The sequence below is a fragment of the Pleurodeles waltl genome, chromosome 6, assembly GCF_031143425.1.
Source record: "Pleurodeles waltl isolate 20211129_DDA chromosome 6, aPleWal1.hap1.20221129, whole genome shotgun sequence".
Classification (NCBI taxonomy): Eukaryota; Metazoa; Chordata; class Amphibia; order Caudata; family Salamandridae; genus Pleurodeles; species Pleurodeles waltl.
The window spans coordinates 1,562,702,726-1,562,846,904 of record NC_090445.1 but is presented as its reverse complement, the minus strand read 5'-3'; the positions used below and the strand labels follow the sequence as shown (position 1 = coordinate 1,562,846,904).

General features: G+C 46.1%; 1 protein-coding gene across 1 annotated transcript; it reads right to left on the bottom strand.

Moving 5' to 3' along the window:
- Window positions 1–37,210: 37,210 nt before the first annotated feature.
- TNFRSF8 (TNF receptor superfamily member 8) lies at window positions 37,211–133,491 on the bottom strand. Its single transcript, XM_069242293.1, has 4 exons — window positions 133,331–133,491; window positions 120,592–120,712; window positions 79,013–79,214; window positions 37,211–37,623 (listed from the first exon to the last, which is right to left on the bottom strand). The coding sequence occupies exons 1-4, from the start codon at window positions 133,489–133,491 to the stop codon at window positions 37,406–37,408; spliced, it is 702 nt and encodes a 233-aa protein (XP_069098394.1). The 3' UTR covers window positions 37,211–37,405.
- Between the last annotated feature and the right edge of the window lie 10,688 nt (window positions 133,492–144,179).

Below are 144,179 nucleotides of genomic sequence, written 5' to 3'. Positions count from 1 at the left end.
GTGACTGTCAGCCCAGAACAAGAGACAGGCTGTGACTATCAGCCCAAAACAAGAGACACGGCTGTGGCTGTCAGCCCAGAACAAGAGACAGGGCATGACTGTCTGGCTGTGACTGTCAGCCCAGAACAAGAGACAGGCTGTGGCTGTCAGCCCAGAACAAGAAAAACAGCTGTGACTGTCAGCCCAGAACAAGAGACAGGGGGTGGGACTGTCTGGCTGTGACTGTCAGCCCAGAACAAGAGACAGGCTGTAACTATCAGCCAAAAACAAGAGACACAAATGTGACTGTCAGCCCAGAACAAGAGACAGGGCGTGACTGTCTGGTTGTGACTGTCAGCCCAGAACAAGAGACAGGCTGTGACTGTCAGCCCAGAACAAGAAACACAGCTGTGACTGTCAGCCCAGAACAAGAGACAGGGCGTGACTGTCTGGCTGTGACTGTCAGCCCAGAACAAGAGACAGGCTGTGTCTATCAGCCTAGAACAAGAGAAAGCATGCGACTGTCAGCCCAAAACAAGAGACACAGTTGTGACTGTCAGCCCAGAACAAGAGACAGGGCATGACTGTCTGGCTGTAACTGTCAGCCCAGACCAAGAGACAGGCTGTGGCTGTCAGCCTAGAACAAGAAACACAGCTGTGACTGTCAGCCCAGAACAAGAGACAGGACGTGACAGTCTGGCTGTGACTTTCAGCCCAGAACAAGAGACAGGCTGTGGCTGTCAGCCCAGAAAAAGAGACAGGGTGTGACTGTCTGGCTGTGACTGTCAGCTGAGAACAAGAGACAGGCTGTGACTGTCAGCCCAGGACAAGAAAAATGCTGTGACTGTCAGCCAAAATAATAGACAGGGCTGTGACTGTCTGGCTGTGACTGTCAGCCCAGAACAAGAAACACAGCTATGACTTGTCAGCCCAGAACAAGAAACACAGGTGTGACTGTCAGCCTAGAACAAGAGACAAGCTGCGATTGTCAGCCTAGAACAGGAGACACAGCTGTGACTGTACTTCCAGAACAAGACACAGGGATGTGACTGTCAGCCCAAAGCAAGAGACAATGCTGTGACTGTCAGCCCAGAACAAGACACAGGGCTGGGGGTGTCAGCCCAGAACAAAAGACAAACAGCAATCACTGCCAGCCCAGAACAAAAGACGTACAGCTGGAACTGTCAGCACAGAACAAGAGACAGGGCATGACTGTCTGGCTGTGACTGTCAGCCCAGACCAAGAGGCAGTCTGTGGCTGTCAGACCAGAACAAGAGACAGGCAGTGGCTGTCAGCCTAGAACAAGAAACACAGATGTGACTGTCAGCCTAGAACAAGAGACAGGACGTGACTGTCTGGCTGTGACTTTCAGCCCAAACCAAGAGACAGGCTGTGGCTGTCAGCCCAGAAAAAGAGACAGGGCGTGACTGTCTGGCTGTGACTGTCAGCCCAGAACAAGAGACAGGCTGTGACTGGCAGCCCAGGACAAGAAAAAGGCTGTGACTGCCAGCCAAAACAATAGACAGGGCTGTGACTGTCTGGCTGTGACTGTCAGCCCAGAACAAGAAACACAGCTATGACTTGTCAGCCCAGAACAAGAAACACAGGTGTGACTGTCAGCCTAGAACAAGAGACAAGCTGCGATTGTCAGCCTAGAACAGGAGACACAGCTGTGACTGTACTTCCAGAACAAGACACAGGGATGTGACTGTCAGCCCAAAGCAAGAGACAATGCTGTGACTGTCAGCCCAGAACAAGAGACAGGGCTGGGGGTGTCAGCCCAGAACAAAAGACAAACAGCAATCACTGCCAGCCCAGAACAAAAGACGTACAGCTGGAACTGTCAGCACAGAACAAGAGACAGGGCATGACTGTCTGGCTGTGACTGTCAGCCCAGACCAAGAGGCAGGCTGTGGCTGTCAGACCAGAACAAGAGACAGGCAGTGGCTGTCAGCCTAGAACAAGAAACACAGCTGTGACTGTCAGCCTAGAACAAGAGACAGGACGTGACTGTCTGGCTGTGACTTTCAGCCCAAACCAAGAGACAGGCTGTGGCTGTCAGCCCAGAAAAAGAGACAGGGCGTGACTGTCTGGCTGTGACTGTCAGCCCAGAACAAGAGACAGGCTGTGACTGGCAGCCCAGGACAAGAAAAAGGCTGTGACTGCCAGCCAAAACAATAGACAGGGCTGTGACTGTCAGCCCAGAACAAGAAACACAGCTATGACTTGTCAGCCCAGAACAAGAAACACAGCTGTGACTGTCAGCCTAGAACAAGAAACAAGCTGCGATTGTCAGCCTAGAACAGGAGATACAGCTGTGACTGTCCTTCCAGAACAAGACACAGGGATGTGACTGTCAGCCCAAAGCAAGAGACAATGCTGTGACTGTCAGCCCAGAACAAGAGACAGGGCTGGGGGTGTCAGCCCAGAACAAAAGACAAACAGCAATCACTGCCAGCCCAGAACAAAAGACGTACAGCTGGAACTGTCAGCACAGAACAAGAGACAGGCTGTGGCTGTTAGCCCAGAACAAGAAACACAGCTGTGACTGTCAGCCCAGAACAAGAGACAGGGTGTGACTGTCTGGTTGTGACTGTCAGCCCAGAACAAGAGACAGGCTGTGACTGCCAGCCCAGAACAAGAGAAAGCCTGTGACGGCCAGCCCAAAACAAGAGACACAGCTGTGACTGTCAGCCCAGACAAGAGACAGGGCATGACTGTCTGGCTGTGACTGTCAGTCCAGAACAAGAGACAGGACGTGACTGTCTGGCTGTAACTTTCAGCCCAGAACAAGAGACAGGCTGTGGCTGTCAGCCCAGAAAAAGAGACAGGGCGTGACTGTCTGGCTGTGACTGTCAGCCCACAAGAGACAGGCTGTGACTGTCAGCCCAGGACAAGAAAAAGGCTGTGACTGTCAGCCAAAACAATAGACAGGGCTGTGACTGTCTGGCTGTGACTGTCAGCCCAGAACAAGAAACACAGCTATGACTTGTCAGCCCAGAACAAGAAACACAGCTGTGACTGTCAGCCTAGAACAAGAGACAAGCTGCGATTGTCAGCCTAGAACAGGAGACACAGCTGTGACTGTCCTTCCAGAACAAGACACAGGGATGTGACTGTCAGCCCAAAGCAAGAGACAATGCTGTGACTGTCAGCCCAGAACAAGAGACAGGGCTGGGGGTGTCAGCCCAGAACAAAGACAAACAGCAATCACTGCCAGCCCAGAACAAAAGACGTACAGCTGGAACTGTCAGCACAGAACAAGAGACAGGCTGTGGCTGTCAGCCCAGAACAAGAAACACAGCTGTGACTGTCAGCCCAGAACAAGAGACAGGGTGTGACTGTCTGGGTGTGACTGTCAGCCCAGAAAAAGAGACAGGCTGTGTCTGCCAGCCCAGAACAAGGGAAAGCATGCGACTGTCAGCCCAAAACAAGAGACACAGTTGTGACTGACAGCCCAGAACAAGAGACAGGGCATGACTGTCTGGCTGTGACTGTCAGCCCAGACCAAGAGGCAGGCTGTGGCTGTCAGACCAGAACAAGAGACAGGCTATGGCTGTCAGCCTAGAACAAGAAACACAGCTGTGACTGTGAGCCCAGAAAAAGAGACAGGGCATAACTGGCTGTGACCTTCAGCCCAGAACAAGAGACAGGCTGTGACTGTCAGCCAAAACAATAGACAGGGCTGTGACTGTCTGGCTGTGACTGTCAGCCCAGAACAAGAAACATAGCTATGACTTGTCAGCCCAGAACAAGAAATACAGCTGTGAATGTCAGCCTAGAACAAGAGACAAGCTGCGTTTGTCAGCCTAGAACAGGAGACACAGCTGTGACTGTCCTTCCAGAACAAGACACAGGGATGTGACTGTCAGCCCATAGCAAGAGACAATGCTGTGACTGTCAGCCCAGAACAAGAGACAGGGCTGGGGGTCTCAGCCCAGAACAAAAGACAAACAGCAATCACTGCCAGCCCAGAACAAAAGACGTACAGCTGGAACTGTCAGCACAGAACAAGAGACAGGCTGTGGCTGTCAGCCCAGAACAAGAAACACAGCTGTGGCTGTCAGCCCAGAACAAGAGACAGGGAGTGACTGTCTGGGTGTGACTGTCAGCCCAGAACAAGAGACAGGCTATGACTGCCAGCCCAGAACAAGAGAAAGCCTGTGACTGTCAGCCCAAAACAAGAGACACAGCTGTGACTGTCAGCCCAGAACAAGAGACCAGTTGTGACTGTCAGCCCAAGAGACAGGGCGTGACTGTCAGCCCAGAACAAGAGACAAGCTGTGACTCTCAGCCCAGAACAAGAGACAGGCTGTGGCTGTCAGTCCTGAACAAGAGACAGGCTGTGGCTGTCAGCCCAGGACAAGGGACATGCTGTGACTGTCAGCCCAGAACAAGAGACAGGGCGTGACTGTCAGCCCAGAACAAGAGACAAGCTGTGACTGTCAGCCCAAGAGACAGGGCATGACTGTCAGCCCAGGACAAGATACCAGCTGTGACTGTCAGCCCGGAACAAGAGATAGGCTGTGACTGTCAGCCCAGAACAAGAGACAGGATGAGACTGTCAGCCCAGAGCAAGAGACAGGCAAGCCCAGAACAAGAAACACAGCTGTGACAGTCTGCTCAGAACAAGAGACAGGCTGTGACTGTCAGCCCAGAAAAAGAAACACAGCTGTGAATGTCAGCTCAGAACAAGAGACAGGGCGTGACTGTCAGCCCAGAACAAGAGACAGGCTGTGACTATCAGCCCAAAACAAGAGACACGGCTGTGACTGTCAGCCCAGAACAAGAGACAGGGCATGACTGTCTGGCTGTGACTGTCAGCCCAGACCAAGAGGCAGGCTGTGGCTGTCAGACCAGAACAATAGACAGGCTGTCAGCCTAGAACAAGAAACACAGCTGTGAATGTCAGCCCAGAACAAGAGACAGGACGTGACTGTCTGTCTGTGACTTTCAGACCAGAACAAGAGTCAGGCTGTGGCTGTCAGCCCAGAAAAAGAGACAGGGCGTGACTGTCTGGCTGTGACTGTCAGCCCAGAACAAGAGACAGGCTGTGACTATCAGCCCAGGACAAGAAAAAGGCTGTGACTTTCAGCCAAAACAATAGACAGGGATGTGACTGTCTGGCTGTGACTGTCAGCCCAGAACAAGAGACACAGCTATGACTTGTCAGCTCAAAACAAGAAACACAGCTGTGACTGTCAGCCTAGAACAAGAGACAAGCTGCGATTGTCAGCCTAGAACAGGAGACACAGCTGTGACTGTCCTTCCAGAACAAGACACAGAGATGTGACTGTCAGCCCAAACCAAGAGACAATGCTGTGACTGTCAGCCCAGAAAAAAGAGACAAGGCTGGGGGTGTCAGCCCAGAACAAAAGACAAACAGCAATCACTGCCATCCCACAACAAAAGACGTACAGCTGGAACTGTCAGCACAGAACAAGAGACAGGCTGTGGCTGTCAGCCCAGAACAAGAAACACAGCTGTGACTGTCAGCCCAGAACAAGAGACAGGGTGTGACTGTCTGGGTGTGACTGTCAGCCCAGAACAAGAGACATGCTGTACCTATCAGCCCAGAACAAGAGACACAGCTGTGAGTTTCAGCCCAGAACAAGAGACAGGGTGTGACTGTCTGGGTCTGACTATCAGCCCAGAACATAAGACAGGCTGTGGCTGTAAGCCCAGAACAAGAAAAACTGCTGTGACTGTCAGCCCAGAACAAGAAACAGGGCATGACTGTCTGGCTGTGACTGTCAGCCCAGAACAAGAGACAGGCTGTGACTATCAGCCCAGAACAAGAGACACAGCTGTGGCTGTCAGCCCAGAACAAGAGGCAGGGTGTGACTGTCTGGGTGTGACTGTCAGCCCAGAACAAAAGACAGGCTGTGGCTGTAAGCCCAGAACAAGAAAAACTGCTGTGACTGTCAGCCCAGAACCGAACAAGAGACAGGGCGTGACTGTCTGAGTGTGACTGTCAGCCCAGAACAAGAGACAGGCTGTGACTATCAGCCCAGAACAAGAGACACCGCTGTGACTGTCAGCCCAGAACAAGAGACGGGGTGTGACTGTCTGGCTGTGGCTGTCAGCCCAGAAGAAGAAACACATCTGTGACTGTCAGCCCAGAACAAGAGACAGGCTGTGGCTGTGAGCCTAGAAGAAGAAACACAGTTGTGACTGTCAGCCCAGAACAAGAAACAGGGCGTGACTGTCTGGCTGTGACTGTCAGCCCAGAACAAGAGACAGGCTGTGACTATCAGCTTAGAACAAGAGAAAGGCACTGACTGTCAGCCCAAAACAAGAGACAGGGCTCTGACTGTCAGCCCAGAACAAGAGACAGGGGGTGACTGTCTGGCTGTGACTGTAAGCCCAGAGCAAGAGACAAGCTGCGATTGTCAGCCTAGAACAGGAGACACAGCTGTGACTGTCCTTCCAGAACAAGACACAGGGATGTGACTGTCAGCCCAAGGCAAGAGACACGGCTGTGACTGTCAGCCCAGAACAAGAGACAAGCTGTAAATGTTAGCCCAGAACAAGAGACAGGGCTGTGGGTGTCAGCCCAGAACAAAAGACAAACAGCAATCACTGCCAGCCCATAACAAAAGACATACACAGAACAAGTGATAAGGCTGTGACTCTCAATCAATCAATCAATCATTAAATTTATAAAGCGCGCTATGTACCCGTTAGGGTTTCGAGGCGCTGGGGGTGGGGGGGGTGGGGGTAGCTGCTATCGTTCGAAGAGCCATGTCTTGAGGAGTCTCCTGAAGGTGAGGAGGTCCTGGGTCTGGCGTAGTGAGGTTGGGAGTGAGTTCCAGGTCTTGGCGGCGAGGTAGGAGAAGGATCTGCCGCCAGAGGTCTTGCGCTGGATTCGGGGGACGATGGCGAGGGCAAGGTTGGCAGAGCGTAGTTGGCGTGAGGGGACGTAGAAGAGCCTAGAACTAGACACTGGGCTGTGCCTGTCAGCCCAGAACAAGAGACCAGTGTCACTGTCAGCTCAGAGCAAGAGACACAGCTGTGCCTGTCAGTCCAGAACAAGAGACCAGTGTGCCGGTCAGCCCAGAACAAGAGACAGGATTGTGACTGCCAGCCAAGAACAAGAAACAAGGCTGTGATTGCAGCCCAGAACAAGAGATAGGTCTGTGACTGTCAGCCTAGAACAAGAGATAAGGTTGTGACTGTCAGCCTAGAACAAAAGATACGACTATGATTGTCAGCGCAGAACAAGACACAGGGTTGTCTGTGACTGTCGGCCCAGAACAAGATTCATACAGCTGTGACTGTCGGCCCAGAACAAGATTCATACAGCTGTGACCGTCAGCCCAGAACAAAAGATAAGGTTGTGTGTCAGCACCGACCAAGAGAGACCGCTTTGACTGTCAGCCTAGAACAGAGTCCGGATCATGAATACAGAACACGAGTCGTGACTGTGAGCCTAGAAAGTGCCTCTGGGATTTTTTGCATAAAAAGTGGGGAACGTCTGTGAGTCCAGAAATCGCGTGGAGAACAGGTAAGAGATGGAACTTTGAGCACAGAACTGAGGCCAGAACTGTAAGCTTAGCAGAGAAGATGGGACTGTGGGTAAGGAATACCTGACAGGGCTGTGAACCTGGAACAGCCCAGAACCTCATCCTGGACTGTGACTCCTGGAAAAGGGACAGGGAGTCCAAATGTAAGCAGGCACTTTGGACACAGACTGACTCCAGGAATGTAAGCTCAGCACAATGGATGGGACTGTGAGCTAACACCTCACTGGACCTAGACCAGAGAATGTGATTGCCAGTCTGCAACCCTGGAAACAGGAGGGGACTGTGAACTAAGAACAAGGACTGTGGTCTCAGAACAAGGTATTAGACTAGGAGGCCAGAACAAGGAATAGATGGGATTGCGAACCTAGGGCAGGAATCGGTCTGTAAACGCAGCCACTGGGGCAGAAGCACTAACCTAAACTGGGCCTAGGAACGTCATCTCGGAATAGGTGATGTATTCGCGAGCACAAAAGAGGGATCGAAAATTTTAACTCAAAACACAAGAGAGGGGTGCGAGCTTAGAAAGGAGGAGATAAATAACATGGGAAGGTAGGGGTAGAAAGGAGACCAACTTGTGAGACTAGCACAGCTTTACCTACCGGGTTAGAACTGAAAGCCCATCGTGAGCCCGGACCATGCATCCGAAATAGGGACAAAAAGTGTCAGCCCAGAAAAGGGACTTAAAACCACAGCCCAAATCAGGGACCAGACACACTAACTCAAGAAGAAATGGGAATGTCAGGTCAAAATGCGCCGGGACTCCTACCCCAGGAAAGGGGCGGGCTGTCAGCTCAGCCCTGGGACTGTGGCTAGCAGACCTAAACAGGGTTTGCTAGCTTCGAACATTGACTCGGTCTGGGTGCATAACACAGATGCTGGGGCTAGGAATGTAACCCCATAGACGTGGTGGAATTGCTGACAGGGACAATCGTGTTGGGAAAGATGCCCCCGTTTGTATTTCTTTAGCCTGGTCTGTGTTTCCCTAATCTGCAAGCCCACTGGACGTGCTCCATGTTTCTGACAATGTTCGACAGCAGAGCTTTCAGGGTGTTCCCCAAATGCTCCTGCCTTCTGAATCCAGAGAAAGGAAATGTATGCAGCTGGTTTGAACAGCTGATTTTGGACGAGTGAAATGTTGACATCCTACAGAGCATATTAGTGGCTTGGGTTGGACCCCGTTTTATTTTTGGTGGTGGGTACTTGGGTGGTTTTAGTTTTTGGTATTGATTTTCGGCTTCTCAGGCATCTAGACTAAAATCAATGAGTTGCCCAAACTTGCACCCAGGGCCATTGAGAGGCTAGGGCAGATGGTGGACCCATCATTGATAACTTCAAGCAATGCACACCCCTACCTGGAAATTTTGCTCCATTAACTCACTAGTGTAAACACAACACATATTTGATACACAAAGTTACAAAGTTTACAGTGGACACCCAGAACTTTCCACATAGGATAGTTTTGTCCATGGGGCACCATATTGTTGGCAGAAAAGCACTTTAGAGCATAAGAAGTATATTTGTATTTGGAGTCACATCTCAGGTTTATAAAGTGCTAGGTCCATCTGTATTTGTAGTTTTTTTTTGGTTATTTTAGATGCACTTCGTTCCTATCTCTAAATGTATTCATTAATTTAAATTTATGGGCTGAGCATCTCGCCCCAGAACAAGCACTGTGCAACCTCCAATGAGGAAGGGAACACAGCAACCCAAGAGAAAAAAGAGTTCAACTGAATCCATAAGCAAAGTGGACACATTCTTGTGGCTACTGTATATCACAACCTCATCAGGACCAGGGTATCATCCCTACCTCTTAAAAATTCAGGTCCCTTCAAGGGTCCATGCTAAAGTAGGACAATCAATATACGAAAAGCCAATATCGACACTTACTTCTCCCTGAAGGGAGCACCCAGGAACACTCATTGAGCTATAAGAGAAAAACAGCACCAACCAATACCTACGACTATCATCTCTCCTTTCCTCACAAAGAAACCTCACCTTAACAGGCCAAACCACCTCGTGGTGTGTAATTCGCCTACAAGTCATCAATTGTGCTACATCTTCACAGCCATCAAGGGCACCATCAAAGTCATGAAGTATTGGCTCTCTGTGACCCCAGTCCTACACAAACTTTGCACCTGATTGACAACTGAAATGCCATCAATCAATTAGTCACCAAAACAGGACTAAGTCTAGCACCACCTCAACAGTAAAATGCAGGCCATGTATCTGCTGCCACCCTTCTATGCAATGTCCTGAATTGTACCTTCTTGAAACTGCCTCCTACAGAACTGGCAAGCAATTTTACCACCCACAAATCCACCACACGTGGTGGCACCATTCTCAAAGCAATCATCAATAAAGCACTCACATCCCTCAATACTCTCAATATTGCCAATGTGTCCTTTAGCACGAAACATCTTTGCCAATAAAATGAAAACTTTAAAAGATCCCCTACTGTTGAAAAAAGACGATCTCAACCTTGAAAACTCTGCTAGCTACCAGCCTACCGCAAACCTTCCATTTCTCAAAAAACATAATTAAATAAGCACTCGCACTCTAACCAAAAGACCAAGAGACTGATTTACAGTTTGGCGGCAGCCAGCCACAAGTCTGGGTGGCGATGATTATTACCTCCGCCACCCTGGCAGGACTACCACTCTCCATACTTAACCATCTCCTTCAGTCCTGTGTATATCTCTACGTTTTCTGACGAGCCGCCATCATGGCAGGTCCAATGACAACGCTGAAAGATTGCTGACCAGCCGCAATGTTTCATGTGACCACATAAACGTTTTTGTTGTTATAAAAAAATAAACTCACAAACAGAGTAGACGGTGTGATGTACTTAAACCAATAGACACAACTCTGTTGGGTCTTCAGTGTAGGGTTCCTCCTGGGATAGCTAGCTGGGTCACCAATGTCAGGAACAGGAAGGCCCACCCAGCTATGGATAGAGCGGGTGGCCCGTTAGTTTGGCATACAGGGTACTATACCATTTTTGTGGTGGAGAACCCTTTCCACCAACTCTAAATCAGCCCCCAAGATAAATTTAGTTTTATATGGCATCCTTCTCGATGAAAAGAAAGATGTAAATGATGAGAACATGCAAAGAGGAAAGAAATGGCGAAAGGAGTAAGGAGAAAAGAAAGAAGTAAATCAAGAAGCATACAAAGAAAGAATAAAAATTGATTAAAAGGGAGTAAAGTTGAAAGGAAGGACAAAAAGCAGGACTAATGTAAGATCTCAGTGAAATATGGGAAGAAATAAAGAAAACAATGAACGAAAGAAAGTAAGAAGTGAGCAAAGATGAAAGAAAGGATGAAAGACAGGAAAAAGTAAAGGGGCTGAGAGTTGAGAGAAAGGAAACAATGAAGAAAGGAAACAAGTAAGGGTTAATGCAAGGAAGACGTAAGAAAGAATCAAACTGAAGAAGAGTGAAAGAATGAAGGGAGTAAAGGTGAACAAGAAAGGAAAGAAAGGATGACAACGAGAGTAAAGAAATTAAGATGTCCCTGAAGTCGTCCTTTAGCTTATTTTCACAACACAGCTCTGCCGGTAACAAGTAGGCCATCCACATATCAACACCACATTCTTTCAACAGTGGAACTTCTTTCCCACGTGTCTAGGGAGCAGTCATCATTTTCGTAAGAAAAATGTTCTGTTTTAGAGGGCAGATGAGCTGTTGTACCACTTCATCATGTATTTATACTGACCTGCACACATATATATCCATGAAACCGACTCTCACATATTGATATCGTTAGTGTCGTTAGTGTAAGCAGATGTGGGATTCAGGACAGTAAACCTATATTAGATGATATGTTGAGTAATATCATATATATGATATATGTGCAAGTCAATACAAAAGACATCATATTTTTACCTGCAACTCCAAATGACTGAAACCTGTGATGGGCTGTAATTCTCCGGCCTTTCAAATAATTAAATAACATTAAAACTCACTGTTGACCACATAATTAATACCAATCAATAGCTATTTTCAAATACCGATTCTCCACGTCATTTCGTTGCCTTAGGTAGGTAACATTTCCATGTTTTTATTCGGTGAGAGGAACTCCCTTGCATTACTTTACTTTAATGTTGGCTTGTTTTAATTTTACATCTCTTGGCTTTGGTTTTTCTCCTGAGCTGGGACAACTCCGTACAGTAAGAATTTAGGACATTTTCTTAGACGGATTATTGGGGGTTTACACATTTCTTGGGAAATCAAGAGGCAGGCGTTCGGTCAGGAACAATCCAGCCTTTTTGGTTCTCTCTAAGATTCCGGTCCGCAAAGGTAAACAGGCTTTCCAGTAAGGTGCCCTTGACTCACCCTGGGTAAAGTGACGTGAGCAGCAAAGGTATATACTAGGGGAAAGAACTCTACCAACTTTTCACAACTTACTTACACCAAAGTACGATCAATAGAAATTTCACACTTCAAGGTGGAAACCTTGTTTAGAAAATCGAAATATTAAATTATTATTTAGGCGGGAAAAATAGCAAATTTGGATTGAGCACCAAGGGTTAACTAGCAAAAACTATCTAAAACATAACAAAAGGCATACGTGTGTTAGTGTTCAAACGAGAGAAAGCTGACTGGTTAAAAACAACAGAGACAACTCTTAACATTGATGAGGCCATATTCAAGTTGTTCGTTGTACCTGGCAAGTGACACTCAAACCGGGTAGTGTAGGCAGAATGCAAGCAGGTGATGTAGGGTACTCTGCAGTAAACATCTGGAAGTGTAGAAATGGCTGAGAATTTTAATGGTGTGGTCAAGTCAACCCCGCTCGAAGCTTTCGAAAGTCCAGGGTTGTGTTTTTTCATAGATGAGCATAGCCTCATGAATATTTTGATACACGGAGTCTGCATGTCTAGAGATACTGGTGTAAACCTGCTTGGAGACAGAAAAAAGGAGACTTTACGTTTAAGGATCAGAGAGGCAACCCTTCCCATTGTGCCTTGTACTGGCAGTTGACTGTCTCATCAAGTTCATTTTTTCAAGGCACATTGTATGGTACATATCTTTATCTTTATACATATGGTACCCAGGGGGAGCACCTCCATGAGGGCATGGGGGCGAAGCCCCACCAGTCTTGGAGGACTACCAATTGCCACACTATGTGACAATTCTGGTACCGGCTGGGATACCCATCTGGTAGTGACTTACCTGCTGTCAGAGCTGTGACCATTCAAAGAAGTGTAGTACCGCTTCTTTAGATATGTGCTTGGCACATATTACTCCCTTTCCTTCACCGACTGCTGCCAAGAGACACATCTGAGAGGAACACCATTAAAGTTGTGAGCCAGAATAGGCAAGTAGTAACCCTTGCCTCTGGGTTATGGCACACCTGCTATCTTATTGACACTGGGACGACATCCTACAATGGTCTTGTGAAGTTGGGAGGTTTAAGGTAGACAATTTGTCGGTTGCTATTTATCTGGATTACACCATGGAGGTTCAGCACTGCAAGGCCTCTCTCACAGAAGTTAAATAAGAGCTCCAAGAGGCAAATGTTCACTATAGGCTGCTGTTCCTGGCACGGCTCAAGCTTTTGGTGGACGGCAGCATGTTCTTCTTCGACACCCCAGTGGCAGCGTGGGAATGGCTTGAGACACATAGGGCAGGCATGGATGGAGCCCCTTGGGCTGGACCTTCACGGTTCCAGAGGTAGACACACAGACTTCATAGCCGCTAATAAGTGCATGAACCTTTGGAGGCACAGGTGAAGCAGGACGCCTGGAGTCCCTTGAGACTAGGAATGCCTTTGCTGCTTTGAGACGCTCTGACACTGACAAGGGCTCCTCCACGTCGAACCCAGATGGTACAGAATCAGAAGCTGAGTAGGAGAATCGCTTTACTTTGCGGGTAATTACATTGCACTCTGTGGATGACCTTTAGGGCACTATACTCTGTTGTGGACGCTGGAGGGTACATACACAACACATGCTGACTCCTGGAGGGATGCCCTTCATCTAAAGCTGCAGAGACTAGCTGCAGAAGGACAATGATGGGCTCTACAGAGTACCGATGGACTACCTGTTGCTGTACCCAGTCAAAACTCCGCAAGTACTTGGGACATTTTTGAAAAGTACTGGGAGGCAGGGCAGCAGGCGGGATGGCCATGTCACCCCTTACCAACTACTTCCGTATGGGGGAGTTCACAGTGCATGCTTGTATAGATGACATCAGTTTTAGTTTAGAAGTTAGGCTTTTGGATGGATGGTAATTGCCATTCTGTCTTGGGGAGCAGGAGTTGGGACTGTTTGACTCAGGTGGCAGGAGACATTCCTTGCAACACAGGCCTTATATCTTTTTGATGACACTTATGGGATGTTGGGGAGGGGCCTACAGAGGACACCAAATGAGGGTCTAATACAACCTCAGGACCAAAGCACACCTTGGCACTGATTTATACTTTTACACGCAAGACTGCAGTTTTGCGTGTAAAAGTGTAGCGCTGGCTAGTGCCATTCCTGGATGCTGGCCGGGTGCCATATTTAAGGAATGGCACTAGCCGGCGGGAGAGGCATAGGGGGAACCGGAGGTTGTGTGCCGAATAATGGCCCTACACTGTTTAGAGGCAAAATAATTGCCTCTAGGCAGAGTAACGCGATTTCCTGGCACACAACTCCCATGGACATAGCTCCTGTTTTAGTAAATACAGGAGTCATGCCCTCCACCCCAGTGGCCATGCCCAGGGGACAAATGTCCCCTGGGCATGGCCACTGGGGCCAGTGCCATGCAGGGGGCCTCAGGTTAGGGCCCGCAAGAGGAAAAAAATAATATATATATATACGTACTGGGACCCACCTGGGATGGGTCCCCCATCCTGCGGTGTCCCTCTGGTGTGGGTGGGGCTTGGTGGGGGTGTCCCTGGGGCCAGGGAAGGGCACCTGAGGGCTCTTTCCATGGTGTCTGATCATGGAACATGCCCCCGGGTTACCTAATGCCTGCCCTGACCCAGGCATTAAATAATGGTGCAAAGCAAGCTTTGCACCATTATTTGACCCCTCCCTCCTCCATGCTTGATTTTAGCACGGGGAATAAATATGGCGCTATGGTCATAGAGTAATTTTTTGCACAGGAATGCCTACCTTGCATCTCATTGACGCAAGGTAGGTTTCCATGTCCCAAAAATGACTTTATCTCCATAACTTTGGCGCTAGACGGGTCTAGCGCCAAAGTTTAAATATAGAGTTAGTTTGGCACCAAATTTACATTAAAAAATGACGCAAATTCAGCGCAAAACCAGTATAAATATGCCCCATTATACTTTCATTAGTTGAAATGTGAGGGGCATAAGCAAAGCTGCGAAGAGGCAAAAAATTCTATCCCACATACGGTGCAGAGAGGTAAATATGGCTCTCCTGCAGGAGATGTTCCTGATGAGTGGGGAGGCTGACGCATTGAGGCGGATATGGAGGGGCAGGGTATATGCCACAAAATATCATCTTATGCTCAGGGTGCACTGGTGTGTATCAAGCCCTGGTCCTCGTGGACATCGTTTGACCACACTGACAAGGAGGGAAGGTATGGCCTCATTAGAGAATGGCTCAATGGCGTGGAGTTGATATTGGGCAGCATGTATGCCCCGAATGCTAAGCAAACACAGTTTTATGACTTCTTGGCCCCACTATTAGCGCTGACCCCGGATGTACCATTGCATTTCAGGGAGGGGGTACTTTAACACTATAACAAATTCTGCCTTGAACCATTCAATCCTACCCCTCCCGTATTCCCCGACTATTAGGTTTGCTGTTGAGGTTCATGGTCAATGCTCCTGATAGGGGATTATTAGACACATGGCATATATGGAATATACACCTGCGGTAATAGTCCTATTTATAATCGGTCCATGACCTGCATTGTCAACTGGACGATTGGTTGTGCAGGCCGACTGTATACAGTGTTATTACTAGGGTAGAGCACCTAGCATTCACACTCTCTGACCATAACCTGGTGCTCCTTGACCTAACATGGGTGAGTGCATCTCTGTGATTCCTACCTGAAGACTGGCGGCATTGTCTTTATTAGAGCCCACCCTTTGGGAACCCCTGACAACCCTTATCAGCAACTACTTTATGAACAATCCTGGTACAACAGGGAGCGTGGCAACTGAAAAGGAGGCATTCAAGGTGGTAGGCAGGAGATTCTTCATTGGACAGTCCCTCAGATTGCATAGGTCACTGTCAGGCAGGCTGACAACAATTGAAAATGAGCTGGCAGACAGTGAGCTCTCCTTTCCATCTGATCTAGCGGCGCATCCCTAACTGTTGGAGCCCCAGGAAGAGATAGCTGTGGTCACTCAACAGCTGTGTTCTCTCGCCTGGAGGGGCTAAGTGGACAACTCTCACATGGGTGAGAAAGCTGGCCTTGTTGATCTGGGAGGACCAGCGTGGTCATGCCAACACCTGCATCAGAGATAGTAGGGACCATCTAGTGCACACCTAGATTGAGATGCTGGATTTCTTCAGTATGGAGCAAGCCCGGAGCCCTTGGCTGAGGTCTTGGACCACTTCTTGCATAGGGCTCAGCTCCGGCATTTGGAGGCGGAGGAACATGAGGCTCTGGGTAGCCCGATATTGTAGGAGATTAGGGCTGCCATTAGGAAGGAACTTGGCGGGAGCGAAGACCCCAGACACGGATGGCTTGCCTGCTCAGTTTCACCACACCTACGTCAGGGATCTGGCCCCAGGATTACTGCACTGTGTTCTCTCATGCTGGTGGAGGGAAGCCTGCAGGCCACGTTTAGGGAGGCTTTCTTTGTTTTGGTGACCAAACTGGGAGGGACCATGAACACGTAGGGGCATATAGGCCGGTACTGATGGGAAACATCAATTAGAAGATGTTGAGTAATATACTCATGGGCCAGTTGCACAATCATTTGCCCACTCTTGTGTATTGCGACCACAACAGCTTTATCCCACAGTGCAACATTTTGTTCAATATCCATTGACTGTTTCGCCTCATGGAAGAGATGCTGGAGAAATATGCCCGAGCGGCCCTTGGTCCATTCGGTAGACATACGTAAGGCCTTTGATATACGGGGCTGGCTATACCCGCAGGAAGTGATGAGGCAAATTAATTTGGTCCCATGCTGATGCAGATTGTTGCTCTCCTATATGTGGATGCCCGTGCTCAGGGCAGGGTGGGAGGTGGCATCTCAGAGTCCTTTGGGGGATGGGGGGTATATGGCAGGGATGCCCCCTTTCCCCAATGCCATTTGCATTGGCAGAGAAACCCTTGCTGACTGAAGGTGTGCCTTGGGGGATCTCATTGCACAATGAAGTGCATGTAGTGCCCTTGTACGCCAATGACATGTTAATTTACCTCCGACACCCTGACTTGGGGCTGCAGTGATGCATGTCTGTGCTGGAGGACCTTGGGTGAAGCATTGGGACTTACATCCAACAGGGAGAAGATATATACTTTTCCCTTGTTTCTGGGCTGGACTGATGTGCCCCGTTCTGTGATGGATTGCTGTATTCAATGGGCACCGACCCAGTTAAAATATCTTGGAGTGTGAATATTTCATGACAATTTGGACACGAAGGAGGCCAACTTTGGGCTATGCTCTGCGCCCTCAGAGGAAATGTGAAATTCTGGTGTTCCCTTCAACACCTCATTATGGCGAGAGTAGCCCATACTAAGATGGTGATCCTCCCACAGGTCTAATATTATTTTGCCACCCTCCCGATTTGGATATCCAGAAGTTGCTTTCAGGCCCTTAATGCCATTATTTGGGAATTAACCTGGGGCAGGGATGGAATCAAGTGTCTTTTGCCACACTACGTCGGTCTACTGGAAGCGGAAGTCTGGGTGTCCCTGACAAGGAATTGTACTTCCTGTTTATGTGCAGGACCTGGGGGGATTTGTTGAGCCCTGGTGCAGGGGTGCCCTTGTGGCCTGGTTGCTAGGATGTGTTCCGAGCCTCCACCACTGTCGAGAGTTCTGACCTTTCCAATGAGATACTGTAAGGCCCTGGTGGTGAAACTGCACCACCCGTTGTTTGGCCCAGGGATTCCACTAGTGGTACTCTCTGCCTGTCAGGTGAGATACTTAACAGAGATTATGCTAGAACAGTGGCTAGAGGTGGGCATAGAAACTGAAGGGGACTGTTATCCAGAGGCCATGATGTGCACAATCGACTCTGTGTTGGAGAAGGAAGACCTCCTTGGGATCCATTTCCTCACATATGGGGCAATAGAGTCGGCCATTAGGGGTCTCAGGGATGGGGTCAAGCAATGCCCTGGACTCATGAATTTCTGTGGGTCATTCTAACCTTTGCTCATAGGGGCAAGCTAATGTTATGGCTCTACAAATCAGTTGTAAAAATGACCACAGATTAACTTCCTCAGAAGCATGAGTTGTGGAAAGCACCGCTGGGTTTAAGGCTTCAGGATAGAGTGGCAATTAGCCTTGAGCAGGTTCACAAGGTTTTGTAAAACACTCATTTTAAATACACACAATTCAGTTACATACACACCACTTACCTGAGTCCCCACTCCAAAAATATTTTGAGGTGGTCGAACACATGCAATGCCCTAGATGTGCTCTGGAGGATGCTGGGTTCTTACACATGGTTTGTCCTGTGATCAGGCGCTCCTGGCACTCAGTGGCTACTGACATGATGGGCACGCTGAGCAGGAGGGATGTAAGGTGGGTGATCAGTTTCTAGACTCAGCAATGGTCCTGTCAAAGTGGGAAATTTTGCTCCAATGGAGGTCATGAGAAGGCGCTCTGCAAATTTGCTGGAGACTGTCTCTGGAGATGTGGGCCAGGGTGGAAGCCGTGGCATTGCAGGAGGAAGAGGGGCACAAAGCGCAGAGACAACCTATCGCAGACCTATGGTTTGAGGTGCTGGAGGCCTTTCGGATTAATGACGAGGAAGAAATTCAGGCCCCAAAACCTGCCAACACATAAGGCATAGGGGGAGTATGGTCCTAGGAGGCTGGGACCCACTGCTACTTCCCTCACGGTCCAGGTAGCCAAGCTGTAAGCATTCCCCTGAAGGATGCTGACTGTTCCCCCGCATCATTATTGTTCCATTGTTCTTTCCTCCCCGCCTCAATCTCCTTGGGAAGTTCACTTTTCATTATCTGTCTACTAGGTCAAACTAGTGCACACATGGATCTAGGTGGATGCAATGACCTGCCATGAGTTGAGCCTGTGTTTTAAGTTACCTTTGTCTTTGTTCTTATGTTTATATTTATTGTCTCTATATGGGCCTCCCCACGACAGGTGTGGTTGCCAGCATCATCCTCCTAGGGGGCGAGGGTTGAAGCATTACTTCCTGATCGCACTATACGGGGAGATCACCCCTCTGTTACTCAGCGATTTGGACCCTGGCTGAGAGTGGAGGATGCCCTACGTTAATCCTGTAACAGTGAAGTGATGCATGTTTATGATGGGGCTTGCCAGGCCTGACTCTTTTTTTTCTGTCTTTGTTTGAAGAAATGTCAATAAAAATAATTTGAAGAAACTATAACCTTCCTTTTATCTCTCCTCAGGAACAGTTCCCATATCAGTTGATGCAGCGCAACAGATTGTACCACTGGTCCTATGGACGTTGATTATTAGCTGAAAGTGTATTCTGGAATCTAACATCTGAAAATCAAAGTCCAATTACAATGAAACCTATTTCGCTCCAGAAAAATAATAGAGAGGATGATTTCCAAAACCGTGAAGCTATATTAACAAATTAGTAAAAGCTACAAGCTTTAATATTTGATAAATCAATCAATCAAATAAACATGAAATTAAGTATTGTTAAACAATCCTCCTGGATATATCTGGTAAAGGACAATGCAAATCATTATAAAGTATAAAATACAAATTTGAGGAATTAGTGGTTCCAAATAAAGCAGCAAAAATAGCAAGGGGAAATCCCACACTTAAGGGGTCAGCCTGAAAGGAGCCAAGTTAAGGTTTACTTGAAAGGCCAGAAACCTTCAAGTGTATAACTCAAGAAGCAGGGGATATGAGATTTGAAGTAGCACAGTTGGGGAGAAAGTCTTCCCTCCACAAAGGCAAGAAGGATCTCCTAACAAGTATGCTAAGACACACAATTTAAACATGCTACACATTTCTCCAAAGCATTTTCCCACTGAATCCCTCCAATGTTGGCCCAATCTGGTTGCACTGTCTCCTGGGAGCAGGTAAATGTCCCCTACTCCCATCATCAGACACAGGAATATCAACAGTCCGGTCTGCTGGTACAGGAGGATCTTTCTTTTCACCACATATAGAGTAAATCACAAGTCCCCAATTATTTCTCTAAGCTAACTTTTCTAGAAGCAAAACAACTAACTAATGTGGATTATCAGGCACCTGTAAAGAAAAGAAAAACGGGAAAGGACTTTTGAAAACAACACTATGGAGCATATTTAAGAAAAATGGTTCTGCATTCACAGCAGCGCTACTTTTCTTGCACCCCTTAGCATCCCCTCATGCTACCATGCGTGCAACATATTTAAGATACAGCGCACCATGGCGGAAGTTAGGGAACTAGCGTCAAAATGCTGACGCTAATCCTGCAAAGACACAGTGAGTCCCATTTTAAATAATGGTGTGCCTCCTTCTAATGCCAGCTCTGATCAGGCATTAAAAATGCAGCAAAAAATGGCACAAAGAAATCTTTTGGATTTCTTTGTGCCATTTTTCTGACCCCCCTAATGGGGGAGGGCCCACTGGTGCAGGCATAACATGGCACAAGGGGTTACAAAGTGGTGCAATGCATGGCATGGCGATTTTTGGCCTTCCTGGGCCACATTAGCGTAAAACAAAATGACGCTAATGTGGCGCAAGGAGGCCCTAGGCCCTCTTAAATCTGGGTCTATGTTTGCAATGAAATACCTCAAGTGGCAGCGGCCTACTTGCAGATACGCTAGTGTTCAAGAAATACATGTGGGGTACAGTCGAGTAGGACAGATTCGGGTAGAGTAGAGTGGGGTTAACTGGAATGGGGTGGATTGGGTTAGACTGGGGTTGAGAAGATTGGAGTGGGGGAGTTAGGTAGATTAGCATGGTAGATTGGAGTGGATGACTGAATTGGGGTAAATTGGAGTGGAGTAGGGTACAGTGGGTTGGAGTGGAGAGGGGTAGATTGGAGTGGAGAAGATTGGGGTCGATTTGAGTGGAGTATAGATTAGGGTGAGGAAAAGTGAGGTAGATTAGAGTAGGCTACATTGGATTGGAATGGGGTACATTTGGAGAGGGATACTTGGAGTGGGGTAGATTGGAGTGGAATGGGGTAGACTGGAGTGGAGTGGGGTGGATTGGAGTGGGGTAGAGTGGGCTAGATTGGAGTGGATTAGATTGGAGTGGAATAGAGAGGGGTAGATTGGGGTCTTTTAGGTTGGGTAGGGGTATATTGGAGTAGGGTAGATTGGGTGGTGGGGTGGGGTAGATTGGATTGGGGTGAATTGAGGTGGAGTCAGTTAGATTGGAGTCAGGTGGGGTAGATTGGGGTGAAGTGGAGTGGGGCAGATTTGGATTGAGTTAAGTGGAGTGTGGTAGAGTGGTGCGGGGAAGACTGGAGTGGAGAGTGGTAGATTGTGGTAGATTGGAGTGGGCTAGATTGTAGTAGACTGGAGTGGGGTAGATTATAGTGGAGTGGGGTAAATTGGAGTGAAATTGGGTAGAACAAAGTGGAAAGGAGTTGGATAGATTGCAGTGGATTTTGGAGTGTAGTGGGGTAAATTGGAATTGAATGGGGTAAATGTGACTTGGGTAGGTTGGAGGGGAGTATACTGGAGTGGGGTAGATTGGAATGGATTCAGGTAGATTGGAGTGGAGTGGGTTACATTGGAATTTATTGGAGAGTGGTGGATTGGGGTAGATTTGAGTGGATTAGAGAGGAGTGAGGTAAACAGGGGTAGATAGGAGCAGAGTGGGTGGACTTGAGCGTAGTACAGTCAATTGGGGTGTTGAGGTAGAGTGGGGTGGGGTTTATTGAGTTAGATTGATTGGAGTGAGGCAGATTGGACTGGAGTGGAGTAGTTTGGCATGGAGAGGAGCGGGTAGATTGGAGTGAAGTGGGGTAGAATCGGGTAGAGTGGAGTAGGGTAGATTAGATTGAGTTAGATTGTAGTGAAGTGGGGTAGATTGGATCATAGTTAAGTGAATGGGGTTGATTGGGGTGGAGTGGGGTAGATTGTGTTAGAGTAGGGTATCCTGGGTTTGAGTCGGAAGACTGAAGTAGAGTAGATTAAATTGTGTTAGATTGAAGTGGTGTGGGCTGGATTGGGGTGGAGTGGGGTGGTGTTGGGTGGATAGATTGGGGAGGGGTGGAGTAGGGTACGTAAATTGGGTGGAGTAGATTGGAGTGGAGTGGGGTTTACTGGAGTGGGGTAGATTGGGTGAAGTAGATTGGGTTAGATTGCAGTGAAGTGGAGTGGGGTGAGGTTGACTGGGGTACATTGGAACGGAGTGGGAAAGATTGGAGTGGAGTGAAGTTGTTTGGAGTGGAGTAGAGTGGACTGGGGTAAGTACTGTGGGATGGAGGTGCGTGTAGTGGAGTGGCATGTAGTAGAGTGTAGTGTCATAGAATAGAGTGGCAAGGCATAGAGTGGAAGGGTATAGAGTGGGGTACAGTAGCGTAGCGTAGTGTGGAGTATGCATGGGGTGCATGGTGTGGTAGCTTACTGCCATTATACAAACACATTTCAACAAAATGACCATTACCTTTGCACCGAAATATGATTTTACTGCACACAAAAGATAATGGCCCATATTTATACTTTTTGACGCAAAACTGCGCTAACGCAGTTTTGTGTCAAAAAAATTAGCACCGGCTAACGCCATTCTGAAGCGCCATGCGGGCGCCGTATTTATTGAATGACGTTAGCCGGCGTTAGCCGCCGGCGCCGTCTGGTGTGCGTTAAAAAAAACGACGTACACCAGGCAGCGCCGGCGTAGGGGGAAAATGGAGTATGGGCGTCCAAAAATGGTGCAAGTCAGGCTGAGGCAAAAAAATCGCCTCTACCCGATTTGCGCCATTTTTTTTTCACTCCCAACCCCCATTGAAATGACTCCTGTCTTAGCAAAGACAGGAGTCATGCCCCCTTGCCCAATGGCCATGCCCAGGGGACTTATGTCCCCTGGGCATGGTCATTGGGCATAGTGGCATGTAGGGGGGCACAAATCAGGCCCCCCTATGCCACAATTTTTTTTTTTTTAAAAATACTTACCACAACTTACCTTTTCTTCCCTGGGATGGGTCCCTCCATCCTTGGGTGTCCTCATGGGGTGGGCAAGGGTGGCAGGGGGTGTCCGTAGGGGCATGGGAGGGCACCTCTGGGCTCATTCTGAGCCCACATGTCCCTTAACGCCTGCCCTGACCCAGGCGTTAAAAAGAGGCGCAAATGCGGGGTTTTTGCCCCGCCCACTCCCGGGCGTCATTTTTGCCCGGGAGTATAAATCCGACGCATATGCATCGGAGTCATTTTTTAAGACGGGAACGCCTACCTTGCATCTCATTAACGCAAGGAAGGTGTTCATGCCAAAAAATGACGCTAACTCCATGAACTTTGGCGCTAGACGCGTCTAACGCCAAAGTATAAATATGGAGTTAGTTTGGCGTCGAATTTGCGTCGAAAAAAACGACGCAAATTCGGCGCAAACTGAGTATAAATATGCCCCAATATGTGCAAATGTCATCACCTAGTGTACTGATGTGTTTTGAGTATTCAAGTGTTTGTTTCCACCACACTTCAGAATATAAAAATGTGCTTCATTTGTACTAATTCTGATATATTCTGAAATATCAGCACAGATCATATTTTTGTTATGTGCTAGGATAAAAAGAACATTCCTTCTCCTCCGTCAATTAGTACTCTGCATGACTGTCACATACATTTTTAGCAACTCACAATTTGTAAGTCACAAAACCTGATGTACAACAGTGTCTGAGACACTGTTTGCGATCCACAAACGGGTCGCAAGTGACCTGCCACATTAATATTCATGAGGTGGGTCCCAATTTGTAACCATGTCAGTGACTGAATTTTAAATAGTTTTTTTAATGCAGCCCGTTTTCCTTAAAGGAAAATGGTTGTATTTCAAAAATAAAACTGAAAAGTTGTCTATTCATTATTCCACTGGTTAATGGTCTGTGGGATCATTGCCTGCTCTGAAAAAATGTCAGCGCCCTTATTCATATTCACAAAGGGGACCCTTGGGGACCCCTTCCCATTTGCGGATGGCTTACCATCAATTTGAAATTGGTGGTAATCTGCAAACGTTTTGTCACCCCATTCCCAGTCGCAAAACATTCACACATACCTGTGTGACTTGCTATTAGGAAGGGAAGCCTTTTACACGCTGCTTCCTAATAGTGACTCGCAAACCCTATTTTGCATTTCGGTTATAGGTTACCGACTCACAAAATAGGGTTGGCACATAGAAAAAATTATTTTACCAGTTGCAAACAGCCCAATGGCCCATTTGCATTCAGTAAAATGTGTTGTACATCTGGCCCTAGGCGCACTTGTAGAGTATCTCACTTTCTGCCCTTTCTTCTGCTGAAACACTGCTTCCTCTGTTCCCTCATCATCCAAAGTTATAATTATACAACTCGGTGCTCATGTTATCTTACACGAGGTTGAATGGCTGAGACATGCAGCTGGGAATCCTACATGTGACCTGCAGAATGCACCACAGTCTTTGGAGCAGGTACATTGACCTGCTTAGCTCTTTCACAGATTCCCTTAAGCAAAATCTGAGTCATGAAATGTGGTTTAGTGGTTTACTTGTACACTGTAGAACTTGGTTAATTGGGATATTACCACAGCTCACCCACTAGACCAAAAGGATGAGATCCTTTGCATATTAGGGGGTCTGATTTTAGGTCATTTATGTCAGAGGGCAATGCCATGGCTATTGCATAACATCCAATAGAGGTAATTTATTATCATGTTGATATACCTTTAATGATTTTACTACAACTGCTATCTGATCCCTGGCCAGATGCATTCTATCTGGCCCTGTGATCTTTTGATTAATAGCACTGCTTCCTGAGTCTAAAAGATTTTGTCTGTCTCTAGTGTGCATGGCTTGTGTTTTGTATGACCTTTGATGGGCTATATTACCTTGCAGAAACACACCTTCTAAGCAGCCTGTAATAGATAGAACTCCTAAGCCAACTTTTAAGAGACTTCGGGTTCAGAAATACACTGTTCTCTCTAAGATGTCTTGGAGAGGATGAGCAAACAGTACCGGAAAAGGTAACACTTGTCTGGAGGTGACAAAAGTGTTTTAATTATTCATTAGTGGCACTTAAGAATCTTTGTAATATAGCCAAATGCATGTGAAAATGGAGCTGGAAAAAGCACATTTTCGCACCATTTTAAAAAAAAGTGAAGAAAAACACTCTCCCGACTGAAGGAAGTCAGGCTCGGACAGCTATTCACGCTCCTGTACTTTCAAAGTTCATTAGCTGCCCCTGATAGTACTGTGATTGATAGTTCAACAGCCAGAGAGACGGGTGTCATTTATGACTTTAATGAAGATTCCTATGATGTGGAAACAGGTCTGCTTGTACGTAACCTTTTCTTCTGCTCTATAGAATCTTCATTGTTAGTCATAAATGCTTAGAGAATCAAGCTCAAGTAATGAGAAAGTGACTGCTGAATTAATTTTTCAACACACAGTAGGCATGAACAAAAGCACATGTTTTTATTTTACAAGATGTCTGAGAGTTTCCTGCCCAACTTTTGCTTTGGCTTGAGTATCAGTTTCTAGGCAGTAATATCCAGCAAATGTGTGGGTAGATTGCCATACAGCAGCCCTACAAATATCTGCATTAGGGGCATTACTAATCCATGGTGTTGTAGCTGCCTTTCCCCTTGTGGAGTGAGCTTTGGGCTTTCCTGGTAACTATTTACTTGAAAGTTGACAACATAGGGAATTACAAGCTGCTATCTATCCAGGAATATATTGTTTTTTGAAGTACCCAACCCTTGTCTAATGTTGCCATAGTTGACAAAGAGTTTTTTTTATTTTTCTTATGTTTTTATATTTTCTAGGTAAAAGCATAATATCCTTCTAAAATCCAGGGAATCTAGGAATGTGTCTGTGGGTGTGGAAGGATTAAGGAAGAACATTGGTAATGGAGTGGTTTGATTATTGTGAAAATTAGACACAGCTTTCGGTAAGAAATAAAGATGTGTTCTTAAAAAACCTCTATTTGCATGACAAAAAGTAGAGGTTCTACTGATGATAGGGCTCGCTGTTCACTGACTTTCCTATCTGAAGTAAGAGCAATTATTTAAAAAAAACAGTGTTCCATGAACTATGTTATAATGTTGCTCTATCAATAGGTTTAAATGGAGAACCTATTAGTTTATACAGTAGGAAATTCAGTTCGCATGGTGGAACAGGGTTCATCACAAGAGGAAAACCTTTTTTGAGACCTTCAAGGAAGTCTTCGATAAGTGGAAGAAAAGAATGAATTCTGCCATAGCGAAGTCCTATATTCTGTAACATCTCCTTGTTTAACATTTTATGGAAGAGAATTGCAGTTGGGATTTTGCTAAAAGTAGTAAGTGCAGAAGGATAGGTTCTTCCTAACATGAAATAGGACTAAAGCTTTAATCTGACACCAAATGCAGAATCTTTTCCATTTTGAAGCATAACCAAATCTTGGTGAAGGACGGTTAGCTTCATGTAATATCCACATACATTCTTGGGTAGGTCTGTTTGACTTCAGGAGCCATACAGCCACATTCAAAGATTGAAGGTTCAGGTGATGAATTTGCCCTGGAGTCTGGATTGGAGGTCCGGCCTGCAAGTTAATTTCCTGTGTTTTAAAATCAAAAGATCTAGAAGATCCGGGTGCCACTACTGTCTCGCCCAGTATCATTTTGCTTCCAGTTTTCTACAGCCTGAGAATCAATGTGGGGGTGAGTGGGATCGGAGGAAATGCACAGTAAAATAGAGTTGGGGATTCAATTAAAAGGGCATTTCCCCTTGAATTGAATTCTGGTGATGTGGATGTGAAGTCTCAACATTTTTTGTTTTCTGCTGTAGACAATAAATCTAATGGTGGTAATCCCAATTTCAGAAAGATGGTTGACATGACCTCACCATTTAAAATCCATTTGTGAGTCTCCTTGTGATACCAATTGAAGAAATCTGCTTCTTGGTTTTCCCAGGATATGTAAGGTGATCCACCTAGCTAAAGCCCAACACCATTGTTTGAGCTTGAAGAGATATGTGTGTTGATCTTGCTTGTCCTTGTTTGTTTCTATAACACATGGTAGTGCTATCTGTTTGTATCATGTTGTGTGAGTTTAGGTATGGGAGAAAAGCTACTATTTCTAGTAGATTGATAAGGAAAGTATTTTCTGTGTACCTAGGTGACCAAGGTGGGCTCCCCAACCTGCCAATGAGGTATCTATCACCATTACTGTTTTTGGAGATATTTGTTTGAAAAGGAACTCCCTTCTTTAGGTTCCAAAGATTACTCCACCATGTTAGTGATTGTTTTGCTTGAATGAATAGGACAAGGTGATCTTCCCAACTTTCTTACTTTTGTGATCTTCTAAGCACTTCTAAGCACGTTACGTGAATAGTCTTGCAGTCGGTACCAAATAGATACAAGAAACCATTGACCCTAGGAGAAAATCAATCTGTTGAGCTGTAGGTTTGTGTTTACATTTGAGGTTGAAGCATTTCTGCTGGATAGAGGAAGCTCTGTCCTTCGAAGAATACGCTATTTCTATCTTTGTGTTTATCTGTGTACTTAAGTAAATACGATTTTGCACCTGAATGGTGGTTGTCTTTTTCATGCTGATATTGGGTCCAAGACCTTTCATTAGTTTTATTGTGAGTTGAAAGTCTTGTTTTGCTTTTAATTGAGTTTCTGCTTTATGAGCCAACTGTCTAGATATGGGTAGAAAAAACATTTCTCCTTCATAGATGGACTTTGACTACTTCCATGCAAATTGAGAATATTCTTGAGGCAGATGTTAGTCCAAATGGAAGGCTTTGTATTAATAATGAGTGCCTGCTAACAGGGAATCTTAAGGATTTCCTGTGCTGATGAGCAATTGCTGTTGAGTGGAAGTAGGCATAGATCTCTAGATCTATGTAGAAGAGCCACTTATGTTTTTTAATATAAGGAACAATTTGGTGACGGGCCAACATTCTGAATTTTTCCATGAGGATAAAATTGTTAAGGAACCAGAGATCCTGCTTTGGGAAATATTGTGTTGGTTGGCTCTTTTTGAGGACAGGAAATATCTTGAGTATACTCCTTTGTTTCTTGATGAATTGGCCTCTTTTGAATTGCTTTTAGGCTGACTGAAGTTGTCTCTCCTCCTGTAACACGTGAGGTTGTGAATTCAATGTTGGTCCTGTAGGGGCACAGGTGGAAGTGACTTTAATCTAAAAAAAGTAGCCCCTTCAAAAGGTTTTCAGTACCCAAATTCTGTTGCTAGTCTTGTCCACTAGTCCAGGAGTGACATCACCACTCCCCCTACAGGAGCAGAAACTGACGAGAAGGTGTTAAGGTATCACTGTCTGTTTCCTGAGGAATTTCTTCCTCTTGAGTGTGATGTCATAGGAGGCGTTGTTTTCCTTTTTTGATACTTTTGAAGGTATTGTAGTTTCTAACTTTGTTTTAGTTGCTGTTAATAAGGCAATTTTGGGTGTTGATTCTGAACTCTTTGTTGGAAAAAACACTGTTCCTTTGGTCTGTATTACCTTTAAAAAAAATGTGGTCCCTTAAAACCAACCGCTTTTAATCCTTCAGCCTCGTTTTTTATTCAAAGCACTTCCTCTTTTGTATGTTGACCAAAAAAGAATAATTCCTAAGAAAACGCAGATTAGCTATTCTTAGCCAGGCTTTGGGTATCAAGGGGGATCATCTCAACCAGGAAGAACTTTGTAATGAGATACCGTGACAGTAACTGGTAACTAGAAGTTCTGCTGAATCTACCACAGCACTAAGTACTTGGTTTGCGACTAGGAAACCTTCCTTGACCATTTCCATGAAATCTTGGAAAATCTTCTATAAAAGATGTCATGCTGACTCAGATTTTTCTGATATTGCTTCCTAGATGTGTTGTCTCACTAGCATTCTTTAAATGGGTAGATGCAGTCCCACACATCTTCCAGTTGCATCAATTCTTTTGTTCTCGCTTGCTGACGAGGAACAGCAGACTCTAGTGCTGAAACTTGCTTACGTCTGACCTCTGTTACTATCTGGTTGAGGACCCGATCTAACAAATACTGACTCACGGTATGGAGGCCTATTTTTTTAAGTAAACATAGTATAACTGATTTTATTGTAGCAGTTGTTAGAAATGTATTGTCTGTTATTTCCTGTAGCCTTGGGACTATAGGTAGATTTGGTTTCAGGGCTGCTCTAGTTTGGAGTATTTAAAAAAAAATCCCTGTAACTGAAGGCTGAGAAGCCTCTAATATTTTACTTTGCTGCTTCTATTACAAGGCCACCTTGAAGCTTGGCAATATGGTCAATTGGCATTACTCGAGTTGGTGAATGAGCACGAGATGCTGGCGTATATTTTGGCATATATGATGTCACATCCATACCTGTATTGGGTGATTTTGAACGTGAATGAGATCTTAAACCTCTAGAAGAAGGAGAGCTACAATGTGAAGCTTGTTTACATCTTTGTCATGTGTGTGGAGATGGAGGTTTCAACATTCTGATTGATGACATGGAAGTCACCCTAGATGTCTCTCTTGGAAGTGAAAGGTTCAGAGGTGTCAAGGCAGTCTATACAGGATCCTCAAATAGTGTTATCAGGGTTATAGGTCAATATGCCAGTGGTACTGGGTTTGGTGAGGATGCTTGCCAATAGTGAAATGTAGAGAGATAGTAGATGAGTAGATGTTGATTCCTCCTGGTGTCTCTTTCTGAACTGAGAATAGTCTTGTACAGTTGGTGCTCTTACAGCCTGCGAGGCTGATGAGAATATTAACTGCAGAATAGGATAATAAATAGACCATGCTTTTGATATTTGGAAAAGAGAGGTAGACCTCGTACATCTTTCTGTCGTCAATGGTGAAATATTCAATGGTGAGTGATGTCTCTTCGAAAGTGATGCAGTTGATGGTGTGGGACATGTCTTCGATGATGATAGAGTGTGTGTTGGTGACCGTCACAGTCTCAATGCTGATATATTTTGCTGTTGATATTTCGATGGTGACTGACCTTAATAGCTATTGTGAGAGGTCATCCACCTTTCTCTTGATGACGAGTAAGTTGGTACCGATGGTCTCGATGGTGGTGTCATCGGCAATCTCAACGTCATTCTCCGATGTCATCGAGAATGCCACCATGCAAATGAGGGAACCACCCTGTCAAGACAGAGCTGGCACTATAGGTATGCCAGTGCTATCAGTATTACAGAAAAAGCTGCACTAGTGCCTGTGGCCCATTCTGTAGTCCCGGGGGAGCATAAAGCAGACATACACATGTGGTGCTACACCCCCTGGGACAGTATGCATAATACAGCCCTTAGGGTGTTGTGTGGGACAGACGAACTCGGGCAACTCCCTTTTTCCTCATCATCTTCCAAGAATGTGGGGTTTTGGCTTAGTAGTAAATATTCTTTCTCCACTCAGATCTCCAAAGTATCTGCCACATATTTTGTATTGCTTGGATACTTAAGAAAAGTATTCATTTTCATGCCCATTTCTTAGTAGAAATTGGTTATCTAGGCAATCTTACATCTCGCCTGGACTACGGCAAGTTGCTATAAGACTGTCTTCCCAGATTCCTTCTCTATTGCCTCCAGATTATCCAGAACATTATAGCGAGAATTCTTCTCATCATCTCCCACCACCATTCCATCTCAGACCATCTGGTCAGCTATATTAGTTGCAGATTGAAAAGCAGTCTAATTTCAAGCCTCTTTGCTTGTGTAGCACGTTTAATAACAGAGGGCCTAGGTAGTGGGACCTCTATAAATTTACTGGCCTTTTAGAGCCCACCTGGAATCATTGCTCTTCTCATGATTTGCTGGCCATTATTCCTTGTGGCAAAAGGGCAGACACGGAGGCACAGCAGGCTTTGGAATAAACTCCCACAACATACAGGGCTCTCACGATGAATCTGTTTTCAGAAAGAAACTTGAAACCTGGCTATTTGCCCAGTAACCTTTTTTCTCATCTTCAGCGATACAGTTCTAGTGGTTTTAGGGCCAAGGTACCACATTATTGGTAGTAGCACACTCTGTGAAACTTAAATATTATCAAATTGGTAATGCACACAAATTGTTAGCAAAAAATTATCCAGAATAACACATGCACCAATCTTTTTCCAATCTTTTAAAATTTGTACTGAAAAACTGAGGCATTTCCTCAGGAGTGGCTCCTTCGCTATGGCAGAGGAGCGTCGCCAACCCGCCAGCAGCAGCAGCTGCAAACCTTTAAAAATAAAACGATCATAAACAATGCTTATTAACGTTTTATTTTTAAAGGGGCGGGCCATGGGGGATGACTGGCAGGGAGGGGGAGTGCTCAGCACTTCCCCTCAGTGTGTATGTGTGTTTCTCTCAGCCCAGCCAAACACACATGCGCACGGGGCTCTCTCCAACCCAGCACTGTGTTGCTAAGTTTCTTTTTTTTATATTTTTTTTAAACTTTTGTTTTGACCCCTCACCCTGACCTGCCACTTTGCCCCATTGCCAGCTGCGACTGCATTTTCTATTACCTTATTTGACAATACGTTTGTTTCCATAGCATTTCAGAATCACTATTTGACATTGTGTTAGTCATGATTAGCATAAGTCTGTGCGAAGAAAGGGAATGCTGCTTCCACCAATTTAAAGATTTTTTAATTGCATACCATACAAATATTTGCGAAATTATATTGAGCAAAGTTAAGCATGGGTTGTGTGTATTAACACAGTCTTCAATTATGGGTTGGGTATGAGAAATTATAATTCCACCTACAAAGGTTTGAGAAGGTGACAAACTTTGCAACTTCGTAAGCCAGTGAAGTTTTCCAAGTGGTTTGGCTGAGGATTTTTTCCATCAGAAACCCTTTTGTGCAGGAGAATTGTGTGCCAGAACGTAGGTGTTGCAGTTTTTAATTTGTCAGGATTTTAAAACGTCTCTTTTTCCTTTTTTATAGTTCTCCAACTTTGTGAATGCTATTAAGTATTTAAAAAAATCATGAAGTTGCAAAAACAACTTTACAAAGTTCACATGCTTTTAATCTTATCGCAGTATTCTTGATTTCAGACATTTTACTAAACATAAATAGAAGCAAAAAGAGCAAAACATATGTTTAATCATAGAATCGTGAAATCTGAATAAGCAAGGAACCACATCTACCTAGAAACAATGAAAAATGCATCATATTAGACCTGCCCACTGCAACATAAGTGTCTATAAAAAAAACATACTTAGAAGCAAACAGATACAGAAGGGCAGGCAACAGGGGCCATAAGGTAAAAAAAAATCAAGCCTGCAAAAAAGTTATGATGTAATTCAATGAACACTGACCACACATCCTGTCAACAGGTTAACGTTTGCATATCAAAGCTTCTTTCATAACATGTGCCACACATTTAATTTTCATTTATATAGATATGCTCTGTTTTTTAAAACAAGGCAATGATAATATTGCCAGTCCAGGCTCCGAGTCATAGTAGTTATTACGTGAAGATGAATTATGAATGTATGAAACAGAATGATTATGCCTTTCCAAGAGCCTATTTTGCAAGTGTCAGAACCTGAGCTATGAGTGCCAACACAAAGTTCCCATTAAACTTAGGGGCAGATTTAAGAGCCCCTAGCGCCACCATAGTTCCGCTATAGCGTTAATGCTGAGGCGGCGCTAAGGTGGCATCTTCCTAGCCCATATACCAAAGTGGTGCAATGCATGCATTGTGCCACTTTGTAAACCCTTGCACCAGGCATGATGTATGGGGGGGTGAAAAATGGCACAAGGAAATCTAAGAGATTTTCTTGCGCCATTTTTTTCAGCTCTTTTAACACTTGCTTAGAGCAGGCGTTAAAAGGGAGCTTCCATTATTTATAATGGGCCCCCATGTACTCTGCAAGACATCAGTAGTGTCCTAAAAAATGATGCTATTGCTCCCTACCCTGTGCCATGGTGCGCCGTATTTTGAATATGTCGCACACATGCTAGCGTAGGAGGGCACTAACGGGCGCAAGGAAACTGGTGCTTTTCCTAAATCAGCCCCTAAAAGTTTGAATATAATATTAGTGTTGCTAAATATCTATTCCTTTCTGTCATACACACTTCCTTAGAGTGAACGATGTTTACCTCATTCAGCATATGTATGCTCTGGAGACGTCCTGTTGCATTTCTTTGGTGACCCAAGGAATGCGAATGCAGATTTCATAGACCAAGTCTTGCATGATTTCTATATCTCTAGCATTCAGGAGGAACAACCTGTAGAAGCTTACATTTAAATGCAGAATGTATCATTTAAATGCAACTTAATTCAAACAAAGTGAAACTATGTCTCCAAACAAGGTATCTGTTGATAACTCGAGTCCTCGTTGATTGATGAACTAGTTAGTAATATTGTTGTTTTTGCATCTACCACAAGATATTACAGTCGGGGACTTGTGAGGATAGAGATGGACTGGCCTATATGAAATGTGTGTGATCTCCCAACATGCTGGTGCATTCATGAAGCTAGCTCACATGCCAGAGCTGTAAAACAGCATGTTATCTACAAGGGCATTTCCCATTGTGGCAAAAAAGCAAATTATCTTTTTTGTGATTTTGAACCACAACAACTACTTTTCTGCTGCCTTACCTCACATTTTGGAAGCACCAGAGCTGTGTTATGCATTGTGTGAGAGGGAGAGAGAGCAGGAACGTGCCGTATACCCAGTGTTATGGCACTGTTCTCCCCTCTCTACCCAGCTCTGACGCACAATCAGGCTGCCAGCACCACGCACATATCTTTGTTCAAAAGTGTCTGAGTCAAGTCTAGCATAGGTTTTGTACTGGGGACCCTTGCAGAATAAAATGCTATGCTTAGACTAACTTTTAAACTTTCTTACTTTGAATATGTGCTGTTAAGTGAAGCACACATGCAAAGTTGGAAGAGGTTGGAGAAATAAAACATGTCTCCTCGATAATGTGAAAATCAAAACAACATTATTTTATATATGTAAAATCCTGTCTACTTACTTTTAGTACATAGGGTTTAGCATCAGAAGTCATGGGACTGCACATATACCAGCCATGGAACGCCTGCTTGATGCAAAGTAATGGAGAGCAGTGTCTTCAAATTTCAAATAAACATTTTTTGCAAATTTGTTTCACTTTTGTGATGCAAAACCAGCACAAAAATGTGAACTGATTGTAAGCAACCACTCCCTCTTTCTATAATCAGGGCTTCGGTCTCCTGTGATCAGTGCTTAATTTGTGCTTGTTGTTTCCAAGGCGGGCACCAGCACTTATTTTTGAGGGCCGGTACATTTTTTCTGCTGCAAGCATTTACTGCGAGCAGAAGACACATATGGGAAAGACGGAGGAAAAGAAAAACGAAAAAGCGTAACAATGGGAGAAAGCAGAAAGCTGTAAGAGTGAGCTGAAGGGGCAGCGAGTGGCTTCAGGATTACGCTGCCTCAGTATTCCAGTATTCCGTGTTTGCACATTTAATTGCAGCAGCCTTTGGCACCAGCACCTTTTAGTTTACAAATTAAGCACTGCCTGTGATGATATAGAATCAGCACCAGCCCAGCTGACATTTCAGAGGAACCAGCTAGTCTGGACATCTTTCAAATTCTGTAAAGACCAATCGACCTCTGGGCGAGGAAGTTTGTCAGAACAAAGACTAATACAGGAAGGAAAATCATTGTTAAACTAGACATGGTGTTACCAGATAAGTAAGGCGCCTGAAAGCTGCAGAATTAAATATCATCAAAACCTGGGAAGCAGCCAGATTGTTCCCATCCATGTGAGTGCGACCCATGCAGGGCACTCTTGTGCATGGCAGCTCTAAAATGACCCCTTGGGATCCTGCTGACATCTAAATCCACTCTGACCTTGTACTTATGTTTATTTTTATAACATCTCATTGACGGTAAACATGCTGACAGGTTTTCCTTTCTCTGTGGCAGTTCTTTCGCACATGTCCGGACTGAAGTCTGTGGTTTTAGTCAGCAGATTGTTTTTTTTTTCCATTATTATTTTGGCCAGCACTTGTAGAAAACATGAGAAGTATTGTAATTCACACAACGTTTAAATAATGGTACAAAAATTCCAGTTCACGCTGTAGCGAGCCGCTTAACCAGTGCAATCCCCTGCAAAATTGTTCATTCCCATGTGTTTTATTTTGTCATTTTTGTCATGTAGGTTACATTTTCAGCTTTCTCTTTAGTGACAGTTACACTTTACTTCTATTTTTTCTCAGTTTTGCAGGTCGTCATCTTTGTCACTTTTTGACTCTTTCTTAACTCTATTAAATCCGCTCAGGGCGGTAGCGGCTGACATTTGGATCTGGTTGCACTGGTCCATATACATTATGTTCAGTACTTGATGATAACAGCAGTAAGAGACAAATAGAATGACACCCCGTGCTCTGAGTAACGCCTAGTCTATGACTGTGTTCATTACTCAGTCCTAGAACATTGCACTAAGGAAGGCGACTCTGTATCATTGGTCTTCTCCAGGTTTTCAGTCCAAGAGGTTGCTCACACTACAGGTGCTAGGAAATCGGTAATGGCCACTTAGAAAAGATGGCTTGTGCTGACTTGGATGTAAATTATGTTGTATGTCCACATCTGGCTACACTAAAGAGGAAGAATTTTGATCTGAAACAAGTAGGTTCTTGCTTTATCATTGATTTAGAAAGAACAAGGGAGCTGCAACAGAGGGGCCAGAAAAACACAATTCGAGTAACAAAAACAACTGGCACAATAAAATTCCATTATTTCCTCATTTAAGGACAAAAACTGAAAGAAAAAAATGTTAGAACCTGCAGCTTATCTTGGGAGCTTCTCTTCAGGGTCAACAAGCTGCTTAAACCTCTTCCAATCCAAAGCGCACAGGATCCATGTCAGTAAATTATCACATCTCTCTCACACTCTGTAGCTAGGATAACAGAGGGCATCCTGGCAAATGAGAAGCATGATGCCCACTAAAGCAGGCCACCCTGGCTCGTGGCAGTATTTAGTGGTCCCACCAGCAATCCCCCTGTCAGAGAGACCCTCTTGCTTTTCAGCATTTCTTGAGTCTCTGAAAGGAAATTTTCAATTTACTTGGCGATGTCAATTGTGCCAACTAGAAGGAATGCCAGCGTGGCTTTCTGCAAGGTGACTTGTGGCCTTGCCCATTCTGCCCAGGCCACTATTAAAGTATCTTTATCAGAAGGGTTGATCCACCTCCTTTTAAAGTTTATTACTATGCTATTGTAAAAAAAAAAAAAATCTGGGCATCATGAGTGCTCCAGTAGCTACTTGCCTGAGCCGGCAGACCTGAGTGGGCAAAGTCCTTGAATAGGCTGTTACAGACAAGCTTGCTTCAGGACCACTGGATAAATAAGACTGTGAGATAAGTGCCTGTTTCGCCCCTCCCAAGAGAGAAAAGCTTGAAACAGGAGGCTCAACACAACCTAGACAAGACATAGACGGTTTGTTAAAAAATAAAGAATAGAACTATTCCAGGGGATGACACTGTGAATACAGTAAAAGCCTAGAGGAAGAATGACTAGACCCTAGGTTGGGTGACTCGTGGCCTGTTTTCCCACATAGGATCGCAAAAAAATAGAATACTCTACAAACTACAAACTCCACCATGGTGTGGCATGGTACCAATCCAAAAAATATTCTTTGGTACCCTATTAAGGGGTATGAAGGGCTATACGAAGTCATACAATACAATACAATGTATAATACGTGAAGAATGAAAAAGTGCCCCTCCACTAACCACCAGGAAAAGGGAGCCCAAAGGGCTCTGGGCTAACAGGAATTTCACCAAAAACTGACAGTGGTCCGGTCTGCCTTCTTCGACGTTCCCATACACTATCAAGAGGGCCACGGAAGACAGCCTTCGAGATGCTGCAACCTCCACCAACTCACCAGTGACAATGCCATCGGAGATGCTAACCATACCAAAAAGGTGACAGACTTGCTGCCTAATTTATCAATTTTAGGTGGCATTTCTGTGGATGAGGGCCATATAAACCATATCTGTCTTCTACAAATGTGCAAAAAGGTATCCCTGAGGTGCTGGGTTTAAGCTCCTGTCCATAAAAGAGACACTTGTTATGTTGGTGATCGAAAAGTACCTACACTTTGGTAGTGAAACATCCAATACCACATGCTGAGGCAGTAACTGCACCACCCTGGCCCACCCTGGTACCAAAGTTTTGATCCAGAGGGGCATCTGGGTGCAGGAGGTATTGAGTTAATACTGGTGGATGAGTTAGAATCTGAAGATAAGGGCCGAGCTATGTGTGATTGACACGTAGAACAAAAGTGGGTTGGGATGCGGTTGACCTTTAACCCCTCTTGCTGTGTGCAGTGAAATAGTCCTGGAAACAAAACAAGCTGGTACCAGCCAGAATTACCACCTGACTCTGATATGTTTGAGGGCTTGATAACGGCAGTGCTTGCCAACATTAATTTGAAGTGAACAGAATGTTTTCATTGTCCAATGAGAAAATTTCCATGAATTTGTCGGGTGGAATTCAAGATCAAAGTTTTCGCCCCCAAAATTAAAACGTGAACGTTCTTTAAGATTAATATTGTTTATTGACAATTCTGTGTTTTTATTTTTTTCATGTTTCATGGAGGAAGAGGCGCATTTTCTTTTCAAGTTGCATTTGCTTAGTGATGGCTGCAGGAGCTCCACAGATATGGACCTTAACCAGGCAGAAAATGTCCATGTGTGACCTCTGACCTTTGTCACCTGTGCGCCGCGGGGTCACGCCTGGCTGGGCTCTGGGCTACTCTTCCCCTCCTCCTCCTCCACAGAAAGCGTCACTTTGGCCGTACGTGGGGGATCAGACTCTTGCAAAGGGTAGTGCGGGTGATAGAGAGTCTCACAACTCATGCTTCTCCGAAGGTTGGCGCTCTGGCTTCGGGGCGCTTCTGAAACTGATCCCACAATCACGGTGTCTGCTTGCATAATGTAGATTGCCTCTGTCAACGTACACACATGTAAAAAGAAAAAAGTGTTGTTTATTCGTCATCTTTAAAATATAAATGTTCAATCACTTTAAGTGTTGTGGCTTTTGTAATTTTTTTCGCGGTGAAAACTGTATTTCAGATGCAGAAGCAATGTTAGCCTGTGCTATTTAACGTCTGCATTATTTGCTCTTACTTTAAGTAGTGATAAAGAACTGGAATCACCAAGGTAAGTTACAGTCGTGTATTGAAGTCATGAATTTACCATGTGTGTCTCTTTGAAGTTTTGTGTGAATATCACATCCATTATTATCCTATACTATATTGCATCCTTTTCATTTACCACAAGCTTTAGATATGCAGTTTAAAGTTTCCCAGAAATTCCTAAAACATGAGATAACACCCCTAAAAATACCTCCACTGATTCAGCAGGTGGTAATCACTTGACACCCTTGAAAATACTGTGTTAAAGGAAACAAACGACATACATTGACATGCTGAATGCAAATGGGCACGCTTGCTGCTATACGCCATATATAGGGATTAAGGGTCAGCTGACATCTTTATTTGGTAGCACATAATTGTGCTTTAAATCTCCATCTGATATATTTGCCCACCAGTATCTCAGGAGGTAACAAGTACATTGTCTCTCACAATACAGCACAATTTTGAAAAGGGTATCATACGTGGTTCTTGACATTGTCAGTATTGGCTATCCCTCTGTTTGATTCAAGAATAAATCGCTCAACTGGATTCTCTCAAATGCCAACCAATAGCAGTAGACCACACTAAGGCCCTAATTAAGACAATTGTAGTAAATGCTGCCTACCGCCGTGGTGACAGCCTCCAAAAGACCGTCGCCGCGGCTAACAGTCGTCTGCCAAATTATGACCACAGCTGGATTTCCTCCACAAGAAGGGCGGAAATCTGGCTGTGGCCATACTGGTGGATGGTATCAAGGTGGTGCTGCTACCACCAGCAGCGATACGCCAGTAGACCGCCGCCAGCCGTACTATAAAAAATAATACACCCTGGCAGTGTTCTGCTGGCGGGTGCTGCTGGCGGTAGCAGTGCCCCGTCCCGTCCCCTGCCGGAAGACCCCCTGGATGCAGGTAAGTTGGGTTTCCGACAGGGGAGGGGGGTGTTGTGTGTGTGGGGGTGTGTGCATGAATGTGTGAGTATGTGTGCGAATGCAAATGTGTGTGTGGTGTTTGTGAGTGTGTAGGCATGTGTGAGAATGTGTGTATGAATGGAAATGTGAATGCATTTCGGTGTGAATGTGTGTACGGATATGTGTGAGAATAAATGGATCCATGCGTGAATGAATGCGTGTATGCCTGTGTGAGTGTGTGTATGCGTGGTGCGTGTCTGCGAGTGTGCGTGTATGGGGGGTGGGGGATTGGAAGGGGAGGTGTGGATGGAGGGAGGAGTGGGGGGCGTCTGGGAAGTGTTTGGTGGGGTGGGTGGGTGGGTCTCCTACCAGTGACAGGGAAGGAATTCTCTGTCACTGGTAGGGCCTACCACCATGGTTTTCATGGCGTTGTGAACACCACGGAAACCATGGTGATAGGCAGGGTCATGATGTCACCGGCAGTACAATAGCGGCCATCGGGCTGGAGATTCTTATCGCAGGCCTGGCGGCTGCTACCGCCATGGCGTCAGTATGGTAAATTGGCGGGTTGGCTGCAGCCAACCCGCCAGTGTCATAATGTGGCGGTATGTACCGCCAGCCTGTTGGAGGTACTACCGCCACATTATCACCGACCGCCGGAGTCATAATGACCCCATGCCACCTGAAATTTAAGCAAACCCATCAATAGCCTAGAAAGACACCTTGGGCACATGAAGAAATAGGAGTATAACTAACACAAGTCATCAAACATGCAAGGACCTGAACACATAATATTGCAGGTCAGAAAATAGACAAGGAGAAACAATAACACCAGACCACCTGTGCACCATGAAACTTCACAACCCAAAGAACAACTGGTAACTGGTAAAAGGCAACTTTTCAACTAAGGACAACATAGAGGCCACATTCTGACAGACCTATATGTATATTACAAACCATTGACTCATCAAAAACTATCATTCCATATAACCCCAGCAACAATCAATCCAAGAAAAGATGACGCAGAACAACAAACTAGACAGACAAGTACAGAATGGTGAGAAATACCCATAGCTGATGGCATTTCTTTAAATGTTTAAGCATTCTCTTGTATTGCACAGTGCTGTGATACTTTAGGGTCATGTACGTCTAAATAAAACTTAATTCAAATAAATAAATAAATGTGAATGTACCAGAAAATGTATTAATACCTACAAAGTCAGATTATGAAGTTGGCCAGTATATAGGGCAAGAAGGGATGACCTGGTGAAGCAATTACTGCATCACTTTTTGCTGTACTTTCCTCTGGTTTGGTTATTTGCAGAAAACAATGTTTCTGTCGGTACTTCTGTCAGTTTGCCCTGGCACCAAAAACATACCGGGGGCAGAATTGTGAGGAGCGGGGCACTATTTTTTCAGGATAACTCCAGGTATTATCACTGCATTTTCTGGTTATACCTTGGATGTCTTCATAATAGTGTAAAGCAGAAATATGTGGATTATCAGCCATTTTTCTGCTCCTCACCACTACCGCCATGAACATATCAGGGGCCATTTTACCACGTTTCAAGGAACTGTTCGCCACGAGGCCCCTTTGCAGCACAGTAATGAACCTTGGGCTACTTATCTAGGCATAAGCCCACTTTACCAAAGTGAGACTCGTCTCTACAACCTGCCTAATGCATGAAAAGTACATGGAATTGTTGGAAAACTTGAGGAGACACATCATTCAAACAGAGAAATGTGAACTGCTGCTAGGCATTACAATTGGTGAGATGGCTGTGTCATAACTGCAGGTCGAAAAAACCTTCAGGCCATAGGTTTGTATGAAGGAAGGGTTCACCCAGACTTTGTCACTCTGAGGTGGATACAAAGCATACTGTTGGTAAGCGCCTAGAAGACAGTTTAGATTATGCTATGTAGTACATAGAGAACAATTCTTCCAAGACACAAGCACCAGCTTTTAGGAGCAGTGCCTGAAACGCGTAACTGTCACTGAGGAAACTTTGGAAGCTGGTATTAGTCTCATAGTAGCCACCCAGTAGATTGGATCTAAAACTTCAATCGTAGTTCAAATTATGTAATTTCCTTACTGGCACTCAAGTTAAACAATGGTCGTTTCTCTGGGCAAGTTTGAGTATCCTGCTTCATGTTTCTGTTACTTTAGAGTTTTACATAGCGTCACCATGTGAACGAACCGCCTCTTCAGGACACTTTGAAGACGGCAAGCTTTCAGATGAACACAAGAACACATTTAGAAAACCATGAACCGCGGGGACCGTGCTCTGAAACTTTCAGAACACTAGCGGACTGCCAACTTTCATGCTCTTAAACGTGATGACAGAAAATGGCCTAATATCCCCTGGTCAGGCCACTTCCAGTAACTGTTGCAACACACAGGGGCCCTCATTCTTTTCCAGCTTATCCCGGCTGTCAGAACTCCCACAGCTCGCTGTGAGTCATGGACGACTGCCGGTTCGGTGCCCACTTTCACTGGCAAATAAGTCGTTTTTTTCTCACTTGCGATCTCGATTTTACCTACTACTGAAGGGTGTCTTAGAGAGGCCGAGTGCAAGTAACCAGAGGTTCACAGACTATCCCTGTGAGACGAGGAGCATTTTAGAAGAGGCTTACAGACCGTATCCTGAGAGGTCAAGTTGGACTTAGCAGAAGTTCTTAGACCATAGGTCCAAGAGTCCAGGTGCAGTTTAGCAGATGTTCACAGAGAACGCCCATGACATGGCACTTGCAAATTAGGAGAGATGCACAGAACGCCCCTGAGAGGCCAGGTGCAATTTAGGGGAGATTCACAAATATGCCCCTGAGAGGCCAAGTGCAATATAGGAGAGATTCACAAATATGCCCCTGAGAGGCCAGGTGCAATATAGGAGAGATTCACAAATATGCCCCTGAGAGGCCAAGTGCAATATAGGAGAGATTCACAAATATGCCCCTGAGAGGTCAGGTGCAATTTAAGAGAGATTCACAAATATGCCCCTGAGAGGCCAGGTGCAATTTAGGAAAGATTCACAAAGACAGGGGCAGGTGCATTTTAGGAGAGATTCACAAATATGCCCCTGAGAGGTCAGGTGCAATTTAGGAGAGATTCACAGACAATCTCCTCAAGAGGCCAGGCGAAGTTTAGCAGAGGTTCACAGACAATGACCCTGAGAGGCCAGGTGTAACTTACCACAGGTGCACAGACAGTGCCCTCGACAGGCCTGGGGCCAGTTAGAAGAGGTTCGCAGAGCAGGTCGAGATTGTGGTAGCATGATCTACCCCCGCAGGTGGGTGGGAGAGCATGCACCAAAATAAGCGGTATGTGTTTGTTGTAAAAGTAAATCTAGAGGACAGGTATGTTGCTGAGAAGGCTGCATAAAGGGCAGACCAGACCGGCTTGGCTGGTTCTTGTTGGCCATCACGTTATGTTTTCAAGGATATCACGTCTAGCTGTACCTGTATTTACATTTTTCCATGTTGTTATATTTCATTCAGATTAAATGATGTACTTTATGTAAATATTTGAATCATTACTCAACCGCTGCAAAACTGCCTGGCTTTAAGTCTTCAGGAAATTAATGCTTAGTTTGCAGACACCCAGGCAGTCAGTGGAAATAGTCAATGGGCCTGATTCTAATGTTGGCGGGCGGCGGGAGCCGCCCGCCAAGCTACCGCCGCTGAATGACCGCACCGCGGTCAAAAGACCGCGGCGGCCATTTAGACATTTCCTCTGGGCCGGCGGGCGCTCTCCAAAAGAGCGCCCGCCGGCCCAGAGGAAATGCCCCTGCAACGAGGACGCCGGCTCAGAATTGAGCCGGCGGAGTTGCAGGGGTGCGACGGGTGCAGTTTGCACCCGTCGCGTATTTCAGTGTCTGCTTAGCAGACACTGAAATACTTTGCGGGGCCCTCTTACGGGGGCCCCTGCCGTGCCCATGCCATTGGCATGGGCACGGCAGGGGCCCCCAGGGGCCCCGCGGCACCCCCTACCGCCATCCTGTTCCTGGCGGGCGAACCGCCAGGAACAGGATGGCGGTAGGGGGTGTCAGAATCCCCCATGGCGGCGCAGCAGGCTGCGCCGCCATGGGGGATTCAAAGGGCAGCGGTAAACCGTCGGGAGACCGCCGGTTTGCCTCTTCTGACCGCGGCCGAAGCGCCGCGGTCAGAATGCCCGGCGGGGCACCGCCGGCCTGTCGGCGGTGCTCCCGCCGACCCTGGCCCCGGCGGTCTTAGACCGCCGGGGTCAGAATGACCCCCTATGTGTCCTAAAGTGCCAGGCATGTGTATAGCTGTTCTTTGAGGTCTGCCAGAGTTTTTCTGGGCAACACAGTTGGTTTTGCTAATTTGCTGTTTTGGGGCAAAGGAACATGCAGTGGATAAAAAAATGATAAAATGAACTTCTTCAATAAACAAGGATTGTGTACTTCGAAATGTTCTATATTCACCCTGCCCCAGAGCGTCCTTTGGTTCATGGTTTCTAGTTGTAGACATAATGGGCCAACTTCCTCAATTGGCCATTATAGTGAAATGTTTCTGCTCCTCTTGGGTGCAGGTCCTTGTTTTTGGGTCTGGTATACTGGATGTCAATGGAAGATGTCAATGAAAGCTAATAAACAAAGATGGCAAGAAATAGTTATTTTTCTTCTTCAATCAGTTCTGTAAATTTTTTGATTCCAGTAGAATAAGCTTCTGCTGTTGTGACTAGCAGATAAGCTGGTCATACTCATAAGCTAGATGTTTGTCAAGAAATATCAAGAACAATTAGGTAAAAAATGTAAAGAACATTTAGGTGCTGTATTGTTGATCAACAATTATAAAGAATTTGGGTAACTAATTGGGCAGGTGTCTACCCACTTCAAGTAATAATCAAGTAATAATCACAACCCATGTCAAGGTGCACCCCTAAAATCACGAAATTAACCTGAGCTCAACCCCCTGACAGCTGTGACCCAGGGCAAACATACTTAGTTTAGGGCAAAGTGTAAAGTATTTACACAGTACCAAAATAGTAATAAAGTCAAAATGCAAAATAATAAAAATCCCAAACCGAATTAGAAAAATAGAGCAAACTTTAAAACAAAAGTAGCACAAAAATAACAAGAGTTCCAAAAAGGGGAATAAGGCGTATGAATATTTAATGGTCTAATTAGGAAAAGTGCCAAGACACGCAAAGTGCCAATGATAGTCAGTGGTCACGGTAGACTGGGTCTTAGGCGCAATTCAACAATGACTATGATGGAGCACTATTTGGATGTACCAAACAGTTTTATTCTTGTCAATGATTTTACCTTCTAACTTTAGTCCATTAAGTCCCTATACACCACACAAGCATGCTTTTAAAGAGTCCAGGACCTCATGGGAGGAATTTAGAGACTCACAGAATGGTAGTCAAAGGCCAACAGAGGGGTCCATTCCAGGTCCAGTGCCACTGGTCAGCAGGGCAGTTGCAGGAAAGGGCTCTGGTAGCTTGTTGTACCCTGTAGCGTGATCATGAGGTCAGCCTTATGACTCTTGAAGTCCACCTCTTTGTCCTGAGTACCAGTGGGAGAGTAGGTTCAATCATCTTCTGATCTTCCACAGGTCCAGTAGTGATCTCAAGCGTGTGCCCGAAAATGGCAAAAATATCCCTGACAGGCGCAAAATATACCTGACAGGTGCTAGTTTGTGGGAAAGACTTCTGGGCGTGCCCTAACCAATAGGGTAACAGTTCACAAAGCCAACCAAACCCATTTTAGGCATTTTCAAGGTAATGGAAATCTTCGGTCACATTAAACTTGGGCTTTGGGTGCTGGGGGTGTGTATGGGGAGTATACAACAGTACACATAGGTGGTCATTACAACCCTGGCGGACGGTGTTAAAGCGGTGGTAAGACTGGCAACAGGCCGGCGAAAAAAAAAATGGAATTACGACCGTGGCGGAAACCGCCAACAAAGACAGCCACTTTAACAATCCGACCGCCAAGGCGGTACAAACAAACAGCATGGCGGTCACCGCCAACAGACAGGCAGAGGACAATGTACCGCCCACAGTATCACAACCTACCAATCCGCCACCTTTTCCGGAGCGGATTCACCGCAAACAAAAACATGGTGGAAACAGGACTTCGAAGGGAAAACGCTCACCTCTACACACCCCACGAGGAACCAGGACGCCATGGAACCAGAGCTGCACATTTTCCCTGCCCTTATCTTCTTGCTCCTCTACCAGGAACAACAAAGACAGCGGCGAAGACCACAGTGAGTACTGCACCTACGACACAGGTGAGGGGGGAGGGAAAAAACAGGGACACACACGCAACTCGCAACACCCCCACCCCCATCCTCACCCACTACAACACACACACTAATACAGCATGATACATTACAGTAACACCCTACAAGCCCCCTGGAAGAATGCAAAGACAAAAGGGCATGAGTGTAACCATTGTAATATATTAAAATCCGGTACGCAAAAATATATATACACTATTAACAAATATATACACCAAGCATAGTAGTCCAGGTATTGCTCCATTGAAGTCTGTGGAACACTGGGCCCACACGGCATGGGCAAGGCCCACACCCAAAACCAGAGTGCTTCATCCTGCCAAGGATTGAGGTAGTGGATGTGAATCTCCACAGGTTCTGGGGGGGGCTTAGTGCCCAGAGTACTTCATCCTGCCAAGGACTGAGGTAGTGGATGTGAATCTCTACAGGTTCTGGAGGGGGCATAGTGCCCAGAGTGCTTCATCCTGCTCGTGGGGGACACAGTAGCGTCAGTGCCCTTGGCGCTCCTGGGCCAGCGGTGCTTGTGGCGGTGGTGTCCTGTTCAGCGGTGCTTGTGGCGGCGGTGTCCTTGGCAGCGGTGCTTGTGGCGGCGGTGTCCTGTTCAGCAGTGCTTGTGGTGGCGGTGTCCTTGGTAGCGGTGCTTGTGGCGGCGGTGTCCTGTTCATCAGTGCTTGTTGCCGCGGGGTCCTTGGCAGCGACTCAGCTGCTGGCGGTCCTGTTTGGCCCTGCGGGGTTGGTGCTGGCGGTCCTTTCTGGCCCTGCAGGGCTGGTGTTGACGGTCCTTTCTGGCCCTGCGGGGCTGGTGCTGGCGGTCCTGTCTGGCCCAGCGGGGATGATGGCGGTGGCCTCCTGGGCAGCGGTGATGATGGCGGTCTTCTCCGCCATGCTGCTCTTCCCAGACTTGCTGAGTTTCTTGTGCCCTTTCCCCACCTTGGAAAGTGTCGCAGCTGAATCCACACTCCCACCTTTACACCTGGGAGCGGCTTGGGTGGCTGGAGTCTTCCCCCTCTCCCGCCGGGCACTGGCCAACTTTTGATGCTTGACAGGTGGGGGACTGTCCGTGCTGTGGCTCCTTGCCACACTGGCTGCCCTGCTGCCTGGTGCACTCCTGAATCCGGTGACTACTGGCACCACTGGTCCCAGAGATGTTGTGGCTGAGGTGCTAGGTTGGGACCTGGAGAGTCAGGCCCTAGGAGACTGACGGGGTGGGGGAGGTGAGGGAAAGAGGTCAAGGGTGGACAGGAAAAGTTTCTTGGGAACACTGGGACGGGTTGCTGGAGGGGGTTTGGGAGTGGAAGAAGAGGTTGTGGTTGTAGGAGGTGTTCGTTTGGTGACTTTGGGTGAAGGTGCATGCGCTGGGGGCTGTCGTGAGGTGGATGGCTGTTGAGTGGGTGTGTACCTGCGTTTGTGTATCTTGGGAGGGGGCATCACAGACACACTGGGAGAGGACACAGGGGACGTGTGAATGGTAGTGGGGGTGGTGACTGCATGTGAGAAGGGTGTGGTGGTGTGTGTGCTGGTGATGGAAGTAGTTGCAGTAGATGTAGTGCATGCAGGTGTGAGTGGAGACAAGACTGGGAGGGAGGAGGGAGACGAGGAGGATGGGGATACAGTGGAGGCAGTGGATGTTGGTGTGTCTGCATGTGTGTGATGCTTGCGTGAGTGCCTGTGGGATGTGTGGTGCTTATGTTTGCCAGAGCTTCCCTTGTGTGTTGACGTGGGTGCATGCTGGTCTGATGGTGTGCTTGGGGTAGGCTGAGGTACAGGGGTGTGGGTCTTGGTGGAGGTAGTTGGAGGGGGGAGGCTAGAGACAGGGACAATAGCTGCCATCAGTGCTGAGGCCAGAGTCTGAAAAGCTTGCTGAAGGGCTGCCTGACCAGAATGAATGCCCTCCAGGAATGCATTTGTTTGTTGCAACTGCCTCTCTACACCCTGGATGGCATTCAAGATGGCAGACTGCCCAACAGTGAGGGACATGAGGAGGTCAATGGCCTCGTCACTGAGGGCAGCAGGGGTGACTGGGGCAGGGCCTGAGGTGCCTGGGGCGAAGGTGATGCCCACCCTCCTGGGTGAGCGGGCACGGGGCAAAGGCTGAGGGGCTGCTGGGGGTGTGGTGCTGGTAGGGGGGGTGGCGGCTGTACCTGTAGTTGCGGGGGCACAGATGTGGCCGCCACCACAAGGGAGCTCCCATCAGAGGACGAGTCCGTATCACTGGTCTCAGCTCCGGTCTCCGCCGTAGAGCTCTCCTCGCCCTCCGTCCCACTGGTGAATTCCGAGTCTGTAGTCTCGCCCTCCAGGGCCATGTGGGATGCAGCTCCCTCCTGCTCCGGTGCCACTGCTCCTCCGCCTGGAGATGCTAATGCACACAAGAACAGGGAGACCACAAAAAGGGGGACGACGACAGAAGAAAGACATGTTGAGTGCATGCATTACCGCTACCGCCGTTGGCGGACACGACAGACACAGAAGCCCCCTGCACTACGCCACGCACTTGGGGTCCACTGTTCAATCCCTGGGACATGGCCTACAAGGCTATGGCCGACATCTGCACACATGGATGTCACAGGAGCCTGACTAGGTGTAGTTGGCACTGTACACAGGTGGGGTGGGGTGCCACTGGGTCTGCCAGAAGAAGGGGCCCTAACTAGCACACTCGCCCTGGCCTAGGGAAACCCACAGCCCACCTCCCCCACCCAGACACCTCCACTGCGCGCTGAATCAGCTGAATGGGAGTGTACTCACCCCCTTGTGGCTGCTGTGATGCCCTCAAGCGCCCATCCAACTCCGGGTACGCCACTGCCAGGATCCTGAACATCAGGGGGGTCATGGTGCGACGGGCACCCCTCCCACGTTGGGAGGCCATCCCCAGCTGGGCCTCCGCCGTCTTCTTGCTCCAGCGGCGAATGTCCTCCCATCTCTTACGGCAGTGGGTGCTCCGTCTGTGATAGACCCCCAGGGTCCGGACGTCCTTGGCGATGGTACGCCAAACATCCTTCTTCTGGTGGGCGCTGACCTACAGGAATTGTACAGGGGAAAAAGAAAAGTTATTACCAACTGCACCGTCACAGTCATTGGCCCCCATCCCTACCCTTGCCATGTGGCACATGCACGCACTGTCGTTTCATGCACACCTCAATCTCTCCCCCCATCTTTCATCCACCCCACTCCACACAGGCATAGCCCATATAGCATGCTCCCAGTGTACTAACCTGTTTGTCTGGAGGACCGTAGAGTAGCATGTACTGGGGGAGGAACCCATCCACGAGTTTCTCCAACTCCTCCGATGTGAAGGCAGGGGCCCTTTCCCCAGACGCAGGAGCCATTGTCTCTTCCAGACTGAGGTCACAGCAGCACTTGCAGTGTAGGTCCTCTCCTGTCGAAGATCAGGTATAAAGTGATTGAACAGATCGAAAATGGCGGTCACGTCCGCGGCGGTGCGTACCGTCACCATCGGCGTACATCGTCATTGGCTCCTGGGACCCATAGGGTCCAATGTTAACCAATGCAGAATTGCGCTGCGGTCTTCGGCCGCCTACCGCGACGGTGTACACGCCAGCGCAGTTACCTCACATCCCATTGTCCCACTTTACAGGTCAGGCAGCCGCCATTTCAGGGGCCCACATGGATTCATTTTTAACTGCGTCACACATACCTAGGCCTTGCCTCAACACTCATACATGCAAATTTCGGATTATTAATCGTGTTCTGTGTAAGCTGTGTGTACGTACCTCCGAGTTGGTTGACTCTGTGTTTGCTGTTGTCTTTCATAGGCACCGTCCGCTGGGACATGTGAGGAGATGGCAGCATCCTCCGGTGTACAGACCGCTGGTAGACCTGTCGACAATGGAGGAAAGACATGTGATCATCACCTACATGCTTGATCGTGCCACAATCCTGGAACTGTGTGCCCAGTTGGAGCCAGACCTGATGTCAGCTATCCGCCATCCCACAGGAATCCCCCCTCTAGTGCAGGTGCTGTCAGTACTCCATTTCCTTGCAAGTCGGTCATTTCAAACAACAATGGCCATAGCATCAGGGATGTCCCAGCTTATGTTTTCCAACGTGTTGTCCAGAGTATTGTCTGCCCTGCTGAAACACATGCGGAGCTACATCGTTTTCCCTCAGGTGGAGGATTTGCCTACAGTGAAAGGTGATTTCTATGCCCTGGGACATATCCCCAACATCATAGGTGCCATTGATGGAACACATGTGGCTTTGGTACCCCCACGCAGGAGTGAACAGGTGTACAGAAACCAGAAGAGTTATCAGTCGATGAATGTGCAGATGGTGTGTTTAGCCAAACAGTACATCTCCCATGTTAATGCCAAATTCCCTGGCTCAGTGCATGACGCTTACATCCTGAGGAATAGCAGCATCCCTTATGTGATGGGGCAACTCCAGAGGCACTGTGTGTGGCTATTAGGTGAGGACAAGGACCCTATACAGTGTGAATAGTTGTCTGGGTCTGGGGTTGTCCCTAATGATTAGTGTGTGTCTAACAGTTGTCCCTCGACATTTGCAGGTGACTCTGGCTACCCCAACTTGTCATGGCTACTGACCCCAGTGAGGAATTCCAGGACAAGGGCAGAAGAATGCTACAATGAGTCCCATGGGCGAACTCGGTGGATTATAGAGCGGACCTTCGGCCTCCTGAAGGCCAGGTTCAGGTGCCTCCATATGACAGGTGGATCCCTATTTTACTCACCAAAGACGGTGTGCCAGATCAACGTGGCCTGCTGTATGCTTCACAACTTAGCTTTGTGACGACAGGTGCCTTTTCTGCAGGAGGATGGTCCAGCTGGAGGTGTTGTGGCAGCTGTGGAGCCTGTGGACAGTGAAGACGAGGAAGCAGAAGAAGAGGACATCGATAACAGGAACTCTGTGATCCTGCAATACTTCCAGTGAGACACAGGTAAGAATACAAACCTGCCTACTACATGTACTTTAACACTGCTACCTCTCTACTGTCTGTCGTTTTCACCCAGTGTATGGTCACTGAGTTGTCACTTTCCCTTACGATTTCACAGATGTGGGTCCCACTGTGTGAAATCTGCTTTGTTTCCTCATCGACTAGAGCTGTGTGACATAGGTATGTTGACATTACAATTGAAAGAGCATTTTGACACTGTAATTGCTAATACACTAATTCAAAATCACAGACAGACTCCAGATTGTTTTGTGCTTTAAGGGTGTTTATTTATGTGCTAAATAGAGGAGGGGGTTGTAAAATGGTGAGGGGTGATGGTGGAGGAATGTCCATAGCAGAGTCCAGTCTATTAGTCTCACAGGTGCATTGTCCAAAGGGGCATAGGAAGTGGAGCTGGGGCAGTTTAAGGATGGACAGGGTGACAAGACAGGGTTACAAGGTGGGACAAAAGGATGACAATCAGGGCGGTCTCATTTCTTGGTGGGGGTCTTGGCATCGTTCTCTGTCTTTTCCTGGATCTCAGGGACCGTTTGCGGGGTGGTTCTCCGTCTGCAGGGGGTGGGGTGCTGGTGTGGTGGTCCTGTGGCGGTGCCTCCTGTCCACTAGCACTGGCGGAGGTGGTGGGCAGTTCATCGTCCAGACTTGTGTCAGGGGCCCCTTGTTGTGCCACAGTGTCCCTCCTGGTGTTGAGGACTTCCTTCAGCACCCCTACGATGGTGCCCAGGGTGGAGTTGATGGCTCTGAGTTTCTCCCTGAAGCCCAAATACTGTTCCTCCTGCAGCCGCTGGGTCTCCTGAAACTTGGCCAGTACCGTTGCCATCTTCTCCTGGGAATGGTAGACTCCCATGATGTTGGAGAGAGCCTCGTGGAGAGTGGGTTCCCTGGGCCTGTCCTCCCCCTGTCGCACAGCAGCCCTCCCAGTTCCCCTGTGTTCCTGGGCCTCTGTCCCCTGGACCGCGTGCCCACTGCCACTGCCCCCAGGTCCCTGTTGTTGTTGGGGTGGTGGGTTAGCCTGGGTTCCCTGTAGTGGTTGACACACTGCTGATTGACGTGTCCTGGGGACAGAGGTATGGGCCCGCTGGGTGGGTGCTGTGCTGGTGTTTCCAGAGGGGGGAAGCTCTGTTGTGGCCTGTGCCAGTGTGTGGGGAACCGACTGTCCTGAGGTCCCAGATGGGCCGGACTGGTCATCTAGATCCAGTTGGACAGAGCTGCTGTCATCACTGTGGGCCTCTTCTGTTGATGGTGTGGACATGTGTGGACCCTCCTGTCCGGTGACTCTGGGCAGGGGTCCTGCAGGGGTATAAAAGGATGTTTATTGCATCTGTGTGTGCCATGGTGTGCAATGGGTGGGTGACCGTGTACCCCAGTGCTTTGATTCCTGTGTGGGACCTTGTGTGATGGTGGTTTAGGGGGGTGTATGGGTATGTGCAGGGGCCATGCATTGGTGATGGGTGTCCATGCTTTGGTGTTGCATGCAGGACTTGAGTTTGGGATGTGTGGTTTGTGATATTGGGACATTTGTGAGGAGTTGGAGTGATGGGGGTGAGGGCGAGGGTAGGGGTATGTGATAGCATGCAGGTAGGGTGGGGGATGTAATAGTTAAGATTTGACTTACCAGAGTCCATTCCTCCATCTACTCCTGCGTGGCCCTCAGGATGCAGAATCGCCAAGACTTGCTCCTCCCATGTTGTTAGTTGTGGGGGAGGAGGTGGGGTCCGCCGCCAGTCCACTGAACCACAAGGTGGTGTCTTGAGACCCCGGAACGCACCTTTCCCCGTAGGTCTTTCCACCTCTTCCTGATGCCATCCCTATTTCTTGGGTGCTGTCCCACTGCGTTGACCCTGTCCACTATTCTTCGCCATAGCTCCATCTTCCTAGCTATGGAGGCGTGCTGCACCTGTGATCCGAATAGCTGTGGCTCTACCTGGATGATTTTCTCCACCATGACCCTGAGCTCCTCCTCAGAGAACCTGGGGTGTTTTTGCCGTGCCATGGGGTGGTGTGGGTGATGTGTGGGGTGGTGTGTGTAGTGATAAGTGGGGTGATATTTAGTGGTATGTTGTGTGAAGTGCGTGGAAGTTATGTGGGTGATGGTATTGTGTACCTGTGGATGCTTGGTAGTAGTTTGTAGTGTCTCTCTCTGTGCTTCGTTCTCAATTGTTGTTGTAGGGGTTTGTGGGTGATGTGGGTGTGTGTTTTATATTGTATTGGGTGTGTGGGAGTGGTGTGTGTATGTGTATCAGGTGTGTGTATTTTGATTTGTCCAATGTGGCAGTGTTTTGTAAATGTGTGTGTATTTTGAGCGCGGCGGTGTGTACCGCCAATGGAATACCGCGGTTGAAAGACCGCCGCGTGGATTCGTGGGTCGTGATAGTGTGGGCGTATTTCTGTTGGCGTGACGGTGGAGGTTTTGTTTTTGCCAGTTTATCACTGATCTTTGGTGTGGCGGACTTCTGTGGGTGTCTGAATTTTGGCGGATTCCAAGCAGTGGGTTGTAATTGCTGTGGCGGAATTCCGCGGCCGCGGCGGTGTGTTGGCGGTCTTCTGCACGGCGGTAAGTGCCTTTTACCGCCAATGTTGTAATAAGGGCCATAATGTCCTCCCACATATAACACTAAAATCCAATTTGGGGCAGTCATTATACACCAATAAACCCAGAGACAGAAGTCTGGTAGAACAAAGCAGGGATTCCAGCAACAAGACAGTGGATACACAAAAATTAAATTGCTTTTCCATCCTGTTTGCCTTCCTTTCAAGTGCACCCCAGAGCATTATATGTAAAACCAGCAGACCTGTCAAGCAGGAGTTTACATTCTAGCAGGATTTGATGCTCTAATTTAAAAAAGAATGCTCATAGCTCCACCCTGCATTGTCTGCCAGGTTCAAAGGAGTCAAATGTGTTATATTCAAATGCTAATAAACAGCTTCCAGAAGTGGGAGAGCAAATGCAAATTTTGTCTCCAGGAACTTCAAAACTTTTTAAAAATTATTGTGCCTTAATATTTACAAAAAATTCAACTTCACCATTACGTTGGATTTTTAATAATTATTGAAATAGTTGTTTAATTATTTTCTAGCTACTCCCATTTCCAAGATAGGATTTTTATGACACATTTAGATTTTTTACATCAACCTCTCACCATGAAAAATAGCTTTTGGATGCTAGTCACTGCAAGGTCATATTACCATTTAATTTCTACATGTCTTACTTAGACCATGCACCCTGCCTTGTGTGTGACAAAGCTTACGAAGGGATGACAGCCTGGTGACCACAAAGAAAATGCAGATTTCCTACAATAGTGCTTGAAATTGATCCCCTTGTTGTTTACATTATGTTTGTATGAACTCAATGCTGAATTTAAATGTTCTCACCTGCCCATATTTGGGATAGAGTATATCACACAATTTTATTACAGGGATACAGGTAATACTGCTACATATGAGACGAAGGATTACAAATTTTGGGGTACAAGTGAATCATTTGGAGGCAGAAAGCTGGTAGATTGGCCTCTACATATGTTTTACATGAAATAATACAAAGGTGGTGCTACTAAAGCACTTCAGTAGTTAAGACATTTGGAAAATGAGAATTTGTTAAATATATTTTGGAATGTATTATTATATATTTGCTGAATCCTCTTGTTATACAGCACAAGATAATATGGGAGGCATTTAGACCCAGGATTTTTGTGCTGTGAAGGGCTGTGGCTTCCTTCAGAGCACTGAAGGATTGCTGAGTAAGCATCATATTAAAATGGCCACTCAGTAAACTTTTTGATTTAGGGAAAATAACCTCCAAAAGCTGGAGGTTGTTTTTGAAAAACAAAATTGTAAATGGTTTTCTCTGTGTATGTGGGAGAAAATCTGTATTTTCCTTGTCTGTGTCTGCCAAGTAATGTATGCAGATAACAGTATGGAAAATCAGTGTTCGCCACCCCACCCTCAATAGGGCATGATCGCCACCACCATCACTGTGACAGGTGGCCTTTTGGCGGACAGCCTGCCAAGTCAGAGATTTACAATGGCGCAGCCAGGGGTTGCTCCACCTGTGTAGCCTCATGCTTGCACCCACTCTAAGTATAGCAGGAGAACTATACGTTTGGTGGGGAGGCGCACTGCCAAGTAAACGCACAATGTAATAAAAGCACTGGACGACTAAATAAATTAAAATGTCCTTCCTATCTCAATAGTTAAATAGAATAATATTAAAAGAAGAGAGGTATACTTTTTTGGCGAATGTACGGTATCCAAAGTAGCAAAATGGAGTGTTTGCAAATTGCCCAATTCATCATCTGAAGACTAATGGGAAAGATTCCCCTGCTAACTGTGTTTAAAGACCCGTGTTTATTGCACCAGATAAACAATGATCCCTGGAGTATCTTTAATTACTGGGTGTGAAAAACATCTCCAGTCACGAGTTTTCCCATACAGTGACCAGGTTTTTAAATTAAAACCCAAAAACCAGCAGATTTCACAAAAACAGAAAAGGGACTATAATTTCACATCACAAAGGAGTGCAGAATGACTTAAAAGACAGTACTTAAACACAGACAATAAAGCACTAAGGGACATAAATTAAAAATTGCGTAGACTATCATGAGCGCTAATTACATTGATTTCTGAAAAGACAGGTACCTATTCCTGCATTAGAACTCATAAAAGCGTGTTCAGTGGAGTCTCTCTAAAAGCCCGCACCAGTACTTAATTTACTGAAATCTGCCAGGAAAGATAATCAAAAATCCGGACTGTCCTGGCTAATTCGGCACTCCTGGTCACCCTATTGGCCCATAATCAGCATGTGTTGGTAAGTACTCTGCATTTTCCTCACCAGAAGAACCCAGAGAATCCGTCTACCACCGTTCACCTCGGAACCCATGAACATCATCTGCTGCGTCACTCAAGGCTCGACCCTCAGCCCTAGACTGTTCAACATCTACAGTCCAACAACGGCAGAACCCATGGAATGAACATCTTATCCTACGCAGACAATACCTAGCAGATCCTCTCACTTTCAGAAGACCCCTCCACCACGAAGCCCAACTTCCACAGATGCATGAAGAGCATCACCGACTGGATTAATAACAACTGCCTGAAACTCAATACAAACAAATGGAAGTGGTGATTGTTAAGAGCAACACTTCCCCGTGGAATGACTCCTGGTGCTCTACAGAACAAGGATCAGCACCCATTTAATCGGACCACCCTCACAAACTTGACATCATCCTGGACAGCAAGTTCACCAAGCAAAACCAGGTCAACGCAGTCTCTTCCTCATGCTTCCTCAGCCTTCGCATGCTCTGTAAGATCTTCAAATGGTTCGCTGTGGACACCAAACTGTGACTCAAGTCCTAGTCACCAGAGAGCTGAACTACGACAACACACTCCATGTAGGAATCACCACGCACTTCCTAAAGAGACTGCAGCCCATACAGAATTCAGCAGCCAGACTTAACCTTGACCTCCACAAATGGACCCGCAACACCCCCCACTTCAAGAAGATCCACTGACTCCCCATTCAGAAAAGAAGTCAATTTAAGACACTGATCCACATCTACAAGGCCCTTCACAATCTAAGACCATTATACATCAACCACCGCCAGAACTTCCACCAAACCTCCAGACACCTGCACTCTCAAATAAATCAAATCAGGATTTATAGAGCACAACTACTCACCCATAAGGGTCTCAAGGTGCTGAGGAGGTTTGTCCTCTGTGGTTCAGTTGAAGAGCCAGGTTTTAAGGTCCTTCCTAAATTGAGGTAATGACGGTGACTGCCTGAGGTGCACGGACAGTGTATCCTAGCTCTTTGCCGCAAGGTGGGCGAAGTATCATCCTCCATCTGAGGTCTTCCGAGTGAGGGGTACGGTGGCTAGTGCTTGTTGAGCAGAGCAGAGAGGTCTGGTGGGGGAGTAGAAAGTGATGCGGTGGTTGAGGTAAGAGGGTCCTAGGCCGTGGAGGGCTTTGCATGCGTGGACGAGGAGTTTGAACTTAATTATTTTCTCGACAGGAAGCCAGTGGAGGTCTCTTAGGTGCTTCACTCTCCCTCGCCTAAGCTCCTTACATCTTCGGAAGCAACAGTGGAGGACGGTCCTTCTCCTAACTTGCAGCAAAATCTGGGAATGACCATCGTCCATCACCTACAGACTTCATACGCTCTTCTGGAATTCAGGACCCGGCTGTTCAAACGAACCCCTTAGCAGCTATGTTCTCAACACCTGGATAGCCTCACAGGTGATCATCAGTGCTCTGTAAATCCTGTGACGGTTTGACCAATGCAGTTTTCTCTGCATTGCTTGCAATTTCCATACACCGGTGACAGGGATTCAGCCTTTTTTCAATTAAGATTAGGAGCGCCTATTGGGCGTGAAAAAACATATAGAGTGATTCTGAATGAGGCAACATAGAGTGGTTGTTAACTCTCTCTATTTCTCACCTGTGCTTGACGTGCATTGAGTCTGAGAAAATCAGGGTTAAATGTATGCTTTAGGCAGTGCAAACACATAAAACAGGTGCTCAGCAATTGCACATGACACTGCTGCAAGTGGCCACACCCCACCTCACACCGTCAGGAAAACCCACCTTCTCATGTCCTTGCATGTGTTTAGTGAATTAGGTCTTGTACTTCTAAAACCTGTTTTATCTGACAGAAATGGAGTCAACAGCTCAGCCACGGCAAGGTCTTCCTCTTTCAAACAATGCATTTACTCAGGGACAGCTCCCCTGCAATGGCGGAGGAGCGTTGCCCCCCTGGCTAAGAGCCAGCAGCAAAAATAAAACAATGCTGTTTTAATTTACTGTTGCTGGCTCAGCCAGTATGTGAAGGAAGGGGGGGTCTGGGCCATGGGAGTGGAGAGGGAGGAGGAGGAATGGATTGCACTAAGTGTGCATGCATGTTTGACCAGCCGTAAACTTTGTACTTGTATAGCGCACTACTCACCCGTTAGGGTCTCAAGGCGCTGTACGTATACCGCTGTGGAACCCTTCCTGGCTTTTCCCTGTGAGGTGCCCACTCCTGGGCAACCACCAAGGTGAAGCCAGGCATCCCACCGCTGTTGGGGCCATTGTGGAGAATAAGCAAGCTATTGCCCAGAGTTACAGAGTGGGACCCATGAATTAGATTAGGCACCGATGCAAGAATTATCAGGTCTGAGGAAATTGAGCCCAAGACCCGCCGAGGCAGGAATTGAACCCTGGTCCGGGGCCAGATTTCTGCATCAGGGTCTGCCGCTTTAACCATTGAGCCACACTTCTCCAGGATGGCTGTCTGAGGCCAGCCAAACACACATGCACACTTAGGTTTCTCCAACTCGGATGTGTTGAGCAGCCGGGCTGGAGAAACTGCACAGACCCCGGAGCAATGTCTGAGCGGCTGTCCAAGACTCTCAGACAACTCCTGACGCTGCTCTCATGCTAAATTTAGCATGAGAGCAGCTTCAGGATTGCTGGGGAGCCTGTGCTGGTGTCCCAGCGAATGCTGGGACACCAGAACAGCAGAGGAGTGAGGCAGTAGGAGACAGCAGCGGCGGGGGAAAGGGTAAGTGTTTTTTTTTATTATTTGTTCCCTCATCCCCCGCCCCTCCTTGACATTTGTGGCGGCTGCCTTACTATGTGTTTACAAATCACAGGACTTCTGCATTCTGTCAAAGCGAGTTTTTACATCTCTTAGCCCACTTCCCCTGGCCCTTTGTTTCTGAGTTAGAACACCAATACTATTGACATTTGCAAAACAAAAAGTAAACAAATATTTGCAACCCACCAAAAAACACATTTTTAAAAGGGCTCACTTTTCCAGAGAGCGCTGCGACTTTTAAGTAGCGCCTGCTGCTAACCGGTAACATTTTTTTATTGCATAATAGAGGAGAGGCTGTGCAACCACCAGTGCTTGAGGTGATGTGAGTTTTTTCCAACAGAGAGGAAGTCAGTTAACCACAGGTCACAGCTGTGTGAGCTAAAGAACAATCTCTTCAAACATGACATTAAGAAGTCACACCCTCCCACTTCAAGCCACAAACAGAATAGCTGGGCCAGCAAGGTGAAAAGACGCGTGAAGAGCTTTGGATCACAATCGGTCACAGGAAAGGTGAACGTCAAATTCTATAAAAATATGTGTGTTAGATACAGGGCACAGGCTCAAGTTAATGCAGTGCCTACTCAGCCTTTCAACTTTCTGAAATCAAATAATTAAGGTCATTTGAGGCAGGGATGTGGGGAAGGAATAGTGATGATATTACTACTACTACTACTACTACAAATAATAATAATAATAATAATAGTAAACTTAATTTAATTATATGCATAATAGTACTAATAATAATAATCATTATATTATTAGCATTATTTTTATAAGAATGCAAGAGAAAGTTTCTTAAAAACAATTTGAAGCACATTTATCATTATTATTAGCATTCTTATTAATAATAGCATGAATAATAATAATAATGATAATAATAATAGTTATTATTATTATTATTATTATTATTGATATTAGGTGCTTGAAATTTTTAAAGACCCTTTCACTTATATCCAATAAATAATCAGGGTCTTGGCAGACTAAGAAAGAGTTACATTTTAGTAATTATTATATATTGTATATTATTATATTAGTAGTACAATAATTGTGACAATAATTGTTATTATTATTATTATTATTATTATTATTATTATTATTATTATTATTATTATATCAAGTGCTTCAAAATACTCTCAAGAGCCTTTCTCCCTCAATCACTGAAATCACTGAAATGATCAGGCTCTTGGCAGACTAAGATAAATGAACATTCTAGCGCCTGCAAACAGAAGTGCCCTTTGAAGAGTTGGCTTAAACCTGCTTTTGAGAGGGAGTGTTGCTTCCCTATGGACAAGAAACGTGTTTGTAGGGGGAGGTTCTGCTACGGAAGGAAGTAGACGGGCTGTCAGCGGAAGCTCGCCTCCAGGCATGTGTTTTGCTTTCCCCACCTTTCCTTGGAGGAGTTTGTCTTGGCAGCATTTTCTTCCACATTACGCACCGTTACATTGAAATAAACGTTTCTAAAGCAAACGAGAGCGGGGCTGACTGAGACACTGTATTCATTTAACTATGGAGTGAACTTAAAACCTCTCACGCCTGAGCTATCCCACACCACGCAGATGATGCACAGAAGGGATGAGGAACAGAGCGGAGGAGGGGGCGGAAGAGGGGGTGGTGTGTGTGTGTGTGTGTGTGTTGAGCTGAAGTAGCTAATTTATTAGCATCCCTGAACTGCAGCTGCTCCTTCCTCAATTGGCATATCTGTCTTTTCCGTATCATCTGGGGAAAAGGCAACAAAGATGAATATTTCATATATCAATCTCTGGAATACTGAGGCTGCAGAAGCTACGCTACATGACATTCATACACATTGATAACATCAAAAAGGAGTTATAAAAGTGGGGAGACAAGACATTTCCTATCCCTGTGCAAAGGCACTTGGTGATATGCAGACGATAGATCAATCAATGAGAACAATTTAATTCACTTGGTAATGGCTAGCAATTCACACATGTTGCACAATGAAACGTTGTCACTTAAGACACTGGTGTTGAGATCGCCTAAATCGACTAATAATCTCATTTTTACATTGGCTTGCTAAACCACCACCACGAAGAGAGGCAACTGTTTCATGGATGTCACACTTTCAATAAACCCCTATTTCTCTAGTCTATCGAATTCCATCTAAGCTTTCTTCCTGATTCACAATGGAATGTTCCTAACCTTATGAGTTTCCGATATGGCATTGCTTCTTAAAACAGCTTTGTGGGGAAAACCTTCTAATAGTCTATCTCCACTAGAAAATACTTTATAGAGCTCTTTTCTAGTGTGTGCAAGGTTAACCGATGGCACTTGTTCATAGTTATCGAAGTCCAGTTTGAGACAAAAATATCTTTTGTCGACCAACCCCAAAACTGAAGGATCTTTCTCTGCAACATATAGATTACCATCTGCTCTTCTATATTTGAATTTAAGCAGTAATGTGCTGTAACCTACCATTGGTATGGTCCTCACAGGAAACATTCTGGATAAATGTCCGATTTCTCAAAACCTAGCTCGCTGGCAAACCTTTGCATCTAAAAGACAAACACCCTCATTCATGTGACCACACAACTTCCCCATTTGCATCATCGCTTCCACATTACTTCAAAACAATCTGCTCAACCCCACATTTGACACTAGAAGAAGTATGTTTTTTCCTTCACACAGAGGCATAGTGACCAATAATGTCACAAGGTGAGCATTGCTGTTTGAGTGCTGGGGACACATTTACAACAGACTCTGTGTTTTTCCTTAGGCATGTTACAATTAGTTTTGAAGATTTGAAATAGTTTGCCTCAGTCTCTTTCCTTTCAATGGCTTACACAGGTTTTTAGGTCAAGTGCTTAAGCGCTCTGGCCTGTTATAATCTATCTGTGGGCTTTGAACCATGCCCACCGCATGTCCATCACTATAACTTGTTCATGTGCTTGCCTTTCAAGAATCCTTTGTTATCATTGGTAAATGCTTTACGCTTGTCCCTTCTGGGGGCTGTTTTGTTGCTGCATTGGCCATTGTCCCTGTTAAATGGATAATTGTACGTTTGCCAATAGGTTTGACTGCGAGTGAACTTCTTTATCATTTTGTGTCTCTTCTTTGCGCTCATGCTCATGGCTGGCCATGGCGCTTTGAATCGCCTCGCTTATATCAACTGTTTTACTTTTCATTTTTCAAATTATGTGGCAAGAAAAGACCAGTTAGGAATTTACAACGCTAATAGCTCTATCTCAAGCAAACAAGAAACCCGCTGCATTGCAAAGGCTTGTTTAAGTTCCCACTACCATCTTGGAAAACCTTGTAGACCAACATGTTTTTTCTTCATCTCAGTTTTGGCACGTTACAGTAAATGCTGCTTTTTAACTAAAGTAAAAGATAATTCACCATTAATCAACAGTTTTTTCTTGGAGGCATTGGGGTTGCTTGCATGCAAAACTATTTAACCACGGATGAATTCATCTTGTAAAATACCACATTTACAAGAGGTAGCCAGTTTTTATGGGTTGCTGCATAGTCCTCAGTAGGTTGGGTTGTTTCCTCTGAAATAAATTGTATGAGTCTTTGCCTTGGACCCAGCTCACCAACAGAATTTTTAAACATGCTAGTGTCCTCCACAGTCCTGGGTTTTTCCCATCTGGTTTTACAACTTTAAACCAGGGGGACCCAAGATATGTACAAGGATTTTCTAATTTGTGATAGGAATAAAATCTAGTTCCCACTCCTTGATGGTGGGAGTGTAATTCATGAAGCATTTCTTCCACTCCAGCCATTTCATGAGCAACCATAATGGCCACAAGGGAGAGGTCACGCACAGTGACTTGTGTAATAGCAAGTGTTAGACCTGCCATCCTTTGCCAGGTATTCCCCCAAACTTATTGCCTTCACTCCCTCCCTCATTTTTGGCTGAACTTGTTTCTGTTGGCATAAGGACTCCGTGCACTTTACCCAGGCTAACCAATGCTAAAGTGCTTGTGTTCTCTCCTGAAAACAAGGTAACATTGGGCTATAACTAATTGGTTCCTTTAATTTAATTGTAAATCGATAGTAAATGCTATTGCCTCTACCCAGGATCTGTAAATTAAATGCTGCTAGGCAGCAGAAGCCCCCATTGTGCCATCCACTGAGGTGGCACTAAAAAATGTCTCAGGTCTGCCACAGCAGCTGGTAGTGCAGTTTTACACTGCCATATCGACCTGGAAAAAAAAACCTTTTGCCAGGCCTAAACCTTCCTTTTTATGGGCGAGCGCAAAGTGCTCCGTCCATTCTGTAATCTCTCTTTGGGCTTCAAACCATGTCATGTCAGTCACTTACATTGATTCGTGGGCTTGGTTTTTAAAATCCGCTTGTTTTCATTTGTGAAAGGCATGCATACGTCATGCCTTTTCAGGTGTTTAGCCCACGTACAGAGCACCGGTAAACTACTAAAAACATACCAGGCTAGATGTTTTCAGCCTGGGGTCTGGACTACTTTATCTGTTTATTTTCCACGCAGCGCAATCGCACTGCTTTTTTTTTCTTTACAACGCTAATAGCTCCAACTTGAGCAAATGCGAGAGCCGTTGCATTGAAAATGCTTGTTAATACTTATAAGTCACCACTAAGGTAGGCCCTAACCACTCCTAGGGATGATTTTCTGGTATTTAAAAAGTTGGACGTGGCATTAGGTTTTACACATCATGGCAGTGAAAAAACTTGCTAATATCAGATTGGGAGCAGATAAAAAAATTATGTTTACACTCAAATAAATTGCAATTTTAAAACCCTCTCTAATGGTAAAGTCGGATTTTAAGTTACAATTTTGAAAATGCCACTTTTAGAAAGTTGGTATTTTCCTATCCAAACCAACTAAGCCTTTCTGCCACTGCCCTTGGTCACGACAGTGAATAGCTCTGCTGCTGGGGTTTTTGTACTGCTTCTAGCCACAAGAGAACAAAAAAGGCCCAAGTGTGAGGGGAGAGGGTCTATCCTGACAGAATGGCATGGCAGGAGGAGTACCCTGCCCTGATTACACTTCAAAGGTCCCTGTCTGCAGCACAAACAAGGGAACCTGACACCAGGACTGTCCTTGCCTTTGTCACCGTAGTCAGTTTGGATCCAGAGAAAGGGGAAGAACTGAACAGACTCAGTTTTAGAAGTAGGTCAGGGAATTCTGCCCACACAAAGGCTGGCACCAGATTTAAAAGTGGGACCTTGAGGACCTCTCATCAGAACACTCCTGGGCTTGTGAAAGATTCAGAAGAAGTACAGCCCTGCTGCTGGAAGGACTGGTGTGCTGTCTGAAAAAGATTGGACCTGCTTGCCTTGAACCCATGCTACCCAGAGTGGCTCCAGGAGTTGGTAGGCTGACCTCTTGTGTGAGCTAAAGAGACACAGCAAGCTTAAAGATGCCTTCTATCAACTGCCCAGCTGAGAAGAACCAAATGGATCTGCCAGAACCATGCTGTTGGCCTCTGCTAGAGTGAGCCAGTCTTCCCAAGAGGTACATCCCAGATACTGGACCCTTCCAAAGGCGTAGCTTCAGGGGGGTGTTTGGGGTGTTACATCTCCATAATAAAGGAAAGGTGAAAACCTAAAGTTGGGCTCCTTACCACTGTAAACTGACCTACTTGCAACAAGAACTGACCTCGATCGCCATTGCAAAACTCCAGTAAGACCTGTTCTTCGCACCAGCAGCGAACACCCATGATGACCGACAATGTTAAATTTTCACCTCGCAGCCACATCAGCCGTCTGCGATGATCAACCACCAAAAGTTCTGGCGACGACTGGCTGTTCACGCTACAGAGGTGACCATCCACAGCGCTTAGCTGGCTCCTTATGCCGAAAGCCTCCTCCTCGAGTCCCCCTCCTTTGCAAATGGAACTCTTCCCCCCACACTTATGACAGTAACTCTGCAGCTGGACTAACCTGTTCCCTATATAGGACTTGCGCTCCATCCCAGTCAGCCTGAACTTGTGACTTTCCCCCAGTCTAGCACAATTCGATGATCGGGAGTGGTGCTTTGTGCTTCTGAGCAGTATTTTCATCTAAAAACCTAAAAAAATAATATCTCAGGTTCTACTAGTTGAATGCGGTGTCATTTTATTTAATAGAATGAACTCGATTTTTCTAAATCGGTCTGGGATTTTTCTTGTGTAGTGTTTTCACTTTATTACTGTTTGTGTGCTGCATAAATGTTTTATACATTGCCTCCATGTTAAGCCTGACTGCTTTGTGCAAAGTTACTAGAGGGTTAAGTACAGGTTAATTTAATGACGTTTGTGGTTCACCCTGACAAGGATTGTATTTGCAACTTGAATGGGGCTGTCACCCCTCTCAACTAATAACCCAATTCTTTTGTATTTCAAGGAGCAGTGCTCATTAGTGACTATAAAGCAAGGGCTTGGAGCAAGGCAGACACTACTCTAAAGCAGGGATGACAGTACTTTTGAATTTGAAATAGGCGTGTGAAGCTGCACTGCTGAATGAAACTCATACTTTGGGCAACAGAATCCTGGAGGTTCCCAAGGTTTGAAGGAATTAATTTAAACTAACTCACCAGCATGCCATCATGTAAAGAAAGGAACAAATACTTGGTATACAGTACCAGTACGGTTTACACCATGAATAATAAGAGGAATTTTAACTGACCAGTTGCTATGACTGGTAAAATATGGTTCTTCTTCTTGGTATTGTAAGTAACTTGAAATTTGTCACCAAATTTGTTGTGCAAAATGCAATGCAAGGTGAAGGAAACAAAGCTGAGTTGAAGCATGTAGAGTTCCAGGAAGTACACACTGACCTCCTAAGGTCAAATTAAGTGTTTACTTCAATGAAACAAGTGCAGCAGACAACGTCTCAGTGCAGATGTTCTCAATTCCAGATCAGGAACTGAACTCAAGTTAGGAACCCCCACAAGATGACTCAAATAGCAGTACTCCTAAGGAAGACTTAAAAAACTAGAGACAGATAAGGCTGAAAAACAGCAAAATACAACAAGCCCAACCCCCTTTCAGTGAACAGCTAAACTCAACATACAGAAGGAAAAGTCCAACATTGAAGAAGAGCATAAACATATCAATACAAAACAAAATCTTGAAAATGTTTGGGTTTGGATGACATTCTCTTAGGCCTATCATTGTCCAAAGGAAGTTGCAATTTCTTTCGGTGTCAGAAGGCCCATTCATAGATCCAACCACACTAACATTCTTGCATACCAACTCAGTTATGGCATCCCACAACACACTCCCATTAGTGTGAGCAAGTTGAAAGAAACCTGTTAATTTGTCACTTGTACTTATACCAACCATAGAAAAACGCAGCCATCTTGTACCATAGAGGCACCATTTCTGAGTTGGAATTTCTTCAGGTCTCTCTCTATCAGCTTCATCCCGCTCCCCTTTTGCAGTACTGCAACTCTTTTCTCAGACTTCCATTTGCCTTCTTCCCCAAGACAGCATGTTTAGATATTCTGATGGTTTTAGTAGAGGGATAACATTTCAAGGATCCATTTCCGATATGGCCAGGACTCTTAATTTTCATCACATGGCCGACATGAAGATCTACTCCTTGATGCTATTTAATTCATCATACCTCACTTTACTTCTCTCGCAAATAGTTCTCACTCATTTAGCAACCTCAAAGAGGAAGGATGCACTAAGTAAGCCTTGGTCTTATGGAGTATCCAGGATGATAAAGGCTTTTTGACAGAATTTCTTCTGCTCAGTAACTTGAACAGGGGTACCTGTGGTGAAATGAGGACTGTTGTGATAATTCCAAATTCTGTCACAAGCAGCTTTAAGTTGGGCTGCAATATCAGTGATAAGTATTTTCAAGTATATTTTGGCTCCCTCATGAATTCATAAAACACCCATTGGGAATGGTAATCCACCACTACTAATGCATACCTCATGCCCTTGCTTAACTGGTGGATAGACCCCTCAAATCCATTCCTAATTTCTCCCAAGGACTTTTGTAAAAAACTATACTGGAGTCATATGGGTTTTACGAGTTTGTAGCAACTTGTCAGAGCCTTGCAAGAAGGAAACAAAAGTACGTACACATCCATCTCAGCATTCATGTTGGGCCACTCATAGTAAGATCTCACCTTTCTTTTTAGTACCTGTGCGACCTGTGTGAGTTTAATTTGCCAACTCCACTAACCGGGTCCCCATACCTGCCAGTAGGACCAGCCTGTTACTTCTGAGCAACAAGACACCTTTACTGCTTAATTCATCTCTTACTTTGAAAAAAGTAAAAGTTCACCTGGAAAACTATTTTCTTTGAGTCATAGATGGGCAACAAATTATTTGATCCTACCCAAGTGTGTGTCTGAGACACAACATTCCTCACTCTCTTTCTGTGCAAACCCTTTGGCCCCCATTTTGACTTCGGTGGAAAGAAAAGCCTGTCAGCCAAAGTCATGATGGGTAGGTTGCCGCCACTGCGGCTGCCTCCCTGCCATCCCCATTACTAGTTTCCCACTGGGTCAGATCAGCCTGCTGGCCCACCGGGAGAAGGTATATAGCATTGTCTCCGGCTCATAATAGAGCCAGAGGCAATGCTGTAGTGTGTAGGGTGCATCAGCACGCGTCACAATGTTCACTGTCTGCCATGAAACCGCTGGCGGAGAAGGGAGTCATAATCCCCAGGGTGGCGCTATCGCTGTGGTCATAATGTGGCGGGCCAACCACCGCCTTGGCGGTGGTCTGACTGCCACCACGACCCTGGTGGACATTGGACTGCCAAGGTCGTAATGAGGGCCGTCAGGTGCAATCACCAAACTCTCAAGAAGAGCAGGTACACATTCACATTCATCCTCCTAACTTTCTCTACAGGACACCTTGATTAAAAAAATCGGCCTTGGTTGAGTCTGACCACAAAATTGAATTAATGCATTTTGGCTAACAACTTGACTATTCTTGTTCTTGCATTACCTAACACTAAAATAAATATACTTACGGTTTGTGGTAAGTGACTCTTCCCCTCTATAAGTAAGTGGGAAAATCATTTGTGCCCCTGTTAGAAATGGGGTCTTTGGTTGACAGTCAGGTTACCCCCTGTTCAAGCAAGGACCCTCACTCTAGTCAGGATAAAAGAGAATCACCCTCAGTTAAACCCTGCTTACCCCCTTGGTAGCTTGGCAGAGCAGTAGGCTTAACTTCAGAGTGCTAGGTGTAAAGTATTTGTACCAACACACACAGCAACTTAATGAAAACACTACAAAATGACACAACACCAGTTTAGAACAATAGGAAATATTTATCTAAACAAAACAAGACCAAAATGACAAAAATCCACCATACACAAGTCAAGCTCGCAATAAAAATGCAAAAAGAGTCTTTAAGTAGTTTTAAACACACACTACCTCTGCTAGCGTGAAATTGTACCTGGTGTGCGTCAAAAATAACCCCACATGTGCGGTTGTGCATCAAAAATAACCCCGCACGGGCGGGTGTGACTCAGAAATCCAGCCGCACGATGATCCGAAAACCCCGCCGCGCAGGTTGCGATCTCCCAGCCTCCGTCAGCGATGCTGCGCGTCGTTTCTCCTGCTCGGTGCATCGATTCTTCGGTCGCATTTCCTGCGAGCATCGTTTCTCAGCTGCTGAGCCAGCGGCGCATTGTTTTTTTAGTCGCAGATCGGAATCACGTCAATCTTTTCCCTGCATGGCGATCTGTGCGTGGATTTCCTTGTCTTTAGGCTGCAAGCTTCTCCTTTCAGGGTCCCAGGAACTGGATGGGCACCACAGGGCAGAGTAGGAGTCTCTCCAGAGACTCCAGGTGCTGGCAGAGAGAAGTCTTTGCTGTCCCTGAGACTTCAAACAACAGGAGGCAAGCTCTAGATCAAGCCCTTGGAGATTTCTTCTCAAGATAGAAGGCACACAAAGTCCAGTCTTTGCCCTCTTACTCTGGCAGAAGCAGCAACTGCAGGATAGCTCCACAAAGCACAGTCACAGGCAGGGCAGCTCTTCTTCCTCAGCTATTCAGCTCTTCTCCAGGCAGAGGTTCCTCTTGGTTCCAGAAGTGTTTCTCAAGTCTGTGGTTTTGGGTGCCCTTCTTATACCCAATTTCTCCTTTGAAGTAGGCCTACTTCAAAGCAAAGTCTCTTTTGAATGTGAAATCCTGCCTTGCCCAGGCCAGGCCCCAGACACTCACCAGGGGGTTGGATGCTGCATTGTGTGAGGGCAGGCACAGCCCTTTCAGGTGTGAGTGACCACTCCTCCCCTCCCTCCTAGCACAGATGGCTCATCAGGATATGCAGGCTACACCCCAGCTCCCTTTGTGTCACTGTCTAGTGTGAGGTGCAACCAGCCCAACTGTCAAACTGACCCAAACAGGGAATCCACAAACAGGCAGAGTCACAGAAATGGTATAGGCAAGAAAGTGTCCACTTTATAAAAGTGACATTTTCAAATACACAATCTTAAAACCAACTTTACTAAAAGATGTATTTTTAAATTGTGAGCTCAGAGACCCCAAACTCCACATGTCTATCCGCTCCCAAAGGGAATCTACACTTTAATCAGATTTAAAGGTAGACCCCATGTTAACCTATGAGAGGGACAGGCCTTGCAACAGTGAAAAACGAATTTAACAATATTTCACTGTCAGGACATATAAACTACATTACTATATGTCCTACCTTAACCATACACTGCACCCTGCCCTTGGGGCTACCCAGGGCCTACCTTATGAGTGTCTGGCATGTAAGAAAAGGTAAGGTTTAGGCCTGGCAAGTGGGTACACTTGCCAAGTCGAATTTACAGTTAAAACTGCACACACAGACACTGCAATGGAAGGTCTGAGACATGATTACAGAGCTACTTATGTGGGTGGCACAACGAGTGCTGCAGGCCCACTAGTAGCATTTGATTTACAGGCCCTGGCACCTCTAGTGCACCTTACTAGGGACTTACTAGCAAATCAAATATGCCAATCATGGATAAACCAATCAACCATACAATTTAGACAGAGAGCATATGCACTTTAGCACTAGTTAGCAGTGGTAAAGTTCTCAGAGTTCAAAAACTAACAGCAACAGGTCAGAAAACACAGGAGGCAGGAGGCAAAAAGATTGGGGATGACCCTGCAGAAACTAAAAAGTCAAACAGCCCCAATGCAAGCAAGGGTTTCGTTCTCAATTGTGCTACAATTACGTTCAGCACAGGAAACACATCTAGATGCAAAAGCTACACTAGTTTCTTTGCCTTTGTGATCCTAACTCAACACAGCACCCAAACCAATAACACTAGTATCCACAGCAACAACTGAAAGAAAACTCATCCATAAATCTTTGTAAAGATAGAGCCTCAAAAATCCTGCTTTTAATCTCTCAAAGTTTTTTTTTATTAGTTCCACAGATACAGTTGACACAACTTAAACTAAGGTTTTTTACCTTGAGCTCAAAGCTAGTGATCCAAGTTATCTACTTTGTTCACTGCAAAGTGATATTTGGCCTGTTGTACTGTAATATCATGACGTCCCAGAATATTTAAGACTTTATCCAGTACCTCAAGATGTACCTAAACAGTATTAATGAGTATCAATCTGTCCTCTTGATAAGCCATGACCTGTTTAGCATCACCAAAGAGATAAAAGACGTTTTTGGAAAACTGATGATGCAGAGGCTAGCCTGACCAGCATGTGAAAATTTGAAAGTCCCAAAAGGAGTATTAAATGCTATCAGTGAACAGGAGTCTTCAGTCAGATCAACCTGATGATAAGGGGCTCTTAAGTCAAGGGTTGAAAAGATCTGAGTACCACTCAGTCGAGCCAACATCTCCTATATTTTTGGCAAGGAGAAACAATCTACAATAATATACTTATTGATTGACCTTACATTCAAGAACAATCTTGAATCACTTGTGTTTTTCTTGGCTAAACCTAGCAGGGGAGTCCATTGAAAAGAATCAAAGGGTTCGACCACCTTATACTGGCAGAGTTTAGATAAATGTACTTTCAGTTGTGACCTGATTCTCAATGGATCACCCCAAACCATATGTACCATTGGTATTGCTTCTGGATTCAAAACTATCTTATGTGCAAAAACTTTCAGGCCTCCCATTCGGCCCTCAAAGGTAGACTTGTGTTTCTTACAGAGTACCTCTAAAGACTCACATGGAGCAGAGTCCACTTCTACCAAATGGGATGATTAGTGTCAGTCTTGAGTACCATACGAAAAGATCCTTGATCCCTTCACTACAGAATATTACATAATTTAACCATTTATATGTTCATAGTAATCTCCCTGTCTTTGAACGCAATTGTTTCATTGAAATACCCCATCATGTCTATCTCTTGTCCACAATATACCACTGTTCATATGTCAGGTGGGTCTAAAATCTGGTGGTGCCATTTCTAATAACACAACTGATCAGATATGGAGAGCCAGAGTCTGCAGTTACATTCAATATTTCTGTTGCCACTCTAATTTTGCAAATGGGATCACCTTTGCTATTTCTTGTAAGCTGTGACTCAAAAATATACTAGAAAGAACTACCCTATTGTTGTGTCCAGTGTCTTCACTTCTCACACCCACACTCAAAACCTGTTGGTCATTCACAAACATGACTTTTAAATGTTCTTACACTGCCATGCAAAATTACCTGTTTTTTGCACTTCATGCATACTTTTCCAATGGCAGGGCAAGAAGAACGAAAAGCAATGTGACTCTTAGAACCACATCTAAAAGGCATTCTAACAATGTCCTTAACCTTTTTCCACTTTATATTCTAAGTGGGTGTATAGGATGAATTCTCTGCTTTAGTAGCTATTGCATGAACACTGTTGCTGTCACCACCATGCTTGAACTTTCTAAGTTCTACAATGGCAGAATTGATCTCTCTAGCCCTTAGCTATATCTAGAGTTTCTTTCTGGGAGGGGTTTCTGCAACATAATATCTTTTCTCAAGTCCTCGTATCATAACAATTAACAACTAGTTGAGCCCTCAAATATTTATCAAGAGTACCATTGAATTTGCATGTTGATGCCAAAATCCTCAGGTCAGCCAAAAAACTATCAGTAGATTCAAGTTGCTTTTGATTCCTGGTGAAGAATCTATGGGGGTCATTCTGACCCCGCCGGCGGCGGTAGCCGCCGGCCTGGCTGGGTCCGCCAGAAGACCGTACCGCGGTCAAAAGACCGCGGCGGTCATTCTGGGTTTCCCACTGGGCTGGCGGGTGACCGCCAAAAGGCCGCCCGCCAGCCCAGTGGGAAACACCCTTCCACGATGAAGCCGGCTCCTAATGGAGCCGGCGGAGTGGAAGGTGTGCGACGGGTGCAGTAGCACCCGTCGCGAATTTCAGTGTCTGCTGAGCAGACACTGAAATTCAAAGTGGGGCCCTCTTACGGGGGCCCCTGCAGTGCCCATGCCATTGGCATGGGCACTGCAGGGGCCCCCAGGGGCCCTTGACACCCCTCACCGCCATCCTGTTCCTGGCGGTCGAAACCGCCAGGAGCAGTATGGCGGTGAGGGGGTCGGAATCCCCATGGCGGCGCAGCAAGCTGCGCCGCCATGGAGGATTCCCATGGGCAGCGGAAAGTCGGCGGTACACCGCCGACTTTCCGTTTCTGGCCGCGGCTGTACCGCCACGGTCAGAATGCCCTGCGGAGCACCGCCAGCCTGTTGGCGGTGCTCCCGCCGACCCCGGCCCATGCGGTCCTTGACCGCCGGGGTCAGAATCACCCCCTATATCTTTCCACAAATTTGTTAGGATCGTCATTAAAATGGCAATCTAATCTTTTTGTGGCTTCTGAAAATTCATCCAACACTTCAGCTGGATCAGGTACTATGACAGATGAATGTTCAAATGTCTTCTAACCCTCTATGCCTAGGTAATTGTATAATATGGCTTTTTTCCCAGCAGGCTCATATCGGATAACATCAATTGCTAGTATATAGGAAAGTTCTGAACCCATTTCCATTTTAATCTAGATGACCCAAATTCCAGGAGAAAGGAGATTGGCAAATTAAAATTTTACACACTGTCAACACACGCAATAACAGGCATAACACTGAGAAGTTATAGTGAAAGAAGCCACACAGGCAAGAGGAGTAAACAAAATCCAACCTATATTTGACTATTAAAATTGGATCTAGTGAGCAAAAGCAGAGTGTTAATGGAAAAAGAGCCAAAGAGTGACTGCTCTTCCAATCCGTGAGACGTTAAAACCTTTAGACGAATCCAGGAAACTGTTCAGCAGCTGTCTACCAATCTTGTGGTGATGCAAAATTGTAACCAGTGGTGTGGTAAGAGAATTGCACAAATGGAAGCTGCACTTACAGCCTGCCGAAGGTGAGCTGCCAATAGAGGAGAGCTTCAAGGAGGTTTGCTGACCAGAACTAACTGCTGTGAACAAGACAAACCAGACACGGCGATTTTCAACCGCAACACTTCTCTTGTGGAGCTTCCTTGCAAGCAGAAACAGTCTAACAAAGTCACTGCACTTCGATCTACGAGTCTTGTGAAAGACAATTGCAGGATGGAACATGCACTGGCCATGCCTTAGAAGAAGGCTGATGGAGCATCTCACACTGACACTGTTGAGGAATATGACAGTCAGCTTTCAGGTTCAAGCTGATGAGCTTGCACAGAAGAATTAGTTTATAAAGGTTATAGGGCATACCAAATTGAGGAAGCTGACATTTTGAAGAGGAAAGTAGACATACTTCAAAGGCACCCTAGTCGAAACAAGGCATGGTCTAAAAAGTGGATAACAAGGGTAGCCACATAACAGAGGAACCAAACTGTGCCGTTCTTGTGAAGAAATAAGTCCAACTAGTCGCCAAACTATTTGTAGTTTTCCAGGAAGGACATGTTTTTTTCCAATGGTGAGGCGAAGTGTTTATTTCAATAAAACAAGAACCGCACACAATGACTCAGTGCAGAGATTCCCAACTATAGATCGGGAACGGAACTCAAGTTCGGAACCCGCCCAGATGATTCAAATAACAACATCCAAAATCAAGATTCTAAAAAATCCAAAGAATGGTAAGGCTAAGTGATAACAGTTCACACCAATAAGTTCTATATTAGCAGCCTGGAGATGCAGATGTTGCTTCGCACAGCTCTCAGCTACTGACCACCAGGATAGGAACCCTTACAGCATTTCAAGGTAGAACTCTAACTACGTACTGTGCAGAACCATAATACCTCATTCCTCAGCCCACGCTGCAGCAGAACTGTAGCATGCATATCCATTGATATGTATGCTGATCATGTCTTTCTTTAGAATGTAGAATGTGCTGGTGCTTGTGTTCTGTTGTCAATGAAAGATCTTTGTACCCCAAATAATGTAACACCTCCATTCATTGTCAGTTTCTGAGCCTTATTGTAGGGACAGCCAAGGAAAGAGAAGAGATAAAGGGTCTTATTTACAAGCCCCTTTTGCTGCCATAGCATTTTTTTCGCTATGGTGGCACTGAACAGTCCCCCACCCGCGCCATATTTACAAACTGGCACAATGGGACCATTGCGCTAGTTTGTAAACCCTTGCGCCACGTTATACCTGTGACAGGTACAATGTATTCAAGGGAGACGTGCCCCAGCTAGGATGTCCACAGGAATCGCGCAGTGAAATGTGCAAGATTTTACTGCGTCATTCTAGCATCATTTGTTAACGCCTGATCAGAATAGGCATTAAAGTGATGCTGTGCTGTTTTCAATGGGGCCACGTTAGCGTTGCTGGACTTGCGCCAACATTTTTAACACTAGTCCAGCAAAGCGCCACAACTGCAACAGAAATTCTGGGACAGCTGTGCTAACAAGGGTAATGGTGTGCTGTACTGTAAATACAGTGCTAACATGGTGTTATTAGGGTGGTGCAGGGCGGCGCAAGCAAAATGGAGCATCATGATCGATGCACCAGTTTGTTGTAAATGAGGCCCAAAGCTTCTTAGGTAGAGGTATGATTCAGATGCTCCTGTTATTGACCAAAGAAATCAGCCTGTAAGAATTTCAGATAGAAGTTAGATAATTCTGTTGTGAAAATGCCACTTCTTTTACAACAATATTGTGGGAAATCAAAGATAGAAGTATGTATTGTTTCAGCAGGCAAAACACAAAGACATGGATGGCCTTGCAAACTCTTTTCTGACATCAAATTCTATCAACTTAAATTCGTACTGTTTTTTGTCCCGTTTCATCCTTCCTCTTGAATCAGCAGGGGAGTCCACAGTCCAGAATCCCAGGTGGAAGACACCAAGGGGGTGATTCTAACCTTGGCGGACGGCGGAGGCCGTCCGCCAAGGTACCGCCGTGAAATGACCGCACCGCGGTCAAAAGACCGCGGCGGCCATTTAAACATTTCCTCTGGGCCGGCGGGCGCTCTCCGAAAGAGCGCCCGCCGGCCCAGAGGAAATGCCCCTGCAACGAGGACGCCGGCTCAGAATTGAGCCGGCGTAGTTGCAGGGGTGCGACGGGTGCAGTTGCACCCGTCGCGTATTTCAGTGTCTGCAAGGCAGACACTGAAATACTTTGCGGGGCCCTCTTACGGGGGCCCCTGCCGTGCCCATGCCATTGGCATGGGCACGGCAGGGGCCCCCAGGGGCCCCGCGGCACCCCCTACCGCCATCCTGTTCATGGCGGGTTTCCCGCCATGAACAGGATGGCGGTATGGGCTGTCAGAATCCTCATGGCGGCGGAGCGCGCTCTGCCGCCATGAAGGATTCCCCCGAGCAGCGGTAAGTCGGCGGGAGCCCGCCGACTTGCCGCTTCTGACCGCGGCTGAACCGCCGCGGTCAGAATGCTCGTGGGAGCACCGCCAGCCTGTTGGCGGTGCTCCCGTGGTCGGTGGCCCTGGCGGCCACCGGCCGCCAGGGTCAGAATGACCCCCCAAGTGGCAGATGCATCAACACTTTGTGTCGGTGCAAAGTCACAGTGATGCAAACAAGAGTCAAGTGTTGATATAGTATTTACTTTCCATCTCAAAATTGTATTTGTATTGGAAAGTAGCCGTAAAGTTACACAAATACCATTTTGTCCTACTTTGAGCTACTTTGCCTTAAGGGGGCATCCCATGAGTGGTACATGGGCGCTCCCACACTATGACACAGTTTTTTATGCAAAACCCTATCGAATAAGAATGGTAGAAAAGGTTTTACACCAAAAAGTCACGCCTCCTCAGGGAAGGAGCTACGTTGGAGAAAACATTTTTACTCCAAACTTTTCTCACATTGCATGTGTGCTGCACTATATAGCACACATGAAACGTAGGAAAGGTTTTAATCTTAGTCTTAAACCAGTGCTTAATTTGTGCTTGTTGTTTCCGGTGCTGAGCACCGGTACTTATTTTTGAGGGCCGGGGCTAATTCTTCTGCCTCAATCATTTGCTGCGAGCAAAAGACACATATGGGAAAGACAGAGGAAGGGAACATGAAAAAGCGTCACAATTGGAAAAAGCTGCAAGAGTGAGCTAATGGGGGAGGGAGTGGCTGTAAATTGATTAAAGAGGCCCGTGATGGCTTCAGGATTACGCTACCTCAGTATTCCGTGTTCACACATTTAATTGCAGCAGCCGCGTGTTTAAGAGGAGGGCTTTGGGCACCGGCACTGGTCTAAGCACAGTAATGTGTACTGGAAGGGTACCATTCCAGCACAAATCCTATGCTAGGCATCAAGCGCACTCCTTTGCACAATGGTGTAAAGATGTGTGAGTAGCACTAACTTGTTTAAGCACCAGTGCAGGGAATGACAACAGTAATGCCAAATCTTTGTAGATATGCCTCTGCGCTGTGCTTTTCTTCTGGTGCAATGAAGCACAACAGTTTTGGCTGCCGTGCAACATTTTAATAAATTTGCCTACCAATATTACTAAGTGAAGATCAAATGCTATGGTTCTCTGGAGAAATCAACAAACACTTGCTGCTAGAATGCGTGCCTTGCTGTATGTTTGGACTGGTTGTGCCTTTCTGTACTATGAGAGGCAGAGAGCTGGGGTACTTGTGCAAAAGTCATAGCATTTGTGTGCAATCACCATGGTGTTAGGTTGTACACAGTGGGTACCGGTGGCAAAGTACAGATACTATGATTGTTGCACCCTGTGCTATGTCCCGTGAATACCTTAGGTACCGGGAGGAGAACAATGTTAGAGGCCATAGACTGTTCTTCGTGTTCTCTTGGCAAATCTACAGGTGGGCATACTTACGGCATATGTACTGGGATCAGGCCACAGTCAATGGTCATGGCCGTACAGCACAGTAGCAGGCTATGCCCTACTTGAATTGCTGGCATAGGTGCTAGGTGGACGTCAGGGCTTAAAGCCCTGCCTTGACCTGGTGCCCATAGTGCAATGCCACAAGTCACACCCTCTCAGAACCTAGGGCATGGGTCTTGGGCACACCTTCAATCAGTTCATATAGTGCATGTCAATGAGCCGTGCCCGGGGAACTACCAGCAGCAAACAAAGGGGCATATTTAAGATCCCCTAGTGCCATTCTAACACCACATTAGCGTAATTTTTTACTCTAATGTGGCATTACAAGGCCAAAAACGCTGTGCCATATTTACAAAGTGGCGCAATGAATGCATTGTGCCACTTCTTTGCGCTACATCATGCCTGTGCCAGACATAATACATGCAAAGGGGGAGTTCCCCCATAAGGGGTGGCTTAAAAATTGGTGCAAGAAATCTAGGAGATTTTTCCTTGCGTCATTTTTTTTGCCACTTTTAACGCCTACTCGGAACAGGCATTAAAAAGGGGCATGCTATTAAATACAGTGGGCTCTATGTACTCACCAGGAGTAGCGCCAAAACTTTGGCGCTACTCCTGCAGAGTACATCAATAGTGTGAAAAACAGTTACGCTATTGCCCCCTACCCTGCGCCACGGTGAGCCCTATTTTAAATATAGCGCACACATGGTGGCGGTAGGGTGTGCTAAAGGGCGCAAGAAAAGTGGTGCTACATTGTGTGCAGCCCCACTTTACTTATAATGCCCCAAAGTCTATTATTACAAGGAATCTTTGAAAAACATTTTAAAGAGATTGCCTGCTTCTATGCTAATTGATGCATCCAAGTGGCACACCCTGTGGAAATCCAGGGCATAGGTCTTCGGCACACCTGCAATCAGGTCACATAGTGTATGGCCATGCCCTGATGAACTTCTAACAGCAGAAAAAGGCCCGAAATTATCAACCCTTTTCATTTTCCTTGTGTGGCCTTAATGCAAAGGCTTCAGTACAATTTATAAATCACTGCAAGGGGAGATTTGCCGCATTGCATAGCTTTGTAAAAAAACGTAACGCAACACAGCTATGTGCGCTGTGCCTCGTTACATTTCATGCTGGTAGGCATTCATGGGTGGAGCATGGGAATTACCATGCATTCACATATGGATTGCACATTCTCAGATTTACTAAAGCTAGTAACATGGGAATGCATCAAAATGCTAAGCCTTCCCCAGTGAGACGTAACAAGAAGAAATGTATTATTTTGCTCCTTGTAATTTCCTCTTTCCAAGTGTGCTGCACTCTGCAGCACACATAGAAAGAGGAAAATGCCTCTAAGAATTATTTTGTGTAGGAAGGTGTCTCTTACTGCAAAAAAACAATCCTTCCTGTGACACGGGCACCCTTGCACTTTAGAGTAAGGGGGCCTGCTTTAGGGCTAGGCAGCACATAGGCATATATTTATGGGCTTTGTGGCACAGGGCAGTGCAGCAAGTCCCCTTGCTGCGCTGCCCTGCATAACAGGGAAAGGGCAGGAATGCGCTGTATTTATGTAATACAGAGCATTCCTTTAATTTGCCCCTGCGCTGTCGCCCTTTTGGCTTCCTAGCACCAGTGCAAGGACCCTTACACATTGGTGCAAGGGTGCTTGCCTTGTATGCAGGACTGTTTGTGTGCAGGAAGGGACATCATTCCTGCACAAAAACAATCCTGAGAGGCATTTCCCTCTTTCTATGTGTGCTGCATAATGCAGCACGTATAGAAAGAGGGGAAAAAACGAGGAGAAAAAAGCATATTACTTGAGATGTAGGAAGCCACACAGGGTCACGCAGGGTGGCTTTGCATGGCTTCATAAATCTCACTTTAGGTTTCATTGCTCTTGCACCATGCTGCGTGTTGCAAGAGTGACACAAACCAGGCCGTAAGTATGGCCCATAGTGCGCTGGCACGTGAAAAGAGCAGAAATGCTCCATAATTGAATAAACGTAGATCATTTCTGCTCTCTCCCTTTCACGTAGTGCAGCGCGGAAAATGTGATTGCTGCGTTGCATTGCGTTGCATGAAAGATTAGTGAATAGGCCCAAAAGGAATATAATTACAAAACTCAATAAATCTTTGAAAAACATTCTAAAGAGATTCTCAACTTCTCTGCTAATTCATGTATTAACGTATTTCACAAAAACATGGGCATTACTCTAAAAGTGAAGGGCTGCATTGCTTATGATCTTAAACATAAAAAAGCTTAAAATCACCAATTATGGTTAGCTACATTGTCTTAGCAATCAGCCCGTACTGCCTAATGATGCCATTGCAAGTACCACCAATGGTAACATCACTGGTGTCATCAGATATGACATCCCCAATGGCTTCATCAATGCCATAACTATTGTATCTTAAGATCACACTACGCGACGCCTGATGACACATTTTACGCATATGCCTGAGCATTTTCAATATACTATGAAACTTACAGAGAACATGGTAACACTTTTGGGAAAGTGGCAGCTCTAATTTATCCTGTAGCAGCTCTTCTTGGTCATATGATTGCATTTTAGAGAATATGATGTAATTGTTTGGGAATATGGAAGCAAATTTGGCGTCATGTAGCAGCACATATGTGGATAATACTAACATTTCTAGCTCCTCTGGCAGCAGATCTTGACCACACAATGATCTTTAGTTTGTAAATAGACCTGGTGAAGACATCTGTTTGCTGGGAGTTAAACGGAAATCTTTTCGTGCTAATGGTAAATCAATCAATCTATCTATCTATCTATCTATCTATCTATCTATCTATCTATCTATCTATCTATCTATCTGTCTATCTATCTATCTATCTATCTATCATCTATCTATCTATTTATCTATCTCAAACACCACTACTGCATTGTGTGGAAAAGGTATGTGTTGTGAAGCCCTACATGGTATTACAACTCATTCTGAAGGTCAACCTGTTGTAAGCTCTGTGGAGTAAAGGCATGCAGGGCAGAGGCCTACGTTGCAAAATTTGAATCTTAGAATGATCTATTGCTCGAGAATTATCTATAGAGGAATCTTGCGATTTTCAGGAGCAAAGTGCTTTGAGAGGTGGGGTTTTGGGTAGCATTTGGTATATTATTCATTGGTGGCTTATCAACAGCTTAAAATTTATTTTTGTCACTGTATTAAAGTGTAAATATATATATATATATATATTGCAGAATAGTTCACTATTTTGAGAGGTTATGGGTGATGAGTAATACAGAGAACTCTAAAAACTACCGGGTGAGACACTGGTAGCTAGTGTTCTCTCAGGATAGGATAGCAAAGGGCCATAACGGGACCAGGCTAGAAGAATCTCAACTGTGAGGATTCTGCCTGAGGTCTTTCAAGAAACAGTCACTGAGTAGCCAGAAAGGCTCCTGTACTCACCAATGCGGTTGTTTGTTTGTTCCGCCCCTCTGGTCTCCTCTTGAAGAATGTCATCACTCTCATCCAAGTCTGCTTGATCCAGTGCCCAGCTGGAATGAACTTCAGATGCTTCAATAAGGCTTTTGCTTTCTCTTAGGTCCTGGAAGCTCTGTTGTTGTCTGATTCCAGGTCCTACCTCCACTTTCTGCAGATGGCATGTCCTCTATTGAGAAGAAATGCAACAGAATAAGAATTACATGGGGGGGACTAAAGGAGGATTACAGAAGAGGCAGCCTCTAAGGGGCTTCACTAGAGTGTCTGGGGTCTAACATCCACATTCTGGAGGACAGCAGATTCGACAATTGGGCAATGGGCTTTAATGCCATATCGGAAAAAAAGATCCCTGACAAAGGTCAATATGCATAAATGTCTGTATACCGCTCCCCTAGAGGAGCAAGCTTCTCTGATTCCTTTGATATATTGATATAATTTTTCTTCCTCTCCCCCTCTCTTTTTCCCCTGTTTTTTTACCAGTGTGTGACTTTCTACTTTTCTTGTTCTCTTTTTTCTCTTTTCATCGATGCTTCCCTCCATCACAGCCGAACCATACCTCTGGCTTTATTAGATGTGTCTCTGTCTAGCCACATCTCCAACCCTCACACCTAGTAAAATTTCTATACTTTGCTACTCTATTTAGTATTGGTGAAGCTGCCATCTATTGGTGTAAAGAGTCAGGCTACAGGCTTACTCTATAAATTATCCTGGATCGTTCAATGAATTGTGGTTAATCTCTCAGAACGCGGCAGAGTCACATAAAAGAAATAAGGTTATCTCTAAAAATGTGCTACTAGTATCCCCCAGAAGGACAATTTCCCTCCCCACATAGACTAGGCAGTTATTTACAAATAAACCTCCACCCAAAGCTTTCCCACTCTCACATATCTTAATGATCTGGTCATCTCAAATATTTATTTTTAAAACACAAGCAGTGAATAAGAGAAAGAATCAGAGAAGCAGCTCAGCTGAGGGGAGGACTCCTTGGGTCTCATTTTGAGCTTGCTAAGTGAAACTCTTCCACAATATGGAGCAATTCCAAATACAGAATTTAGGGCCAGATGTATCATCACGGCCCTTTGCGATTCGGAAATAGCGATTTCTTAAAAATCGCAAATGCTATTACCGAATCGCAGATTGCGATACCGGCCCCATTCGCAGCTATGGGCCTGTTGGCCCATAGCTGCGAATTTTTTGCATTTCCAAAATTGTGATTTCTGAACCAGAAATCTCAAGTTTGGAAATGCAAAAGCCCAGGGTGTTGGGGGCCTAATGCCCCCTCTGCTGCACCCCAAAAATGTTTTGGGGGACATGTAAGGTGCACACATGCCAAAAGGGCATGTGTGCTTTACATGTTCAATTCAAAAATGCATTCTAAATGCATTTTTAAATTTTGCACCAGGTTGCCACCTGGTTTCTTTTCATGGTATTTTGCATGTGCAAAATGCCATTCTGCGAAAAATCGCAATTTGCGAATTTTTGCAGCATCTCCTTGCGATGTGGATTTTGCGAATCGTAAATTGCGACTCGCTAAAACCAGGTCGCAACGCAAGAAATCGCATTTTTTGCGATTTCTTATTTGTGGTCTGCGAATGCCTTTCAAGCATCGCAGACCACTTTTTTGCACTCGCAAACGGCCGAATTGTGCGACTCGCACCGTTTGCGAGTGCAAAAGAATTTCAGACATCTGGCCCTTAATCCGTCAGCATCATTTCCACCACTGTAATATTCCAATGATGAGAAAACGTAGACAGTACACTTTTCTTCATACGTAGAATTTTCTCCAAAATTGAGAGAATCTTCAGTTCCCTTCAAAGTCTACCAGAAGCCATTGAATTGCCAGAGAAAGTGGAAGCTTGTTGAAGGAACTAGACAAGCTAAGATTGAGGAAATTCAGGCCTCATTGAGACTTTGGATGGAACTGAGAATCTTCCAACTGGTGCAGAAAACATTGAATATGTAGTGCAATTCATCACCTCAATTTACTCATAGTTGGGATAATATTTTGAAGGAAAGACAGCCATGAACTCCACTCCATGTTCAGTAGTCCCTCCAGAAATATGGGGCCAGATGTATGAAAAAATCAGTTTGTTATTTCCTAATTGCAAATTTTTCCGATTCTCCATTAGGAAATCGCAAACACTCATGGACCAATGTGTGTGTGGCACATTATGCGAGTCACATTGGGAAGCAAATAGACCTATCTAATTAATATTCATGAGGTAGGTCTCACTTTGCAACCCATTGTGAATCGCAAGAATCACAGGGATGGTGGTCTGCTGGGGTCAGCAGACCACCATGTCTGTGATTGCTTTATTAATAAAAAAATTTTTTTTTTTAAATGCAGCCCGTTTTCCAGCAAAAACTGACATTTTTCTTTTTCAATTTTTAAGAATAGGTGGTGGTCCATGGGATCACCGAATCACAAATAGGGGCTAGGTACATAGAAAAATGCTTTTTAGTAGTCGCAAATGGCCTGAATCTGTGATTACGCCCATTTGTGAATGCCAAAAGGTTTTGTACATCTGGCCCTTGATGATTTTCACTTTCCCCTTAAAATAGGTCTTCGGTGTTTCAATTAAGTATGATCTACTCTCAGTAGCTTCATAACATATCCAAGATTTGATCAAGACAGATCTAGACACAGCCAAAACCATGGCCATCAATAACTTTAGAAAAGCAACTGGCTTCCATTGCCAAACTCGCTTCTCAAAAGAGGAAGCTGTCACTATCTTGCAACATCACTATCTACAAAAAGGAAGGATATCTCTCTCCCTAGAGAGACTGACTGTCTCTGCACCTCCATGTATACTTGCTCGCGTCATGGGTTTCCTTCCTCTTGCATAATGTAGGGCTGTTTGAATCTGTTTTTCTCAGCAGTGAAGTAGGGTTGTCCCGGCAGCACCCCTCACAAACCAGAAAAATTGAAATAGGAAAGTTATTCATGCGAGTTAACGCAATAATAAGAATTTGCTTCTTGACATAGATTGCATAAATAGCTAGAACATTGCAGACCAGTATAATTTGGATTCACTGTCCCTAGGGCTGCATAAGTCATGAGAGCATCAGAAAGTCACTTGCCTTAAGGCAATAAGAGCCTGATTTAAGGAAAGTGGTGCTGCACATAGTGCAGTGCCACTTTCCTTGCACCCCTTAGCGCCCCCTAACGCCACCGTGTGTTCACCGTACTTAATATACAGCGCACTATGGCGGTGGTTAGGAAACTAGCGGAGCTTTGCAGGACTAGCGTCAAAAATGTTGACGCTAATCCTACAAAGTCCATTGAGGCTCATTGTAAACAATGGTGCCTTCCTGTTCTGAGCAGGCGTTAAAAGTGTTTAAAAAAAAGATGCAAAGAAATCTTTTAGATTTCTTTGTGCCATGTTTTCGGCCTCCCTAACAGGGGAATGCATGTAGCATAAAGGGTTAGAAAGTGGTGCAATGCATGTATTGCGCTGCTTTGTAAATTTTCTATGGTGATTTAGCCTCGTTGGGCCACACTAGAGTAAAAATAAATTACACCAATGTGACACAAGGAGGTGCTAGAGGCTCTTAAATCAGCCCCTGAATGTCCTGATATTGGTATTGTTCTTTGGAACCTTCTCTTAGGCAATGCTCATGTAAATTAGGTCTTTGTAACAATATCTAGCAATGGTACCTTCCTGTTTCCAGTCACGCACATGAGGAACAGCAGCGTGGGAACAAAATAAAAACGTATGAACATAGGGTTCAGTTATAAAAACAGTGCAATTCAATATAGTCTGGCAAATAGAAATGAAACCAGATATAGGTAACTGAAAACAACACAAGAAAAAAGAAAAGTGGACTAGCATTAAAATAACATACTTGATGACGCAGAATAAATGGGCACAGGTGAGAGACAAACGTGAACAAAATTAATCCACACAGTGATGAGCTATCACGTCTAGTGAATGCAGAAGTTCTAGCAGTAAAAGAACTCGGATTCACACTGCCATGGACGGCATCTGCTAATGACTCCAGCTCTCTGAGGGTCTCCAGAGCAGCTTCCTGATTAGTGAGACTGAGATCTACAGCAAACCTCTGATTGATCCTCGCCCTAAATAAGATCCCACATGTGTCACTACCCCAGCACCAAGCCTGACTGAAAGGATCCTGGGGCACTACTTAGGTTTGGGTCATTACAGGAAATCCTCAGATCTGTGTGCTCAGTGTTGTGTTCTCAGAGTTGGGTATTATATTGACTCAATGAAAGGTCTGGTATGGTAGCAGCTAGGCCCCAGAAGATAGATGGCTTCTACTTTTTCACACGCCTTGGGTGTTTTTAGAACTTCTAATGTAGCTAGTTTGCTGTGTTTTAAATAGACAATCTTGGGGAAGGGACATGTAGCCTGAGAGGGGGAGCAAGGGTCCACCCAGCCAATTCGGCGTTTAAATAGGTCAAACATAGTGGTTAAAATGCTACTGAGTGGAACCAACTAATATTTTGGAGGGACGCAGTTACCAGCATTAATCTCTTGTGAAGAACTGCTCTTCGTAAGAAGGGGAAGGAGTCGTGTTTGACAATAGTCACTGCAGCGGAGGCAACGGGTGTTGGGTTTTGGATCACAATGCCATTGTAGGATTTAATAATCCAGGTGCAGTGACATTTCTCCCATTTTTTGACATTTAAATATTTGAGCTGTCTGGTGTTATTCATACACAGATATTTCAAACAATTATGTAAATATTAAAATGGTTGTGGCTGTCCAACACCAAACATGTCAAGACTTTAATATGAAAAAATGATGTCTGATTAAGTACAGTATGGTGATTTATCATGAACCTTCTTTGACCTGCATGATGGGAGGACTGGGGAAGGGAGGCCCATCAATATCAGTTTTAAATTTTCCATGAACGAAACACCAAGAAGTCAGGGTTCTGCAAGTTCTCATTGCAGGTAGTGAACTACTGTCGCTGTCGTGAGCACAAAACTTTGGGCCAGATGTACTAAAACGCCATTTTGCATTCCCTAAATAGCGTCTTCGTAAAAATCGCTATTTAGGAAATGCAAAATGCTATGAACAAACTTAGGAATGGCTATCAGGAAATCGGAAAAAAGAAATCCCATGCCATTTGAGACAATGGGCCAGTTTTGCATTCCCCAAAAAGCGAATTCCTATTAGGACAGCGCTATTTGGGAAATGCAAAACCAAGGATGGCTATGGGCACAAGGCCACCCTTGGTGCATCCCAAAAATAGTGGTGAACATGTAGAGCACACATATGCCCAAGGGGCATGTGTGTGTTCTATTGCAATTTAAAGAAAGCAAAATTGCACATGTGACCATCACCTTGAAGTCGATAGAAATTGCATTTCCTAAATGTTCATTTTGCATTTTGGAAATGCTTTGTACATGTCTCAAGAAATCGCAAATGTTAAATCCCTATTTGCGATTTCTTATTTAGGGATGCGATTTCTAGGCTTGAACCTGTCAAGAAATCGCAAATAGGAAATGCCTATCTGTGATTTCTTATGTAGGGATACGATTTCTAGACTTGAACCCTGGCCAAAATGCAGTTCAAAATGTGCTTCTTGATTTTAGCATGTGTTTCTTATACAATACTCCCTCTAGCGGTCGATAATGAGCCTTTCACGAGACTAAGTGGCTGCAAAGTTACAATAAACGCTTCTGTTATTTTCATTCCCTGCACTGCTACGTTGTGTCCTTTTCTCTTAGCAGAATTATCTTGTAACTGCTGCTTTATAAGTGAATCATCAAACATGCATTTTAAGTCTGTCTTTGGGCATATCCAGACGCATAGCCCCATCTCTTCAGATGCCCCTCCCCCATCACTGTGAGATTAGCAAGAATGCTAGTACATGAGAATATCGGCGCCTGTACTTACACAGGATTCCAAGGGACAGTCGCAACCTAGAATAAAACAGAAGTCATGTGTCAAGATTTGAAATTGCTTATGGTCAACACAGAAACAACATAGCTCTCAATATGGAATTTACGCAAAACAGTGACCCAAGTCCTAATATTTATGAACAGCGTTACACAAAATTTCGCGACAGAATGGTTGCGAAATTAAGGGATCTCCATTTCATCATTTTTTAAAATAGTTTTTGCTAAATTTCTCTAAAAGGTGACGTTTTGCCGAGCATACAAAACTATCTGTGACGTATTCTTTTCGTAAACATAAAAACTGTGGATCTTCTGCTGGAAACTAAAAGCTATGCAAAAACAGATCTGAGTATAGTCCCAAATGCAGAATAATTGTTTTGATTTTTATGCGGTTATTTGGTTTTAAATGTATATTTTATTTCTTTTAATTAGTCAAATAAGGCAATCCTGGTGGATGTAACTCAGCAGGTGTTGATTTATTACTGAACTACGTGAGCTCAGGGGAAACAATCGGTGTGAATACTTGAACAAATAACGAGAAGAGCTTGATGCATATCGACAGTCAGGGGCATGGCTTGCAGAGACAGGCAGTATGGCACGCTTAGTGGTTTTTTACTACCTATCATGTCTTAGTGACTGACATCTTAGAAAGAGGGCGAGACCCATTCGTTAATGATCCTGACACATCGTGCCTTGGCCTATCCCACTGTGCACGGAGACCCAATGAGAAGGATGCAAATCTGACAAGAGAAGGCGGTGCAAGGAAAAAAAGGGGCAGACTGTCCAGGAGGCAGAGAAAAAGAAGAACTTGTCTGGGTGAGCTCTGGACACGCCTAATGCAAGACAACACAGGACAATAAACAATATTATACAATTTCTTTGTCATCATCATTTGTTCAGTGCTCTCGATTACTGGGAGCTGGGTTGGAAGAGAAGAGGAGGAGTAAGGTTTGTGGATGGGCAGAAGAGCCGTGAAGTGGACAACTGTCAAACAATGGACAGAATAAAATAAAATTGCTTCTCCCTCTACCAAAGGCCTTGGGCCAGATGTATGAATTGCTTTACCAGTCGCAAACTCTCTGATTTGGTAAATCTGAGGGTTTAAGAACTCTGATACACTTTGGGGCACATTTACAACAAAGTGGCTCATCAGCTATGATGCGCCACTTTTCTTGCACCTGCTGCGCTCCATAACGTCACCATGGTAGTGCCATATTTACAATATGGTGCACCATGGAGCACATTAGCATCAACATTTTTGATGCTATTGTGGCCCATTGGTCGACAAGTGGCAAAAATGATGGCGCTAGTCCAGCAATGCGTGTGGAGGCCCATTGGAAACAACAGGATCGTCACATTAATGACTGCTTTGGGAAGATATAAAAAATGACGGGAAAAATGGCACAGTGAAATCTTGTAAATTTCACTGTGCCATTTTTCTGGGACTCCTAATGGGGGAATACCCGCTCGCGTACATTATGCCTGGCGCAGGCATAATGTGGTGCAATGGGTTACAAAGTGGCGCAATGCATGCATTGCACCACTCTGTAAAGATTGCACAGAGAAATGGCCTCCTTAACGCCACATTAGTGTCACAAAAAATTACACTAGTGTGGGGCAAGGAGCTTGTAAATATGCTCTTTATTGTATGTAATGTACCAAACCCAATAAACGATTCAGAAAAGGTTTTCCGAATCGTTAAATGGGTTAAATAAACATTATGGAATCGTTATTTAAAAGGGGTATCCCTTTCAAATGCTGATTCCTCATAGGATGTATTATTATTGTTAGTCTGAAACCAACTCGCATATTTTACTATCAATCCAACAGTGATGGTAAGCCACTCCCAAACAGGAAGGGGTCCCCAGGTTTCCCCTTCCCATTTGAGAATGTTGACAAAAAGGCTTTGTAGGAGTAGGTAGTGGTCCGTGAAACCTCTTCTTACTCCTTAAAAATGATTCTCTTTTTCTTTGCGTCCCGTTTTCCTTTTTTTGTTTTTTTTTAAATCACATCTGTACCTTTAAATGTTAAACAGCGTTGGGACACCACGCGCTGATAACAGGTCCCATTAAAAGACCAGTCAAATAAAAAAGTGTGCCTCGTCGTCCATTAGTGCTTATATCCAGCACCTGGCTCTAATAACACAGTCCTTAGGCTCTGGGCCCAAACCGATGGTCCGAAGAAAACTACAACTGCTCGGGCTTGTTTCCAGCTGTAAAACCACAGCTGCTTTCTTCTAAATGCACCAGCTGGAACAGAGTCTCAGACAGGTAGATACACATCAATACGATGCGAGGAAAGCGTTGTAATTGTATGAGGGGTGATAAAAAACTTTAAATAAGATTCCTTGATGCTGAAACTCAGGTCTCTCACTTCCTTAGACAGACTGATGAAAGGAAGTCGAGAAAATGCCTGTTTCCCCATCAAGAATCTGACCCCAAGAGGAATATATTTGCAGAATTAGAATGTGATGTTGAATCCTTTCCTGATACCTGTAAAGGAACTCAGATGCGTGCAGTCAGAGAATACAATAGACAATCAAAATAAAATAATGCCTAGTGTTATTGGAGTTCCCTAGACCAGTCAACCAGGCATTTAGAAAGGTGTAGGAAGGCCAGGCTCCCATAAAATAATGCAGAGAAAACCTGCCGGTTCTGCTGAATGGCAGATGGGGTTGAACAGATCTGCCAAGTAGGATTTATAGGTTCAGTAATCAACTATCCCCTAGTAAGTGAACTGAGATGGGAAATTGGGGTAGAATGGGGTAGATTGGGGTACATTGGGGTGGAGTGGGATGGATTGGAGTGGGGTAGGTAGGTATAGGGTAGGTCAGGGTAGACTGGGGTAGAGTGGAGTGAGATAAAGTGGGATAGACTGGAGGGCGGTGGGGTAGAATGGAGTGAGGTAAATTGGAGTGGAGTGGGGTAGACTGGGTGGATTATAGTAGGGTAGATTGAAATGGAGTGGGGTAGATTGGGGTAGTTTGGAACGGGGTCGATTTTGGTGGATTGGAGTGGAGTATACTAGACTGGGATGGGGTGGGGTAGATTACAGTGGGATGAGTGGGGTAAATTGGGGTAGAGTGAGGTGTACTAGAGTGGAGTAGACTAGAATGGAGTAGATTGAGGTAGACAGGAGTGAGGTACACAGCAGTGTAGTAGACTGAATTGGGGTGGTCTGGGTTGGATCGGATTGGAGTGGAGTGGGGTAAATTGAGGTAGGTTGGACTGAATTGGGGTAAATTGGACTGGGGTGGAGTAGACTGGAGTGGGGTAATTTAGGGTACAGTGGAGTGGGGTGTATTGGGGTAGACTGGAGTGGAGTGGACTAGATCGGGAAAGAGTGGACTGGGGTAGATTAGGGCTAAATTGGAGCTGAGTGGGGTAGATTGGAGTGGGGTAGATTGAAGTGGAGTAGATTGGAGTGAAGAGGAGTAGATTGGAGTAGAGTGGGGTAGATTAGGGTGGAGTGTGGTAGAGTGGAGTTGGGAAGACTGGAGTGGGGTAGATTAGGTGAATGATAGTAGGGTAGATTCAAGTGAACTGGGGTGCACTGGAGTGGAGTAGGGTAGATTGGAGTGGGATAGATTGGAGTGGGGTAGATGGGGTAGACTGGAGTGGACTGGGGTAGATTTGAGTGGGGGTAGTTTGGGGTGGGGTAGATTGGGGTGGAGTGGGGTAGGTTGAAAGGGAGTTGAATAGAGTGCTGTAGGTTTGATTAGGATGGGGTGGGTTGGATCGGAGTGGAGTGGACTGATGTAGATTGGAATGGGGTAGATTGGGTTAGAGCGGGGAAGATTGCAGTGGAGTAGATTGGCGTAGATTGGTGTGGGAGGATTTGGATGGGATAGACTGGAGTAGGTTAGTTTGGGGTAGAGTAGATTGGAGTGGGTTAGAGTGCGGTGGATTCAGGTGGAGTTAGTTAGATTGGACTGGAGTGTGGTAGATTTCAGTGCTGTGTGGTAGTTTGGAGAGAAGGGGAGTTGGATAGATTGAGTAGAGTGGAGAGGGGAATATTGGATGGATTGGAGTTGGGTAGATTGGAGTGGAGTTGGATAAATTGGAGTGGAGCCCAAATTGGACCGGAATGAGAGAGATTGGAGAACAGTGGAGTAGGGAAAATTAGGAGTGGAGTGAAGTGCAGTATATTAGAGTAGAGTGGACTATATGGGTGTATTAGAGTAGGGTAGATTGGAATTGCATGGGCTAGATTGGAATGGTGTAGACTGGAGTGAGATGATTGCAGTGGGGTAGGTTGGAGTGGGGTAGGGTGGAGAGGTGTGGGTGGTTTGGAGTGGTGTAGAGTGGGGTGGGGTAGAATGAAGTGAGGTGGGGTGGGGCATATTGGAATGGAGTGGAGTAAAATGGGTAGATTGGAGTGGGGTAGATTTGTGTGGGGTAAATTGGGGAGAGGTAGACTGGAGTGGAGTGGGGTAGATTTGAGTGCAGAGTGGCATATTGGAGTATAGAGTGGTAGACTGGAGTATGGTAGATTGACGTGGAGTGGGGTAGGTTTGGGTAGAGTGGAGTGTGATAGAGTGAAGTGGGATGGACTGGAATGGAGTGGGTAGATTGGAGTGGAGTGGGGTAGACTGGAGTAAAGGGGAGTTTGATAGGTTGCAGTGGAGTTAGGATGGAGTGAATTGGAGTGGAGTGTGGTAATCTAGAATGGGTTGGACTGGAGTGGAGTGGGGCACATTGGAGTTGAGTCAAGTAGATTGAGTGGTATGGGGTAAGTTGGAGAGGGTGGAGTGGGTTAGATTGGAGTGGAGTCTGGTAGACTGAAGTGGAGTAGGGTGGGGTGGATTGGGGCACATTGGGGTGGAGTGGATCGGGGTAGGCTGAAGTGGACTGGAGTGGGGTAGGTTGGGGTAGATTGGAGTAGAGTGGGGTAAAGTTGAGTGGAGTGAGGTTGACTGGGGTGGAATGGGGTAGATTGGAATGGGGTGGTGTGGAATGGGTAGGGTCGATTGGGAAGATTGAGCGAAGTAGTTTAGATTGGAGTGGAGAAGATTGAAGTGGAGTAGATTGAGGTGGAGTAAGGTGGATTGGGGTAGATTGTAGTGGAGTTGGGTAGTTTGGAGTGGGGTAGATTGGAGTGGAGATGGGGTAGATTTGAGCACAGTACAGTGGATTGATTTGATCACAGTACAGTGGATTGGTGCAGATTGCAGTGGAGTGTGGTAGATTGGGGCGAGAGGGGTAGATTGAAGTGGAGTAGATTGGAGTTGTGTAGACTGGAGTGTGGAGGGGGAGATTGGAGTGGGGTAGATAGGGATGGGGTTGAGTAGATTGGAGTGGAGTAGATTTGTTGGAATGAGATAGATTGGATTGGAGTAGTTTGTAGTGAAGTGGAGTGGGGTAGATTTGGGTAGATTGGAGTGGAGTGAGATAAATTGGAGTGGAGTGCGGTAGATTGGAGGGGAGTGGGGCGAGTGGAGTGTCATACAGTTGAGGGGCGTGGAGTCATGGGGAATAGAATGGAGTGGCGGTTTGAGTCGTGGGGGAGTGGCATTGAGTGACAGACATGTTGTAAAGTAGACTGGAGTGTTGTAGAATGGAGTGGAGTGGCATGGGATGGAGAAGTGTGAAGTATGCATTGTATGGTAGTGCACTGCCATTACAGACAACACATTTCCTTTTGGAATGACCATTGCATTTTCACCAAAATACAGTTTTACTCCGCACAAACGCTAATGTGTGGAAATGCATCACAAGTGTGTTGATGTGTATTGATCATATTCAAATATTTGTTTCAATTGCAAAAATAATTGCTTCATTTCTATGAAAAATTAGCCTACACACACTCCTCTCACATAGGTACTCATCAGGATTGTCACACAGATACTCTCACTTTTAATGCAGAGAAAGAAAAGTAAACACCAAGCTCTCTCAGAATACAGAGCCTGCTGACATTTGACCTCTGTCTTTGAATGCACACCAAATGGACAAGACAAGAACAGGATTTAAAGGCCTGTTTATTGAAAGCAAGCTTGTGGAAGAATATAGTGAACAAGCTTTGGGCAACGGGAGGGCCGAACTGAAGCTGGACAGCCTAGAAAAAAAATAAAACCAGCAAATGGAAAGACAGAAAATTTGAATTACAAAGACAATGGTCAGCAATGAACGGAATGCACTCCCAGGGAAGCTTTCAGAATGCCCACAAGAAGTCACAAGGAAACCAGACAGCTCCACGGTCCGGTTGGCTTCAACCTAAAAATATGCTTCAGTAAAAGAGAAAAAGTTATCTGGTGCCATCTTAGGGGTATGGCCACACAAGCAGCCTCATTATTAATAAAGACAGCAGAGTTGCTTGTAATTAAAGCAGTGGTAACTATGTATTGCTGAAGTCAAGCGGGTTCTTGGAAAGAGGCAAAATATCCATTCTGTCACCTCGCTTCCCCTCCCCCCAATAATGGCCCTGGTTGATCCTCCTTAAAATAAAAAATAAACAAACTTGGGGCTTTAACTGATAAAATTGTCTCAGTTCTCAAAGTTTACACCTGCAAAAGCCGTCCTGAGTCTCTGTAAGGCATTTGGCTTTGTGTAGTAACACTGCATACCATTTTCGAAAACTGGTCCATCTAAAGTAGCGCTCATGTGATATTTGGATGGACTAAAGTGCTTTTCTGTGTAGCATAGTTATAGGACTGAAAAGGATGAGAGTACAGCAGGTGTGTTATACTTGTACACATGATGTGTGGCCATATTCTAGCATATAGTGCTAAGTGCTGGATTCCTAAAGAATGCAGGTTGTTGTTCTACACCCACCAGAAAGTTGTAATATGATTCATTAACATGTATAACGTAATTTCTGAACAATTGGCTGTTTGCAATTAATTAATTAAACAGTGTCTACTTGAGGGGCTCAAACAAAGTTTTAAAACCAGTGACATGGGCAACAGTCAGACAGTAGTGACATTTCTGCAAGAAGGGATTGATTCTGTCCATAGTAAAAATACTTTGTGTACGTTTATAGAAAACAATTTACAAAGAAATTGTGATTTCACAGCATAAAAATGTTCCTTTTCTAAACTGGCATTAGCATTAGTCATTCTGAATCTAATTCACAAAAACTACCTTTTAGACAGCAATCTATTCCCACCGTATAATTCCAATGTCAAAAGCAGATTTCTAACTTCCAAGGGACTCACATAGAATTCCATAAGAAGCCCATAAGTACTCTCTTAAATCTTTACCTGATATAGATTTTAAGAAGTACTCCTATGAACATATTTCCCTTATGCCATTTGTTTTCCTTGCATCCCACCACTCTGTTATTCATTATGGTGTTTGCACCTCTTTCTGACAATCACTCTCTCCTGCCTCCCAGGCTAGTTTTCCATACATTTCTAGGGTGAGAGGCTATCTTCAAATTGATTGTCAATACCTACAAACTTAGGCCCTCATTACAGTCAGGATTACAACTTGTGTGATAATACCACAATATTTATCCTCCCAAATATTGCCAGGTAAAACCAGGCATACAATTTTTGTGCAGAGAAAATATGTCAGATTCTGAGTATTAGAATGAAAGAAAACGTGCAGTTTTACCATGTTACTTCCCATTAACTGCAGCATTTGAAATTTCAAGTTAATATTGCACCCAGTGAATTTTTAACTATTTTAAACAATTACATTTAATTTAATTTACCATTATTTTCTGTTTTATTTTATCTTAAGTTCCTACCCCGATTACTTTCTATGGTAGGGCGTTGCAGTACCCATGGCTTCCCATGTGTACTGCTGGACTTGCTGCAAAAATGTAAGTGATTAGAAAAGTGTACCATACTCAAAATACAGTTTTGTGAATACTGAAAACTAGTAAATGTACTCAAAATTGCAGTTTGAGAATCAGACCCTGAGTATAGAGAATAGCTTGGAAACTGTTACATCAGAAGCACTCTATCACTTTGCAAGTCCTTGAATTACTTGTTGGAGTAATATGCTAAATGCTGCAAGTAACCGATTACAAACAATTAGATGTGATTGTATTACAGGGTATAAAGATGATGTTCTTTTGATTTTTTAAGAAGTATATGAAACAAATAAATAATTGTTAAGGACTTCAAACCAATTGATTCAAGAGAACTTCTTGAAAGTAAAAGTTTTAATAAGGAACACATTAAACATGGTGATTTATACTGTCGAACCTTCTATAGGATATTTAATTTATGGTAACTTAAATTACAAAGATGATAGTTTGGATATAAATTACTGCAGAGAATGTTCAAACTAAAATGTATTATAGAATTTAAGAATATTTAAGAATATTTCAATAAAAACTTTTGTAAGCTAAGGTGTAAGTGTCATTGTGACTGTGAAGCCTATTTCCAATCTCGAGCTCAGCATTCAGTTACACCAATGAAGTATTCCCTTGCCTGCTTCTTGCTCCTTGATGAAGATACTACATTTTTCTATATAAGATTAATGGAGAATAATTTCACAATTATCAATTTTATCATTATGCATATGATCTGAAAATACCTGAACTTTTGTTTTTTGATTTGTTGAATACACCACCATGAATATTGCTGCTGCTTACTTTAACCTCAGAGAAAGCGTTTGTGGGAAATATATTCTGAACATTGTAGAAACTGTGTGCTTTGGCACCTTTTCGAAATAAACCTATTTAAAGTGACAAACATATTATGATAAACAAAGTGGTTAGGGAAAGGACATGAATGGAATGCAATGGTTTCTTCTTGTAGGAGTCTGCAATCCATAAATAAGTATAGACATATTGATAGTCAACTTACTTATCCATTCAAATGGCAAAAGGCAAACTCTGCGAGTCTTCTGTCTCCAAACTAGAAGAACTGCCACGACTACGCTCAGCCCACAGAGAGTCGCTGCACAGATGTATAGAAAACCAGAGGAATCTGGAATATATAATGATACATTGTGCGGCAGAAATGTTAAATAAACCCCTTTATTAAAAGAGCAGCAACAGAAGAATGTTCATCAGCAAAAGAGAAGGTATAATGACAGAAGGATCTTAAACCCTCAGAAAAGTAGCAAGGGATAAATATACCAACAGTGAAAGAATAGCATTAACAAAAAAATTACCTTCTCGATTAAAAAATATGGACCTAAATTGCCAACCATGTCAATAAACAAGTATAAACACGTATTCATCTTGCTCACTTATTCTCTGCAAGTCACATATTAGAAACCTAAGCCAGAAACACAGGAAGGGAACCTTTGGCTGAGAATAGAGAGAGAGAAAGGAAAAGTCATGGAAATACACGGATGTCAAAATGTTATATTCAGAAAGATTTCCTTGCAGATAAACCATAGTTGAAGTAACTTCTAGAAGGTAATGGTGAGGTAAAATGCGAAGACAATGCCATTTGGTGATTGAGGAGACAATGAAACATCAGGAGGCATTCAATTTTGAGAAGAGAGATACACAAAATATACATTGCCAGGATCCTCAAATTGCTAACAAGAGAGGACCCTCAAGGGGAACATGAGTCTGTCAATCAAAAGGTCAAAAGAGGATCACACAGATCCCTACTGGAGCAGCAGGCATGTGGCAACCATCGTTGGGAGATTTGTAAGCAGAGTGCACTGCCCAAAACAGTGTGTCTTAGATGGTTGAGCAGATTGTAGCTGTTTTTTATCTGCACTGCTTAAAAGCTATTTGCTAGTATTACATAGGAGTAAAGCCTTTTGAGAGTCTTTTCACGTAGACAGGGTAAGGAAACCCTTTTGTTGATCCACTGTGCTCTAACGTGGCTCTGTACAGGTCAATTTACCATAGTTAACAAAGAACTGTTTTACAATATACTGTATACATCTCATTCCGTTCATCAACTTCATGATGTAGATTAATAAACAGGAAAAGCAAACGACCTCGCTGAGTGGAAGCATTTATTCATTATCTAAAATGATTTACATGTAAACCTGAAAAAGTTGTGAGTTCCTTGAAACTGTGTGAATTCACAATGCAGTACAATATATGACCCCCTCCTTTCTGTTCTGAGTCTCAAGCCATGCGTATGCAAAATCTGAGAATTCAAGAATGGAGGTAATGGCCCTTTAAAGTAAAACAATTATGATCATCTTAAGTAGATCACACTTTGCTGCACCCTCATTATCCAATACATCTGGGCAACATTTTGCACTTCGCTAGCCATTTTGGGTGAAGTTGGCAAACCGTGCATTCAGTCATTTTACGAAGTTGGCCGAGTCTACCAATTCCCCAAGTTAGTTTACAGGTGTTTTTTCTTGCTCACATCTACGCAAAGAAAAGTTTTGCCAAATAATCTGACTGCAGAAGACTTTTTTGAGTGTTGCGCTCACTCACACCAGCATTTTTCAGATATTTTTGTTATATTTTTAAAACTTTTCAAAATTCACATACTGTGTGAAGCATAAGACGTTTTTGAAAAAGCTTTAGAAAGCTGTGGAGGAAAATGTTTTGTTACTTTGGATGCACTACAATACAGACACATCTTTACGGCCTCCTCTGTGGGTTCTTGTTCAGCATTAATCATGGTGAAGGTATGGAAGGGCCAAAGAGAAGAGTCCTTGCCCTAACTGAAGCAGAAAGTGAGTGTGTTCTCAGTGTTTGAAAGGGCTTCAGACCAAAAACTGTACGCATCTTCATCCAGTGGTTAACATTCAGGTTCAATTTTTGGAGATGGCCCAGTCCACCGGAATTAGTGGCTCGATAATTGCCTCACAGCTCACCACAAGAAGTGATTCTACATAATGTTCCTAGCACTTGACTGGCTAAAATGCACTGCTTACTAGTCATTCAAAGTTTGTGAAGAAGAGCAAAGAATCTTCTCCACAATAATACTGCTGAAGATGGAGGCTTGAGCATAAGGTTGGACTTAAGGGTTGCGAATCCTATCTGTGAGATTGAGAAGCAAGTTTTAATGATGACTATAGACCTAGAATTCTTGATGGTCTATGTTTGGATAGCCTCGGGAAGTGCGGTCTTTTTTGTAAAGTGACATCGTTGATATTCAAGGGTGACATGTGAACTACACAGTCACTCCAATAGATGGAAGTAAACATAAAGGACTCTAGTTCCTTGCTGCACCTACAACTCTTACCAGTGACACTTTATTTCCTTTATTACCTCTGGTTTACCAGGATAAAGATGGTGAGAAATGGGATAAACCTGCATCATCTGGGCCAGGATAGGTAAGGAGACAGTTTGTGTGGAGCTTGTTTGTAAATTGTATTGGTCTAGAATGACCCACAATGAAATGTATAGTTCAGGTTTGGGATATCAACAGAAGGATGATACAGCTCTCTAGACCCTTCAGCCATAGTCTTCACTAGTTCTCATCCTGTCTAAGGATAAATGTCACCGGAAGTGTGAAAAGCACATCAGACCCCGATGGGAAACATGGTTTGGACCTCCCAGCACTCAGTGTACCTGCTGGGAGGGGTAGGTCTAAAATGTATCCAGAACGATTCTCCAGGGTGGTAGGCTTTCTCCTTATCTTCACTCAAGCACCTCACTGTGGCTTGGCTGAGTAGGTTTCATCATTATTTAAGTCTACCATGTAGCAGCAAGAAATAAGATGTCAGGGCGCTAGAAATGTAGGGCCTCATTTACCAAGAAGTGGCGCAGCGTGATGCTGGGCCAAATTTGGCCGCACTGCGCTGCGTCACTTCAGACATTCAGGGATGCACAGTATTTAATACAATACGGCGCACCCCTGTGTTTTCCCTAGCGCTAGTGCTACAATTAGCAGCCTAGCGACAATGGTGGCCCCCTTGCACCATGGTGCAAGGGTGCCTGCATTGCAGGGAATTATTATTTATGTGCAAAAAGGTGTCCCTTCCTGCACATAAACAATTTATAATGGCAATTTTCTAGTCCAATGTGTGCTGCACGATGCAGCACACATAAGAGTAGCACATCATCATCATTTAATGATTGAAGGCACACTTACCTGCATATAAACAATCATTAATTGTGTTTTGCTCTCCCTATGTGTGCTGCAGAATGCAGCACACATGGGAAAAGCAAAAATGAGGAGAAATAAAAGTATTTCCCATAGGAAAATCAAAAGCAAGGAGGAGAAAAAAGAGTGTTTCTCTTCATTGCGCCATAATAACGCCACCCCTGGGGTGGTGTTAGTTTTTGGCGCTGCCTCAGATCTCTGAATCCTCATAAATCTGGGGCAAGGTCAAAATGTAATGGTTGCTGCAGTGGAACTCCCACAGCAACTCCTATTGCACTCCCCTTTAACGCAAAGTGATGCATGTAAAGAGGCCATATTTACAAAGCGGGTTTAAGACACAAAGGGCCATATGTATGAATCTGGCCCATTGTGATTCGGTAATTGCGATTTTTAAGAAATCACAATTACCGACTCGCAAAGGGACATGTATCACATTTGCGATTCAGTAATTGCGATTTCTTAAAAATCGCAAATGCAATTACTGAATCGCAAATTGCGATACTGACCCCATTCGCAGCTATGGGCCTGTTGGTCCATAGCTGCGAAATTTTTGCATTTCGCAAATTGCGATTTCTTAAACAGAATTCGCAATTTGGGAAGAGCAAAGGGCCAGGGTGCTGGGGGACTAAAGTACACACATGCCAAAAGGGCAAGTGCAAAATACCATTCTGCGAAAAATCGCAATTTGCGATTTTTTGCAGAATTGCTTTGCGACCTGGATTCGCAAAATCCAGGTCGCAACGCAGAAAATCGAAATTTTTGCGATTTTCATTTTTTGGTCTGCGAATGCAGTTGATGCATTGCAGACCCCGATTTTGCACTCGCAAACAGCCGATTTCGCTGTTTGCGAGTGCAAAATCAGATGATACATCTGGCCCAAAAAGTGGCTTAATGCCACTTTGTAAAAATGGAGCAGGGCACTGCGTCACCGGAACATCAGTAAAAGTGATGTTTTCCGGTGGCACAATGGCCTTATAAGTGAGGCCCTTAGTTCACCAATTTCTCTCATTTGCTCATAGCCAGATAAGCTTAAGCCACTCTTCTCCACTGTTGGGTGGAGCAGTCTTGTCTACTGGCCTTGCTTTGAAGGGCTAGACCCAGAGGAGGAATGTTGTTTGTCATTCCTGAGTGCCCAAAGAAAGGGAGTCACCTCACTGTAGTCAAAATGCTACTCGACACTGCTATCAAAACAGATGTAACAGTATGTTCTCCTCAAAATCCAGGGCTCATCAGGGTCACACTGTAAACAAGCATTTGCAATGCAATGGGTCTCGCATTTGTTCGAGTTAGAGCTATTAGCGTTGTAAACTCCTAACCAGACTTTTCTTGCCACATAAACTGAAAATGAAAAGTAAAACAGTTTCACATAAGCAAGCCGACGGCCGCCACAAGCATGAAGAGACACACAAAAGGAAACAGAAGTTTACTTGCAGTCAAACGTATCGACGAAAGTGCAATTATCCATGTAACAGGGTCGATGTCATGCAAAGCGCTCAACTGCTTCCTAGTGAGATCACGCTGCGTAGGAATAAAAAATAAAAAGTAGTCCAGAAGCCATGCGAAAAACACAGAGCCTCGCATGTTGTCAGTAGTTTACCGGTGCTCTCGAGGAGGGCTAAACACCGGGAAAGGCATGATGGCATGCCTTTCATTAATGAAATCAAGCGAATTTTAAAAGGCAAGCCCACAAACCAACCAACTGATGGGCGTGACACGGGCGTGGTTAAAAGCCCACAGAGAGATTGCAACAGGGGCCAGTGCGCGTGTGCGCTCAACCCAAAAAATCAGCCCATTAAAAAGGGAGAATGAACTGAAGAAGCATCTTCCCATGGATGCTCACTAGAAAGCTAATATTTCCAGTGAATCAAAAACTCAAAACAATCTCAAAACTTCCAAGACTCACAAACTTCTTGGACCTCATATTCTGGTTGCTGTTGTACAACACTGGTGAAAGCCCACCTGGAAGCTGACAATAAGGATTAGGACCTATGACTTCAGTAGTGTGAATGAAAGACAGAACAGATCCTACAAGCATGAAGAAACTTTAACTAAAAGGTCTCCAGACTGATCTGATAAGTTATTTAACATGGGCCAAAAATCATGGTCACAAATTAAATGGCATTGCATGTATAGAAAATAAATAAACATACAGCCAGGCGTTTCCAGGAATAACAAGAGTAAAATTTGATTTTATTATATCAATATCCACTTTGATTTTGACCTCAGAACATTATCATCTTTCAGAAACACGTAGAATATGCTTCGGTAACTGATTCAAATAATCAGTAGTTGCTGGACTAAAGAAGAAGATGGAAAAACGTTTGGATGAAATCCTTGCATACAACTGAAAGGTGAAACTTTGCATGAACTACGGTTTGGATTCTTATAAGAACATTTCAGAACTGTAAGAGAGGCAGATAAATCATCTTGGTTTTTATTACAGTAGTATCTCAGCTATTGCAGCAAACCTATATTCGATTGCTCTATTTGACCTTTTGACTAGGAACGATAACAAGAAGAAAGGCCTTGTCCAACTAACTATCAATACCTCACTTAAAGCTCTCCAAAAATGTACCCGAGGTTGAGTACCTCTATCAAAAAACATGAGGTCATTTCCTCAGCTGTTGGTAATTTAGAGGGAGGAAAGGAGAACAATGGACTATTTTTTAGAATGTATTCACTGTAGCATTTTCACAGGCTGAAGGTGGAAGATCCATTATGAAATTAGAAGAAATCTTATGCAGAGGTTCAGGAGCCACTTATAACAGCTGCAGATATAAAAACGGCTTAGAATTTACTCTTGGACATAAGAATGAGCAGTTAGCCACCAAGCATAGTAAAATTACATCAAAAGTAGTCTTAACTTCTCTATGACCAGAAATGGCTGAGTGGTGTTATGTTATTATTTGATATTCATCCTAACTGTAGTGCACACATTTACCAAATGCTCTCTTGGCACTGACTGGTAAGTGGAAAATTCAGACTGTAGAATGCTTGATGAAAAAGCCATGTTTTAGGGCATGTATTAAGTCTAAGAGATTCAGGCTCTCATTTTGACTGGCGAGTGGCGGAGGCCGCCCGCCAATGCCATCCCGCCATCAGGCCGCCGGTGCAGCCTGACCTCCGCCCACCCTATTATGGCTTCCACGCTGGGCCGGCGGGCGGAAGTAGAGTTTCCGCCCACCGGCCCAGTGGGGAACAGGGCCTTAACATTGCAGCCGGCAACGTGGCGGTGCAGCGGGTGCAGCAGCACCCGTCTCGCATTCCACTGGCCGTAATTCGGGCAGTGGAATGTGCGATAGGGCTGTGCATGTGGGCCCCTGCACTGCCCATGCCAAGTGCATGAGTGCATGTGCAGTGAGGGGCCTTCACGGCCCGCCCCCGAATCCCCCATTCCGCCAGCGCTACCCTTGTGGATTACAACAACCAGGACCGCCAGGACCACCAGGCTGCAGGCTGGCGGTGTCAGTGATTTGACCGTGGTAGCTCCGCCACGGTCATAATGTCACAGCCAGCCGCCACTTTGGCGACAGTCCGACCGCGACCGTGGCCCTGGCGGTCTAGTGAAAGGGAAAAGATTTCAAAGCCTCTGGCACAGCTGGAAAAGCTTTCAGCCACTTCTGGTTTTTCTAACTTTAGGGACAATCAAGAGATTAGTCAAAGAAGAGCGTTGCGTGTGATCAGGAATATGCCTGGTCAAGAAACAGGAAATTTACTTGGGGGCAGTACATAGGATGACTATGAAAGTAATGAGATTAAAACTGTATGTCCTGTGCGATGGGAAGCCAATGCAGCCACTGAAGCAGAAGGAATGCTAATGAAAATCTAAAAGCCTTCGGGAGCAGCCTCGCCGCTGCATTTTGGACTACTTGGAGTAGTTTCAAATGGATTGATGAAGGCCAAAATAGAGTGACTTAGAGTAGTCAAGTCTGGAGCCAATGATAGCTGCAATAGCAGCTTTTTGCCATCTTCTGCCAAATAAGAGAGTAGCTTCCTTAGAAGTCTAAGAATGGAAAAAGCAAAGAGTCATGACCCTTCATTATATGCAATTTGTATTTCTTATTTGGAGCAAAAATAGCCCAGGGGTTTTTCGCCCTCAAACTAGATTAGTCTTTGGATGAATGATTGAGTGTGTGTATTCAACCTGTCTGTATCCAAGGAGGTTCTGGCTTCAGTGGCACCTCCCTGCCATCCGCACACCAGCTTGTGCTTTAATGATTGGCCCACAGGCATCGGAGGAGGCCTGACCCCTTCACTCACACTTGCACAGGCAATTATTTGTGTGGAAGGAACCCCTACATTTGTGGAAGCCACCTGCATTTTGTAGCCCCAGCTTTTCTGAGCCCAAAACAACCCAGTGAGCTAAGACAAAGGAAGTTGATAAGAATACAGAGTTTGCACTGTGTAGTTTGAAACTTTAAAACTGCTCTCTTCCCTTACCCATGACTGTTTACATTTATCTCTTGGGTTATGTGAGATTTGTACCTTTAAGACTGCTGTTTTCTTCTACCCGTGATTCTTTACATTTCTACCATGGTTTTCCCCTAAATTGTGCTAAGGCCACTAGAAGCCAACATCCCCACTCCCCCATCACCACAAGCTAAAAAAGGCAAAATACATCCCTAAGCCTAACCAGATGAGATAAGAAATGGCTTAGTCTGTTCTATGGTGTATTCAAGAGACTGGGTAATCTATTTTGCGTTTTAAATTGTGTTTGGAATTTTGTTTAGCACTTGTTTTTGGTTAGAAAAAGTGCTTTTAAGAACAGAAAAAGCTGTATATTAGTACCTTTAGATATGGGCTTTACCTGCAGGTTTTAACACGAACTACAAAGTGTGTATTGAGCCTCTCTGCAGCAAAGAAGATTCTGACTTTAAGAGCACCACCTTGCTCCTGGCACACCAGTTTGTGCTTTACTGATTGCCCCACAGGTCACCTAATGAGACCTCTGCTCTCCTCTAACAGCCACTTAAGTTTAAGGGTACATGCTCGCGAAATAGGTTTATTATTGGTTGTTGCATATCTGTTTGGGCGGGATCCTAGGGCTAGGGTTCCTATTGGACCTCGGGCTTAGGCTTTGAGTTCTGATTGGTTATTATGGCTAGGGTTCTGATTGGCTACCCAGGGCTAGGGTTTTTATTGGACTTAGGGCCTAGGAGTTTGGTTTTGTTTAGTGGCTAGGGCTGTGCTTGATAACACAACCACGGCTCCCCTCAGCTTTAGACTTTCGGGCTAGAGTTCTGATAGGTTAAAATTAGGGATCCCATTGTAGCAAGGTGACCTGATCTAGGCCTATTTAACCCTAGAGCTCATGCTGTTTCAGATTGGGTTTTGAGGATAAGGGGTGAGAGGACAAAGCCAGTTGCATATTTGGACCTATTCCATCCTGTTCAGGCCTAGGGCCAGGGACACTGCTCTTTTTTAAATTTACCAGCTACCACCTTAATCCACCCCCATCCTCAAACATAATAACACAGCCTCAGCAAATGCACTCTACTCATTTACAACAAATAACCTCTATCCACAATTCAGTGTCTAAGCATAACTACAAAACCCCACAAGTCACATCTATACATCTTTCTACCCCTAGTGCCACACATTGGCACCTTCACTCTCACACAAATCACCTCTCTGCGCTATACCACTAGGAAATCCACACATCACCAACACTACACAAGCCCACATAACCTTAATCGTGTCAAACACACACTCCCTGTTCATACAAATAACCAACTCTACCCCCTATTTACTCCTAAGATACCCCCATTCCAACACCACCAACACTATACTCAACCCTTTCTCATATCATCCACCAACACCCTCCTCCTCTTTTTAACAAAAACATACAACCAAACAATCCTTACACTCTACTCCACCACATATTTGACCTCTTCCTGCCACCAAATCTAATACAAACACTCATAACCTATGTCCACCCTCTTTCACCCACCACATATAGGCTTCCAACACACATCACAACCCCTTTACCATTCAACTTTCACTCACCAACAGTATTTACATCCACATTGCTCACACTCACTACATAAATATCTCATCTCACTACTCCCTAAAAACAAAACACAATACACAGTAGCACATCAAAATCTCTCTCGGACACTCAATTTCATAACATTCTATTACAAAAGAGAGACAAACACTCACCCCCATTCTCATGACTATAGAAACATAAAATATCCTAAACTAACTTTGCACCCACATTTTCAATCTTCACCAACACCTACCACAAACACCCCAATAAAACAACACACATTTACCTGCTTCTCATCCATTGCATAATTTAGGGGCAGACGTACAAAGTCTGCTCCTTTGAATCGTTATTTCAGGCTGTTAAGAAATGCAAACTGGGCTTTTCTAATGTACAAAGCCCTTTAAGGAATCACAAATTGAGATTTCTACCTTGTAGAAATCGTAGTTTGCAATTCCCAGAACAGTAAATGCAAATCCTATTCTGATGTACCATGCATTTCCAGAACGTGATTTGGGCATTTTGGAGATGCAATTACCACTGACTTGAAGGTGCAATTTATTAAAAGCACCCCAAGGCGCTTTTTTCAAATTGCGATAGAGCACACACATGCCCATTAGGCATGTGCGTGCTCTACAGGTCCACCCCTATTATTCAAACATGTTGAAGACAAGGATAGTCTCCTCTCTGCTGCTCCAGCGATGTGGGACTCCTCTCCAGTTGTGCTGATTGGGCATCACTGCAACTTACTGTGCCTGCTGCGAGTGGGCTGCCTTTGGGAGTTATGATTGCTTCCGCTGGCTTTCCTGACTGCTGAGCATTGGCCCAGACTCCCCTCCAAGGGTCAAATCCCCTGGACCTTGCTGGTCCTCTTCAGCTCTGCAAACCTCTTCTGTCCAAATGTGCACTTGCCAAGGCTTGTTGGAAGTCCTCCTGGCCACTGACCCATCTGCAATCCAGCGACTGGCGTGAGACAACTTCTGCATGACTTAAGGGACTCCTCCGCAGCACCTGGGCTCCGCAGCTGACCTTCATCTTCCACCGGAAACACGGATCTTCTTCCACAGAAGGGACAGCAGTGGCTCCTGCCTCACCTACACTCCTGCGTGAACTGGACTCTGTCCCCTTCTTTTGCAGGTCCTCTTCACCTGGGGAGACCAGGTAACATACCTCTGCTCTCCTGGTCGCTGGGGGTCGTCCAGGTACTCACCTCTTGGGGTTCCCAGCTCTCCCAGCTCCCTTCTAACTACGCTACATCCTTGGGTAAGGGGACTGACTTCACATTCCACTATTTTAGTTTATGGTTTGGCCCCCCTGTAGGGCCCTAACTATTTTCTGCTATCTCTTACCAAGGTTTGTTGTTTTTCTATGCTAATTCCTAGTACTCACTGTGTATATATATATATATATATAGTGTATATTTACCTCCACTTGGGGGTTTGCCTATAAGTAATCTAGTTCAGGGTTACTGTAATAAAGTACCTTAATGTTTTGGAACACTGTGTGGTTCCTTTCATGTGAGATAAGTCACTGTGTGACTACTGTGCTATTGCAAGTACTTTACACTCCTCCTTGATAAGTCTTGGCTGCTCACCACAGCTACCACTAGAGAGTCCTGGCTTCCTAGACACTGTTGACTAACTAATAGGGGTCGCATGGATCTGGTATAAGGTACAAACACCATAGGGATCCGCCAAACACAAGGCCAGCATTCCTACATTGGTGGTGCAGCTGTGGGATAAGACACTTGCAATTACCTTACCACTCTCTGTCACTGGTAACTTGCCATAGGAGAGTCCACCACTAGTCTATAGGTTACACTTCACTTGGTAGTTAGGGTCACTAGGCTTCTAGTTTAGGTATGTTTGGGTCTGGCATAATCCTTTCTCTAAACTATTAGAAAGTCTAGTTACTTAGAGTAGGTAGGTGCACCCACACTACTCTGGGGAAAATGTTGTCAGTAGAAAACAAAGCTCAGGCCCCAGCCTCTCAGTATGAGGGCCTCACTTCAGGAATTAAGGGAGATGTGTGCTTCTAGGAAGCTGAACAAATCCCAACAAATCTCTGTTCCTAGGATTGCTACTCCAGACTGATAGCCAGAGCACTGCAGGCCAGGAAGAGCAGGAGGCAGAGAATGACCCTGCAGTATAAGCTAGGGTAGACCTAGATTTCACTGGAGAGGGTCAGGAAGAAACTGGGGGACACAACAGTCCTGTAGGGAGCACTCATGGCAGTAGGAAATGGTGACACACCAGTAGGTCTACTTTTAATTCCAGGGGGATGATGCCAAGGGTCTCCAGGAGGAGGGGTAGATCCTCCTCATCTACCCACACCCAGGGCTCAGTAGTATCTGATGAAACTAAACACTATAACTCAGATGGGGATTCCCTAGATAGGGAATTCTTCAAACTGAGGGTAGAAGAGGCCAGACTGAGGCTGCAGCAGCAACAGTTAGCCCTAGATAGGGAGGCCTTGGCAGTGGAGAGGGAAAGGCAGAACCTGGGGCTAACACCCCATGGTGGCAGCAACAGCTTTTGGGACACTAGGGTCAGGGTGGCCTCCTATGACTCCAGGAACCTAAGTAAAATTGCCCCATCTCACAAGGTTGGGGATCACATTCAAAAGTGGTTCACTGCCTTGGAAAGGGCCTGTAAGGTACAGAGGGTCCCTCAAAGACAGTGGGCAGCCATCTTGTGCCTTTCCTTTTCTGACAAAGGCAGGGACAAACTTCTCATTGTCAGGGAGGAAGTGGCAGGCAATTATCAATCACTTAAGAATGCACTCCTTGATGGATTTGGGTTAACCACAGAGGAATATAGAATCAAATTCAGGGAGACTAGGAAGGAGTCCTCACAGGATTAGGTAGCTTTTGTGGACAGCTCTGGAAGGCTGGTTGCATGGCAGCAATGTGCATGATTATCAGGGCTTGTACAAACTTCTTGTGATAGAGCACATTTTTAATAATTGCATATATGATAAGCTGCATCAGTACCTGGTGGACTCAGATCTGACCTCTGCCCAAGAATTGGGAAAGATGGCAGACAAATGGGTTCGCACCAGGGTGGGTGGGAAAGCTCGCACAGGGGGTGATCAAAAAAAGAAGGATTCTTCCAAGAATCAGGACAAAGGTGGGGACAAATAGAAAAACAAGAAAGAGTCTTCATCAGGCCCAGAAAAATCCCTTTTTGGGGGGGAGGGGGTGTCTAAATCCTCTTCATCTTCATGAAGCCAATGCACTGCTGTCTACATTTCAAAAGATGATTGGATTTGTCCAATATTCATCAGAGACCGTTGAGCAAAGGACTGAATCATATGTACTGCATCACCACAAATTATGCACAGAAAGGCTTCTACAGGTGCTCTTTTTCACTTTTAGTCAAATGACCCCACTCAGCGCTTGCGTACTCAAGATCTTCTTGAGAGAATGAGTACATTGAAATCTATCATCAACCAGATGAAGAAACTCTAGAATAAATTAAAATTACTTCTTCAGGGACTTCCTTCTTTTTTTCAGCTGTAATATATGTTCAATCAGCAGCACTAAATCAACACGTTCAGAACATGAAGTAGGACACCGCAACCAGATCAATTTGCATTTAATTTCTTTTCTCAAACTAGATCAATAAAGAGTAATTTGAGTGCTTTCAATCTAGTTAGTTTCAGCAACTAATTGACAAAAATGAGACACACTAAGTCAGTACATCCATTTCACCTTGTATATTGGGCAGTGCTTCGACAGCAGAATACTCCAAGTCAAGACATTCAAAAATCTTCTTAAGAGCTGATAAGAAGGAGCATGGATTGACGCCCGATGAAGATGGCAGTATTTGAGTAGTCCTCCACTGGATGACATGGGAGAAACGTTGGTCAAGTGGCAGTTTCCACAATCAACAAAGCTTTTTTGGGGTACTCTAGGGTTTGTTTTCTCCCATAGCACAGCTGTGCACGATGCATGAAATCAGCAAGGGATATGAAGTGAGCTTTCAATGATGGTGCATTTCTTTGCTTCAGAAAAGCCTGGTGTTTTCCAATGTTGGCAGAATCCCGGGAAGCACTGACGCACTCCAACTGTTTCTCACTCCATACTTTGCTTAAAAAAATTACCAGGTTTGCTCTTGCACATTATACTTATAAACCTACATATTCTTTATGAGCACTTTTGTGAGGAACCATGACTTGAAGGTTTTTAAGTCAGCTGGTATCTTTGTGTTAATATGAAAAACATAGGACAAACAATTCTTAATGTTGAAAGATTATTTCAGCTCGCCATCACTACATGGAGTTTTTCACTGACCTGCATCATTATTTCTATGTTTTCTATTTTTAAGGAGAGGCATAGGCCCTCATTACAACATCGGCGGTAAATCCCGCTTACCGCCATGCAGAAGACCACCAACACACCGCTGCGGCATTGGAATTCCGCTACAGCTATTGCAACCCACAGCTCGGAATCCTCCAAAATCCAGACACTCCCACAAGTCCGCCACACCAAAGGTCAGTGATAAACTGGCGAAAACAAAACCTCCACGTCACGCCAACAGGAATACGCCCACACTATCACGACCCACTAATCCACGCAGCAGTCTTTCAACCGCGGTAAGCCATTGGCGGTACACACCGCTGCGCTAAAAATACAAACACATTTACAGAACACAACCAAATTGGACAATTCGAAATACACCCACCTGATACACATACACACACCACTCCCTCACACTCAATACAATATAAAACACACATCACCCACAAACCCTTACGACCAGTATTGAGAAAGAAGCCCAGAAAGAGACACCACCAGAGACAACACTAGCATCCACAGGTACACAACACCATCACTCACACAACATCCACGCACCTCAGACAACACACACAAACACATCCCCTCACACATCACAACCGACACCACCTCACACATCACCCACACCACATCATGGCACCTCAAAAACACCCCAGGTTCTCTGAGGAGGAGCTCAGGGTCATGGTGGAGGAAAACGTCCGGGTAGAGCCACAGATATTCGGATCACAGGTGCAGCACACCACCATAGCTAGGTAGATGGAGCTTTGGCGCAGAATCGTAGACAGGGTCAACGCAGTGGGACAGCATCCAAGAACTGGGGATGACATCAGGAAGAGGTGGAACGACCTACGGGGGAAGGTGCGTTCCATGGTCTCAAGACACCAGATTGCAGTACAGAGTACTGGTGGCGGACCTCCACCTCCTCCCCAACAACTAACAACATGGGAGGAGCAAATCTTGGCTATACTGCATCCTGAGGGCCTCGCAGGAGAGGCAGGAGGAATGGACTCTGGTAAGTCATATCTTAACTATTACATCCCCCACCCTACCTGCATGTTGTCACATTCCCCACCCTCACCCTCACCCCATCACTCCACCTCACAAATGTCCCACTATAACAACCCACCCATTCCAACACCAAGCCCTGCATGCAACACCAAAGCATGGGCACCCATCACCAAAGCATGTCCACTACAGATACCAACACAGACCCCAAACCAAGTATCACACACGGTCCTAGACAAGAATGCAAGCACTGGAGTACAGGGTCACCCACCCATTGCACACAATGGCACACACACATGCAATAATCATGCCTTTACACCCCTGCAGGACCCCTACCCAATGTCACCGGACAGGAAGTTCCAGACATGTCCACTCCCCCCACAGAAGAGGCCTACAGTGATGACAGCAGCCCTGTCCAACTGGATCAAGATGACCAGCCTGGCCCATCTGGGACCTCGGGACAGTCGGTTCCCCGGACACTGACACATGCCACCACAGAGCCTCCCCCTCAGGAAACACCACCACAGCACCCACCCAGCAGGCCCATACCTCTGTCCCCAGAACAAGTCAAGCAGCAGTGTGTCCACCACTGCAGGGAACCCAGGCAAACTCACCACCCCAAGAAAATCAGGGACCTGAGGGCAGAGGCAGTGGGCACACCGTTCAGGGGACAGAGGCACAGGAAAACAGGGGAACTGGGAGGACTACTGTACGACAGGGGGAGAACAGGCCAAGTGAACCCACTCTCCACGAGGCCCTCTCCAACATCATGGGAGCATAACATCATTCCCAGGAGACAATGGCAACGGTACTGGCCAAGTTTCAGAAGACCCATCGGCTGCAGGAGGAACAGTATCTCGGGATCAGGGAGGAACTCAAGTCCATCAACACCACCCTGGTCACCATTGTAGGGGTGCTGAAGGACCTTGTCAACACCAGGAGGGACACTGTGGCACAACAAGGGGCCCCTGACACTAGCCTGGATGATGAACAGCCCACCACCTCCACCGGCGCTAGTAGACAGGAAGCACCGCCACAGGACCACAACACCAGCCCCCCCACCCCCTGCAGATGGAGAACCACCCCACAAACGGTCCCTGAGATCCAGGACAAAGACAAAGAACAATGCCAAGACCCCCTCCAGGAAATGAGACACCCCGAATGTCATCCTTCTGTCCCACTTCGTCACTCTGTCCATCCATCAACTGCCCTAGCTCCACTTCCCATGCCCCTTTGGACAATACACCTGTGAAACAAATAGACTGGACTCTGCCATGGACAATCCTCCACCATCACCCCTGCCCATTTTACACCCCCGCACTGAAATAAACACCCTTGAATCACAAAACAATCTGGAGTCAGTCTGTGCTTTCACAAATGTGTATTTGCAATAACTATGGAAAATAGCAATGTCAATTGTATTGTCAACATACCGATGTAACACAGCTCTAGTCCATTAGGTAATATAGCAGAGGTCACACAGTGGGACCCACATCTGTGAAATGGAAAGGCAAAGTGACAAGTCAGGGTCCATACACTGGGTGAAAGTGACAGACATATGATAGGTCTAACAATTGTATGAGATGTGTGAGGCAGTGACATCTTCTTACCTGTGTCCCACTGGAAGTATTGCTGGATAACATTGTTTCTGTTGTCGATATCCTCTTCTTCTGCCTCCTCTTCTTCACTGTCCACAGGCTCCACAGCTGCCACAAGACATCCTTCTGGACCATCCTCCTGCAGGAAAGGCACCTGTCGTCACAAAGCCAGGTTGTGCAGCATACAGCAGGTCACGATGATCTGGCACACCTTCTTTGGTGAGTAGTAGAGAGAACCACCTGTCATATGGTGGCACCGGAACCTGGCCGTCAGGAGGCCAAAGGTCCTTTCAATCACTCTCCTAGTTCGCCCATGTGCCTCACTGTAGCGTTCCTCTGCCCTTGTCCTGGGATTTCTCACTGGGGTCAGTAGCCAAGACAGGTTGGGGTAACCAGAGTCACCTGCAAATGTCGAGGGACAACTGTTAGACACACACTAACCCTTAGGGACAACCCCAGACAACTATTCACAGGGTATGGGGTCCTTGTCCTCACCTATTAGCCACACACGTTGTCTCTGGAGTTGCCCCATCACATAAGGGATGCTTGGTTAACATTGGACCCTATGGGTCCCAGGGGCCAATGACGATGTACGCCGGCGGTGACGGTACGCACCGCCGCGGACGTGACCGCCATTTTCTGTCTGTTCACTCACTTGATACCTGACCTTCGACAGGAGAGGACCTACACTGCAAGTGCTGCTGTGCCCTCAGTCTGGAAGCGACGATGGCTCATGTGTGTGGGGAAAGGGCCCCTGCCTTCACTTCGGAGGAGTTGGAGAAGTTAGTGGATGGGGTCCTCCCCCATTACACGCAACTCTACGGTCCTCCAGACAAACAGGTGAGTACACTGTGAGCATGCTGCATGGGCAATACCTGTTTGGAGTGGTGTGGATGGAAGATAAATGGGGGGGGGCTGAGGCCTCCATGTGCGGACGGTGAGTGCATGTGCGTCAGGGCAAGGGTGGGAACTGGGGCCAATGACTGTGACAGTCTGGACGGTTAAAGTTTTACCTATTCCCCAGTACTATTCCTGGAGGTCAGCGCACACCAGAGGAAGAATATTTGGCGTGCCATCGCCAAGGACGTCCGGAACCCTGTGGGTCCACCACAGACAGAGCACCCACTGCCAGAAGAGATGGGAGGACATTTGCCGCTAGAGCAAGAAGACGGCGGAGGCCCAGTTGGGGATGGCCTCCCAACGTGGGAGGGGTGCCCGTCGCACCATGACCCCCCTGATGTTCCGGATCCTGGCGGTGGCGTATCCAGAGTTGGATGGGTGCTTGAGGGCATCACTGCAGCCACAAGGGGGTGAGTACCGTCACATCCATCTGACTCTGCACGCATTACGAGGTGTCTGGGTAGGGGAGGTGGGCAGTGGGTTACCCTAGGCCAGGGCGAGCTTTGAAGGCAAGGACCCTTTATGAGGCAGGCTATGTGGCACCCCAACCCCACCAGTGGTAAGAGCCATCTACACCTAGTCAGGCTCCTGTGACTTCCATGTGGGTAGCAATCGGGCATAGGCCTTGTACCCCATGGGCATGTGATTAATCTAGGAACTATAAGTGCATGGCGTAGTGCAGTGGGCTGCTGTGTCTGGAGTGTCCGCCAACGGTAGTGGTACTGCATGCACTCAACATGTCTTTCTTCTATCTTCCCCCCCCTTTTTGTGGTCTCCCTGTTCTTGTGTGCAATAGCATCATCAGGCGGAGGAGTATTGGCACCGGAGCAGGAGGGAGCTGCATCCCACTTGGCCCTGGAGGGCGAGACAAAGGAGTCTGAAGCCACCAGTGGGACGGAGGGTGAGGGGAGCTCCACAGCAGGGACAGGAGGTGACATCAGCGACAGCGACTCCTCCTCTGATGGGAGCTCCCTTGCGGTGGCGGGCCCCTCTGTGCCCCCCGCATCAACAGGTACAGCCGCCACCCCCCCTACCAGCACCACCTTCCCAGCAGCCCCTCAGCGTGTGTCCCGTGGCCACTCACCCAGGAAGGTGGGCATCTCCTTCGCCCCAGGCACCTCAGGCCCTGCCCCAGTCAGCCCTGCTTCCCTCAGTGCAGAGGCTACTGACCTCCTGAGATCCCTCACTGTTGGGCAATCTACCATTGTGAATGCCATCCAGGGTGTCGAGAGGCATTTGCAACAAACAAATGCATACCTGGAGGGCACTCATTCTGGCCAGGCAGCCCAACAGAGAGCGTTTCAGGCTCTGGCCTCAGCACTGATGGCAGCCATTGTCCCTGTGTCCAGCCTTCCCCCTCCAACTTCCTCCACCCAGACCCAATCCCCTGTACCTCAGCCTATCCCAAGCACACCATCAGACCAGCATGCACACACCTCAACACACAAGTGTGGCTCTAGCAAACATAAGCACCACACATGCCACAGGCACTCACACAAGCATCATACCCATGCACACATACCAACATCCACTGCCTCCACTATGTCCCCCTCCTCCACGTCGTCCTCCTCCCTCCCTGTCTCGTCTCCACTCACACCTGCATGCACTACATCTTCAGCCACTACCTCCATCACCAGCACGCCCATCACCACACACCGCTCACATGCACTCACCACCCCCACTACCATTCACACATCCCCTGTGTCCTCTACCAGTGTGTCTGTGAGCCCTCCTCCCAAAGTACACAAACGCAGCCACACACCCACCCAACAGCCATCCACCTCACAACAGCCTCCAGCCCATGCACCTTCACCCAAATTCAGCAAACGTTCATCTCCTACAACCACTACCTCTTCCTCCACTCCCAAACCCCCTCCATCTACCTGTCCCTGTGTGTCGAAAAAAAGTTTCCTAACTAATATTGACCTCTTCCCTACACCTCCCCCCCTGTCCGTCCCCTAAGGTCAGGCTTTCCAGGTCCCAACCCAGCACCTCAGCCACCACATCACCAGGCACAGTGGTGCCAGCAACTGCTGGCTTTTGGAGTGCGCCAAGCATCAGGGCTGCCAGTGTGCCACAGAGGGAGGGCAAGGACATTCTGCCACCTGCAAAAGTAAAAAAGGTGCCCACATCCCAGAGGGAGAAGGTGAAAACACCTGCCACCAAGGGCTCAGGCAAAACAAAAGGGGATGTTGGCAAGACACCGGCACCACCATCCAATGTGGGGAAGGGCCAGAAAATCAAGGGCAGGTCAGGAGAGGGCATGGTGGCACCAAAAATGGGACCAGTGTCACACCTTCTGTCCACGTCGACGCCAACCTGTACGGTGGACAAGACTGCCACCTGCACTGCCACATGCACCACCACCAGCACTGCAGTCACTGAGCCCGCCACCAGCACAGCAGTCACTGAGCCCGCCACCAGCACCGCCGCCACAGTGCCTGCCACCAGCACCGCCACCACAGAGCCCACCACAAGCACCGCCACCACAGAACCCGCCACCAGCACCGCCGCCACAGAGTCCGCCGCCAGCACCGATGCCACAGAGTCCGCCACAAGCACCGATGCCACAGAGTCAGCCGCCAGCACCGCTGCCACAGAGTCCACCACCAGCACTGCTGCCACAGAGTCCACCACCAGCACCGCTGCTACTGACACCGCCGCAAGCACCACCAGTGGCCCCACGACATCCTGAGCCAGTGGCACCACCGCAGACATGGCTGCCATCCCCAGTGGTCAGTCGTCAAACCTGGTGGTCAGTTCCAGGAGCCTGGGCAGCTTCCATGTTGCACCACCTTCAGTGGAGTATAACATCCACTACCTCTGTCCTTGGCAGGATGAAGCACTTTGGGCACAAAGCCCCCTCCATAAACAGTGGAGTATCACATCCACTACCTCTGTCCTTGGCAGGATGAAGCACTCTGGGCACAAAGACCCCTCCAGAACCAGTGGAGAAAGGCATCCACTACCTCTGTCCTTGGCAGTATGAAGCACTCTGGGCACAAAGCCCCCTCCAGAACCAGTGGAGTATCACATCCACTACCTCTGTCCTTGGCAGGATGAAACACTCTGGGCACAAAGCCCCCTGCAGAACCAGTGGAGAAAGGCATCCACCTGAGAGACTGTGGTTTTGCACTCCCCAGGATAAAGCAGTGGGCAAACCACCCACTCAAAAGATATGAGAGACTGTGGCTTTGCACGCCCCAGGATACAGCAGTGGGCAAACCACCCACTGGAAAGACTTGAGATACTGTGGCTTTGCACTCCCCAGGATGAAGCAGTGGGCAAACCACCCATTGGAGAGACTTGAGAGACTGTGGCTTTGCACTCCCCAGGATACAGCAGTGGGCAAACCACCCACTGGAGAGACTTGAGAGACTGCGGCTTTGCACTCCCCAGGATACAGCAGTGGGCATGGAGCCCCCTCGTGGAGCAGTGGCGTTGTGCACTCATCCGGCTGAGGTGCCCCCTTTCCCTTCCCCCTGAGGTGCCTGTTTCATTTCGATCTGATACCCCTGCAGTATTCTCTCCGTTTGAAGTCTGGTGTTGAGTGTGGGCCTCACCCATGCATTTTGGGCCCAGTGGTCCATGGACAATAATTGGTGCACTATCCAGACTTGTGTAGTTGGTGTACATAATTGTATATACTGTATTTTGAGTTTTGACTACTGTTTTTCTCATGATTACAATTGTTCAACTCATTTCCTTTTGTCCTTGCGTTCTTGCGTTCTTCCAGGGGAGGGTGGGGGGGGGGGGTGGAAATGTAATGTTGCAGCATGTATTTGTGTGTATGTTGTTGTGGGTGGGGGTGTGGGGTTTGCGTGTTGCGTGTGTGTGTCACTCTCTTTTCCCTCCCCCCTCCCCTGTGTTGTAGGTGCAGTACTCACCTTGGTCGTCACCGCCATCTTTGGTGCTCCTGATAGAGGATTAGGAATACCATCGCAGGGAGTATTTGGAGTTCTGGCTCCATGGCGTCCTGGTTCTTCGTGGGGTGTAGAGTGGTGAGTGTTTTCCCTTCCAAGTCCTGTTCCCGCCGTGTTTTTCTTCGCATTGGTTCCACCCCGGAAAAGGTGGCGGATTGGCCTCTCATAATAGTGTGGACGGTACATTGTCTTCCACCTGCCTGTTGGCGGTGACCTCCGTGCTGTTTGTTTGTACCGCCATGGTGGAAGGAGTGTTAAAGTGGCTGTCTATGTTGGCGGTTTCCGCCACGGTCGTGATTCCATTTTTTTCCACCAGCCTGTTGGTGGTATTACCGCCGCTTTAACCCCGACCGCCAGGGTTGTAAGGAAGGCCATAAGTCATATTACCTTCATTATCAACTATGTCAATCTTTTCTATGTTCCTAGCTGTGATTTCTGAGCTGGATATTCTACTGTAACGTGAAGGTTAATGCATGTATCTTATTTTTTAATCTTCAACAAATTGATGGTTTTTTTTTATCCCTGCTTTTATACATAGGTAGCCTGAAAGCCACTAAAATGTTATCTAAATTCTCCTCTTACAGACATACCAAGTCTTCTCCTAAAAATTCACAGATTGTAATGGCAGAAGATTCATGTACTCCTCTGCATAACATCACTGCTTTCACTTCAAATTCATCACTCATTGTGAATCCCACGTTAGTGTCTACTCCACCAAGAGTCTTAAAAAAGAGCCACCCTCCCCCACAAAGCCTCTTACATCTGGATCAATTAATCTTTTGTTGGAGGAGATCAGAGCCTTTACACACTTATATGGAGGAGAAAAAGGCAAAATGTAAAACTTTCAGTGACAGATGGTCTCACGTGGAAGAGAGACTCTCAACTGCTGAGCAACACATTACAGTTTTTACTAACACATCTCAAGGTAAACACTCCCCAAACACAGGCTTCTGTTCTACAACAACATGCTGAAGACCTAGAGAACAGCAATAGAAGGAACAAACAAACCTATATACAGTCTATCTGAGGGCACTTACCCTATCACTTTCTTCAAATCCTTCCATTCTATGGTATTACATATATCAGATATTCCCTCTCTAGATATTCAACAAGCATTTCACCTAGGTCACTTGACTACCATTGCATCTACATCCACAAAACCTTCCTGGAATATACTGATCTACTTAAAGTTCTCTAAGCAGCCAAAATTATAAAGAGAATTTCGTGGTCAGGTAACAACATCTACTTTTCTCAGAACTACGCCAAGAGTACTGCAGACAGACAAGAGGTTTTATGAGTTTAAGGACCAGCGCTTCGTTCACACGCGCTTGCTTTGGAATATTGCACCTCTGCTTATTTTAAGTGGCTTACAAGGATAAAACAACAACATATGAAGTCCTCTCCCATTTCAAGACTTTTCTTGAGACTTGTAGAATTAAGAGTATGGATAATTCAAGACCTCCTAAATCTTAAAATTTTCTTATAATAAAGTATATTTTTTATATACTATCTCTGTTAGACATCATACCTTATGAAGAAGTTAATGTTATATTATTGATATATTATTGATTTATTACTTTACAATTTACCGATTTTCTCCACTAACCTGTTTTTTTCTTGCAGGTGTTGTCTACATGTTTTTGCTTGTGCTCGCCTTTCATTTCATGGTCTACGTTACTCCCTGCGTTTTTTTCCCTTTTGGATTCCAGATGTGCCATCCATTCCATGTGATTTCACATACCCAATCCCTTTTTTCAATGTTTTAGATATGTTATCATTTTTCTTTAACTCTCACGTATTACTTCATTTTCCATGTATCTGTCATGAACCCCTCTTGTGTGCAGTTGGTTTTGAGCACACAGCTCTTGTCACCTTTCCCCACCGGCATCTCAGAGCCTCCTACAAACCCTTGTCTCCCTCCCAGAGCTCTTCACCCTCTTGAATCCCTATTGCTTTCCCTGGTAGCATGCCTGTATGAATATCACATATTTCCTAATTATTAGTCCCATCCGCCTTTACCTGTTGCATGTAACAAATTGGGAGTATTTTCCACTTGCCTTGGTCATTGGCACCAACGAGTGTGATCTATTGACACTTGATTCCGGCAGCTGGTTAATTGATTTCCTACCATCATTTACACCTCACCTGCAAGGGGTCACATCTCTTAGGTTAACATGTGTTTTCTCAAAGGTTTCCCCTGGAACTTTCTAGTGCTTCTATGTGAGCCACAAGCACTTCTAGAACAGTCTTCCCATCAGGTATAAAAACCCCATCAAAACCCAGAGTGGGCGCTTGGCCACATTCCAGTTCTGTGCAAGCATCTTCCCTGTACACACCTTTTGAGTTGCCCAGAACCTCCAGCACTCTAGTCTTCCAAGCCTTCTTGTGATCGCATGATCCTGGCTCCATCAACGTCTTCAGTGTCTTCACGCCTTGAGCTATGATTCAACCTCCTCTTGTAGTATCTTGCCCCTCAGCCTTCGGCCTTCCTCCGGATTCCTGTAGAAGAACCTATTTCTAGGATAATTTCTGCTTCTCAGGATAGTGCGCACTAGTTCATAGTTCAGTTTTGAGCATTGTCTACAATCCAGTTATTTTGAGGATATTCAACCTGTTCTTGGAATATGGACGTAATGTGTGCCAATGTTTTGAAAAATCCTAGCAATCCTAACACTATACCCTGTGGACGATCCAAACTTTACTTGACTGTGATCTAGAGGTCTTTATGTTTGTATTTTAGATACAATCCTTGTATTCAAATCTCAAAAAGACTCTTGAAGCATTATTGTGATTCTCGAATGTTTGTATTGAAGTTTGGATATTTTGGACATTCTGTAGAGTGCCAGGAAACTTCAGCTTTTGAATTTGTATCTGCTCTTTAGCCTAATTTACAATGACATGTGTAAGTGTTTGTAAATAACTGATAAGGACTGTTAGTAAACTACTTGTCTTGTTTCTAGTGTACCACACCTGCATCCACACACTAAGGTCCAAGGAGTAAAGATCTTCCTGTGAGGGGTTGCAAGGCAGCAGAGAAGATCCTGTGATACAAGTTCATCTTTTTTCTTGTTTTATCCCAACCCCTTCCTTCCTCTCGAAAGGCAGTGCGTGAATTAAGGTTGTTATTACTTGTTTAATTTGTTGCCCTAGTTGGATCAGAGGTCTGTCATCGTCTCCGCATTCAGAACCAGGTGATTGCGTGAAAGTACCCAAGATCCCCATCTTTTATTGATTTTCTCCTCTCTTTTTTTCTTTTTTTATCTTCTCGCTTTTCTGTTTCCTTGTTCATCATACATTACTTCAATATTTTCTTCTTACATTACCAAATCCTTTTGTTCTTACATAGTTCACATTAGATTCTCTTGGTGTTATGTCTGGTTTATCTATTCATTCTCTTTTTCTCCTATGTCTTTGAAAATTGTATCTAGGAATGTCACAGGTTTAAATTCTCCAATCAAACGGCAAAGAGTTTTGATATATTTATTAAAGGTTGATGCAGATATTTCGCTTTTCAGGAGTCTCATCTTACTGAAAAAGAATCCTTAAAATTAAGGATGGGGTGGGTGGGTGTAGTTTTTTTCTCTCTGGCAAGTGGCAAAAAAGGTGGAGTCAAAACTCTAGGCCATTCTCGGCATAATAAATTTGTATCCCAAGAGAATGATACGGATGGAAGATGGTAGCTCGTCAAATTGTTGATAAATAAATCATCTATTTCTCTCTTTAATGTTTATGGTCCCAATGCGCCTGATGTTCAATTTTGGTCCACTCCTACCCAAAAACATATGCAATGCTCAGACGATAATCTTATTTTTGATGGAGATTGTACCCAAATTGTGAATTATTTAATTGACAGGAATTCTACATTTCAGTGCATTCCAAACAAATCACAACAATCATTGTTCACGCTATTAAACAGAGACATTTAATTGATGCATGGATATTATGCAATTCCACATTGAGAGAATACAGTACTTTTCTCCTGTTCATCATATGCAATTGAGCATAAATCTATCACCTGATTTAGCACAGACCCTGTACTCTGCTGATATAGGCACCATTCTAGTTTCTGATCACACTCCAGTTTATATACAACTAGATATCCTTCAGAAATATTTACCAAAAAAATGGAGGTTTAATTATTCACTTTTATTAGACAAAGCATATACTTAATCTTTTTCTTCTTTTTCAAATTAAACAGATGATATTGCTTTTCACATTATTTAGGATACTTTCAAAGCCTCCACCCATGATTTTATAATTAATTACTTATCTAAAAAGAGGAAATTAGCTTGCTCTCAAACTAAAGAAGTTTTTACAACAATTAAGAGACTAGAACACCTATATTATAATTCCAAACCAAAAGAATGCCAACAAGACCTTATTAATGCTAAGGTTCAGTTTAATACACTTTCTACTGACAATGCATCATCATACATTCTGAAATCTAGTGCCAAATTCTATGGTGGTCCAAATATATCTGGCAGATTATTATCAAAATATCTAAAAAATAAGCAAAGTAAATAAAGCTTGAATCTATCATGGATAATCATCAGATTCCACAACATAAAAATTCAGAAACTCTGGATGAATTTGTTCAGTTTTACAAGACGCTATATATGCCAGAAGACTCGCCATCTGAATCTGACATTATTAACTACCCTTCCACTACTCACATATCCTTTAATACTCAGCTTGATTCCACATCTCTGGAATCAGATGTCACACAAACAGAACTTCATATTGCATTAACTTCACTTAAGAAAGATAAAGCTCTGGGTCCTGATGGTTCTACTGCTGAGTTTTAGACATATTTTTCCAAATTCCTTCTCCCTAAGCTTGACACCCTTGAACTTTACTTCTCACATCTACATAAATCTTCTGGCTCCTGCTTAGATATCCTTATTTACTTTAACCCTAAAGAGGGAAGGAACCCATAAAACTGTAAAAATTAAAGACCTATTTCTCTTGTTAACACTTATTACAAACTCTTTTAGAAAGTATTCGCTCTAAGATTAGAATCCTTTATCCCTGAACTTCTTGGTAAAGAATGATCAGGTTTTGTTAAAGGAAGATATATATCTGATAACACCAACCTATTGCTTGGCGTTCTATCAACATCCACTGACATAGCTGACCCCCTAGCAGCTATCATCCTAGATGACGAGAAGGACTTTGATCGAGGATATTGGCCTTTTATTATAAACTCTCTTAAATGATTTGTTTTTGTCCAAAAATTACTCCCTAATACCTCTTTTTTATTCTCCTCCCCAAGTGACTATTTTTGCAAATTGGCTTGCTTCCTTATTTTTTACTTTGGATAGAGGAGTTTGATAAGTTTGTCCCCTTTCATCTTTTCTTTTTAATCTGGCACTAGAATCTTTACTATCTCAATTACGACCCAACCAAGATATCCATGGATTTACTTATAATAATCAACAACTTCAACTAGTAGTCTACACTGATGATGTCTTGTTATTTAGTTCACAACGTCACTCATCACTTTTTGCTTTTCTAGGTGAAGTTGGTTCTTATGCTCTTATGTTCAGCTATTAATTAAATAATACAAAATTCAAGATATTGTCCCTTAACAACTTCACTTTCAAGCAAGACTTTTTATCCTCTAATTTTATATGGAATTCGCAACAAATAAGTATTTTGGCTTACAATTCACTCAATCCGTTAAGGCTTCCATATCAATAAATATGAAACCATGTATACATAAGATAATGGTGGTCATTATGATATTGGCGGTCAGGTGATCACCATGCTGGCAATGGCGGTAGTACCGTCGCCAGGCTGGTGGTAATGACCACCAAATTATGACCGTGGCGGTGATACCTCCCATAGAAAGCCAATGTACCACCCCAACCGCCAGTGCGGTATGACCACTGACCATGGCAGTAGCGCTCTTCAGGCTGACAGAAGACAAGGATCCGCCCACCATATTATGACATAGCAGACTGCCAGGATTTCTGGGGCGGTAGCAATGCCACCAAAAGCCTGGTGGAAACACATCATATAAAAGGAGACACTCACCTCCAGGGAGACAGAGGAGTCTGCAGCCGCCATGGAACCAGATTGGAAGTCTTCCAGATGCTGTACTACGCGATGGCCATCCAGGGACGCCAACGAAGATGATGACGGTAAGTACAGCTGCCTAGCACACAAGGGAGGGGAGAGTGACACACACACATGCACACACACCAAATACAGATGCCAAACACCCAGAACCATCTCCAGAGAAATCCCACCCCAACATAACCCAGGAGCAAAGAAAGCCAGGACACATACCTGTTGTCCAACCACTATAATTAGGTGGTAACAGCTTCCTCAATTGTAAAAAGTGATATATATAAATAGAAATATGTACAGAAAAGGCCATTGGCCAGTCCAAAGTCATAAATGGCCACAGGGCAATGTCCAAGGCCCAACTTGACTCCTGACAGCCCAGTCACTCCACTGGGCAGGGGCAACATGGAGATTGGAGGCAGGCACCTCAGGGGGCAGCGAGGGGTAAGGGTGGGGTGTTTTTTTTTCTTCTTGGGAGGGGGTCCTTAGGCTTGGGTTTGGGAGGGGGTGGGTCCCTGCCCTTCTGTTTTGGGAACAGAGGGGTGGTCTTGGGACAGGGGGAAGGAGTGTCACCCTTCTTCACCTTAGTGGCAGGAGTACTCCTACGGGGAGTAACAGGAGTCCATTTGAAGCTGGAGGAACTGGGCTGGGGGTGGTATGGGTGGGATGGGGTGGGGCAGTGAAGAGGTAAAGGCGGGAAAGGAAACGATTCTTAGGACCAATGGGGCGGGTTGTGGGAGGAGGAATGGGAGTGGAGGTAGAGGGAGTGGTTGTTTGAGGAGGTGTGCTGTACTTGGTTGCAGGTGCATGGACAGTGTGCATGTGTGAGGTGGATGGATGTTGAGGGTCTGAGTGTGAGCATTTATGTGTCTTTGGAGGTGGGCAGACAGAGAGGGGGAGGACAAACAGGACGTGTGGATGTATGTTGTGGTGGTGTCTGCAAGTGAGGTGGGTGTACTGCATGAGGTGGTGATAGTGGTGGTGGTGGTGACTGTGCATGTGGTGCATGGGGTGCATGTCTGCGGGTCTGATGTTGTGGTGACTGTGGGCAAGGCTGTACAGGTGGCAGGATCTGGGACTGTTGATGCAGAGCATGCAGATGTGACTGCTGATACGTCTGTGAGGGAACAGAAGGATGTTGTTGTGTGTTGGCTGTGTGTATGCTTGTGGAGTGAAGTGTGCTGCCTGTGTTTGTGCAAGTTATGTCTGTTGTTTTGGGTGCATGCTTGTCAGAATGTGTGAATGGGATGGGTTGGGGGAGAGGAGGCAGGGACTGGGAACAGGTAGTTGGAGGGGGGACAAAAGAATAGGGGCACTGGCTGCTGTCAGAGAAGAGGTCAGAGCCTGAAACGATCTCTGTAGGGCTGCCAAGCCACTGTGAATGCCCTCCAGGAAGGCATTGCATTGCTGCATCTGGGATGCCAGCCCCTGGATGGCATTCACTATGGTTGAATGCCCTACAGAGATGGATCTCAGGAGGTCAATAAACTCCACTCTGAGGGCAGGAGGACTGACTGGGGCAGGGCCTGAGGGGCCTAGGGTGAAGGAGACGCCCACCCTTCTGGGTGAGCGGGCATGGGCAACTGGGTGGGGGGCTACTGGGAGGGCAGTGCTGCAACAGGGTGGCAGAAAAGTACATAGTTGGGATGGTCCTAGAGGGGTCCGCCACCACCAGGTAGCTTCCATCAGAGGAGGAATCAGAGTCAGTTGTATCAGCTCCAGTCTCCCCTGTGATGCTCTCCTCGCCCTGCAACCCACTGGTCCCCTCGGCGTCGGTGGACTCTGCCACCTGGGTCCTGTGGGTTGTAGCTCTCTCACTTGCTGGTGCCCCTGCTCCTTCGCCAGATGATTCTAGTGCACACATGGACAGTATGACAGAAGGAGGGGGGAGAAAGAAAGGGAGCACAGGGTCAATCATAGCATCAACAGCACAGATGGGACTTAAATTGCACTGAATGGACCACAGTGGCAAACCATTGCCGAGGTATTACAGCAGGAAGGAACCCAAACACTACCATTTGCACACCAACTGGGACGAACTAAGCCCTGTCTCACATGGCATGCTAGCTACCGAGCAATACCAAAAATGTATACCACCTTACATAGCTAAGCAGGACCACGCAGGAAGGGTCAGGAGGCCCATACAACTGCCCATACCAGCGTAGGACCCCATCCACGAGCCTCTCCAACTCCTCCTACGTGAAGGCTGGGGCCCTTTTCCCTGTAGCATGGGCCATGTTTCTCACACTGTTTTAAAATTTGCCTGTGCTCATTTTCTGCTCCACTTCGTCGTATTGCTCTGATTGTGCCCACTTTTCTTTTTCTGTCTCTTGCCGGTTTGTTCTGAACCTTCCGCTGTGTCGCCTGCCGCCCCGCCCTCCTCGCGCCCCCATTGGCCACTCCCTCCTTCCTCCCGCCTCCCAGCTGCTCCTCCCTCCCACCGCCCCTTCTTAATGGCACCCGTATCGTATTTTGTTTCTTGAAATTTGTTTTTCGTTTCTCACACTGTTTTAAAATTTGCATGTGCCCGTTTTCTGCTCCACTTGGTCGTATTGCTCTGATTGTGCCCGTTTTTCTTTTTCCGGCTCTTGCCGGTTTGTTCTGACTCAGCTGCTGCGGCCCCGCCCCCCTCGTGCCCCCAAGCCACTCCCTTCCACCTCCCAGCTGCTCCTCCCTCCCAGCATGGGCCATGGCATGGCCTCCCAGCTGCTCCTCCCTCCCAGCATTGGCCATGGCAGGTTCCAGACACAGGTCACAGCACCACACGCAGTGGAGATGTTGTTGGGTGGAAAGTCAGGAATCAAGTGAAGTGATAGAAAGCAATTGGTGATCACGTTTGCCGCGGTGAACACCGTCACAGCTGACGCTGATCATCATTAGTTCCTGTACTTCATCGAGCCCCATGTTAGCCAATGAGGAATTGCACGGCGGTGGAGACCGCCTTCTGCCATGATGCTTAACGCCGGCGGAGTGAGGTCACTTCCACCTGTCCCTGCATACAGGCGATTGACATTTCCTACTGCTAGTACTGATGTATTAATTTGATATGTGCGTCATTGGTGTCAATGGTACACACCTTGACAATTCTAGTGTCATACATACATACATGCTCTGTGTACTATGATGTTGTGTTTCCATTGGTTCTGGTGTCACACCCATCTTACTTTTGGCTTACTTAGATACCAACCACTGCAGAGGAATAGGAGGAGGAGGAGGAGGCAAGCACCTGTGTACAGACCCCTTGTGGACTTGCTTACTCTGGAGGACTGACACATCATACTCACCTATCGTCTGGACATGGCCACAATCACAGAGCTGTGTGCACAATTGGAGTCTGATCTGATACCTGCTAACCATAGCACCACAGCAATTCCCTCTCTTGTTCAGGTACTGTCAGTGCTCCATTTTCTGGCAAACTGGTTCTTTCCAGGTGACTGGAGTCTTGGCTGCAGAAATGTCACAGCCAATGTTCTTGATTGTTCTTGGGAGGGTGTTGGCTGCCTTGCTCAAACACATGTGCAACTACATTGCATTCCCCCAGGTTGATGATTCACCCACTGTGAAGGCAGGATTCTACGCAATGGGATTCATACCACATGTGATCAGGGCCATTGACGGGACCAATATTGCTTAGTCCCTCCCTTGGCAAATGAACAGGTGTAGAGGAATAGTAAGGAGTTTCCACTCTCTCAATGTCCAGATGATGTGCCTTGCTGACCAGTACATGTCCCACGTCACAGCCAAGTATCCTGGATCTGTGCATGATGCCTTTGTCTTGAGGAATAGAAACATTCCGCAAGTGACGGCACGACTATAGAGGCACAGAGTGTGGCTTATGGGTGAGCTTGTGTCCCCACCCAATGTATGTCAGTGTCTGCCTACTACAGTCATACTGCATGCCATTGTGCATGGCTAATGTGTGTCCCTCACTATTTCATTCATTCATTTGCATTTATAAAGCGCGCTACTCACCCGTAAGGGTCTCAAGGCGCTCAGGTCAGTGCTCAAAGAGCCAGGTCTTGAGCTGCCTCCTGAAGGAGAGGTGGTCAGGTATGGTGCGAAGGTGGCTGGGCAGAGAGTTCCAGGTCTTCGCTGCCAGGAAAGAGAAGGACCTTCCTCCGGCGGTGGCTTTGCGGATGCGGGGTACGGCTGCCAGGGCTTGTCTGGTCGAGCGTAGGGTGCGCGGAGGAGTGTAGAAGGAGATGCGGTGGTTGATGAGTTTTGGTCCGAGGTTGTGAAGGGCTTTGTGTGAGTGGGTGAGGAGTCTGAAGGTGATCCTCTTGTTGACTGGGAGCCAGTGAAGTTTCTTCAAGTGTCCGGAGATGTGGTGGTGGCGGGGTATGTTCAGGATGAGTCGTGCGGCAGCGTTCTGGATCCGTTGAAGTTTCCTCTGCAGCTTGATGGTGATGCCGGCATACAGAGTGTTCCCATAGTCCAAGCGACTGGTGACGAGGGCGTGGGTGACGGTCTTTCTGGTATCGGTGGGGATCCAGCGTAAGGTCTTGCGGAGCATGCGGAGGGTGTGGAAGCATGCCGAGGTCATCGAGTTGACCTGTCTGGACATGGAGAGGGATGAGTCCAGGATGAAGCCGAGGTTGCGTGCGTGGTCGGTGGGTTGGGGAGTGCTGCCTAGGGCGGGAGGCCACCAGGAGTCGTCCCAGGCGGTGGGTGTAGGGCCGAGGATGAGAACCTCCGTCTTCTCTGTGTTCAGTTTCAGCCTGCTGTCTGTCATCCAGTTCGCTACTTCCTTCATGCCTTCGTGTAGTCTGGTCCTTGCTGAGGTGGGGTTGTTGGTGAGGGATAAGATGAGCTGGGTGTCGTCGGCGTAGGATATGAGGTCGAGTCCGTGTTTTCGTGCGATGTTCGCCAGGGGGGTCATGTAAATGTTGAAGAGTGTGGGGCTGAGGGAGGATCCTTGGGGGATGCCGCAGATGATCTCCGTGGCTGTAGATCTGAAGGGGGGGAGGCGGACTCTCTGAGTTCTTCCGGAGAGGAAGGAGATGATCCATTCCAGGGCCTTGCCTCTGATGCCGGTGTTGCTGAGGCGGTGTATCAGGATACGGTGGCAGACCGTGTCGAAGGCTGCAGAGAGGTCCAGGAGTATGAGGGCCACGGTTTCTCCCTTGTCGGTCAGGGATCTGATGTCGTCCGTGGCTGCGATGAGGGCGGTTTCGGTGCTGTGGTTAGCTCTGAAGCCGAACTGTGTGGGGTCGAGTGAGTCGTTGGTTTCCAAGGCGGTGGTGAGTTGAGCGTTGACGATTTTCTCAATCACTTACCGGGGAACGGTAGGAGAGAGATGGGCCGGAAGTTTTTGAGTTCGGTGGGGGTCTGCTGTTGGTTTCTTTAAGAGGGCGTTGAGCTCTGCGTGTTTCCAGCTCTCTGGGAAGGTGGCGGAGGTGAGAGATGCGTTGATGACGTCTCAGAGATGGGGTGCGATGATGTTGTCGGCTTTGTTGTAGATGTGGTGCGGGCAGGGGTCGGATGGAGATCCAGAGTGGATCGAGTTCATGACGCAGGTGGTTTCCTCAGTGGTGGTTGGGTTCCAGGTGAGGATGGTGGTGATGTCGGTGGCGGGTTCTGGGGGTGGGTTCGTGTTGGTAGTGGTGAAGCTGTTGTATATGTTGGCGATTTTGTGGTGGAAGAAGGCTGCGAGGGAGTCGCAGAGGTCCTGTGAGGGAGGGATGGAGTTGTTTTCTGCGTCGGGGTTGGAGAGCTCTTTGACGATGCCAAAAAGTTCCTTGCTGTTGTGGGCGTTGTTGTCTAGTCTGTTCTGGTAGGCTGATTTTCGTGCGGCGCGGAGGCGTTGGTGGTGTTGGCGGGTGGCGTTCTTGAGGGCTGACATGTTCTCCTCGGTCTGGTTGAGGCGCCAAGACTTCTCGAGGGTACGGCATTCTTTTTTGGAGTCCTTGAGGTCGGGGGTGAACCAAAGGTTTTTCTTGTGGTTGTTGGTGTTAGCTTGGGTCTTCAGGGGGGCCAGGAGGTTGGCGCAGTCTGAGATCCAGCTCGTGAGGTTGTTGGCAGCTTCGTTGGGATTAGTGGTGCTGGTGGGTTGGTTCTGGGAGACGGTCGATGCGAGCTGTTCTGTGGTGATTCGATTCCAGTGTCTTCTTGGTGGTTGCTGGGTGTGGTGGTGCATGGTGGTCTTCTTGAAACTGAAGTGGACACAGCTGTGGTCCGACCAGGTGAGTTCGGTGGTGTGGCTGAAGGAGATGTGTTTGCTGGAGGAGAAGATGGGATCGAGCGTGTGTCCGGCGTAGTGGGTGGGGGTGTTGACTAGCTGTTTCAGTCCTAGGTTGGCGAGGTTGTCCAGTAAGGCTGTGGTGTTGTTGTTGGTGTGGTTCTCCAGGTGAAAGTTGAGGTCCCCTAGGAGGATGTAGTCGGTGGACGAGAGTGCGTGAGGGTTGATGAAGTCTGCGATGTCTTCGCTGAACTTGGTGCGTGGTCCTGGTGGTCTGTACATGAGGGTGCCTTTGAGGGTGGTCTTGGGGTCGCTGTGGATCGCGAAGTGGAGGTGTTCGGCGTTGGGGAGTGAGTTGTCGATGTGGGTCGAGATACGGATGGAGCTTTTGTGTGCGATGGCGACGCCTCCTCCGATGCGGTTGGTGCGGTCTTTCCGGATGATTTTGTAGCCGTCAGGGATGGCTATGGCGATGTCGGGTGCCGAGGAGGGGTTCATCCAGGTCTCTGTGAGGAAGGCGATGTCCGGGTTCGTTGAGTTGATGAGGTTCCACAGTTCGATGGCGTGTCTGTGGACGGAACGGGTGTTGACCAGGATGCAGTGGAGATTGCTTCCGGGGGAGTCGTTCTTGACGGGAGCGGTGTGAGTCCGTAGGCAGGTGAAGCGGCAGCTGCTGCAGGTGAAGGGTCCGTGGGTTCGTTTCGGGGTGCCGCGGTAGCAGCCCGGCGTGCGGCCGGGGTTGAGGGTGGTGGGCAAGGTGACTCCGGCTACCCAAACCTGTCCTGTCTGTTAACCCCTGTTATGAATCCGAGAACAGGGGCTGAATTGGCACAATGATGCTCATGGGCATACCAGGAGGATTGTGGAACACACTTTAGTTCTCCTGAAAGCCAGGTTCAGATGCCTCCATTTGACAGATGGATCCCTATGCTACTGTCCTGAGAAGGTCTGCCAGATTGTGGTGGTCTACTGCATGCTGAACAATTTGGCCCTCAGACGCCATGTGCCCTATCTGCAGGAGGAGGGGGATGATAATGCGCCTGTTTCAGCAGTGGACACTGAGGACAGTGAAGACGAGGAAGAGGAGGAGGATGTGGACAACAGGACTCATATCATTCAGCAGTACTTCCAATGATACACAGGTAAGACTGTGACCCCCTGACCTGCTTTGGGCCAGGAGTACATTCGGCTCCACCAGCCTGCCTCCGTGCCCCTGACCCCGCCGTTGCTGCAAGGAGAAGTCCCTGGTGCCTAGTGGTAGGCGTATCTGCTTTGTACCGTGTATTTCGTTGTTTGCCTATCGGATTTCGTTTCTTACAAAAAAAATTTGTTTCTCACACTGTTTTAAAATTTGCCTGTGCCCATTTTCTGTCGTATTGCTCTGATTGTGTTCGCTTTCCTTTTTCTTGCTCTTGCCGGTTTGTTCTGACCCTTCCGCTGTGTCCCCTGCCGCCCCGCCCTCCTTGCGCCCCCATTGGCCACTCGCTCCTGCCTCCCGCCTCCCAGCTGCTCCTCCCTCCCACCTCCCCTTCTTAATGGCGCCCGCTGCGCGGCGCCTAGTGTGACCCCCCGACCTGCTTTGGGCAGGAGTACACTCGGCTCCACCAGCCTGCCTCCATGCCCCTGACCCTGCTGTTGCTGCAAAGAGAAGTCCCTGGTGACTAGTGGTAGGCGTATCTGCTTTGTACCGTGTATTTCGTTGTTTGCCTATCGTATTTCGTTTCTTGCAATTTGTTTTTCATTTCTCACACTGTTTTAAAATTTGTCTGTGCCCGTTTTCTGCTCCACTTGGTCGTATTGCTCTGATTGTGCCCGTTTTTCTTTTTCCGGCTCTTGCCGGCTTGTTCTGACCCTGCTGCTGCGTCCCCTGCGGCCCCACCCCCTCACACCCCCATGGCCACTCCCACCCACCTCCCAGCTGCTCCTCCCTCACACCTCCCCTTCTTAATGGCGGCCACAGTGCAGCCGTGCACCAGAGGTGCGCCAGAGGCATGCCTGTCTGCGCCCGTCCGCGCCTGGACTGCGCCCAGTGCCCGGCCCCCTGGTCCACACTCCTCCTGCCCCCCAAGCGCCACTACTCCTCCACAGAGCTCCTTGCTCTCAACCCCGCCTCTGCCCAGGCCAACCCCAAACACACACACGGTCCTTTCACATGCCACTCATGCCACTTCTCTTGCACTCACAACAACACCAACAAGCACCACAACAACATCAAACCCCCCAATCACCTCAACTGCATCCTCCTTAACATCAAGCTTTGGGACCTACTCACCGCAAACTCTCCCGACATCGCCTTCCTCACTGAAACATGGATGAACTCCTCATCAGAACCCGACATCGCCACAGCCATCCCAGAAGGTTACAAAATCACCCGTAGAGACCGCACCAACAAACCAGGAGGAGGAATCGCCATGATACACAGAAACTCATCAAGATTTCCACCAACACCAACGACACCCTAGATAACGCAGAACACCTACACTTTTAGGTACACATCAACACCAACACCACCCTAAGAGGAACCCTCATCTACAGACCACCAGGACCCCGCACCCATTCTGTGACACTATCGCCGATCAGCTCCCACGCCCTCACTCCCACAGACTACATCCTCCTTGGGGACCTTAACTTTCACCCGGAAAGCACCCACGACAGCAACTCCACTGCCCTGCTGGACAACCTCGCAAACCTGGACCTCAAGCAACTGGTCACCTCACCCACCCACTCAGCCGGACACATGCTAGACGCCATCTTCACCTCCAGCAGCCACATCACCTTCACTCACACCACGAACACCACTGGACTGACCACCACTGCGTCCATTTCTCCTTCCTGAAACCCCCCACCCACCACCAACAACATCCTACCCCCTACCGCAAGTGGAACAAGATCTCCAAAGAACACCTGATCTCCAACCTTGCACAACCTCCACCTCTCAGCACCAACGACCCCAACGCCGCCGCCCTCAGCCTCACACAATGGCTAGAAACTTGTGTAGACTCCCTGGCCCCTTTCAAAATAAACAACAACACCTTCACCATCAAGACCGCCCCCCCGGTTCACTACAGAACTTCAGTCTTCCAAACGAGAATGCCAAAAAATTGAGAAAGCCTGGCGCCAAGAACCCTCAATGAGCAACTTTTCCGCCCTCAAATCAGCCATGCTCAAACACCACCAACTCATCCGGACAACCAAACGGTCCTTCTACAAAGAACGCATGGACAACAACACACACAAAAGCAAGGAACTTTTTGCCATCATCAAAGAACTCACCAAACCCAAATCCTGCACCATCGACCCTCCACACTCCCAAGACCTCTGTAACTCCCTCTCCATCTACTTCCACCACAAGATCGCAGACATACACGACAGCTTCACACCGTCAGCACCCACCATCACCACCACCGACACAACCAACCCCACAACACCCTGCCGCACCAACCTACCGAACACTTGGACCCCCACCAACGACGAAGAAATCGGCAAAACCATTAGCTCCATCCACTCTGGCTCCCCAACAGACCCTTGCCCCCACCACATCTTCAACAAGGCCAGCCAAATCATCGCTCCCCCGCTCCGGGCCCTCATCAACAGTTCCTTCGAGACCGCAACCTTCTCAGATATTTGGAAACACGCTCTTCTCAATAAACCCAAAGCAGACTCTGAAGACCTCACAAACTACCGACCCATCTCTCTTCTCCCTTTCCCCGCAAAGGTCATGGAGAAAATAGTAAACATAAACTGTCTCGCTTCCTAACAACATACTCGACGTCTCCCAGTCTGGATTCCGCAAAAACCACAGCATCGAGACCGCCCTCATCGCCTGTACAGACGACATCAGGACCAGATTGGACAAGGGCGAAACTCTCACCCTCATCCTCCTAGACCTCCCTGCAGCTTTTGACACCGTATGCCATCAAACCCTCCGCACACGCCTCTTCGACACAGGAATTCGCACAAGGCCCTGGACTGGCTCACCTCCTTTCTCTCCGAAAGAACCCAAAGTGTTTGCCTCCCTCCTTTCTGGTCTACAGCCACCAAGACCATCTGTGGCGTCCCCCAAGGATCCTCCCTCAGCCCCACCATATTCAATATCTACATGGCACCTCTCGCCAACATCATACACACCCACTGCCTCACCATCATTTCATACGCTGATGACACCCAGCTCATCATCTCCCTCATGAGGAACCCAGCTACCGCCAAGAATAACCTACACGCCGGACTCCTCGCCATCGCTAACTGGATGACAGCAAGCCACCTCAAATTGAACTCAGAAAAAAACAGACATCATCATCTTCGGTCCCAACAAGACAGCATGGAACGACTCCTGGTGGCCCACTACCCTTGGATCACCCCCAACACCCACCACCCACGCACGCAATCTTGGTATCATACTGGACTCATCCCTCTCCATGACTCAGCAAATCAACACAATATCATCCTCCTGCTTCAACACCCTTCGCATGCTACGCAAGACTTTCAAATGGATTCCTTTAGAAACAAGAAAAACAGTCACCCACGCCCTCATAAGCAGCAGACTGGACTACGGCAACGCCCTCTATGCAGGGACAACAGCCAAGCTTCAGAGAAAACTCCAGCGAATCCAGAACGCACGCCTCATCCTCAACCTCCCTCACCACGAACACATCTCCGCCCACCTCAGATCCCTACACTGGCTGCCCATCCTTGTCCACGCTCACAAAGCCCTCCGCGACACTGGACCGGCCTACCTCAATGAACGAATCAACCTCCACAAACCAACTTGCCAGCTCCGCTCCACCGACCTCGCCCTCGCTACAGTCCCCCGCATCCAACGCACCATCTCCGGCGGCAGATCCTTCTCCCACCTCGCCGCCAAAACCTGGAACTCCCTCCCCACCAACCTATGCAAGACCCAGGACCTCCTAACCTTCTGAAAGCACCTCAAAACTTGACTTTCCGAGCAGTAACCCTCCCCCAAGCCTTGAGACCCTACCGGGTGAGTAGTGCGCTTAAGACATTTGTTTGATTTGATTTGATTTGACTGTTGATCTATCCATGTCTCCATTTTAGTAATGTGCTGTGTGGCTGTAGTGTTGTGCCAGTCACTACCTTTGCATCCCAACTGTAAGGAAATGCCTCCTTGGCATGGTTACCCCCTGACTTTTTGCCTTTGCTGATGCTATGTTTTGATATGAAAGTGTGCTGAGGCCTGCTAACCAGGCCCCAGCACCAGTGTTCTTTCCCTAACCTGTACTTATGTTATCACAATTGGCACACCCTGGCATCCAGGTAAGTCCCTTGTAACTGGTACCCCTGATACCAAGGGCCCTGATGCCAGGGAAGGTCTCTAAGGGCTGCAGCATATCTTATGCCACCCTGGGGACCCCTCACTCAGCACAGACACACTGCTTGCCAGCTTGTGTGTGCCGGTGAGGACAAAACGAGTAAGTCGACATGGCACTCCCCTCAGGGTGCCATGCCAACCTCACACTGCCTATGCAGTATAGATAAGTCACCCCTCTAGCAGGCCTTACAGCCCTAAGGCAGGGTGCACTATACCATAGGTGAGGGCACCAGTGCATGAGCACTGTGCCCCTACAGTGTCTAAGCAAAACCTTAGACATTGTAAGTGCAGGGTAGCCATAAGAGTATATGGTCTGGGAGTCTGTCAACCACGAACTCCACAGCACCATAATGGCTACACTGAAAACTGGGAAGTTTGGTATCAAACTTCTCAGCACAATAAATGCACACTGATGCCAGTGTACATTTTATTGTAAACTACACCCCAGAGGGCACCTTAGAGGTGCCCCCTGAAACCTTAACCAACTACCCGTGTAGGCTGACTGGTTTTAGCAGCCTGCCACACTCGAGACATGTCACCCTAATGTGTCGAGCAGCTGCACAGGCACGAGCTGAACATTCGGCTCGGGTGGCGGCACGCGGTCTGAAGATGAGCCACGTCCCCAGCCTGCTCTGCACATTACGAGGCCCCAAATTGGCCATGGGACCTCATTCTTTTTTACCACGACGCGCTTCCAGGCAGGTCTGACCTCCCCCACTCACCTGTTCTTCCTTTCTTCTTTTTTTTCTTGTTGTTTTGTTGTGCCTTCCTTTATGTTTTTTCCCTTTCCCATATTACCCCTCTCTTCCCAGCATTCCTTGTTCCCTACTCTCTATGGCTCCTAGTCCATTATGTTCTATGTGTTTTTCCCTATCTAAGATGGTGTCCTTGTACTTCCTGTTGGTCGCTTCCTGTTTGTTGGTTTTTAAGGGCTGTGATTCTTTCTCTCCTTGCCCTGCAACACTTTCTGTTTGGATGGTGTCTTCGCTCCTGCTTCCTTGTATTCTATACTGGTTCTCATTTGTTCCAGTGTTTTTCCTGTACTTTTGCTCCTGTTATTACTTATTCATTTTGTTCCTGTTGCAGGAACCTATCCTTTTGGAGGTTTTTCCCCTTTCAGGGTTTTTTTCCCTCTGGCACTACTTCTGAGGGACACGGCCTGCTCTTGGTCAGTACACTGGCAAGTGGCAGGGGCTCACTGGTGTGCTGTGTACTCCTGCATGATGTTTGCCATGTCATTCAGCACCCCTGCAATGGAGGCCATGGTGGTATTCAAGGCCTGCAATTGTTGCATGACCTCCTGGTGGTATTCCCCCTGGATCTGCTGGTTCTCCTGCTTGATGTTGAACACATGACCCATCCTGTCCTGGGATTGTTGGTATGCCCCTATGGCATTTGTGAGTGCCTCCTGCGCAGTCGGTTCACTGGGCCTGGCCTACCCCTGGTGCACAGCTGTCCTCTGACTGTCCATGGCCCCCTGTGCCTTTGTCTCCTGAACAGTGGGCCTACTCCCACTGACACCAGGTTCTTCATCATTTTTTCTGTGTGGTGTCGACTCAGGTCCCTGTACAGGTGGGCACACTACTGATTGACGTGTCCTGGGGACAGAGGTTTGAGGGCATTGGGTGGCTGCTGTGGTGTTTGAGTCTGAGGGTGGGGGCCCTGTGGCGGACTGGCTGTGGGGTGTGGTAGCCGAATGACCAGTGGTCCCAGGTTGGCCAGGGAGTTCACCCAGATCAAGACCTCCATAGTTGCTGTTGTCGCTGAGTCTGGTGGGGGACTGGGCTGCCGTAGCACCTCCTTGCTGCTGACATTGGCTGAGGCACCTGTGGGGGTGATTTGTTAGGGTAATTTACTGTCACCTATTCTACATTTCTACCTTTCCCAATGATATTGCTGTTGTCCTCCCACCTTTGGTAGTGTATGGTGATGGATTGTAGGGATGGTAGTTCTACATGCTGTCCATTCATTGGTGGTGGGTGTGCATGCAGAGCTGGGAGGGAAGTGCTTGCAGTGTGTATGGCATGCAGGGGTAAACATTTAGGTGTGGTAATTGGGGTGGTGCACTGTGTGGGATGGAGTGGAGTGAAGGCAGTCAGGGTGAGGGGGGTGAGATGGCATGCAGGTATGGGGTGGTGGTAGGTTGTTAATTGTGACTCAATAGTGTCCAGTCCTCCGGCTACTCCAGCGAGTTCCTCAGGATGCAGCATTGCCAAGACTTGCTCCTCCCATGCTGCCAGCTGTGGGGAAGGATGTGGGGGTCCACCGCGAGTCCTTCTGATGACGAGCTGATGCCTTGCTGCAATGGAACGCACCTTCCCCCGTAGGTTGTTCCACCTCTTCCGAATGTTGTCCCCTGTGTGTGGATGTTGTCCCACGGCATTCACCCTGACCATGATCCTCCGCCATAGCTCCATCTTCCTGGCAATGGAGATCTGCTGTACCTGTGCTCCAAACAGCTGTGGCTCTACCCTGAATATTTCCTCCACCATGACCCGCAACTCCTCATCATTGAAACAGGGGTGCCTTTGTGGAGACATGGGTATTGTGTGGTGTGTGTATTCTGCAGAGGGTGTTGAGTGATGTGGTGGGGTGTGTGGTGCATGACAAATGAATGGGTAGTTGTGGTATGTGTGTGCTGTCTTCTTGTGGTATGTGTGTGCAACCTTGCAAAGGTTTGTGGGTGATGTGGGGGGTGTTTTATAGTGCTGTTGGTAGGTGTGTGTATTTGTATCAGGTGTGGGTTTTTTGTTCTGGCCAATGTTGTCTTGTTTTGTTTTTAGGTTGGCATTTCTGCCGCAGCAGTGTGCACCACCAATGGTTTACCACCGTTGACTATCCCCTGTGGTGATTTGTGGGTCATTATTTGGAGGGTGTTGTTTTGGTGGCATAACGGTATGGGTGCTAGTTCCAACAGTTTATCACATTCATTGGGTCTGGCGGATTTGTGGTTGTGGCTGGTTTCTGTTGGTATTGTGTGTGTATGTCATAATCTGGCAAATGGATGTTCGCCTCCGCGGCGGTATGTTGGCAGCCGTCACCGCAGCGGTATTCGACATTTACCGGCAATGTCATAATGAGGGCCAATATCTTTAATTAGTTGAGGTTACCCAATAACACCTATCAAGATGGGGTCAACTTAATGCTATCCAAATTATGTCAGTACCATCATTGTATACCCCATTTCCAACATCCCATTAGCCATTCCTTCACATTTAAAAAGAAATCTATCCTACTATTTCTTCATTCCTTTGGAACAGTAAGAAACCCTATATATCCTTGCTGAAATGTAAACGTTCTAAATCTTATGGTGGTGCAAATTTCCCTGATTTCTCCAAATATTACATGGCTTTTATGCTGAAACAATCTGCATATTGGATTTTAGAATCCCCAAGATATCACCCATTATGGATTGATTTGGAAAAAAAAACTTTCTATCACCTTTCTCTTTCCAAAATAATTGGTTTTCACACATAAATTATAAGCTCTTTTAACTCTCATTCTTAAATTCTCTTGTAAACTTCTTGCTCCCATACTATTTTATTTTCCCACAGATATCCACACATTTCTTAACTCTGCTATTTGGCACAATACGTTTATACAACTTAATACCAAGTCTATTGAGAACTTAATCTGGGTAAAACACCTCTCAGTTCAAAACTCCACTATATCCCTCGCGCAAGCTCAAGATCTTTTTGATTTCCCCCCTTCTTTTCAAAATACATTTCAGCTTTTACAAGATTCCACATCTACTGCCATTCTAGCACCCATTTCACATCCCCTTCCCCTTCCACTACAGGTTTACGTGATCTTTAGTACTCATCAAACACATACACAAGTGACAACACATTTTATTTAATTTGCAAACAAATATAAATAAATATATTAAAAAATTAATTTTAATAGGAAGGTTGGAGCTTTTCTAAATGCAAATGAAACCACACATTGCTTGTTAAATAATATGTTTGATGCACCTGCACTTCCCCACAAATCAATCTAAAGATACTAATATAATGTTTAGCCCCCAATTCAAATTCCTTGACATTTACAGTAAGTTTTAAAATTTTCACTTGTGGGTTTAGTCACTTTATGTATATACACTTTAATAATCTATAAATATATTATTTAATTTTCGAAGCAATCGCGGACCCCCTGAGGAAGCTTTGCGGACACTCTGGGGTCCCCGGACCACAGGTTGGGAACCACTGGCAGACATGCATCCTATTTGATTGGTTTTAAAACATAAGATCTTATGGACCCCAATCCATAGACTTGATATGACCTACATGCATCCTATCTCATTGGTTTTAAAACATAGGATCTTATGGACCCCAATCACTACCTTTTTGGACAATTTTGCAGACATTTCTTTTGCCATCACCCTAATGTGTCGAGCAGCTGCACATACACGAGCCGAACATTCGGCTCGGGCCGCGGCACGCGGTCTGAAGATGAGCCACGTCCCCAACCTGCTCTGCACATTACGAGGCCCCAAATTGGCCATGGGACCTCATTCCTTTTTACCGCAACGCGCTTCCAGGCAGGTCTGACCTCCCCCACTCACCTGTTCTTCCTTTCTTCTTTTTTTTCTTGTTGTTTTGTTGTGCCTCCTTTATGTTTTTTCCCTTTCCCATATTACCCCTCTCTTCCCAGCATTCCTTGTTCCCTACTCTCTATGGCTCCTAGTCCATTATGTTCTATGTGTTTTTCCCTATCTAAGATGGTGTCCTTGTACTTCCTGTTGGTCGCTTCCTGTTTGTTGGTTTTTAAGGGCTGTGATTCTTTCTCTCCTTGCCCTGCAACACTTTCTGTTTGGATGGTGTCTTCGCTCCTGCTTCCTTGTATTCTATACTGGTTCTCATTTGTTCCAGTGTTTTTTCCTGTACTTTTGCTCCTGTTATTACTTATTCATTTTGTTCCTGTTGCAGGAACCTATCCTTTTGGAGGTTTTTTCCCCTTTCAGGGTTTTTTTCCCTCTGGCACTACTTCTGAGGGACACGGCCTGCTCTTGGCGTATCCAGTGCCTGCAGCACCGTGGCTACCAGAAAGAGTCGCCCCTACCTGGGCCAAGGCCAAACATTCAGGAACAAGATCCTCGCCACTCGTTCGGCGGACTCCAGGTTAAAGCAGCACGTAAGTCGTGACATAATGAAGAAGTTGTTCTTCAACCTCCTTGACTTCCCTCTGTACAACAATGTTGACTGTTTTCAATTATTTATTTACATTACACTTATCTATGTAAATATCCATTATTTTAGCCATGAAGCATGTATATAGTCTCACCTATTTTATTTAGGTCGTATATTTATCATTCCCATTGTCTTTTTTCTCTGGATAATGCTGTATTTCCTAACTGTACTTTGTTTCAATTTTAATAAAACTCCTTTTAAACTTGAAAAGCTTATGAGAATGTATCATAAGACTGCAAACAAGTATCTGAATTCATTACTAAAGGAGATGCTCAGGTTGATACTAATCCAGTGAGGCAACTAATCAGGCAATACACTTTGACTTGATCTTGTCAAAACTGGGCAAGGCGTAAAGAAAACTGTACTGTAAGAGAATCCAAAACTTCTCTTAACTTCACTCGATCCCCAGAAAAAGTTGAGCACTTAAAAGGACTATGGGGATGTCTGTAGACCGTGACACCATGGTTTGCTTTGGTACCTTATTCTCAAGTAGCAATTGTAATTCTTGTGCTACATCCAGAGAACAATCTGTAGTGTTAACAAACCTAAGTACTTGTTGGTGTCACATTCTGCCAAAGACTAGATGCTGAAAGGGTCTGTTGAGGTCTACTCTTGATTGGCCCTGGAACGGGTAACTTCTCTCAGTAGCCATGGATCCAGCCTACACTGAAAGGTATATGTGAAAGGTATCAAGTGTTTCCTTAAGAAGGTTCCAGATAGGAGTAAATACACCTCCTTTGAAATACCGTAGCTCTTGATAATAGAATAGAATTGAAGTGATGAGCAAGGCACAAAACTCCCCTGACATCAGGAAGAACAAATGAGCAAGGCAAGGAAATACTCAGCAGAATCCAGTAGAAGTTCCAACTGCTGGAAGTAAAAATCAGGGACCAAAATAGTTGCTTGGGAGTGAAGAACACAACAATAAATAAGAGAAAACTGCCTCATGAAGCATCATTCGCTTGGAAGTGCATTCTTATATTTGAGTCAAACAGAAACATACCTCATAGGAAAAGGAAGTGTTTAACCTTGGATTGGGAACCTCAAAAAATGTCCTACAGACAGACCTGCATCTTTGGATAGGCAGCTTGTAAGGTTTGTCCATGTCACTTTTCTGAAAACCATGGCATTCATTTGATACACGAAGAAGAAGCCCAAGTTTGACAACCTTCACCCTGTGATGAAACCTGCTGTCCTGTTGCAGATCTTTATGCCTGTCACTCAAGGCAGCTCTCGCCCCTCCACCCAGTTCACCATAACTGCAGGCAGAAGAACAAGCAACCAACTACATACTGCCCGGAAGATCAAGGAGCGGCCCCACTTCAGAACTTGTAGCCTCAAGTATGTTCTCTATACTTCTCTAAGCACAAATGAAACACTGTTCTGAATAGGCCTAAGTTTGGGATAGCCTTTGTCATTCACTCTTCCTTCCCATTCCTCAAATGAATCTCCCACTCGGCTCTCCTGGTGCTCCGTGGAGTCTGTGGACTGGCTGCTTCACGTGAGGCCTCTGAACTCTGGGCCACATCCCAGAAGCTTCTTTAGTGATGGAGCTAGTTGACATGGCCGTTGTGCTTTAATAGTGACAACAAGCTCCAGGGTACATGTTAGAATAAGCAGAAAAGGCGTTTGTACTTTGGTGGTAGTATCACAATCCATAAATTGATTCACTTCTTCTGGGTGTTTTATTTTTAAGAAAAGCAAACACCATACGTGTGCTGTTGCCTAGTGTGCTACATAAGCAATGCAACATGACACTATGATGTAAGATCGTAATGACTGCCTTTAAAGGAGCTAAACTGCAGATGGAAATGTTGTGAGACACATATTCACATATGCTAATGAAGTATTATTGAAAAACACAATTCAGAGTTGTAGAAAACAGGCCTTTATTTTCAGGAGATTATGAGTTCCGAGGCCTTGTAAATGGAAAATCAAGATTCTATTAAAGAGATAGAGGTGTGTATTGTCTACGAGATTATGAGTCAACATAGGCCAAAAGCAATGTTTTTGTGCCCAATTCAAAATGACCGACCAACAGTGTAACAGATAAAACCTGCCTAAGGTGTTAATATTAGATGCTTTCTCACTGGAAGACTTTTTATTGAGCACATCCTGGGTATTCCATTTCATGTTAAAACACTAAATATCATGAGCTCATACAAGTCAGTATAGGGAAAATCCTAAACTCAGGGCATCAAATGCTGAGATGAGATTTTCCGTTTTATGACTCTCACCTGTAATTGGTGGGTGAGATGGTCCAGTTGTATGGGTGTTAACAACAGGCGGAGGATCCTCAGACGTTTTATCACAGTCTGCACTTCCTTTGCCAACTGTTAATTTGTTTATCAGGACACTGCTGCACAGAATGGGACAAAGGGAACAATGGGATTAGAATGACAGTAATAATGTGTTTTGCTTTATATTACAAAGTAATTGTTATTCTGTGGTGTGTGTGAAAACAGTGATATTGTAATCTGATTAATACCAGTTCTAACGTTTTTCGATTTAAATTAAGGGATTTTCACTGCTAGGGGGGTGGAGAGGAAAGATATGGACGGATTAGCTTTAAGGAGAGTGGAGAGTAGGAATATCAGGGAGAAAACTGGAAAGGAGGCAGTGAAAAAGAGGGAAGCAATGTAGAAGTCGGAGAGCGAAGACGGGATTAGGTTGGAGGGGAATGTAAATTTGAGCACTTGGGAATAAGGGGAGCGAATACAAGAGGAGAGGAGTTAGAACAGAGATCCTTTTTCTATGCCACACTCTTGATAGGTTGCTTGAAAGAAAGAAAATAGGCCCTCATTACAACCCTGGCGGTCAAAGACAGCCAGGGCTGTTTTGGAGTTTGTGCTGCCAACAGGCTGGCGGTACAATCTTGGGCATTATGACCGCGGCGGAAGCGCCACGGTTGCACCGCCGGGACCGGCTGTTTCCCGGCACTTTTGTCCCGGCAGTTGTAATCCCCCAGGGCAGCGCTGCTTGGAGATTACGAGTCCCCCTCCCGCCAGCCTTTTCATGGCGGTATGAACCGCCCTGAAAAGGCTGGCGGAAAGGGGAGTCGCGGGGCCCCCTGCCACGGCCCCATGGAGCTTTTCACTGTCTGCATAGCAGACACTGAAAAGCGCGATGGGTGCAACGTCACCCGTCGCACAGCCGCAACACCGCCCGTGTTGCGGCTGAGATCTCAAAATAGACCCTGCAGGAGTGTGGCCACATTGGCGGCCGCCCTGCGGTTTCAACTTTGGCGGGCGGCGCTTGCCGGCCGCCAAAGTTGAAATGAGGGCCTATATCTGTTCAGGGTGACACACAGCCTGTTGAGCTTTTCTTAAACCACTGTAAGACTTTTCAAAAGCATTACCTGTTAAACGCTGGAGGCACTAACCAAATATGATGATATTTGATGTATGAATTAATAGCAACGGTACATGCTGGCAAATTTGCATCACCAAGAGTAGAAGTTGAGAAGGGAGGGGGCGATGACAGAACTGTCAGTGGCTGGTTTCCATGTTCCCCTATAGAAATTACCACAGAATAGCCTCCATTATCCCTACCCCTAGCACATAGGAGTCCTCATCAGCCACAGACACATATTAGCCCCCATGAAAAACAAGTTCCATGTGGTTTTGTTTCTCATCAGCGGTACCTACCGTGAAACAAGCAGTGCACAGTATATCCCAAGTACGACCTGCATACCTTCCCCTTCCTCAACAGGAACTACTCTTCAAATGTGAAGGACACAGAAGTATCATGCCACCTCTACCCATGAAATGAGGAAAACAGAAATAGGGGAGCACCTTGCTAAGCATGAATCAAACAGCACATAGGGGCCATGAGCCCCTCATCACCTACCTGAATAGTCAGTGAACAAGAGCCTCGCCCTGAAAGAAGCAGCATTCAAGAGTCCCTCCTCCCAACTCAGAGCTCTTACCCTGAAATAAGCGGCACAGATCCTCCCATCACCAACAGCACCCTGAAAATAAGAAGCATGCAGAAGATACTTGCCCTCTAAAAAAGATGATGCACCGTATTTCATACCCAATATCATCTCCTCGCAGTAAAATCCCTTAACACCAACAAAATGTGCTGCACACTAAGCTTCCATGAAGGTTGGGGTGGACAAGGCTCAAAACGTCAGAACAGAGAAAACTCTCAACCACCAAAAAAGTAGTGTACAAAAAGCACCCCTTATGGAAACAGAACACAGGAGCCCCATGTATCTCACCGAACATGATAAACCTCATGCCCAAAACAATCCGAAATAGGACATCCCAAAAACCTGCTAAGATGAGCAGCCGCACAGGTGTGAACTTGTGCCAAAATAGGCCCCAACCTCGTTCCCCTACTGCTCCAAAGGAGCATGCTTCACATAGCTTTAAGAAATGACTGTAATCAGTTTCTATAAAATTGCCAAATAACAAAACAATCATTGTGTAATATAGTGAAATCTATGGCAAGAGCTCAATGGCACTATAAGTGAATATTGTGTGCTTAGTACTCACCCGGTGTGCAGTAAGGAGGCTGCTGTGGATGAGGGAATTTTTGAGAAGGTTCCAGGTGGGCACTTTTCGCAGATTGTGTCCTTTTGTGCAGTACCTTTATAAATAACAAAAACATGATGCAGTATTATCAGTGAACGAGTGACTGTGGATTTATTTTTTTCACAAATGACAGCCAGACAGGAGAAAAGAGACATCTACCAGTGACCAAAACCATAGGATAAATCATATGATGCACCATGAGAAAATTTAACGAAACATTATTATTAACCAAGAACTCCACCAAAATCCAATAGTGCCTTGAGGAAGTTCTGTGGCCTGTGAGGCCACACCGAAACACGTGTCTGTTGCTTACTCAAATAATAATAGATTATGAAGAAAGAAAGAAAGAAAGAAAGAAAGAAAGAAAGAAAGAAAGAAACAAAGAAAGAAAGAACGAACGAAAGCTATCTGCCATTAGCAGTTTCCACCTAAACAGAAACACAGAAAGCCAAGCCTTGTTTCTACAATACTGCATTTCAACACAGTGGGTGGGGAAGTTAGTCCCAAGAGAGGTCTACAGGCACCTGAGAGCATGCAGTGGAAAGCCTAGTCCAGAGTCAATGTTGCCTTAGGTGAAGGATGCTGCTGCTGTTTACTGCTCTTCAAGGTCATTGAAACACCTGCATGAGTCGCCTGAGAGCTTGACAGCATTACAGAGAAAAGCCCTCTAGGAATTCGGGCAACTGGTAAGCACGAGGCAATCAAACAAGGTAAAGGTTCACTAAGAAAACCAGCACCATCGCTGCAGTATAACTCTGCCGGACCCAGAGAACCTCCTGATCCCACTTCTCCCGCCCACAGGGCAGCAGTCTCCCTCCTCTGCCCCATCATTTCCCCACAAGCTCCACCTCTTCTTATAGTTCCTGTCTCGCTTCTTTATCCCTACTTAGCAAAGTTGCCCCACTTCCATTTATAATGCACAGTATCCTCTCACCCAATATAACCGGAACCACTCTTCCCCTTCCTGCATCTCATTCGGCACCCCAAAATATCCTCCTTGAGTGTGTCTGCACCCGCCCTTTGCCCTCGTTGTAAACTCCCTCATCAGACAGCATTTTTCTACCTTGTAGGAAGATTCACTCTATATAAAGCTCAGTTGTATGATGGAACCACGCATGCAGCAACCACACATGCCTGAACAATGCGGTCAGAACTCCGACCACGTTGTTTCCACACATGCCTTTACCACGCATGCCTTTACAACAATTTTTTGTTGTAAAGGCATGCCAAGGAAAGGCATGTGTGGAAACAGCATGCATGGTTGTCGCATGCCACCCCCCCCACCCTAAAAACAGAAGTAACCCGACCTCCCTTAAAACCCTTAAACCCTTAAAAACTACAACCCCTCACCCACCCCTAAAAACTAAAAATACCCCAACCATCCTCACCCTGGCCCCTAAAACTACCACGACTCCCCACCCCCCCAAAAACCTAAACTACCTCGACACCCCCAACCCTGCCCCTAAAAACTAAAAATACCCCGACCCCCCCACTCCTGCCCCTAAACTTAAACTACCCCAACCCCCACCCCCAAAAACTAAAAATACCCTGACACCCCATAACTACCATGACCCCCCTAAAACCAAAATTACCCGGCCCCCCACCCCCTAAAACCTAAACTACCCCGAAACCCCACCCCTAAAACTACCCCGACCCCCCACCCTGCCTCTAAAAACTAAAAATACCCCAATCCCCCACCCCCTAAAACCTAAACTACCCCGACCCCCACCCCTAAAACGACCCCAACCCCCCACCCTGCCCCTAAAAACTAAAAATACCCTGACCCCCTGCCCCTAAAACTACTGCAACCCCCCAAAACTTAACTTACTCCGACCCCCCACCCCACCCCTAAATACAAAAAATATCCCGAGCCCCCACCCCCAAACATAAACTACCGGACCCCCACACTCAAAAAATGAAAAAACCCTGACCCCCCCACCCCACGCCTAAAATTACAGCGACCCACCCACCCTCCTAAAACCCATCCCCGCCTTGAATTGAAAATTATCTCAACCCCCAACCCCCTAAATAGAAAATAACCCCAGCCCCCCACCCCTAAAAACAAAATAACCTCGACACCCGCCCGTTAAAAAAAATAACAAGGCCTAACCACTCCGACCCCTTCGCCCCCCGCACCACCCCTAAAAACTACCCCAACCCTGCCCCAGCCCCACTTACCTGACCTTTTCCTCTCCAGGTGGATCTTCCTTTTTCTCTGCCTTAACTACGCATTTGCGTTGTTCAGCACATGTGTGGTTAAGGCAGAGAAAAAGGCCTGCATTGTTCAGGCAAGCGTAGTTCCGCTTGCGTGAACAATGTAG

Excerpts from the sequence above, each read along its gene's own strand:
- TNFRSF8 (XM_069242293.1), bottom strand. The coding sequence starts at position 133,491 with ATGGGTCATGTGTTCAACATCAAGCAGGAGAACCAGCAGATCCAGGGG. Across the intron at positions 79,215-120,591 it reads ACTCCTCTGTCTCCCTGGAG|AGGACATGCCATCTGCAGAA; the intron begins GTGAGTGTCTCC and ends TCTTCTCAATAG. Across the intron at positions 37,624-79,012 it reads ACAAACAAACAACCGCATTG|AGGCAATCTACATTATGCAA; the intron begins GTGAGTACAGGA and ends GTACGTTGACAG.